The 113,000-nt window shown below is 43.7% G+C and overlaps 3 protein-coding genes and 2 non-coding genes across 12 annotated transcripts; 2 read left to right on the top strand and 3 right to left on the bottom strand.

The window, feature by feature from the left end:
- The first annotated feature begins 25,566 nt into the window (after positions 1–25,566).
- On the top strand, positions 25,567–65,097 carry CMKLR2 (chemerin chemokine-like receptor 2). Of its 4 annotated transcripts, XM_046659805.1 has the most exons (3): positions 47,249–47,300; positions 47,717–47,943; positions 63,098–65,097. In XM_046659805.1, exon 3 carries the CDS (start codon positions 63,126–63,128, stop codon positions 64,191–64,193), a length of 1,068 nt encoding a protein of 355 aa, XP_046515761.1. In that variant the 5' UTR covers positions 47,249–47,300; positions 47,717–47,943; positions 63,098–63,125; the 3' UTR covers positions 64,194–65,097. The 4 variants fall into 4 exon arrangements, with proteins under 4 accessions (XP_046515760.1, XP_046515762.1, XP_046515761.1 ...); XM_046659804.1 differs by lacking the exons at positions 47,249–47,300; positions 47,717–47,943 and adding an exon at positions 25,567–25,839 and having other exon boundaries at positions 63,098–65,095; XM_046659806.1 differs by lacking the exons at positions 47,249–47,300; positions 47,717–47,943 and adding an exon at positions 39,614–39,854.
- A 6,679-nt stretch (positions 65,098–71,776) lies between these two features.
- Positions 71,777–74,343, bottom strand: EEF1B2 (eukaryotic translation elongation factor 1 beta 2). The gene is made up of 6 exons (XM_046658295.1): positions 74,183–74,343; positions 73,871–73,993; positions 72,945–73,071; positions 72,608–72,674; positions 72,087–72,212; positions 71,777–71,976 (listed from the first exon to the last, which is right to left on the bottom strand). The coding sequence occupies exons 1-6, from the start codon at positions 74,260–74,262 to the stop codon at positions 71,822–71,824; spliced, it is 678 nt and encodes a 225-aa protein (XP_046514251.1). The 5' UTR covers positions 74,263–74,343; the 3' UTR covers positions 71,777–71,821.
- LOC124238798 (small nucleolar RNA SNORA41) lies at positions 72,335–72,466 on the bottom strand. The gene has a single exon (XR_006888399.1). It is a non-coding gene; the product is annotated as a small nucleolar RNA SNORA41 (small nucleolar RNA).
- On the bottom strand, positions 72,752–72,830 carry LOC124238794 (small nucleolar RNA SNORD51). Its single transcript, XR_006888394.1, has one exon. It is a non-coding gene; the product is annotated as a small nucleolar RNA SNORD51 (small nucleolar RNA).
- Positions 74,344–74,661: 318 nt separating the features above from the next.
- On the top strand, positions 74,662–102,933 carry NDUFS1 (NADH:ubiquinone oxidoreductase core subunit S1). Of its 5 annotated transcripts, none has more exons than XM_046658290.1 (19): positions 74,662–74,758; positions 78,164–78,225; positions 78,762–78,853; positions 80,904–81,011; positions 81,741–81,817; positions 82,701–82,782; positions 82,874–83,004; positions 83,449–83,634; positions 87,358–87,492; positions 88,154–88,268; positions 89,012–89,157; positions 89,492–89,620; positions 91,143–91,272; positions 93,627–93,787; positions 97,735–97,889; positions 99,218–99,393; positions 99,962–100,096; positions 100,207–100,279; positions 101,729–102,933. In XM_046658290.1, exons 2-19 carry the CDS (start codon positions 78,168–78,170, stop codon positions 101,818–101,820), a joined length of 2,181 nt encoding a protein of 726 aa, XP_046514246.1. In that variant the 5' UTR covers positions 74,662–74,758; positions 78,164–78,167; the 3' UTR covers positions 101,821–102,933. The 5 variants fall into 5 exon arrangements, with proteins under 5 accessions (XP_046514246.1, XP_046514245.1, XP_046514247.1 ...); XM_046658289.1 differs by having other exon boundaries at positions 74,730–74,870; XM_046658291.1 differs by lacking the exon at positions 74,662–74,758 and adding an exon at positions 75,383–75,508.
- Positions 102,934–113,000: the final 10,067 nt, after the last annotated feature.

Genomic DNA, 113,000 nt, shown 5'->3' with positions numbered 1-113,000 from the left:
AGTGGAAAGTCAACTTGGCTTAGTTGTACATTCATATTGCACACTCTAGGGCAACTATTAAAAAAATTTTTTAAGATATCAAATTAGATATTGAAATTGACTTTAGTTTGCAAGGAAAGCTATAGACCCTCTGTCTTTGGAGGTCTCTATGAGAATAGAAATGTGAGCCTGTGCGTAATAGATCCTAAATACTTATTGGATAAAGAAATAAAAACCCAGTCTGAGGTATTTAAATAATCACCTGCGTGAATGCAAAATTCATGTGATTTTTTGACACTCTTTTTCTAAAACATTTGGTAATTTTAATTCTCCCCGCCTCGGTCAACCAGCTTCTAGTGTGAATTCAGTAGCTGGTGGGTTTTCTTGCTTATATCTGTACAATTGTAAGTACAGATTGCATCCCAGAAACCAAACTTGGTTCTATGAAAGGACAAATACAATCAGTAAACTTTTCATCAGAAAGAGTTAAAAAAGTTAATTAATTAAAAATTCAAAAAATAATAAAATAGGAAAAGAAGTACAGCTGATGTGCCAAGAAAGGGGAGAAATGGAATCACACGTGGTGTATACCATTATAGATAGCGTGTATACAGGCTGTGGACAATATATTTAAAGGTTTGATGTAGGGTCCACAGTACCCTCATTTGGGTTGCAAAATGTTTGCTTTAATGAAATTTTTAATTATGACAGTGTTTTTTTCTTCATAGTTCAGTTGACATTATACAAACATGTAGTATCTTCGGTGATTTAAGACTATGTGGTTCCTGTCCCACCCAAGAAGCAGCTCACTCTGTACTACAGCTGAAAATAAGTACCTTCATGAGGAATGCCGTTCTGCTTTCTATAAAGTAATAATTATGTAATATGTAAGTGCATGAGCATTGAGAACCTGTTTTTCTAAAATAGGTTTATAATGCAAAATGGATATTCTTTTTTTTTTTTTTTTGAGGAAGATTAGCCCTGAACTAACTGCTGCCAATCCTTCTCATTTTTGCTGAGGAAGACTGGCCCTGAGCTAACATCCAAGCCCCTCTTCCTCTACTTTATATGTGGGACGCCTACCACAGCATAGTGTGCCAAGCGGTGCCATGTCTGTACCCGGGATCTGAACCCGCGAACCCTGGGCCGCCAAAGTGGAACGTGCTCACTTAACCGCTGCACCACCAGGCCAGCCCCCTGCAAAATGCGTATTCTGTGCATGGTGTGTAAAAACAACCCCTATCTCTGACTCCTGTAAGAATACATCAGGCATTCTATATGTAAATATTCTGTCAGATACGTACCATCCATCAGCTAGTTGTAAATATTGATTCATTTGAATTTACCGTATATTAACATTATATTTTATCAGGCTTTGCTTTATAAGAGTGTCAGTAATAATTTGATTCTTAAAGTCCTTCACTAAGTCTATTATAAAACACCATGGCAAATGAAGAAATGATTTGATCAAATATGAAGTAAGAATTATTACCCGCCCTTTAATATTCTTGCTGCATTTTTTTTTTCAGATGCACCATTTGCTCCTGCGAGCTACGCCGTATTCAGGAGAGCCTTATTTTGCCTGTTAAACAGTTAGGTCCCTCTGTCTGCAAGGTCCATCCTCTCCCGCTGGGAAGGAGACCCTCGAGGAAGGTCGCTTGATGGGTCTTATTCACGGGTTTCAATATTTGTCGCTGTAGTAATGTACTCTGATAATCTTTTAACTAAAGTGGCCTTTTAAATCACTCCTTGTTTGTTTAGAGGTGTCTCGGACATAATTCGCCACAACGAGAATGAATAACCAGCATAAATAGTTACACTGTGGCTCTGAAAACAATCTTCTAGGATGTTCAGAACAGAAATTCCTCTCTCTCGTCTGTTTCTACAAGGATTAACCTCTAGAGCCAGCAGTTTGAGCTCAGTATTGCTTCATTTTGCTTGCTGTTAAAGATACAGATAGAATTAACTTGTTTAGATTTTAGAAAAGAAAAGAAAAGAAACTCCTCTTTGTTCTCATATTAACATCACCTATAAAACTGTCGTTTCTCCGGGCTGTTTTTTGGCGTATGACTTTGCCATAACTATCTCTTCAGGCACCTTCATGAGTGTCATGTGAACTCTGGCAGATTTCCATATTTGTTAGAACTTCTGGAAGACATCATCAAGTAGAAACCTTTCACCTCACTTTCCAACAACTGTTTAGGACCACTTCGCTTCACGTTGACTCCTCAACATAGCACACGAGGATCACCTCCCAGGCAGGGTACAGCTCGTTAGACTGTAGTGAGGCCCAGGTTCCAGAGCTTAATTCAAAAAATCAATTCATCCAAGTGGTTCTCTTTATTTTAGTAGTTGGTAAGATGTTTTTTTCTTCTCCCCAAAGCTCCCCAGTACATAGTTGTATATTCTAGTCGTAGGTCCTTCTGGTTGAGCTATATGGGACGCCGCCCCAGCATGGCCTGACGAGCGGTGCCATGTCCTCACCCAGGATCCAAACCAGCAAAACCCTGGGCCACCAAAGCGGAGTGCAGGAACTTAAGCACTCAGCCACGGGGCGGGCCCCAGTTGGTAAGATTTTATAAGTGGTATGTGATGCATGGAACTGTTTAAAAAATAAATATTTATTATGCTTGAACCATTTAAATCCACAGACTATACATATGCAGAATTATTTGCACAACAAATTTTAACTGACCTTAAATTTTTGTGCAATTAGAAGAAAACCTTGGAGCTAATTCAACCCCGGTGCTGGCAGTAGGGGTGAGAAGGGCAAGTTCTGCCAGTGCTCACTTCATCTGCAAGTAGGCCCCTTGGGCAGCGTGTCAGTGTCTGCAGTTTTTTGTGATCATATTGTGTCACTTTAAGCTATCTTTTGTTATTAAAAATAAACATTTACTGTATTTGCAGCTAGATAACAGAATACTTGGAGAAAATCTTTGTGTCCTTCTGTAATAGATGACACAACTGAAGTGTTCTTTCATATCTCCTGCCGGTTTGTCCCATGGAATAGGCAGCCAAAGAGAAAATGAAAAACCCCAGACTCAGAGTCTTAAGCAAACTTTTAATCCTCAGTTTGTATTTGTGTTTGAAACAGGTCTGCTGGAGATCGCTTACTTAACAAACGGATAGCACAGCCTCAGAGTCATCAGATACAACATCAAATTCCAACGTATTAAAAAAGGAAAGAATACATGTAACGGAAATTACTTTTGCTTACAAAAACTTGTTACATACAATCTGCATATTTTTATTGGACCAAGAACTGTACTCTCCATTTACAAAACCCAGAGAGAAACCTGGTAAGTATTGAGGATCAAGGCTGACCCTGCCAGGGAGAGAAGCCCAAGGTGTCCTGCCCTACATACCCATCTATATCATCCTCAGGGAAGCGTGGACATCCTGACCTGATCCGATCTAATTCTTATCTAAAGTTATGGGACCACCCAATAACCAGATCCCACCTGCACTGATACCATTTTAACGATTTTTTTAACATGTTTCCATCGTCTTGTAGAGAAATAACTCACATACCTATGCCTTATAAATTTAGTTCTAACCCTCAACACATTGCAGCTCTTCACTGCCCATGGGTCCTGTCCCCATGCTACTCCATGCTATTCTCTGAATAAAGGAGCACTACTGCCAGACCTTGAGAGTCCAAGAAATCTTTCTTTCAACTCCTCAGCTCGCCGAGCCTGCATCAAGTATTATTCCCCCAACCTCTTGTACATGCACTATGTGTAGTCCCAAGTTTTTAAAGCTCATCTCAGGATCTTGGGTCTCCATTTACACTATAGTCTGTTCACTACTCTTTTCCAGCTAAAGCAAAGCAAATTGAGTCTGCAGTTTTCACCAAGAGGTTGAAGGACTCTTCCACGCCAAGAGCAGTGCTCCTGACGATGAAGACGTGGAGAGGGTGCGGAGGGCGACTGAGCACTGGTGATTGTCCCACCTGAACATGATGGTTCCCGATTTGGGAACTAGCCGTTCCACCCCCTCTTTCACTATGTGCCCGAATATATTCAAAATGTCGTATACACATACAATGAAATGCTTTTCAGCATTAAAAAAAGGAAGACATCCTGCAATATGCGACAACGTTGATGAAGGGGGACATGATGCTCAGTGAAATAATCCAGTCACAGAAGCACAAAGGCTACGTGATTCCACGTGTATGATGTAAGTAAAATCATCAAACTCATGGAGGCAGAAAGTAGGATGGTAGCTGCCAGGGGCTGGGGCTGGGGGACATGGGAGTTGTGGTTGAATAGGCACGAAGTTTCAGTTGTACAAGGTGAGTAAGTTCTGGCTCTCTGCTGCACAGCACAGCGCCTGAATTAACAAGACTGTATCGTGCACTTAAAAGGTGGGTGGATCTCACAGTAAATGTCCTCACGACGAAGAGAGGGGGCACACAAGGAAACTGTCGGAGGTGGTGGGTGTATCTACTACTTTGATTATGGCGCACAGACGTGCATGTGTCCAAACTCATCAACTCATGTAGGTTATAGATGTGCAGGTTGTGTATACCAATCACGCCTCAACAGAGCTGTTTAAAAAAAATAAAATACACTACTAAAAAAAAAAGAATATTCTACTTTAATGTTATTTATTTTTCATCAAATTAACAAAAATTTAACAGTTATAATATTAAGGGCTGGGAAGGGTGATAGAACACACGTATTCTCATATAATATTAGTAAAAAGCTTTCCTGAAGGGGAAAGTGACTGTGTATATGAAACTTTAGGCTGAATATACCTTTGTTCAGGAAATTCCACCTCTGAGAACTATGTACAAAAATTTTCACACACATGCACTGAGAAATATGTGATAGTGTTTTTTTCTAGAACATTGCAACTTAAAGAAAAAAACTGTAAAGTATGTAAATGATTACAGTGAGAAAACTCACCCCCCCCAAATGGTGCTACATCCATACAATGGGATCCCATCCAGGGGTTAAAAATAGTGAGGTCAGCCCAGGGGTCAGCAGACTGCAGCCAGCCGCAGGCCAGATCAGGGCTGCCACCTGTTTGTGCAGCCTGCAAGCCAAGTATGTTTTTCTTGGTTTTAAATGGTTGTAAAAAAGAGTAACTAGACGCACACACAAAGGAGAATATGTGCAGAGACTATATTTGACCCACAGAACCTAACGTTTTCACTATCTGGCCCTTTACAGAAAGTTTGCTAACCCTTGGGTTAGATCTTGATGTCTGAGATGGAAAGGTTTCCAAGCAAAGTCAAGGACTGATATTACCATATTAATAATTCTTAGATGTGTGTGCATACCTATACGTGCAAACACATCCAGACAAATATCAGACAGACAGCGAGCAAATGGGTGCCTGTAATTTCCCCTGAGGAGTAATGTGGGAGCTGAGGTGGGCTTTCACTGCTTACAAATTTCTGTTCTGTTCTTGTCTTCTACAAAGAGAATATATTCATGTATTACTTTTATATTTGAAAAATTAAAAAAGATAAAACATAATGCCTTGGGGCTGGCCCCATGGCGGAGAGGTTAGGTTGTGTGCTCTGCTTCAGAGGCCCAGGGTTTTGCCGGTTCGGATCCTGGGAGCCAACATGGCCCCACGGCCCCACTCATCAAGCCACGCTGAGGCAGCATCCCACATGCCACAACCAGAAGGACCTACAACTAGAATATACAACTATGTACTGGGGGGCTTTGGGAAGAAGAAGAAAAAATAAAGAAGATTGGCAGCAGATGTTAAGTCAGGTAACATCTTGACAAAAGGTACTAGGGTGCATGTGGCAGATTAGTGCCCAATATCCATCCTACTCTCTTTCCAGTGTGCCCTCCTGTGTGAGAGGGTGCAAGATTAGAGATGAGCCTGCCCACATGTTCCAGACTCCCTCACAGCTGGGGCTCCCAATGTGATTCACGTTCCTCTGCTCAGACAAGGAGGTGGAGCCCACTCTTGCTGTCCCTGTGTCTGTGCTTTGAGTGTTGTCAGAGGTGCGTGGTTCTGGAGGCCCCTGAGCAGAGGCCGCGCACCAGGCACCAGCTCTGCTGTGGAGGGGCGGCCGTGGCCTCAGGGTGCATGGTCCCCAAGCTGGCCGCCATGGGGCAGCCTCCTCTTCAGGAAGCCTTCCCGACTGAGTCAGCAGGTGCCATGCCTTCATGGCCAACTGCCATGGTGGCGGCTTCCCCCTTTAGCAGATGGTTTCCTGATAGAATATGCAGCAGCTTCCTGGGCGTCCTGGTTCTGCAGTGTGACTTTGAGAGTCATTTCTAAACACTCGGCCTAGGATCTGTTTCTTCAGCCTCCAAATTGTGACTACTTTTCCACTTAAACCAGCTCGAGTGGATTCTGTTCTCAATTAATGAACCTGATCAATACAGCCACTTCGCTCCGTCCTATAAGAAAGGCTATGGGACCAAAGAAGGAATTCCAAGGAGGTCACAGACACTCTTTCCCATCCTCAGAGTGACACATGAGGTAGAATTCCCGTTTCAGAGAAGAGAAAATAGGCTAAAAGGAATGAAATTACCAGGTCAAGGTCATATAATGATTAAACAGCAGAACTGGACTTTGAACCTATGGGGGACTGGAATTGGCCACCCCAAGATATGTCTCTTTGGCATGAGGATTATTTTGGGCTCCTTACTTTTAAAAACTTCAGGCATGAGAGAAACTCTGAAAAGTAGAAGTTACCCTTTGTTAAGAGGCATTTACATTTGTAAAGGAAATCTCCATCTGTAAAGGTGTCTCCCTCTCTGTACCAGGAAGAAGGGGGGGATGGCCTTATCTCTAGAAACTCTTATCAATGAGGAAGGCTAGGACTTAAATCTGCATGATAATCTGACTCTTGTTTACTGTGCTTTTCTGGTAATTTCCCGTAACTGACTCCCCCCACGCCCAACATCCTCCTTTGTCTTTATTTGAGGGTGGTATTTAAAATGAGAGCTTCTGCCATTTTGGCAAGTTGCTCAGTTTTCCTGAGTCTCTCCCATGTACACATGTTATAAAGCTTTGTTTAATTTTCTCCTGTCATTCTGTCTCATGTGAATTTAATTCATAGTCCGGCCAGAAGGACCCTGAGTGGGTAGACGAAATGTCTTCCTCCCCAACAAACCCAAACCTGTCTGAGCACAAAACCTGAGCTTTCCATACACACAAGAGCATGCATGTCCACGTGGCCTCAGATCCTCAGGCTCACCCTGGATGAGGTGGTGCTTGTCGTCATCATTGTTATAAGCACAAATCCACACACAAATAGTAACTGGGCAGAGGTCACATGTAGGTGGCTCTATGTGACTCAGAGTATTTCTCAAAGTGCACCCATAGGTTTTCATCTTTGGGGGTCACAAACCCCATTGATAATCTGATGAAACTACAAATCCTGCAAAGGAAGCAGTTTGCATCCAGAGTGAGGGAGTTTATGTACCCAAGTTAAGAACACATTCAGTAGATGTCATTCCTTTGTGCTCCCCTGAGTCCTGAGGTTCTAAGAGTTTGTGTGTCTTAAAACAGCCTTTTATGAATTGTGTTATTCCAAAGAATTAAGCCACACGACCTCCCTACTGGATTTTTCTTAGCTGATTCATCTCTTCGAATCATTCCCCATTGCAGGCTTTCCTCAAGGTGTCAGGAAGCCCTTGCCTCTGTGCCTTTCTCACTTATAAGGTTCTACTGACGTTCAAATATGATGGCATCTCTGGTCTCACAGCCTGTCTGCCACCATGCTTTGTTTTATGGGAAAATAGCCCTTCGTGCCTGGCTTGTCCGTGAAAGAACATGTAAGTGTGCATCAGCTCAGTTAAATTAAGCAACTCAGGGAACGTGGGAAATACTCCAAGCTGTCTTAGTGCAACACACATCCTCCAGCCACGCCAGTCAAGAGAGATCATCTAAAAAGGTGGCCTCGCTTCCATCTCATGCATGCTGTGGGAACGCCCACCCACCCTCACACGCCTCCCAAATGTGCTGCTCGTCACTGTTGGGCACCTTCAAGGTGTCCTTGAGGCAACCCGCCATCTGCCTTGCTCAGCAGCCAGAGCAGGCGCCAGGGCCTCTGCAGCCACCGCAATATCACCAAGGCCACATCCTTCCTGCCTTCACCATGAGCCCCTGTGTCCACCGCCCGCTCCAGCAGCACCGAAGGAGGAAAATGTCCCTTTGGATGGAAGTAAAAGTGGTTAAAGCAAGCTCAGAGCAGCCACTTCACCTTCCAAGTTGCCGCAGTACATCCGCCATTCATATCAGGAGACAAAGCAGTGTCTTCACCACCTCTTTCTACCCAGACGCTGGAGAGGGGAGAGGAGAAGGGCCTGGAGTCTCCTCAGAGCTGCTGGGCTGTGGGCCACCGAGTAGACGGCCCCCTGTCTCAGCAGAGACGCTGCGAGACGTCAGCTCTAGGAAGAAAGGCCTGGAGAACAAGGGAGGATGGAGAGTCTCAACTGGCGGCAAGGCGGGAGATGCAGAAACTAGGTGTCTTGGTGTCAGGTTTTCCCCCAAAAGCAGCCCCTGAGGAGGGCCCAGGAGCAGGCGGTTTGCTTGGGAGGTGTTGCCAGGAAGCGGAGGTGAGGGGCTGAGAGACAGGGAAGGGAGAGAAGCCCGGGAGAGGAATGCCAGCGAGGGGCCTATGTGGGCGAGATGTTCTCCGTCCTGCAGGGACCCATGGGGGCTGTGTGGATCATGCCAAGAAATGACCCCCTGCAGGGTGTTTGTCTGGCTGTCTGTGTCCCTCAGGGGAGGGTCAGTGCTGGTACGTTGAGCCCCGTCCTGGGCCTGTGGAAGCCCTGAGGCAGAGAAACATCTGGGGCCTTGAGGTGAGGGGTGTCAGCACTCCATAACCGGCGCCAAAGTGGAGGTGGCCTCGCAGGGGGCAGACTGCTCTGCAGCGAGATAGGAAGACCCTTCCAGGGAGGCGGAGCATGTGTGTTGACAGGGTACAACGTCTGGACTCTAAACATCAGGTCAGAGCTGCCTCAGATGAACGCCTTAGGTGAGGGCATCTTTGAAAAAAGTCAGGAGTGAAAATCACAGGAAAGTGCCTGGATTCCAAATCCAGGTCAATGGGGAAGAGAAGCACCAAGGGGGCAGGGGGCACAGAAAGTCCCGTGGAGTGGGCACCAGAGATGACCCGGGCACAGCCTGCTGGACATCCACGGAGCAGGGTGCTCTCGCTGAGGCTGCAAAGCGGGGTCTCCTGTCCTTTCTGCACCTTCAGAGGTCCAGGCGGGACAGCTCCTTCTGTCTTCACTGGATGCTCGTTGCAGCCGTGTCTCCTTGCCGCCGGACTCAGGAGTGCAGCCCAGGGAGCCGGCCCAGGGGTCATCAGGGTGACAGACGCCCACCGTGCTGTCCTCAGAATGCCCTGCCCCCAGCACTTGCCTCTCACTGACTTTGAACCAAAGCTGTGAATTTCAACTCTTTCCTCCCTTAAAAAATAATTTCTTCTCCATGAGGCTCCTAATCCAAACAGCCAACCCCGGCCCGCATCAGCCGTCCAGATCATGCCACTGCAAGTCTGAATCCTGGGCCAGCCTGGCTCAGGCTGTAGAGGAGGCATCCCTGATATGCCTGCACGCCCGCCGGGAGGGCACTGGGCCCAGCCGCCAGGCCCTGGCTCACGAGGCCTCCCGAGCCACCCTGCATCAGCAGCTGCATCCGCACTCTTGGAGCAGGCGCTGCAGGGAGCCAGAAAGAGCTGGTTTCCTAACCGCTGGAAAAGATCTAAGACAAAGCCTGGTCCTCCGAAGCCTTAGCCAGAGTTTTGTGCCACGGGCAAATTAACCACCATCCTGCACAGTGGGGCTCCACAGAGGGAACTGGTGGGGCTGGGGGCTGCTAAGTGACCAGGGCAGTGCCTGAACGATGGCGCCACCGTTAAGGCAGGTGACGAATTCCAGATCCTGCTGGAGCTGGGGCAGGAAGTCCTCACACTCCGTCATGCCTGGTCTTCAGAGTTTCCAGGCGCGGACTAGGTCAAAGTTTCCAAACATTTTGTTTTCTTTACTCATGTTCTTGAATGCCTACTTACAGACTGCCCAAAGTTTGGAGTGTCTCCTCCTGAGATTGCTTCCATTCCTGTGAACAGATATGTAAAAACCTTCTCTGAAAACAGAGAAGAATAACGTGTAGGTGCTCAGGGAACAAATACAGCCATTCCTGGAGTGAGCAAACGGAAGTCAGCAGTTGCCTGCGACTGTCAGAAGTGCGGTGCGCGGGGACGGAGGACAGCAAAAGATGATGCAAACTTCTCCCTCCGCCACGTAGGGAAGCCTTGTCGCCAATGACCCACTGAGTGACAGCTACCCTCAGAATCCATTCAACATCTTTTATATTTTATTGTATTAAAAAAATCCCCAAGTCAGATGGGCCAAGTTAGGCTACAATAACAAACAACCCTGAAATGTCAGTGGCTTAAACAGCAAAGGCTTGTTTCTCGCTGTGACTTCACAGCCACCATACCCTGGCTGGACACTCTGCTCCAAGTCCATTCCTAGGTATCATACCATTGAACCCATAAATACTTCGGTATTCGCTGCTAACGAGGATGCTTTCTAACATAACCACCTTTCCCTTATCCCACCTGATAGAACTGATAAGGATTTCTCTATTTGCCACATCTAACACCCAGCGCTCATGCAAGGTTATCACATTGTCACAAAGGCAGGCGGGATTCAATACGGTCCAGACCCTTTATTAGCTTACAAGGTCCCTTAGATCTCTTTCTTATAAGACCTCCTCACCCCTTTCTTCCTCACACCATACATTTGTTGGAGGATCATTGACCCTTTAGAATGCTTCACATTTGGGACGAGGCTGACAGCTTTGTCATGATGTCATTTAACTTTTCCTCCATCCCCCGCATTTCCTGTAAAACGGCAGTGAGAGCTAGCGGCTTGATTAGATTCTGTTCAATTTAGTTTAGGCAAGAATATGCCATCAGTGACGCAGTGCCAGTTCCCTCCTAATGGTAACTGTCAACCGAAATGTAAAACGCGGTTCTTTCGTCCTTAAATTATATCCCACAAGGATGTGCAGGCAGGATATTGAAGTAATTTTTTCTCTGCGTGGATATGCTACCAGCTCGATACAGAGGTTCATTAGTTTCTGTTTGTTTTCCATTTTTAGGGATTGTTCCTGAAGGAAACCAGAATACGTGACCCCAAAATATGCCACCTTGACACAGTGGTTAATTTGCATTAAAGGCACTTGAGAAACAGCTGGTGCAAGAAGGCCACTCTGACACCCCTTTGTCCTCCTGCGACTTCCCTGCTGCATGTCCCTCCCAGTGCCGGGACGAGGGAGGCATCCTCACCGCCAGACACAGGGACTGGGGCCGAGGAATCTGTGCAAACGAACCTTGCAAAACTCACCCTTAGCTGCCCAATTCCATCCTCACAATTTACTGCCCCAACCCAAACCCCTTTGTCTTGCCAATTTTTCACAAATTTCTTGTTTCTTTGTCTAAAAGATATAAAAGCTTCCTGCTCTGGTCACGTCTTTGAGTTTTGTCAACGAAAATAATCTATAAATGAAAATTTGGGTGATTTATTCTGAGCTGAAATCTGAGGACCATGGCCCGGGGCCTTTATTCCTGAAGGAAGAAAGGGTACCAAAGAAGTGAGATATACAGAGTGGTTATATACCCCCAAACAGGATGTTTCACATGTGATTGAAATGTCCCTCCCACAATAGTCACAAGATTGCCCTGTCGGCACAGTGCTTGATGGACACAGCAGGTAGTGGGTCTGCTCTCTCAGAGGGCGTAGCAGGAGTCAAGTCTATTGTCTGGAGCTGGGTGGTCACAGGTGAGCGCAGCAATGAGTTTCTAGCCTAAGGAAAGATGCTTAATCCTTAAAGAGATGCCAACGTTGGGAGTGGGAGGGAAGTTGCACCTTTATCTCAAGGGCCTTTGCTCTTGCCATAGGGAATCTCTAAAGCAGATACACAATGAATGCTCAATGGCCTTGGTCAGGCCCTTTTGGAAAGACAAGGTCAGGCCGAATTAGGTTTACACCAAATGGCTTCCTCATATTCTCCAATATATCCTATTGCTTGCCATTTTTATTTGTCAGTTTTCATTCTCTTCTGAAGGCTCCTATGTACATGGAAAAAATTAATAAAATTTTATGCTTTTCTCCTGTTAAAATGTCAAGGTTATGTCAGTTTAACTCCCAGGCCCAGCCAGAGACCCAAAGAGAACAGAAGAGACTTTTTCTCCCTATATTCTCTTCATTTGATTCAATTTGTTCTTTTAATTATTTAAAGCAAGTATGGTTACTGACAAACATTCTTTGACCACTTTAGTTGGGCTCCTGACCCTTCTTCCAGGCCCGTCTGTGCACTTCCTTATAAGGTCTGGTATAGCAAGGACCCTGCTAACCGGTCTAGAAGAGTCCCCTCTCCATGGGAAGGGTCCAAACCACTGCTGGTCTAACATATCCCACAATTTGAACATCTGTGGTGAGCCGTGCTGTGTAAACCATATGCAACGACGAGAGAGAGAGAGACAGAGAGAGAGATAGGAGCTACCAGGCCGCCATCTTGGTGTTTCCAAAGTCCATGGAAGTGGATTAAACATCCAGCTTCCCCATCCACTTCTTTCTGAATCCGAAGCTGTCATTTGGGCCCTACAGATCTCTTTAAGATTTCCTTAGAAGTGACCCTAAAGAAGTTCTCTCCCTCAAGCTGGGGGGGGGGGGGGGGGGAATAATCCAGTCAAGTATCTAGGGCTGTTCAATGGGATCTAGGGGCATAGCCCCAAGGCTTGGAGACTGCTTGGATTTCTTAGATGGTTGAGGAAGAGACTGCTAGTTTAGCATATTTATCAGCTATTTAGGGTAATTCTCCTAAACTGATTTAACAGGATTCTTGCTAAAACTGGATTCTACAAGGAAGAATCCTTTTTGGAGAGTGGGTTCAGAGGAGCCAGAGTCAAGTCTGGTCAAGCAGACTCTTTGTCAACACACACATATACGTATATACACACACACACATTCATACATACACACATATATGTATATATAATACACACACATATACACACATATACACACACCCTGACTTACTGAAAAGGCAGCATATCATAACACAGTTCTGGACCCATCTTTCTCAACTAAAATATATCTTGCTGAACACTCCACATCAGTATATAGAGATATTCTTTCTTCCTTTTCATCTGCAGAAGACTCCACTGTACAGAGGTACCATATCTCTTTGATTTAGGTGTGTCTCTTATATATAGCATAGAATTCACTTAGCTTTTTTTCTTTTTTGCTAAGGGAGATTAGCCCTGAGCTAACATCCATTGCCAATCCTCCTCTATTTTGTACGTGGGTCGCCACCACAGCATGGCTGATGAGTGGTGTAGGTCCGCGCCCAGGATGAGAACCCGCAAACCCCAGGCTGCTGAAGCAGAGCACACAGGACCTTAACTGCTGCAGCGAGGGGCTGGCCCCAAGTTAGCTTGTTTTTAATGTCATAAAATGATTTATAATTTGGTAATGCGGTTGCCAGTTCCATATGTATGACACGTCTTGAATGGCTGCCTGCAAATGTCTCTCCCACTTAAACTAGGTCACAGTGTGGATCAGCAGGACAGAAGGCTGGGAGGCATCATCTGGGACACTGTGGCTGCACAATAAGATGCTCAGGACACTGCCAACAATTGTCAGAGAAGCTTGTCTCCTAAGACCAGTGAGAATAAACTTAAGATGAGATACGTGTGTGTTGCCTGGGAATGGTCTCTGACATTTTCTTGCTCCTTTATGGCTTAACTTAAAACAGTGTGATGCTACAACAGACTGAGGCGATAAAAACTTTCTCCTTGGGGCCGCCCAGTGGCGAAGTGGTTAAGTTCGCACATTCCGCTTCCGTGGCCCAGGGTTCACAGATTTGGATCCCGGGTGCAGACATGACATCGCTTGGCAAGCCATGCTGTGGTAGGCGTCCCACATATAAACTAGAGGAAGATGGGCACAGATGTTAGCTCAGGGCCAGTCTTCCTCAGCAAAAAGAGGAGAATTGGTGGCAGATGTTAGCTCAGGGTTAATCTTCCTCAAAAAAAAAAAGTTCTCCTTGGCATGCAAACTCTGACTTCTCTCAGGGTTTCTGGCAGTGACATTCGTCCGAAAGTTTCGGTCACCCGTGGTCACACTGATCCCCACAGTTTGAGGTGAAGGTCCTTGTAGATGTTCCCACCACTCGAAACCTTCACACCGAGCCGCTGAATTCACTCCTGTCCCTCACTGTGAAGCCGGGTCGTTTCACCAGCAGATCTGGGTGGAGAATCAGGAGACGCCGAGCCGAGCTCGCAGGACCGGGCGCAGCCACACCTGTCTAAGTGGACTTCCTGCCCGGACACCGAGCAAGGACACGATCGGTTCAGAACTCAGATCGGGTACAAACTAGGATGTCTCTCACATCCCAGAAACACGGCATCAGAGGGTACCAGCTGCCGTCCAGCCCTCTCTCCTAGTAGAAGCTGCTCCTGCGTGCGTCCAGCCTCCCCAGGCCCGGCCTTCCCAACCGCTTCTGGGCCAAAACCCTCCTGAGCAGAGAGTTTGTCACTCAACGGGGTCAGGAAAATAATAATAATAATCCAGCTGGTGAGCTATGAAAATGACCGTGCCTGGTGTCTCCTCTGAGGACAAGGCCGGGTTTTCTCCAGCCTGTCTCCCTTGGTGAGAGGGCTCAAGGTGAGCTGCCATGAACCGTCCTCACCACCTGGGACCATATCAGGAGGTCTGCGCACGCACTTGCTTCTCGTTCCATCCTCACAGCAACACCAGGACGTTGGTTCTCAGTCTGTTGAGTTTTCCATTTGTTTCAAAAACAAGTTACTCAGTTTACCTCCCACACTGAGACTTTCCCATAATGTTACCTTGAATGATGAAGCCGTGGTTATTTTTCAGGGATTTTACATCATGTGATATACAGGAGTTACAATTTGGTCTGGTAACAGATAACAACAAACTCAAAGGAATGGTGACCTAAAGGCCTGCGTCCCTCAAGAAAGTGAGGTTGGAGGTAGAAGGTGGTCGGCATTGCTTGAGAGCCTCGAGACTTTCCGGGCTGAGATCTCGGGGATTCTAGATTCTTGTAACTTCTCTCCTTCCCTTATGGTTCCAAAAGAGCTGGGGAAGCTTCAGCCATCGTGTCGACCTTCCACAGCGCACCCCCCAAGGCAGAGCCAGCTTTCCTTGAAGGCCAGCCAATGTTTTCCACATAAATCATACCAACCCTTCTCCACATCCGTGGAAGCTGGAGACGCAGACACATCGCTGTCCTAGACAAAACTGTGGTTCTGATGCTAAGAAAGAAGGAAGAATTTTGAGGAGGCAATTGTGTCCCTGCCCCACGGCGAAAAGGTAATAATAGCACTTACCAATCCATAGTCTACCTGGAAAGCACCGTGGGCAAGTCATGGCATAGTAATCATAACGTTTATGGAGACCTCACTCTTCAGTGCTTTCTCTGCTGTCTTACTGACCCCTCACAACAACACCGACAGACAGTATGTCGATAATGTCAGCACCCCCACTCTCCACGTAGAATGCCAGGGCTTGGAGAATTTCAGAAACTCTCTCAAGGTCGCTCAGCCAGCCGGTGGGGGCAGAGGAGCTGGAACCCAGGCTCTCTCGAAGCCCACCGTCCAGCCGTCAGCACGTGGGTCTTCCCCCTCCCTCTGACACATCGACTCATCCCAAACTGAGGCCTCTGCCCCACAGAGGAAAGACCCATCCCGGGGTGGGGTGGCCAGGCCCTTCTCTGCACTGGGCCCTTCATCTGATCTGTCTGCCTCTGCTTTTTTCTCCTGCCCAGTAGTCGCTTCAGCACCATTTCCGTTTTCTGTTTGGGCTCAAGTGTCCTGCTTTGTGCATTTATCACCCTTATGTGCACTGGTGCAGTAATCATTTGGGGTTCTTTCCAGATGAATTTCCAAGTGTGACATTTATTGTGACGTTTGGGTAGCTGAAATGACAGGAAAGAAAGAGAAATATTAAGTATGCTCTTTTTCTTGTGCATCAAAGAGCCGTCAATTTGTGTCCGCGGGAGGGGGCTCTCGGCCTCCAGCCGAGGCTGCAGCCTGGCGGCTCAGGTGCTAACTGGCCCCGCGGGATGCAAGAGAAGCGTCCGTTGTTCCACTTCAATATATTTATAATTCAGCAAAAAGTTCTCCTCGCTGTGCTTCCTGGACCTCGTAAATTTAAATGGAAAATATTAAATGGTTTAATAGCTGGGCAGCACCAAATAGCATGCTTGGCATGACTTAACATTTATTGAAATATAGAGTCTCATTATATTAAATATGTCTCATTATTGTAATTATGCCGCTGCAAATGTAGTGGATAACACATCACATAATTATTTAATTTTATGGAAAAGCTTTCTAAGCTGTTTGTTGACAGATAATGCCAGATTCTGTTTCTATTTTCCTAAATTGCAGCCTGGCTAGGGTTTTATCGTCACTTTAATATTTCTTAGGCTGTACTTATCTTTGGGATCTAGCTTGATCATACTTTATTCCGGCGTAAGACGGACCAGGAATTGCTTTGAAGTCAGGTTTGACAGCACCGCAGGTTTTGTGTCCCAGGATGGCAACGAAGTCCCCACTTTCTTTTTTTTTTTGACTTAACAAACATTTCTTTCTCATAGTTCTGCAGGCTGGGAAGTGCAAGATCAAGGCACCTGCAGGTTTGGTGTCTGGCGTCCTGGTTCATATACGGCTGTCTTCTTGCTGTGTCTTCACGTTGTGGAAGGGGTGAATGTAGGGATAATGTACACATTCCACACCTGAAGTCATTTCATGTGAAGCAAGGCAAATGAAAGGATATTTGGACATTGTTTCTTTAAGAGAAGTTAGAATTTTATCTTTCTAAACTTGCTATTCAGGGCATTTATGACGACATAATGACAGCATGAGGAGTACTTGAGTGCTGAAATTGAGGATGAAATTAAAGGCAAGAACATATTGATAATTTTGACAGGAATAAACGCATACACTTCTGTGTATGGTATGCACATTGGCACTGTCTTCCACATTCCATGACACTCATCTCACCCTAGCCCGGAGAGTGCGCATGTCCCCAGCTCCCAGCTGAGATAGCGTCTCTTCACGGAAACCAAACCGCTTCAAATCTTACACGTAGGTATCACATGAGCTGTGCTGTCTGTGTTCCAGTTTCTAACTTAGGATTTAAAACTCTGTGTCTAACTGCTGAAGCTACCAAGGGTGATTTCTATTTTAGAAATAAACTGATAAAAGTAACTTGCTGAAATTCATGCTGTCCAGATGTCCTTGAATCTCATGAGCCTGGTGGGCTCTGGGGGCATCTTGGTGAGAGGAGGGACCTCTCCAGAGACTGAGACATTGGTGGGGGCCATTGTTCTGACCTGGTCCAGGCGTGCTGACACTGACCCCGGCAGACCCCATGGGGGTTCTTCCCCTGGCCTCGAAGTCCCCGCTTTCTAAAACGCCTTAGAGAACATCTGTAGAATATGCTTTAGGCAGTCAGTAAAAGCATGTTTTTGAATAGTATAAACGTCACGGGAAAATGCTCATGGTGAAGCAATAAGGGCACGTTATAAAATTGCAAGTACAACCTAATCACACATAAATATTTTTAAAATATAGAAATATGCCAAAATGTCAAGGGTTTGGTTTCTCAAAACAGTGGAGTTAAGGATGATTTTAGTTGTCACTTTATGCTCTTTTGCATTTTCTGAATATTCTATGATAAGCATACTACTTTTTTATTGAGAAAAGTCCTTATTTTAAAAGTTCCTTTGAGCAGGTGGGTGAGAGGTGGACGGCAGGCGCTGACCTCAGAGCAATGAGTCAGAGCCCGCAACTGCCGCCTCACCCAGGCAGGTCCCACTCGGGGACAAGGACACCAGCATCCTCGCCGACCAGTGGAGGTCGGGGCCTGGCTCCCGGGGACCAGGTGCCCCTGTGGGGACTGCTGCCTGCTCCTTCCACCCACACCACCCAGTGGGGCTGGCACCCTCACCTTTTCAAGCCCTTCCTCTGGCTGCTGGCAGCCTGGGGCCCTTCCTGGGCCTAACCTGTCTGTTGAAACTCCCTTTAAAAATTCAGTACAGGGGCCGGCCCCCTGGCCGAGTGGTTAAGTTTGTGGGCTCTGCCTCAGCAGCCCAGGGTTTCGCCGGCTTGGATCCTGGGTGCAGACATGGTGCCGCTCATCAGGTCACGCCGAGGCAGCATCCCACATGCCACAACTAGAAGGACCCACAACTAGAAATATACATAACTATGTACCGGGGGGCTTTGGGGATAAAATGGAAAAATAAAATCTTTAAAAAAAAATTCAGTACAAAAACAGGAGATCTTATCTAATTGGTGTAGAGTTGCACATCTGGAAGATTGAAAAGTTCTGGAGTTCTGTTTCATGACAGTAGGAATATTGAACCACTGAACTACATACTTAAAAATGGTTAAGATGATGAATTTTATGTTGTGTGTTTTTCTACCACAATTAAAAAAAAAAGAAATAAAAAAAAATTCAATACAGCGAGCTCCAACACGACAGAATAAACCCAGTGGACGCAGACACACCTTGCTGAGCTCATGCGGTGCCTGAAGGGATGAATATATGCCACCAGAATACGCCCCTTGGTGCAAGGATTATCCTGAGTTGAAGGCACTCGAGAAACAGCAGACGCAGGAGGAGCGCTCTGTGCCCCTTCTTTCTGCCTGAAAGCAGGACACCACTTTCCCTTCGTGAAGGTAAGCGTTTCCCTCTCCTGTGCCAGAAGGAGAAGGACTCTTGTCACTGGGGATGGCATTGACCAGAGTCTGCAAGACAAACCTTGCTGTCTCAGTCCCTTCAGGCTGCTGGAATAAAACACCGAAGACTGGGTGGCTGATAAACCACAGAAATTTGTGTCCCACAGTTCTGGAGGCTGCAAGTCCAGGAGCAAGGTGCCAGCATGGCCGTGTTCTGGGGAAGGAGCTCTTCCTGGTTCACATTCAGTGCTTTCTCGCTCTGTCCTCACAAGGAGGAAGGGGCAAGGGAGCTCTCTGGGCCTCTTTTTCTTTTGCTGAGGAAGACTGGCCCTGAGCTAACATCTGCTGCCAATCCTCCTCTACTTTATATGTGGGACACTGCCACAGCATGGCTTGAAAATGATGCGTAGGTCCACACCTGGGATCCAAACCAGCAAACCCTGGGCTGCCAAAGCAGAGTACACAAACTTAACTGCTGTGCCACGGGGCTGCCCTCTGGGCCTCTTTTATCAGAGCACTAACTCCACTCATGAGGGCTCCACCTCATGACCTAATCACCTCCCAAAGGCCCCCCCCAAGACCATCACCTTTGGGAATTACGATTTAACAGATGAATTTGGGGGCACACAGACAGACTTTCAGACCATAGCACTTACTAAACAACCCTCATCTACCATCCGTTTCTTAGTTACCCTCCCACAATATATCACCCTGAGAAGCACAACCACCCCGTTTCTCCACAATTTATTACCCCTTGTTGACATGGTGAATAAGCTCAGGTGCCTAATGGCTTCTTTGGGTTTTTCCTTCTTTCCTGTGAAGTCCCTGTGTGCATGAGAAATACACTTTTTCTCCTGTTAGTCATTTTGTCAGTTTAATTCACAGGCCCTAGCAACAGGACATAAGAGGGCAGAGGAAACGTTTTTCCTCTCCTACATTATCTTTTCAGTCCCTGTGTGTCATGGCAACGGTGTACCTGTACACTGACACCTGGAGCAGATCAATTTTTAGCACCCTCCCCCCTTCCTCAATATGACCAGATTATTTTAAATAATATCATGAAATGAAACAAAAAGAAAACGAGATGGTGAGAATTCTCATTTACCGAACTTTGTCTATGTAATTATGTCAGGAAACAAAATGAAAAATAAATAAATAATACGTGTTTATAGTATAAAAGGAGGAAAAACGAACAAGTATTTCTTCAGCAGTTTTTATATATAGCTAACAATTTGACTCTTGATCCCTAGGTTACAGGCTGATACAATAATATTTTATGCAAATAATTGTCCAGTGACAGGGCTCAGGACACGCTACCCCAAAATGTGGCACCTCATCTTGCATGTTGAGGGTCTTAAGCTGATGGAGTCAGAGGAACGGCAGGTGCAGGCAGGGCTCTCTGGCCTCCCCTGAGGCAGGTCCTAAGAGCTCATGTGAGAGGTGCCCTCCTGGTACCTGAGGACAGGAGCATCCTTATCCCAGGATGGAAGGACACTGAGGTGTCCTCTTGGGCCACAGGCCTTGCCCCGTCCCCCCCGGTCACTCCCCTCAGCTCACACCCTTTGTCCTATGTCATTTTCCGACGCCTCTCCGCTTTTCATCCAACACAGCCTGAAAATGCTCAGTTTTAACCATTTTTTCGGGTCTTGATTTCCTTATGAACACAGGCTCCCATGACACATAAAACACATTAAATGAGTTTGCCGGCTTTTCTCCTGTTAATCTGTCTCTGTCGCAGGGGCGCCACTTAGATGGACCAACAAAACAGTTACTTTTCCTCCCCCATCAGCAATTAATCACCGACTTTTAATAAAACTGGTATGCCCGCAGAAGGTACAATGTTGGCCACTGTTAATCACATCATTGCTGTAATGCTTTGACTTTTTGAATCACTCTTTCGTTTTAAAACAACTTTTAAAAATTATTTTCAACTTAAAAAATATTATCCAAATTCAGTAAAAAAAAGTTTGTCTGTGGACTAAAATTCACATTTGCCTAACAAAACATAGTCCTCCTTACAGCTCCCTGTTGGTTGCACCATTGGATGTTTTAAAGATAACTAAAAACTCCAAGTGGTGGCGTGGAACAAAGAAGTCAAGATGCCTTCAGTTCTGTTTCTCACTCTTGACCACGACCGTCCCACGGTGTGTAGTTCAGATCTGTTGTTGAGATGCGCGTGCAGCATGTCGGTGGGAAACACAACCTGCCCCAGTGACACGGACCCTTTACCAGCTTCATCTCAAAAGAAAGCATCACTGAGTCCACAGGTGGCACTGGGGCAGCCCTATAACTGGGAGTTTTTTCAATTAACTTCCATGTAAGATACATTGTCTATTAAAGAATAAGTAACAAAAATTAAAATAAGTAATTAACTTTTATGTAAAAGATATTATTTATTTAATAAATTTTAGATATATATATATATGAATATATATATAACTAAAATGCATAGTAGTCACAACAATCTTTTTAGAACTTAAGGCAACAAAAGATTTTTTGAGGGGAGGAGTATTTCATCGCCGCCCTTGTTGGAATCACTGGCACCGAGATCACAGAAGCAGAAGGGCTCCGGCTGCACTGCTGCTCCTCAGGCCCCCACGGGCAGGGGACTCCCTTACCACCGGCACCGGGCAGGTGGCTCCCGGGACACCAACTTTGGGCAGACTGTTGTGTAGTTCAGCTGGTTAAAGCTGGTTTTGTTAATTTAATCATGTTTATAATGCATTCAGGTTTCACCAGGAAAACACAGAGGATTCATATTTTTTAAATGAACAAACCTAAAATTTATTAAGCAATAAAAATGATTGCCCAATGACTTATCTTTCTGTGTACTCAATTTTCCTAAAGTGAAACAACTCAAGAGGAAAAGAATTAGAAACGGACATGAGGGTGGAGAGCGCAAATTCCCGGAGGGTCCAGATGGTGCAGTCTGAGTAGGGGGCCGGGAGAGAGGTGTGGAGCCGGTCGGGGCCTGGAGCAGCCATGCTCAGCTTCCGCCAGCCGTTTCCTTGTGGGATGCAGGACCATTGTTACCCAGATCTGGCAATTTTTTCATGAAAGGCCGACAATCTAAATGGCTATGGAAGATCTGCTGATTTTTAAATGACGGAAATTAATTCAAGCTCTAGAAAACACTGAGCAGTGCAGACAAAACAGACCCACAGCTGCAGGATGCCCCAGGCCACCGTGCTCCTGATGAGAAACGCAAGTCGTCACCGAACCCGGAAAACAGGTCAGGAAAACAGGCTTTTTTCTCTGATCCTTTTTCTTTCCCAAAGTGTGACATTTCAGGAAAATCCAGATACACTGACATCATGTCAGGAATCTGCAGTCTAACGAGAAAAGCAGTATAATTAGAGTAATGGCTGGGAGCGGCCTCAACTCTCTGAGCCGTCCTTTCTGTTGAATCAGGACCAAGGATGGTGTCACCAGATGCCGGCTGACTATGTAACACACACCAGATCTATTTAACCACTGACGAGCCACATTCTCTTTCCAGGGCAATAAGTTAAAAGATTATTTACCTCCCTTGGTTACAAACAGAGGAAATACGTCTTCCAAGACTCAGGGTACTGCGGCCAGTGCCCCCCACCCCCACACGAGAAACCATTAGCCACAAAGCTGCAGGGCACAGGTGTCTTCTGAGAGGGAAGCACTCACTCTGCCCTCAAAAGCTTCAGGCCCTGACCTTCTGAGACTCGTAGCTCAGGGCAAATCTTCCTCAAGGAAAAATCGGAAGACTGGCACAGATGTTAGCTCAGGGCCAATCTTCCGCAACAACAACAACAATAGCCGCACCCCCCCGCCCCCGCACCGTACAGCCAGGTTGGCATGGCCCCATGTGACCTCCAAGCCTCTGGATCTGTGACCGCGAGTCCATTTCAGCACCTCAGGAAACTTTGCATGGTTCCAGCCTCACCATTCAACCCACTAATGGCCCAGAGTGTCACCCCGGCCTGCCCACCCTGAAGAAAGCGGCCGAGGGACACTGGCACAGGGAGACAGGGTTGGCCTGGAGGGCAAGAGGGAAAAAATTGAAGAGAAGGAAGCCTTTCCATTTCTCACAAATCAGCTTCTTTCATAAGAAAATATTCATTTGTGCAATATTCTCTCTTTTCCGGTGATTATGTTCTGAGCTGATTTTTTTTTAATAAACAGCAGCAAAAAACTTAACAACAATCAATATGACCCAATTGCATTCTCCCAAATATCCATTTCTGAAATTTCTATCATCAGGTGTTGGGGGCAAGTATGCCATTTTAACCTCAGATCAGGAGGGAAGAGATAAGGGTGTCCCTGATCACATCACAAGACGGAGGCCATGCTGCTCACCCCAGTTTTGTCTGGTGGGGTTGGAGTGGGGCGAGGGGATGACCGTCTTAAAATCACCTGATCCATCCTGAGGATTAGAACTTCACTAGAATAATACAAAGCTCCTCTTTTAAAATGTAATCTCTTCAAAAGAATGATTCTCTAACAGTGAAACTTCAAGCATCAGTGGAGAAAAGATATTTTGAGGGACACAGCCTGCTCCCAAAACCATATGATGGAGGCAGCATGCACCGGCTCCTCTGAGCCCTGTTGCCGTGTAGACCTGCTCACAGGCCACGCCCGCTCGAGAGAACTTGACACGCTAAGCACGGCAGATTGAGAACTCACAGTGATGCAGAAAATGGCCCAACTGCCCTGAAATCCTTTTATCTGACCAACGTTGTTCCTGCCCCTACCTTCCATGCACTCGATTCTGGAAACATCTCTTCTCACAGAGGGACGGGTAGTCTAATGATGAAATCTCTTAAGCACGTGGGGTGTGGAGTCACAACGCCTGGTTCTGAGCTCCCACTCTGCAGCTGATGACAGAGGCTGTCTTGACAGCGCTCCCAGGTTCCCACCCTCCCGCGTAGCCAGTGCCCCGTTGCCCCTCAGGCGGCAGTAAGTTATCTCCAGACCGTCTGAGCACTTCGGTTCCAACTCCTTGTGAAGCACGGACCAGCTACAGGGCATACCTTGCCATGTCGGCCGGGCTCCTCACGCGCACAGCCAACGACAGGGCTCATTGGCCGAGAGAGTTTATTTCGGGTTCCTGATTTTTTTGGACCAGTTTCAAAGCTAAGTAAGCATATGTTTCACCTCTGCTGTTTTAGGCAGTAGCTGAAACATAAAAATAAAAATGCTTACACTCGCCTGGGCTGCAGTGTGAACTGCGCTTGACCCCTTCCTGGCACATGGTAAATGCTTGCTGAGTGTCGTTTCTTGTCTTCCTTCTCTGTCCTTTGCTACTCGATGCTTTCTGTTCTGCCACCAAAAAACAAACCCAAAACCACATAAAGTAACCAAAACTTCCTGAAATTCTCCCCAAAAATGTCTTTTGTGGGTGAAATTGTGCTTTCATGCGATTACGGAAAGTAGCGTGTAACTATCGGTAGATACTGACGTTGCTGATGCAGAGGAGCGGGAGCTGGCGACAGAGCTGGGTCTGCAGCCAGGAGCTCCCCTGCTGCCTCCTGCCGCAGCCTCCTGCACGCTCAGGCAGCACCAAAAACAAACCTGCCAGGAGGATTCACAGTGGTTATTTCTGTGGAATCAAGGGATGGGGGCAAACGTGGGAGAGCGGATATCTTACAGGGCAGAGGGGCATCTGTAGTTCGAACGAGGGTTCCAGTCCACCACCCAGGATTATTCCCACATGCTGCCACGCCCCCCCCCCCCCCCCCCCCTCCAGTGAGGGGCACTGCTTTAGATTTTCTAGACCTGGTCTCGCAGGGGAGGAAAAATAATTTCTTCTCTACCTCCCTTTGTTCTCGGTGCAGACGCCCCTGTAACACAGACAGATGAACAGGAGAAAAAAAGCAATTCTAGTTATGTGCCTCCAGGCGCCCCGCAAAGATATGAGACTCCAAAGGCGGCTGGGAGATTGAGGATTATGGGCTGCCCGGAGCTCCGGAAAGGGACAGGGGTCTGTGGCTGACAGGGAGGAGGCAATTCCGGGAAGCTGAGGCGAGGAATGTCGGTAAACAGGCGCCCTGCTGGGCGGGTGAGTCTCAGGGGAGAAAGGGCCTGGGACAGCCCCCGCCTGACGCAGAGTGCCTTTATAAACGTGGATTTCCCTTTCAAAAGGGCGACGTCTACTCTGGCTCCAGAGCTGCTTCTGTCTGCAGTTACTCAAAAATAATCAGCTCAAAGCAGGTCTGAAGCTTCAGAGACGCGTTTGGGGGCACCGCCAGCTGCCCTGACCCTTCCCGCCGTCCAACCGCGTGCTCCTCCAGCACCTCCTCCCCACGACGTCCCGTTAGCCGGCCTAGCGATGTTTTAGGACCCGATAATGCTCAATTTCCAATGTCCTGAGGGCAGGCTGACGTCAGACCTTACAAAGATCGAGTTGTCTCTGCAGAGGAGAGCTAACCACATCAAGGCTTGCTCCCTTCAGCCTCCACACTTCTCACCCCCTGAATTTCTGAGTTCTGAGACCGGCCTCAGGTACACACTTGTGTCCACATCTGCCAGGACCACAGGTGAGATGAGGGATAAAAGTCAAGACTTTAACCTCCTCAGAGCCGGGAAACATGATAACTAATGTGATTCTCATTCTTCACTATCAGAAATACACGGACTCCTGGTCTGTAGAATCCTTCTCACGGGTCCTACCGTCTGCTGTGTGCTCCGGGGCTCTCCTCTGACGTTCTAACGTCCTCTCCATTCCCTCTTGGGGGGAAATTTAAGTTGACTTTTCATAAACAAAAGCCCACCCCAACAAAGGAGGGACTGGAGCCCCCTCCATCGCTCCTTTTCAGCCCGTGTTACCCGCAGCCAATAGCAACACTCTCCGTTCAGAAAACAAACGTCAGTGCCCCGTGTGCACACTGAGTCCAGCACCAATCTGTGCGGCGTCCTCGCGGCTGGCTGTCTCCCGCAGCACACGATGAACTTTTATGGAGGGGGCGGGGAGTGCAGAACCACATGCAAGCGAAACCCAACATCCTTCTCCTCCTCAGTGTCATGTCAAAAGCCAGATAAGAGCCAAAGAGGAGGCTGGGCGAGGAGTGCGCCACGCAGCCGCTCGGAGAACCAACCTCCGGCTCATTCTGGAGCGGGTCACGCCTGGGCACCACCGCAGCGTCTCTCCCCGCACAGGACCCACCGCGGTAAGTGCCTCCCTGTTTGTTTTCCTCCCACCACACGTTTGCAGCTGACCTGGGGAGGATTCCTGCTAATGACGTGTTTACAAAACGGTAGCCGGACTAACCACCCGCTGGTAAAAGGGGAAAAAGACTCCAGATCGTTTGTGGAAATGCTCCATGTGCAGATTCTTGTTTTGGGTCCTGCCAGCAGTTTCTAGGGAAGATCACAACAGGGTTCGCTGCAGCTGCTGATTGATGTAAAATCCTGGAAGATGATGAGGCTGCGGGGGAAGGAGGGAGGGAAGGAGGGCAGAGAAGGATGTTCAGTAACTTCCTCAGCTTTTACCTAGAAAATTACAGCGCACAAATGTGGGTTTAAGTAGCTGTGACAGGACTAGTCAAAGTCCTTATGGAAAGCCCACTGCAGAGAAACCCAGTAGGAGACAGCTGTTCTCTAAGATGAAAACTGAGTTTGCCCTCCTTCCAGTACAAGGCAGGGAAAGCTCTAAATTGAGTAGCAATGGGATTGGTTGTTTTTTCCCTTGCTTTTTAAGATGAAGAGCTTGTGGTTCTTCAAAAGGAACGTTTCTTTGCTGTGCTGCATGTCTGAAATCTCACACCCAAGACTTGTTGGAATAATTGGCCGTGGGCTCGCCTAAGGAAGAACCGTGGCTAGACGCAGGGAAGGAGCTGGGAGAGGGCTGCGCCTGCCCGGTGGTCCCTTGGTGGTCAGACAACTGTCAGCACCAATGGCTTTTTGTCTAATACTTTATTCTTCCCTCCAAAAGAAAGCTAATGAAAACCAGATGAGGCTTTGATAACAGAACTTTCATCAGCAATTACTCTCTTAAATTGGCCCTTTTCACTTAAAACAAACTCATTCGCCCAAGTTTCCACTAACTTGTTGCTAAATTAAATCCATCAGTGTTTTGTTTGTTTGTTCTGCAGAAAAAAAGGCCCAGGGACGTTTCTCCGGGTCTCAAATTACCCTCTTCAAGTAATTCCTCTTACTGAATGATTCTCCTCGTGTTGGCGCGTCTTCCAGACACTGAATGGTTTTTAAGTTTTTCATGGCCTTTATTTGTGATTTTACCTGACACTGAAGTCCTTTACTTTATAAAAGAATGTCATGCATTTTTATGTTACCTTACAACGAATTGTCATGGGAAGCAACATCCCTGACCTACGTGTTTAACCCAATAATCCCCTTTCCAGGGCCACAGCACATGGAGCTAGCCTTCAGAAGAAACTTTAAAAGGAGAAAAGCTTCATGCTCAAAGATTTTTTTTCCAAATTATTTATAATTTTAAAAAGCCAGAAGCAATCTAAATATCCAACAGTAGGAGGCTAGGTAAGGAACTTCTTATATATCATCTCAATGAAATATTTTGCAGTCATTAGGAAGTCAAAATTTGGAGGGTTATGAAGCATCATGGATGGGTGCTCATGTTATAAAGTTAATGATTATAATTATGTAAAAATAAATGCAGGTGAAAAGAATTGAAGAAATTATGCAAAATTGAAAATAGTTGTGTTAAGCTGGTGGTTTGTCAAGAAGAAAAACTTTTCATCTACTCTCTTAGGTTCAGTTGCTGAGGGCCTGCAAATTACCTGACAAGTGACAGATTAGCAAAAAAACCCACAAAATTTAATCGCATATGTTATTAAGGTACATAGGGGAATTCACAGAAAAATGTGACTCAAAGGGATGGTTAGAATTTGGGGGGCCAGCCTGGTGGAGTAGTGGTTATGTTCATGAGCTCCACTTTGGTGGCCCGGGGTTCGCAGGTTCAGATCCCAGGTGCAGACCTGGCACCACTTGTGAAGCCATGCTGTGGTGGCATCCCACATAAAATAGAGGAAGATTGGCATGGATTTGGCTCAGCAACAATCTTCCTCAAGCAAAAAGAGGAAGATTGGCAACAGATGTTAGCTCAGAGCCAATCTTCCTCAAAACAAAAAGAATTTGATCCTTGTATACTGTCCTAATAGAGGAAAGTAAGGAGGAAAAAGGCCACTTATGGGAAGACAAATGACCTTTTAGAGAGATAAATAAGCGCTTAGGAGAGTAGATGGGCGGTACGTGACAACATCTGCTAAGGTGTGGTTGGAGACTCCCCGTCTCCGGTGGGTGAAGTGTCAGTCTTGCGGTTGCTCCCAGGGAGGGGACTTATGAAGCTACGTTCTCCTGAGACCTCAAACGCCTTCTGCTCACAGTAACTTTTGCACCACAGCAGCACATGCTGGACCCCCTCAGGTGATCTATTCCTTCTTTTTCACCCAAACTTTTTCTAGTAGCCCGTTACTTTTATTATTGAAAAACTTTACAATGTTGCTAATTCCTATCTATTCTTTTCTTCCGGTCTCAATTTTCACATAAACTACAAAAAGTTAGACCCTTCAATCTGGCAGGTGCTCTTTGGTTCTCGTTCACCTGGTTTCTTCAGTGACATTAACTCTAATAAAGGTTTTTGCCTCATAAAACTTCTAATGAAAGTCGTAAAAGCCAAGACCACAATAAACATTGATGATATAAAAATTTAAAAGGTGGGAAAGACATAACTAATTAAATGAAGATTACTAACAGCCTTCTCTTAAACTGGACCGTCTCCACACACACCTTGCATCTGTGGTCACACAAGCTCGTCACACTTGCTACTCGATTTTTCCTGTCGCCCAGAGCTCCGGTCCCAACTCCGCCTCCCACCTGTTCCACAGCTGAAGCAGAGCAAACTAGCGTCTCAGTTTCCTTTCCTCTGAAATAACGTGATGGACTCAGCTCCTCCCAGCACCTCCGTCTCCTCCCTTATTTTAAACCTCTGCTTGTTAAATCGTCCACAGCGTGGGGCACGTGGTGGGCGCCCAGCACGTGCAGTTGGTACCTAATAAAGGTTGGGAGAGTCTTTTCTTCAGACTATTTTTTCATCTTCTTCAGTGATCAGAGTATGCTCTGATCATTCCGTTGATACTCAAATAAGATGCAAATACTCCTCATCGTTAAAGAGAACGGAGTCAGGAGGAACACAGTACACGTGATCCAGGCGCAGCTTTCTGCTGGAAAGGATGAGTCCTCCGTTCAGCCAAATGAGGATGTTGTTCAGGTGGTTAATTAGGGGGTGGAAGGGCAAGGGTCAGACGGGGCCTGGCTTTGCCCGTGGAAGTTTCTCTGTGAAGCAGACTGACCCAGGGGGGAACCAAATGTCCAGCCTTGGTCTCCTTGGCTCCCCCACCCCCACACCCCGCAGCAAACACATCCACTGGCCCGTGTGGCCTTGGGTGTGGGAAACACACACAGCCACCCCCCAGCACAAGTGCAAACAGGGACCTGGTTTGTGACAAACAGATCCATCAAGTCAAATAACCAAGGCGTGTGAGCGCTTTCTGAATGGCTGGGATTTTGTGTTATTTTATTGTTTGTTTTCGCCTCTATCTTCACGCAAAGGGAGACAGAAGTTGGAAATCTGTTAGTTATTTGGAAGTCTGCTATTTTCCATATTTTGGGGGGAAGAGGGCCTGTTTATCGTTAACCAAGAGGCCACCTGCCCCTGTCACACTCAGTCAGGCAAGTGTCAACCGGAGCGTCGGTCAGTGTGGTGGGAGAGGACGCCGGGATTTTAGTGGGAGTTCTCGCCTTCACTGAGCTTAGAGTTGTGCTGCCTGGGAGACAGAATACGTTACAAACAAAAAGGTTCTAAAAGTGTGCGGTACCCACAGAATACGGAGTTCAGCAGAGGGAGGGAGGGACAGATGGGAACCGGAGTGTGCGGCTTCACAGGCCACGTGGGAGGGGAGACTGAGGGGGAAGATGTGGACTGACTGCTCAGCTGCGGGTGCGCACCTGCCAGAAGGCCTGCTCGGCCGAGGAGCCCCGAGGGAGGACTGCCAGGAGGGAGGAGCCCGAGGAGGGGGTGTGAGAGCAGCACGAGAGGGAAATGCCAGCAGTTTGTTCCCCCAAAACGTCACGGCACAAGCAGCCGTATTTGGGGTCTCCTCTGACAGCAAATGTCGGAACGGAAGTGAATTCTCCAGCCCACTCCCCTCACTCTGTCCACAGCTCCACCCGCTTTGACAAGGCAGCAGCCTGTGCTCGGGCGGGGCCCCCATGGAGTCTGGTGCTCAGGAGGAGCTCAGTTCACCTCCTCGAGGCCCCCGCAATGCTTGTCAGTGCTTCTTCTCAAGTGCGATGTATTTACCGGGTAAACGCAGTGGGTACCACATCAGCCGATGGGGACACCCCAGTGAATCCTGAATTGAAACTCTAAACACTACCCCATTTATGCCCACTGTCAACTGGGCAATTTCAGGTTACAATGGGAATATATTTATATAGCACTTCCCATTTCACTGCGCTATTTTGACAACACTGCTGACTACTCTCCTCTAGGGAATCCACATATAACCCGATTCCGCAAAGAAGGTTCTCACTGAAGCCCTGAAAACTGGTAAGACCAGTGTGGCTGATCTTTGTACAGTCTTCAGAATTTAACCAAGCCAGTAATACAGCTGCTCTCAAAGCCAGGCAAACCCAGTTGGGACCAGGAGGTCCCCAAGTGGACTTGGCTTCGGGCGCAGTTCTGTATTTTGTTTTTTGCAGGGTAAGACTCGCCCTAAGGTAACATCTCTTGGCAATCCTCCTCCTTTCCCCCACCAAAGCCCCAGGACATAGTTGTAAGTTCTTCTGCTTCTTGCATGTGAGCCACTGCCACAGCATGGCCACTGACAGATGAGCAGTGTAGGTCTGCGCCCAGGAACCAAACCTGGGCTGCTGAAGTGGAACGCACTGAATTTTAACCACTAGACCATCAGGGCTGGCTCCAGGTGCAGTTTTTAAATTGAAGGCTGAAGTAGAGTAGGAAAGCTCAGGCCCACAGTGGGTTAGGTGGGCATTCTTAGAACCCAAAATAGGAGGCCTGGTTGGGATCACTGGCAAAATGGCAGCCCCTGGACAACAAAGTTGAAGCAAGGTGGAGCCGAGGGAGGAGTTCACGTGCTAGGTTTAGCACATAAGGAATTCAATAAGCAGAGGTCAGAGTCTTCTCTCAGGAACTGTGCAGAAGAAAGGCAGAGCTCACACGTGCTTAAGATGGCCTCCAGGGTTACCCCCTGAAATTCTAGTTGTCTTTCTTTTTAGGCAAGAAACAAAAAAAGTTATTGAAGAACTGTCCATGGTCAGCCAGTCAGTCACTTAGTACCAGAACTGAATCCGCTGGGAGGGGTTCCCCCATTTCAAACGCTTCACACAGTTGCGCGCAGTAGACCCCAGCACTCCACCAAGAGTGATCGTTGCAAACACGTGTAGCGCGATCATCACAAAGTGTCTGAGGACGCTAAGGGTACGTCGGGCTCAGACACAGGCAGAGGGAGCATTCAAAAGGGAAGACCCCAGGCAGAAGGACCTTGAAAGGAGCTGTGCAACCAGGCAGCTTGCAAAGGACAAGGGACCCAGGCCAGGTCTAATAGACATGTGCAGGGTTGAATTTTCATTGGGACCAGATTGTCCCTAAGGCACGAAAAATAGTTTGTATACAAAGTCAGATCATTGGGCCTAGAAGAGAGTGCTTATAGATAGGACATCCTTAATTTTTCACGAAACTTTCTCTTTGGTGGTTTATAATGATAAACCTCGATTTGAGTGGGAAAAATGTGGTAATGGAGCATTCTGCTTAGTTATATAACTAAGAGTGGACCTAGTTTTTTTATTAGGTTGTAGCATATAAAAGTGCTGTTATTTGACCTTGACCTTTTTTTTTATCGGTCCTACTCCTTTCTTCACAAATTTTTAAAAAAATTTTTCTGCTTTTTCTCTCCAAATCCCCCCAGTACACAGTTGTATATCTTAGTTGTGTGTCCTTTTAGTTGTGGCATGTGGGACACCACCTCAGCGTGGCCTGATGAGCAGTGCCATGTCCACACTCAGGATCCAAACGGGCAAAACCCTGGGCCACTGAAGCAGAGCATGCAAACTGAACCACTCGGCCATGGGGCCAGCCCCCAGACCTTGACCATTTTTGACCTAACAAAATGGCAATTTCTTATGTTTCAACATAAAACATGGATTACTAATTTAATAAAAAATAGCACAGGCCAGTCCCATGGTGTAGTGGCTAAGTTTGGCACACTCCACTTTGGTGGCCTGGATTCACTGGGTTTGGATCCCAGGTGTGGACCTACACCACTCATCAGCCATGCTGTGGTGGCATCCCACATATAAAGTAGAGGAAGATTGGCACAGATGTTAGCTCAGGGCCAATCTTCCTCAGGGGGGAAAAAAAAAGAGTACAATATATTTATATATATATAATTATTTGTTTTATTATACAAACATTTGATCTATGTTTTTTATTTATACACATTATATAGTTGACTCTATTTAACACTGAAACCATACTAAACATACTGTAGATTGATGATGGAGAAAGCGCTTCCTCCTCAGCCCCTAAGCTGACCGAGCACCCGTCGTGGTTCCTGCCCTCTGCGCTGTGCTTGAGACACAAGGGTGAGTGAAGCACCATCCTGCCCTGAGGCTTGCACAGTCGAGTAAAGGAAACTCACACATTAGCAGAGCATTGCTACAGGAGGCCGTGTGCACAGGGTCAGAAGGAAGCCCTGCAGTCAGGCAGACCCAGAAGCCTTGTCTGAATGACTCGGGCAGGAGGGCCCGGGCCCATGTGCATAAAAAGCTGATACTTATGGCCTGGGCTTTTGAGAAAAGAAAAGGTTCTATTTCAAGGTCAACCAGCAAGGAGACAGGAGGCACGGTGCTCACATCTGTCTCCACTATCAGGGTTTGGGTGAAATTTAACAGGTTGGGGGAGCAGGCAGGCTCGCAGGCACAGGATTGGAGGGGTGTAAGCATTTATGGGAGGGTGCGGACAGGGCTTTAACTCCGGATCTTCCCAGGCATCTGAGGAGAGTCCGGCTTCCGAGTCCTGGTCGGCCCCGTCCTCTGGTTCTGTGGGGAGAAACTTTGGTTCATGTCGCAAGTCGCCCCCTGCTCAGCTCTGGAGACCAGCTTGCTGTCTGGGTGCTGCCCCTGCCGGGCCACTTTACCGTTCTGCGATGCACGGGTCCAGTTTAGACTGGTGCCCGCGTTGCATGGGCTTCGCCACTTTTGTTAACTGCCCAACCCCCCTTAGCCTCATGGAAATAATAGCAGTCCTTCACAGGACTGTTAGGAGATGAAATGGGGAAATGCGGGTGAAGTTGCTTTCCATTGTACTGTACTTAACACGTACTCAGGAAATGTAGGGATTACCGTAATGTGTTAGATGCTACTTATATAATTAGGTATGCTTGGTATTTGCTTCCTTCTGAATGTAGTTGGGTGAACTGGTTCTAATTAAAAGCGATATAGGACTAGACAGCCATACAGTGTATAGTGAACTTGTTTGCTCTTGATAATAGTTTGGAGAAAAATCTTATCATCTCTCCCTGGAAGTCGGACCTGTTGTTAATCAAAGGTCCTGGTCTGATTAAGTGGCTGGACGGATTCAACACGGCCCTCACGAGAGAGGCTAGCATCCCAGGTACTCAACATTCTTTTAACACCTCTAATAAGAAAGAGGAACTGAGGGGCCGGCTCCGTGGCCGAGTGGTTAAGTTCGCGTGCTCCACTGCGGCAGCCCAGGGTTTGGATCCTGGGCGCCGACATGGCACTGCTCGTCAGGCCACGTTGAGTCGGCGTCCCACATGCCACAACTAGAAGGACCGGCAGCTAGAATATACAACTATGTACGGGGGTTTGGGGAGATAAAGCAGAAAAAAAAAAAGAAGATTGGCAACAGTTGTTAGCTCAGGGGCCAATCTTTAAAAAAAAAAAAAAAAAGAGGAACTGGAAACGGGAGCTAATGGATTTGATGATAATTAAGAATTTAAATGCCCTACTCAAATTTACCTTTGCCTTCACAGACAAAAATAAACGTTAGTTATCGCCGAGATGCCCGTGGGCGCAAATGCCTTTTATCAAAATCCACTGAGCAGTCTTTCCGCCAGTCAGGAAATCTTATTGAGTTCTACTCCCCGCCAGGCACCACACTTGGCTCTGGAGGTACAAACATAAGCCAAACGACAGCCTGATTTTCATCAAATAAGCCGTCCAATGTATAGCTGAAAACTGTGAGTGAGGAGTGAGAAGCAGGCCACTGGTATAGACCGGCACAGGCTGTGGAGGTCAGGTAAGAGTTCTCTTAGGAAAGCGATGTCCAAAAGTACAGCTCACCCACTGGAAGTTTGGTGATTTTCTCCTTAATTCCAAAACCACCAGCAAGCTCAGGAAATAAAAGCTTAGTTGAGTCAATTGTTTGGTAACCTTATGGAAAATACTAAGTTGACATAAATTATTCATTCCATTACCCAGCTGTGTAGATAATATTAAACATGATTTTTCTGTTTGTCATTCTGCCCCTTAGGGGTTTCCTTTCATAACTTGGTTCAAAATAAAACCATTCACCTCTGGAGTGAGTTGATCACAATCCACACACACACAAAGTGTGTACTTAATTACAGTTCTTTGCACGCACTAACCAAGAAGATGTGAAAAATGTAGAGGACAGTAAAATGACTGAGCTCCCCCACCTTGTCTGGGAGGGTTGCCTTGCTCTGGAATATTTCACATATAAACGTGGTATTTCTCCGTCGTCTGGAGAGGTTGCATGGGGAGCGGCATTTCAGCACACACTTGAAACTGCTTGTCTTGTAGGAGGGATTATAATATCCCAAACACTAAATAAAAGCGGTATTTTCAGATTTCCTCAGAAATGTATTACATCTCCCAGAACACAGGGAGGGAAAAAAAAGATTATAGAATGTCTCTCCATTTTAACTTTTTATTAGAATATTTTTAAGACTGTTCATACTCATTTATTCCAGCCTTAAGGAAACAAAGACCTGATTTTTGAGAACTGGATCTATTTTCTAGCCAGAGCAAATGGAAGCTGCTCAAGTGTGCCAAGTGTTCTCTGTAATTTCCTCGAGAATGACTGTTTCTTCCTTTTTACATTCTTCTCAAGCAATCAGTAAGTAACTTATTCATAAACCTAAGAGATTGCCCAAACAGAATTTCCTTGGAAAAGCTGGGTTTTTCTTGCTGAGCCAGACAGTTGATGTGTTTTCTAGCCAGCTGGATTACAGCTAAAGCAGTGAGATTACAGCAAGAAGCCAGCTATGCTGTACAGATCTTCATCACAAGCAATGAACTCATTCACAGGAATCATTTGATGCAAAATAAATAAACTCCTTTAGTAGAACATAGGATCAGAATGTCCTGCTTTGGAAAGGAAGGGATGAGCACAATGTAGCTTTATTGTAACAGCAGGAAACCATTCTTTTGTTGCTCACAGTGGTATCTTGGCTGATGTTTTCCCTTAGAATGAAACATGAATCCCAAATGTTATCTTTAGATAACTAGGTCTCTTTAGAGCCATTGACCCTTAAATTAGCTGGAAGCCCAAGAATTTGCCACCTTTCAACAGTCATATGCTAGCTATATATGTTTTTTCATAATACACCCTAACAACAGGAGTACTGCAGTAATATCATAGCAATGACATCTCACAATTTCTGAGCTCTTCTGTGAGCCAGACACTGTGCTGAAACTCACCCACATCTTCTTGTGTAATTCTCACAGAAACTCTCCAGTGACTTACTGATGAGTTTTCTCCCCAGATGACAGAGGAAGAAACTGGAATTGATTGTAATCGAAAAATGATGTAGTGTCTGTGATCACTGTCTCTCATTTGCTATTGTAGGGGAGGAAAAATATCTTTTCCTCCTCCTCTTCCGAATTCTTGGCTGGAGAGGCTGTAACAAAGGACAGGTTAACATGAGAAAAGCCTACAAATTCATTTAACATAAGTTGTGCACGACAGAGGAGCCTTAATAAGAAAATGAAGACCTGAAGAAACAGTTAAACTTGTGTTTTTATACTAGGTTTGATGAAGAGCAGAAAGTCATGGAAAATGTGCTAGGACAAAGGGATATGAGCTCAGGGGAGTAATCTAGGGGACTGAGCCAGGCCTGTTGGTCCAGATCCCTCTCAGCATCCCTCCTTCCTTGGAGATAAGGATGCTCCTTTCCTTGGGTACCGGGAGGGCCTCTCGCATGAGGGTTTAGTGACCCGCTTCAGGGAAGATCAGAGGGTCCCTCTGACACTTGCTGTTTCTTAGATTCTTTCAGCTTAGTTTTTCAATATGCCAAGGTGCTGTATCTGGGGTAGTGCCTCCTGAGCCCCATCAGTATCTATGCTGGATTGAGGAAAAGAATGTGAAGTAGCGTCTACAAACTAGAAAACAGGACATAGAAATCCACTCTGAGTAGAGGGAAACAGGAAACGGGAGACTGCAGATAAAGAAGAAAATTACAATAGTCATAGAGGACCATGACCCAGACACTGAGCTTCACTTAATCGCCTCATTTCATCCTCCCAGATGCTCAGTCCAGTTGATACTATTATCTTTATTTGACAGAGGAGAAATGGGGGCTCAGAGCTATTGACTCACTTCTCAAGGCCACACAGGTAGGTCGTAAGTGACACTGCAATTAGAAAGCAAGATCTGTGACCCGAGGGCTCCAGTTCTCATGCCGTAAAATTCTGCCCAGAGAGGCTCCTGACGGTGTCTGAGTCACATCGAAGCATGTGGTGAGGATGGGCTGGTGGGAAAGAGGGAGGTTCAGCAACTGGAGCAACCAGGGCATCAGAAGAGAAGGAAGACAGGCATGGAAGACTGGAGAAGGGAATGCAGAAATAAAACCCAACTTGACGCGAACACCCAAGAAATGTTTAGCTATCCCAAGGGAGGGTTGAGGCTAGGAAAGTTATGGATTAGCTGTGACTGAACTCCTTCAGGGGCTGCTATGCCCCACTTTGTTGAAGCAGATAGTGTCCTCAGGCCAAGGAAGGCTTTCTGTGTTCTCAAACCTCAGCGTTGATCAGGCAAAGGCGCATCTAACCAGTTATCCTGGAGTTTGGGGATGGCCAGATCATTGCCTGGGCTCCCTGTCTCCGTTTGAGTAGCTATAGCAGAGATTAAAGTGGTCTCAGATTGACTCGGGGCAGGTGGGGGGGGGGGGGGGGGGGGCGGAGAGCTGCACGTCCTTGAACCCTGTGCTAGCGTCCTGGCTATGCAAACAGTTGTGATAATCTTGCTTATTGTCTCCATTCCAACAGTCGTATTAAGGACCCAGCTTCTAACACACAGTCCTCAAAGAGAACAGAGAACAGAGAGGGATAAAGGGAAGAAAGTCTGGGATCCCTAAAGAAAGAATTTATCTCAGCAATACCAGACTTGCAGTGGCGTCTGAATCCTCTCCTCTTGAGCCCTTCCCTGCCTGTCCGCTCTTGCACTTAGCGCCCTTCCTTTAAGAGAGGGCGTCTGTCATCATCCTAGAGCGGAAGGTAAACTTGGGTTTTGGAAACTGAGTGTACCCAAAAGAAACTTCATACACATTTTTTTTTAAATGTTACCTACACCCCTACATTTTTCTCCTTATCTCTGTTGTTCTCTGAAGGTCAGACCAACACTTTTGGATTAAAGACTTACTAAAAGATAATTTTTTTAAAGCTGAGCTCGCAGATACAGAGAACAGGCTGGTGGTTGCCAGAGGACGGGGGTGGGGATGGAGAATTGGGTGAAGGGGGTCAAATGGTACAGACTTCCGGCTGCAAGACAAATAAGTCAGGGGATGCAACACAGTATGGTGGCTATAGTTTATGATACTGTGTTACATATTTACAAGTTGCTCAGAGAATATATCTTAAAAGTTCTCATAACAAAAAAGAATTTCGTAACTAGGTATGATGACAATGTTAATTAGATTCATTGGGGTGATCATTTTGAAGTATATGCAAGTATGGAAGCATTATGTTGTACACCTGAAACTAATATAATGTTATGTGTCAATTATACCTGAATAAAAAAAGAAAGAAAAACAAACAAAAAAAGATAATTTTTTAAACAAGTAAATCATGACTCAGATACAAATATAAATTTAACGTTTCAAATGTTTTATTAAACTTATTAATTAATGATAGAATCTGTAAGGTGTTACAATGGGTTAAAAGGAGAATTCAGGGGTGGGTAAGTTCGCACATTCGGCTTGGTGGTCCAGATGGACCTATGCATTGCTCATCAAGCCACACTGTGGCAGGCGTCCCACATATAAAGTAGAGGAAGATGGGCATGGATATTAGCTCAGGGCTAATCTTCCTCAAAAAAAAAAAGGAGAATTAAAAGTATGACACATACAGGCCATCGGGAATATTGAAATGGATTTATAAGCAGTTGCAAAACTGGCCAAACTGGTCAGTATTCACAGAACAGCAATCAGTCTCATTCCATGGACACGATTCGTTTGTGCTTCCATGGACAAGGATCTTTTGCACCATTGTAAGTTGTCTACAACTTGCACAGCTGTAAAACACCCAGAGAGTGACAGCACAGAGAACTGGAAAAGGCACACCTCACAGGATTCCCAGGAGTCTTGTTGCCCGTTTCAAAGTCCTTCACAGTTTTTCCCGACAGGCCCTAAATACTGAAAAAATTATGATATCCTTCTTCATATGTAATTCAATATTAAAAAACCCTAAAGCAAATCTCACCAATTTCATAATGAAGTAAAATGGCTTCTTCCCAGAATTTCTCGTTGTGAAGTTATGGATAAATTGGCGGAAGTTACCCTTTCTGACGTCCCGCTGCCTCTGCTTTGCTGGTGGCCTGAGTTGGCTGTGGAGCAGTCCTCTCCTCCGGTCACTTAGCTCCTGGCCACACGGTGACGTCTTTAGAAAATCCTCTTGTGGGCCAAGCCTTAGTATAGGCCAACAGCTGAGTATTTCTTAATGAAATAAATCTAAGGAAAAAATGCAGGAAGCATTATGTGGTACTGTCACTGGAAACAGTCAAACATCCGAACTGACACCAACCATAAGCTGCATCTTCCCGGGCACTTCCACATCACGAATCAGCTTCCTCTGTGTGAACACCGCTGTCCTGACTTCACTCCATGTTCCAGGTCAGGGGGTCGAGAGGCTGGGGAGTGTGGTCCTTTTTAAACTATGTGGTAAGACGCCACCTTGAAAACACTTCGGATATTTGCTAGGTGTGTCAGTTAAAAAGATAATTTTTATATTATTCAGTGCAAAATAACTAGTTACAAACTTAAACGAATTATTTTAAATAAAAGTTGCCTAGGGCGGAGGTAGCTTTCTAGATTTGAAAATGAGAAGGTGGGGGCTGGACAGGAGGACAGAGATGAAAAGTGAAGGCTCTCGGTGACACTCTGCTCCACTTTCTCTGGTTCTGAGCTGGAAGGAGAAATAGTGAGTACAGTCAAGCAGACCAGACAGAAGACCCAGAAACTACAGCGGGGATCTCAGGGTGACACTTGCCAGTTAGAGCCGAGCCCCATCAGCCAGTAGCACCATCAGCAATCCCCCAGTGGTTTGTCCTGATCATGGGAGGACTGTTGTTTCCTGGTTGACACTTCCACCCAGCCCCAAGGGGACAAGGGTCCAAACGGGACAGGACTGACACCTGGCCCATGCCCATGTCCACATCGGTTTGGGTTCCTGGTGGTTCTACCTCCGGTTTTGATTTCTGCATTCCAATGCCTAGCTGACCGTCCCCTGCAGCTTTATTCATTTCTGGCCCCACTGAGTGAGCACCGACGCTTTGCTAATAAATAAGCTGTATTCAGCGATGCCAGTTCATACCGCCGGCTGACTTCATTCCTCCATGGGTGGTGGACCACCCCTTCTCTGTGTGGTGAGTCGTCCCCCGGGCCCTTAGCTGTGCTGCACGTCTTTGCTCAGGGTCACTGCACACCTCGGTGCCCTTCCTTCCAAGCGCCCCCTGCCCCTCCTGCTCCAGGAGCCGGGCAGCACTGCCTCTCACGCCTTCCAGGGCAGCCTCAGCCACACCAACTACAGGTTGCTGAAATATTTCCAGAATTCTGATTCTCCCAACTTGCAACAGGAAAGAAGAAGTAAGAAAAGAAGCAAAGACACATTTAATTTTGGCCAGAATGCTCAGAGCTGACGTGTAGAGGTAAAATGATTAACTATACCAAGATGGTGTTTGTCCCACATCTCCCACACTTGTTCTTTCACTGGGTGTCGACTGAGTATATTCCTTGTTCTAGGAATTATGGCTACAGCTGCAGCCGAGGACACAAAAGGCAAAGTTGGGTCCTGGGAGTTCATGCCGCACAGTGGTGGGTTTTCTTAGCATGAGGAGGTAAATAATTAACAACTTAAGGAGTTCTACTTTGAGAGGGGGAAATTTGGAGTCTAATTGGCATGCTGATCTCTGTGAGGAAGCTTTAAACTCCTGCAGAATCTAAAGGGTGCAGTGCTCCAAGAAGGGCTGCCTTGCAAACTCGAAACAGAGTTGAAAGACTGGAACAACCGCATTCCTACATGAAATCTCAGCTGTTAACATTTTGCTCTATCAGGTTTCTCTGTAATTATCTGTATATGTATATACATATTTTTAAAATTTTTTATTAGAAAATAATTTCAAGCTTACAGAAAAGTTGCAAGAAAGACACAAAGAATCCTCTCACCCCCCCTTTCCCCAAATTCACCAACTGCTGACATTTCCCCATTGCCTTAGTGTTCTCTCCATCCGTGACGCACGGAGGGAGCTCTGCGGAACCACTGCAGAGGAAGTTGCGTGCACGTTGCTCCCGTCCCCCATATGTTTCAGTGTCTATTTCCTAAGAATAAGGATAGTCTCCTACATAACCTCTGTGGACTTATCAATCACAGGAAACTTCAAATTGATACAACACTTTCAGCTAATCTACAATCCATATTCCAGTTTTGTCAGTTGATCTAATAATGCTCTTTTTGGCATTTTATTTTTCTCCAGTATAGGAGGCAGTCCGGCATAATATATTACATTTAGTTGTCGTGTCTCTTTAGTTTCTTTTAATCTGGAACATTTCCGCAGCCTTTCTTTGTCTTTGATGAATTGGCGTTTTTTAAGAAAACAGAACTTTCAAAACAAAATGTTCCTCATTTGGAGGTTATCTGATGTCCATCTCATGTCACAGGTTGAGTTCTCCCAGAACAAGACTCCGAGACAGAGTTTAACGATCAGATGTTTCTTAGGTTGTGCCCTTAGGATCAATAACTGTGTGTGGAAGGGCGGGGGACGCACAACTCGTCAGGGGGAGAAATTGAGCTGCGAGGTAGGACTAACAGCCAGAACTGACTCTAGGTGGACCTCTGAAGCTAAAACAGACCCGTCAGAATTGTCCCCCATTGGGCCAAAATGGCCAGGCTTTTCCACTTTCATTTCATGATCATTGGAGGTGAGCCACCCTGGAAGGGTGTGACGTGGGGTGAGGGGTCTCCTAGGGCTGCTGGCTGGAGGCTGTCTCTTCTCGACCGCTCTCCCAGGAACTCGGAGAACAAGTTTTCCCTGAAGGGTATCTGGACAATGCATTTCCATGCACCACATTTCATGATGAGAATCAGATCCTACATTCCCAGCTGGACAACTACTACGTGCATTTTTTCTGAATTTTTTGAAAGTAAGTGTAGACTTTAGCCCTAAAAACTTCAGCTTACACTCCCCAAAAAAGAGCATTCTCCTACAAAATAATATCATTAACACACCTAAGGAAACAAAACATAGTTTGTTAATGAGATCCAATCTATGTTTGAATTCCCCCAGTTAGTCTCAAAATATCTTTTAGAGCTTTTAGAAATAAGTATCGAATCAATGATCACACACTACATTCAGTTTTTGAGTCTTTTCTCTTTTAACCTGGAGCAATCCCCATATTTGTTTTTCTATGACAATAACTTTCTAAAGAGACCAAGCCTGGTGTCCTGAAGAATCTTCCTCTTTTTCAGCGTTTTTCAAATTTGAAAGTCATAAGACTTAGTGTCGCAAGAAGTGAGGAAAATACCATTTGCTTTTTCTTAGATGATTTTAAGTTTTTAATGCAGATAAAACAATTTTGGAAGAAGTAGACTATCTTTTCTAGAACAGTAATTGAAGGCCCACTTCTATATTCATTATTAATTAAATAGAGTCATTAGAGAAATAAAGAGATAAAATGACCGATTATACTACTTTTATTACTTAGTCATAAAACTGGTTAACTCAATATTTGCGCGCACGCGCATATGTGTGTGTGTGTGTGTGTAGATAGCCAGATTCTACTTAACCTTCACATCTTCTCTAAGGAAGAATGAAACAAAATAAAAAGCCGCTTAGTTTTTTTTAAACTTTCTAGGAAGTACAGGGAATGAAAGAGTCATCTTATACCATCAGATTATATTGTATCATCATCATATTATATTGTTACTAAAGCCTCTTTAGTCCTTTAGATGTAGCACTGTCATTATAAGTAGCTCTAATCCTCTTAAAGTATCATGCTTCATTCATTATAACAAATTAACAAAGACCTGAGACACAAGAATCTTTTCAGATTATTTCCAAACAGGCTTCCTTCACTACTGTCTTTCAATTGACCTAGTTATGAGTTTTCTGATGGAAAATAATTATATCTCTGCTAGGTATTGTCAAAATACTTTCAAAATGTGTCAGTGGCCATCACCTTGACAACTGGCAAGATTATTTTCCTCTCTCCTCCCTCCTTTTTTCCATCCTTCCTTTCTCCTTTTCTTTTATGGAAAGAATTTACTGTTATTATAGGACTCATTTTCCACCCAAATTAAGATATATTCCATACAACTAGAAAGACCCACAACTAAAATATACAACTACGTACTGGGAGGATTTAGGGAGAAAAAAGCAGGAAAAAAAAAGAAGATTGGCAACAGTTGTTAGCTCAGGTGCCAATCTTTAGAAAAGAAAAAAAGATATATTCCATAAAAATTAAAAGAAGTAGGAAATCTTCAATATAAAAGTTATACAATTTTATGAGGGATAAATATAAAACTAAAGATTTAATTTTATGAGTAGGATAACATATAATAGAGAACAGGTCAATTTTGCCTATTTTAAGCCAATCTATTTTGATTCGGCACCTTTCTTGAGTACCCATTATGTGTAAGTCTCTGTACTGGACCCTTGATGGGTCACAAATCTAATTGATTTATTGATCCATTCATTCACTTTTATGGTTGCTAGAGCTAGAGCAAGTTTAGGAAGGAGAAGGAGGTGGTGGAAAAAAAATACATTTTTCCATAGGAGGTGAACTATGAGGTGGGCTATATTCCTCTTAGATTTCTATAAGCCTAGTATTTTAAAGAACACCATGCTATTTGGGCCATGTCATTTTCAGATGCACAAAATATGCGTATTCAAACTCCACATCCAGGTGACACCAGTGAAAATTGCAGAGTAAGGACCTTGGAAAATTCTCTCCACAAAAGCAAAAAGGAACTGGTGAAGTCATCAGAATCAGAACTCTGGAAATTACCCACAGGCTTACAACAATCTGGGGAATGTTTATTTTAAAAAAAGAAAAGAAAAGAAAGGAAAGAAAAAACAGTTCAATCTCAGTAAAAGAAGTGAGCTTTGTGGCCTTGTTGATTTGCCCTGGTCCCAACCTGGACTCTCCTGCTTTGTGATATTCTTAAAAACTAACAGCCTGCATTCATGGTGAAGACTGGCAGCCTGGCAGCCAATGGAAAGGAAGGAAAGGGGCTGGAGCTCCTTCTAAGCTTCATTCCCAGAGAATTATTACGTGACCTGTCTGGTGGCTCCCTGGAAAGCCTCACTTGCAAGACTGTCTATACTTGACCTAACTCAGAGCTCACCTGGTATGAAAAGCCTTTTCCCCCATAAGCGTTTGTCAAAAACAATTACAGGCAATTACTTAACTTTGCAGCTGCCTGAGGTGATAGATACCAGTTGGGAGAAAGCATTAGACTAACCAAAAGCTTAAAAAGAAAAACTGGGGAGTGAGACATACAGAGGAGTTTTGAAAAGCTCTGACACACACCTGGGAATCAAGAAGGCCACAGGCATGTATAGGCTTGTGCTCACACCCAGGACTCTGTGCATTGCCAAGAACTGAAAAGGCCCTCCATTCTCACCCTGGGATGACTTGTCCTGTGCAAGCAGAAAGTGAAGGTTAAGGCAGAGTTGAAAGCGTGCCCCCAACATGCACACAGGGCCCCTCACCAAAAGCTGGGAGACTTATTGGTTCCAGGCATTTAAAGAAATGTCCAGGCCCTATACATACTTTCTGAGCTTTGCATGGTGGTAACAACAAAGAAACAGTCACATGGGCCATAGGACAGCCAGTGGGTTTGATGTCTCTCTGGATTTCTGCTCCCATTTCAGTTCAGGCCACTAAGGAGTTTTCTTACTTTCTTGCCAGCTCAGCCACACATTTAAAAACATGGCTTTTACATCTAGTCCACTGTTTTTAGAGGTTTTGTAGTGAAAAGTTTCTAAAGAATATCGGATAACCATATTGCCAGAAACATAACTCCTCCCAGCCTTTGAGCTATCACTTCCCCATTGTGGTTTTAGGAAGGGTCTACCTACTCTGTCATTTCGTGTCTGAATAGAATGAGGGACAGAGATTGTGAGGCTCCCTACCCTGTTGGGGAGTCCCACTGCCTTTTTCTGCTCTTCAGCCTCAGAGACAGACTTCAGCCAGCTTGCTTGCTCTTCTTGTCCTTGGGGTCCCAGGAACTCAGACACATCCCTCTCCCTTGGTCGCTGACTCTACCCACTTTTCTTCTCACAGATCTCTCCAATTTCCATAGTCTTTGCTCTACAAAAACTTATTTTTATCTTAAGGCTTTTACTGTTGATCATTAGAGGAGAACAGTAAATAACAGGAACATGATGAAGATGAGAAATTTACAAGCATCTCATACTTTTACAAAAGGTCTTATAATCTTGGTCCTGATTTCCTTGTAAGATGAGTTTTTGTCTTCCAATTTAGTTCTCTTAAGGAGTTGTTCCATATTTAGGTAAAGATCACAGGGACTCTGTTCTCAAAAAATGACCCTTCTAAACTGAAGACGTAAGGGCCTGTGGACTCTGTCAAGACAGGACAGCAGGCACCCCTCTCCTCTCTAGAGGACATTTGGCACTGAGAATCACCAGACTGAATGACACTAAAATTGGTCATCCTCTGTACTGATCAGGAATATTACAGGCATTATTTTATAATCCTCTATTATTGTATGATCGAAACACCCAAAATATGAAGTAGATTCTGATTGTGGACCCATTTTTAGCTACCTGGTTAACACAGAGCCTTACCTCCTTCTGAAACTTTGATTTGACATGTGTTAGACCTTCTTACTCTCTACCTCTCATTTCTTAGCCTTCCTTTCATATTTTCCATCTCATTGTCTCTCTGTGCTAATTTTGGGTAAGTTCTTCAGATGTATCTCCTAGTTTACATTCTCCCTTCAACTGGGTCGAAGCTACTATTTTACACATCCATTATATTAAATTTCTTTGTTTTTTTAAAAATTATACATTTAATTAAGCATAGATTGTTGGGATTTTTTGGGGTTTTTTTGGTGAGACTGGCCTTGAGCTAACATCTGTTACCAATTTTCCTCTTTTTGCTTGAGGAAGATTATCCCTGAGCTATCATCTGTGCCAGTTTTCCTCTATTTTGTATGTAGGACGCTGCCACAGCCTGGCCTGATGAGCGGTGTGTATGTCTGCACTTGGGATCTGAACCGACGAACTCGGAGCTGCAGAAGCAGAGCACATGAACTTAACCACTCTGCCACCAGGCCAGCCCCATTATATTAAATTTCAATATTAACTCTGTAATTTCTTGAAGTTCTGTGTGATTCTTTATAAACTTTCCTGGCCCAAAGTAGAGTTTCTGCCTAAAATCCTAGTAGTTATTAGCGTTTCTGTCTTCAGTCTTCAAGACTTTTAAAGTATTCTGCTAAATTTCTGTTTTCCCATGTATAAAATGAAGGAACTGGATTAAACTATCCCTAACACCCCATCCCACTTTAACAGACTGTGATTCTATGCTCTTTGGCCACCTTGACTCCATCCTCTTTCAGAGAGATTAAAAATTGGAAATTGGTTTATAAAAAGAGAACACCCATTCCACAACTAATAATGGCAAGTTGAAAAAGAATAGAAGTAATAGACATGACAACCAGATCTGTGGGGTGAATACAGGATATAAGAAAATGGTTTCCCTTAACTGTACATCATACATGAAAGAAATTTTATAGAAGTTTAAAGAAATTCTACCCTCCATGCCACCCCATCCCTCTAAAATTCTTGTCAGAGGCAGCATGGCGTATGTGCATCGATCGACAGGAGACTGTGTCTGAGCCACAGAATCAGCCGTGTACACCCCAACCAGCGGCCAGGAGAGCCGTCCAGCTGCGGCAGGTGTAGCATTAGAGTAGCCAAAACAGAGCTTCAGGTTGGCAGAACTTTAGACATCATCAAGTCCAGTCACCTTCAATGCCTGATTTCCTGCTTCGAAGCCTTCAATTTAAGGTCGCCTCATTAAACATCCTCAAGTGTGAGAAAGTGCTGTCCTCTGACACAGCTCCGTACGGAACGAAAGCCCCGTGGTTTCTGTTCACGACTGTTTCTCCAGGCCCAGAACACAGAGTAGATGATGAGTAAATATTTATTAGGTGAATCAATGCCATTTTTAACAACTGAAATCCTTAGAAGGTTTTGCTTTGCATTGAGCTAAAACATGTCTTTCTGTCATATTATTAGTTTTACTCTCTGCCCAGATAAGGCAGCTCCCTCTTTGGCATGCCAGCCCTTCAAGCTTGTGAAAAGGGTCACCCTGCCCTTTCTTCCCAGGATAGAGAGCTTCCACCCCTTCATTCCATGCTCCTCACATGTTTGGTGTTAAGCTTTCTCTCCATCCTCTTCGCTCTCTTTGGGCATGCTCCAGTTTATCATTGTTCCTCTTAAATTGTAATTCTCAGAAAAGAATACCGTACCCCCAGTGCAGTCTGACCAGCTCAAGTAGAGTTGGACAAACTCTCCTCAATTCTACTAGAACAACCCAAGGGCACATTCACCTTTTTTTTTAAGCTGTCATATCCCTTTCTTGACTCACAACCAGCTCGTGGTCAAGGAGAAAGCTCGTATCGGTGAAGAAACGTGGCATGTCTGAATGTCAGAACAGGTTACCACAGGACACTAATCTCAGTGCCTTTGGCGAACGGGGCACATCCTGTGGAAATGCCAGTGACAGTGGACGATGGGGACCCCGTCTGGGCGCATCACGTCAACTCCCTTTTCATCACATCGACTCCCTTGTCACAGCTAGTGAAAGGCACTGAATAAGCCATTAGTGCACATTACATCTCTCTTTCACGTGGGCTTACCGAATCCATCACAGGGCGATAACTCAGGCCCTGAGCTGCTGCCTAAGCACATCGTCAGCTGGGAAAACCTGTTGAAGAAGACAGTTCAGTTCGTACTGTCACTGGCACAAATTCAATGCAGGTGTTGCTTAACAGGTGAGCTCTGAAGTGAAAGACAGGTCATTTCTAAAGGACATGCTGGATACGGCCTTCCAGTCTCGTTTTCCAGGTCAGTACAGCAGAACTGGCTTTTTTTAATAAGTAATTTCTCTTTTCAGAACCACCAAAACTTTATCTTGAATGCAAGCAAAACTAAAGTGCCTTCAACTCAAGATATGTATGGTTACTACTAACATGACTGTTCTTAGGGGGTTTTAAAGATGAGCTTAGAATTGCCAAGCTCTTTTGCTTTTTAATAACTAGTCTCACAAGTTGTCAGATGCCGTTTCAGGGAATCAGACTTGAGGCTTAAAACGGTTGTCTGACTTTGCGTTGTTAGAGAAAATCTGCGATGGGCAGAAAAGACGTAGGAACCTGTCCCAAAGGCAGAACTTTTAAAAAGAAATTTTATTGTATCAAGTAGTTTGTTACTGAGTTCCTTCCAAGGTCCTTGTCGGGAAATCAACTGCTTGCCTTGTGTTTCAGCGAAAGTGTGCTGAATTACGTACTGGCATAGGTGCCAAGATACTTTCTGACTGCTTTCTTGGACTTGAGGACCTGGAGAAGCACTTGGCTCCTGAGTCTCCAGAGTACCACAGGGGCGGTGCAGGGACCTGCCTGCATCCGTTCTTTCTCATGAACCACCACGCTCAATGACCTTAGAAGGTCACTTCCATTTTCCTCAAGTACCACACCTCTGTTTCTGAGACGAGGTGAGTAACATCAAACATGAAAGAAAGATATTAAAATGATTTAATGTATATTTACTAGTCCAGAAGCAATTTGCAAAATAATATAGTTAAGAGGTCTCAGAAGTGGTTCTTCCCGCGCATTTCTACCGCTGGCTGGACAGCAAGTAAATGGAAAAGATGCCACCACATGAAGTGAGCTGAGAATAAAGAGAAGAGCTCTTAACATACAGCCGTGTGCTTTACCGTTGAACCAGTGTCTTTTTCTCACTCCCTTCCCTTCCTCCTTCCTTCTTTCTTTTCCTTCTAAGGAAAGAAGAGGAGAGGATAAAGAGGGGTTTAAGCTACGTTCGCAAACGCTCCCTCGCCCTCCCCTCTAATTAAGCAAACTTGGACTTGGAGAGCTAGCTGGGAAGTGAAGAGTCTTTCTCCTGCAGCTCTACAGCTGTTTTGGGCACGGCTGCATGTTTATAACCTTCTCTCACAGATGTTACATTTTATGAAATGTGACTCATTAGGGTGGTACTGGTATCTTTAGATGAAAAGAAATCCCTGAGGGTTGAATGATTACACAAGTCTGGTTCACTGAAAACCTGAAATATTTTAATAGAATATTTCCTGGAAAAAAAGGCAAGACTTTGCTGTACTTAAATGAATCAGAAAGACCAATGATTTTAAATTCATTCTTTCCTCTGGGAGGAACGAGGGAGGGACAATATTCTGGTTTGGGGAGCGGTTGTTTTCATTTGCAGAATGTTTTTAATTTGTGTAGACTTCTTGTTTTGGACCTTGATCAATATTTTTGTTCCAATGTGCAAAAAAACCATTTACTAGAAGACATTTTTTGATGCCCACTCTATGCAAAGCCCTGGTGCTATGTGGAGGCGTGGAGAGCAGTAAAGGAGCTGGAAGATGTTGTTCTGCCATCTTTGAGCTTCTCATAAAGGTTTAAAACTAGATGTCACCTGTGCTTTCCAGATGAGGCACCTGGGGTCTCCGGGGGAAGGGGTCTCACCCACAGTCACGCAGCTAGTGACATGCAGAACTCGAACTTAGAACCTCTCTCCTGAGTCCCCTTGCTCTGTCAACATGCCCGCGGACTTAAATGGGGTCAAGCGGCATGGCAGGGCCAGAACTGGGGTGAGGCAACTGAGGCTAAATGTTAGCAGGAACCCAAAATTCCAGCCATCAAAACTAAAGCAAAAAACTCCAAGCCGAACAAAATGTCGTCGTCTCAAGAGAAGTCAGAACCTGACCTGCACTTGCGTGACCCAGCCTCCTCGCCTCACCCTAATCTTGGCCTAACATCATGCAGGCTGAACTTTTGGGTGGACCAAGGGGGAAAACCGACCAGAAAACATTCCCATGGCTGGGATAGTTGTACAGGAATCCTGAGTGTACAGAGGGAGATGTCCAGATGTTCAGAGGCGGATCACAGACTCGCCACAGCAGCGACTTGAGGTGAAACAGCTCTGATTTGTTCTAATGAGAAGCTGAGACTGAAGGGCATAGGGGGAGAACTCAGGATGTGACAGTGGGTCATGCTAACCTCTCGGAGATGCTGTTCCTGTAATGAACTTGGTTGCCTTCAAGGGCTCTGCTGGTGGAGGACAAAATAGAGTCCCGAGCCTGGGAGTGGGGTGTGGTTGGGGGTCTGAACTAGAAACTGGGCTAAAAGTTTTCCTCCCCTTTTTTATTTTCTTCTCTCTCATCCACGCCCTGTGCCTGAAGTATTCAGCCAGGACATGGCTGTGCACCATTTGAAAGTACCCTTGCCCTTAGAAGGGGTGCAGGAGGAAAGGAGAGGCCTTGGGCACATGCTGTCCTCCAGGGTCATTGCTGGTCCAGTCCCCAGGAGACACCAAAAGGGGACTTGAGTCTTTGCCCACTATGAGCACTAAAGAGTATGCATTTGCCGGAATGTCCTCAGGGCCTACCTGCCATGGGCTACGTGGGACTTGGTTTAGGTTCCTGGTCTGCAATTTGGCTCTTCACTTTTCCACGTTTTGCCATGACTTTAACAGCAGAGTGAGAACCAGCCCCAAGAAGAGAGTAGATTCTGGGTGACTGAGGCTCTGCCCCAGGCTAACGTGTCACTAGGACAGGAGCTCCAAGTTAAAAACTGTTCTCACAGAGGCTCCCCCGGGCCTGGAGGTGGGCAGTGGCGAGGAAGTCTAAGAAAGAACCAAAGCAGCTTTCTCTGTCCCGTTCCTCCTCAGCTTCCCCCGACCTAGCCAGCCTCATTTAAGGGAGGAGGGGTTTAGCTTTCATTTCATCTTGTTTTTTCCTTCAGCCACAAGAACAGCTCTAGAAAAGGAAAGTAGAATTCCTTCTCTAAAATTCAGCCTCCTTCTCAGAATCTCTACTGCTTTAAACACTCTCAAGAAAGGATTCTTGTCCCTCGGGTGCCTAAAGGTTAAGAACACGGGCGTTTACAAATCTGAGTGAGAACTCTGACCACGCCAACTTGCCAACTGAACGGTTTTTGCAAGTTCTTTAATTTTCCTCTCTTCAGTTTCCCAATCAGTAAATAGAGAATAAGGGCTCAAACATAATCTCTGTAGTCATACATTCTTGCCCTTAAAGGACCATGTTCAAGGCCCCGAGTGCAAGCATCAGTGCCTTCCAGGGTCCCCCATCCAGCAGCCACTCGGGCTGTGCCGAGCCCCCGAAGGGCCCCCAGGGCAGCGTGTCTGTTTGGTGCATTGTGGTAGGTTTGTAACGTTCTCCACGTTGAACAGCTGTAAGTTCTCGCCTCTACTAAGCCAACATTTTCCTGCCTAAGGGGCCGACATTTTTTCCCTTAGCTCCAACCTTGGAAAACACGGAATAAATCTCTTTCTTCTTCCTCCACTTCAAGTATCTGAAGACAGCTATCAGATGCCTTAAGTCTCCTTTCTCACTGATTCCTTCAACCTTTCCAACAAAGACATATCCCAAGGCCCCTCAGTCTCCTGAACCCTTTCTTGTGCACGGCTGTGGTTTCCCAAAGTTCTTCTCAAAAGCTGTTTTTCAGGCTCAGCAAACTACTCCTGATACAGATTCGCCGTGACAGAAACAAGTGCTGAGGGTGCTAGCTCGGTCTTCACTGCCATCAAAGGATTAAAGTGCTCATGATGGATGTCTCTAAGCCGTCACAGTAATGACTCTGGCCCCCGTTGTGTGGCGATGATCGAGGGGCGAGTCTTCCAACGTGTACTTTATCTTCCACAGCTGTTTTATCCCACATTCCCTCCTGTCTCCTCCTAGGGGGAAAAAGTCAAAAATGTTTCCAGGCGTAATCTTGCATGAATGGGAGGAGGTTCTAGAATTGTCGCTCTTCCCTCCTCCCCCAATTTTTTGCTGCTGTGTTGAAAAACCATTACTGTTGCACCCAAACAGGTTCCCCCTCCCCTCCCTTCACCGAGTTCTCATACTGCCTCTCTGCATGAGGGACAGAGGGACAGTATTGGTTTGTGAAGTGGCTGCAACTTCAATGTATTCTGCAAATTCTTTGACTATTGGTCCTTCTCCTTTAGGAAGACAGTCTTTTCTTTCTTCAAGAGAGGAAATATCTTAGGGGCTGGCCCCAGGGCCTAGTGGTTAAGTTCAGTGCATTCTGCTCAGGCCCAGGTTCATGGGTTCGGATCCCGGGTGTGGACCTACACGGCTCATTAGCCATGCTGTGGAGGTGTCGCACATACAAAATAGAGGAAGATTGGCACAGATGTTAGCTCAGGGCTAATCTTCCTCAGGAAAAAAAAAAAGAAAAAGAAAGAAAGGAAAAGAAAAAAAATGAAAGGAAATATCTTAACATAAAATAAAATAAGAATATAATGGCTGCCAATTCACCCTAAACCAGCTACTCCTCCTAGACTTCTGTAAATGTCATTGACTATAAGTGGTTGAGAACCAGCATATCTGTGGTGTCAAGCAGTGATGAGATAGAAAACAGGTATACTATGGCAGCAGCACAGACCTCCGCTGGGCACCTCTGACTTGTCTGAAGTGCATCTTGTATCCTTGTCTGCAGAGATTTCTGGTCACGGTTAAAGATTCTAGACTCACACCAACATAGGATTTTCAACCTTTTAAAAAATTTTTAAACCATGGGTGGTATCTAATTATGAGAAGTTTTACAATCTGTTAGGTACCCTGTTGTGACTATAGCTTCCAGAATCAGTTCCTCAGTAGACATAGCACTGCCCAGAGGACATTAACAAGGATCGAAGCTTTAGTTGTGACTTGTACGTGAATGAAAATATCCAAAACATAAATTGGAACAATTCAGATCTCCAGGAGCTATCTAGCCATATGCCCTACAAAAATAAAGTTACAGAAATCCTGTGCCATCAGGGTTTTCAAATTCAGTGATTTCATTCTTTGTGCTAAAAAATTACTTGTGTATGTGGAAACCCCTTTTCAAGGAAATGCTGGTTTGGGGATCTCTCTCAGCTAGGACCAGGGCTTTGGAACATTCCATTGTTGGTGGTGGTGCAACATTCCATTCTTTCCCAAAGTCTACACAAAGTTTGGAGAGAAATGAGATAAAGGCCTGGACTATATCTTTTAATAGCTTTTTTCAGAGAGAAGTAAGAGAAGTATAATGCCTTACAGCATTCTCTTTTCTCAGCACTCTTGGCAGATATGGGGATAATAATGACATTTGGGGGCAGACACGGGGCTGGTGTCTCACGAGGTGGGAGCACCATACAGAGTCAATATATTTTTTTTTCTGCTTTTTCTCCCCAGATCCCTCCAGTATATAGTTGTATATTTTAGTTGTGGTTCTTCTAGTTGTGGCAAATGGGACGCCACCTCAACATGGCCTGATAAGCCGTGCCACATCCATGCCCAGGATCCAAACCCTGGGCCACCAAAGCAGAGTGTGTGAACTTAACCACTTGTCCTCAGGCTGGCCCCGCCAGAGTCAATATTTTTAAATATAAGAAGCACACAAAACAAAATGAGTTTTAAAATCTCTACTTAAACCTTCTCCCCCTCCTCTTGAAGCAGCACGCAGAAATCCCGCTTCCCCTCCCCAGCCCCTCCTCCCTCCATCGCCCACTGCTTTCCATCTGACGCTGCAATCAGTCATCAGCAGCCATGACTACTGAGCGCGCTGTGTGCCAGGCATGGAGCCACCTGCTTCTCGAGGGTTTCCGCATGTGCTGGTCACAGCAGCCTCTGAGCTAGCAGTATCACTGTTCCCATTTTACCAGTGAGGAAAGTGAGGTTTCCAGGTGCTCGGTGATTTGTCCAAGATTCCACAGCCAGGAAGGGGTAGGACTGGAATTCGAAGGCAGGCATTCTGACTCCAGAGCCCACAGCCCACTTTACCCCCTGATATTTAAATTATACTTATGTGTTAATTATCTTAAACTCTTGCAAACGAATGCAGCCTAAAAGTTTCTCTGTGACCCAAGGTTAATCATTCACTCTGTTTCCTCCCAGCAGTCAACAGAGCTGTACAAATCATACGAGTTAGGACACTACCTTCTGGGTGGAGCGTTAAAACAATGGGCACTTAAGTAGGCGCTGACTTTTCACATACGTGCTGGGTCCTCTGAGGCTGTCCAGGCGGATGGTGGGGCTTAGACCTGCAGGTCAGCCTGCAAGCCTTTTATGAAAAGAGCTTGGTCCCAGCAGAGTGAAAATAGATGTCATTTCATTTCCGTTTGATTTGATCATCTCTTTTTTTTCATAATGGAAAAACTTTCTCCCAATGCTACTGCCTTTAAAACTGAATAAAAGATTTGTACATCTAAAATTAGTTAGCTTTTCTACCCAAGGTTGATTTTCAATGTCAATTCAATAAAAAAATTATTCTCAAGGCTATACTCAGTTTAGTTAAGCTTCCTGAAACATTCTACTAACTTCCTAAAGGAACTTCTCTCAAATATGTCTCCTCATCTCCATTGTCACTCCCCCTGCCTCAGGGCCTTCCATCTTGACGTCAATTGTGGCAATATTCTCCCGAACTGCTACCAGATGATCTTTACAAAAACAGTGACTTGGTGATGTCGCTCCCTGCTATAAACATTTTTATTTGCTCCCAACTGGCAATGGATTAAAATCCAAATACTTAGGCATGACATTCAAAGATTTTCATGAACAGAACACTCCCTTTTCTTTGCTGTCTCTTTCCCAGACAAACCAAAATACTTCCATTCTTCCTAATATACCAAGGAATATTGTCATTTGTCTTAGTGTCTGGGATTCAGCAATAAGCGACATGGGAGCTACAGATAGGCAAGACACTTCTCTATCACAGGATAGGCCATGCCATGCTTGGGGTGGCAGGGAGCAAGCTGCAGTCACTGTCCTACCACCTCCAACCAGCTGGAGCATGGGGATCAGGCCCGACCTGTTTCCACTCAAGCTCCTTTGCTCCCATCAGTGAGTACCCACGGTTTCTATAGAACACCGCTGTGCCTCAGCACCTTCCAGACAGAGGCCGTTTATCCAAAGGGCAGCCAAATATTCCACTGGGGCCAAGCATCTTGAGTACAATCTGGGGTGTGGCATACAGTTTATATTTGACAGTTAGTGGAAAATTCTGAGCAATGCTCCAAATAACCCCCACCCCGCCACCTACACACACACACACACACATACACACATGCTTTGCAAAGATGACAGCCTTTGAAAAATCAAGTTTGCTGACCATAGTTGTTTGCTGGGTCACAGATCCATGGTTTTCACCAGAGAGTTTCTCTTTCATGTCCATGGGTTTTTTCCTACACACTCCTGTCATCCAATCAGAAGGAGAATATGGGTTCCCTCCAGGGCCCTATGGTTTTCACAGGAGACACATTCAGCTTTTGAGTTCTTTCCCCCCAGGGTGGAAGGGGGCCTCTCCACGGGCACTGCACAGACGAAGGTCAGCACATCAGCTCCTTCTCAAAAGTGGGTGAGGGCCTCAGTTTTCTTAGGGATACACTTTTGAATGGTCCATGAAAACCCATATGACTTCACGTTATGGAACTAAATTAAACCTCTTTGCATTCACCAAATGCTCTGCCAGAAGGATCCTTGGGGTTTTGTCAAGGTAGACAAACACAGCGCTTCCCTCGGTAGCCAAGTGTCGTTTAAAGCCACATTTAAAAGTTTAACAATACACATTTCTACCAGATGTCCCTTCCCAAAATCATCTGGATTTTATAGACTATTTATCACTACTCGTTCTGCCAGAACTCTTGCAGTGAAATCTGTTTATTCAGAAAAGACTTTCAGCCTTACCGTCTAGAAAATCTGAATTGATCAGAAACTGATTGGTTTAATTCAATAAATAGTTCTGTGCTCTGGAACTAGACACTTGTCACCTGAGTATCCGGGTAAATGTTGCCCAGGAATGTGGGACCTTGGGTGCTGCACCGCAGCTGAATGCCTCTCCACATTCTTTGGAGACCAAACCGCAGCCTTCAGGAATGCTTCTCCGAACTCGCTCCACACCAAGCAATTTTCACACATTTCTAACAGACTTGGGTAGACCTGCATGTACTCATGTCCACAGTCAGCCTGGCACATACTGGAGTGGTACTCAAAAGATTTTATGATCCTGCAGATCTTTATTAGTCTTTATTTCAATCAGAATTATTTACTTGCCTTTCAGCAGCACATATGGTTTAAAACAAGTACAGTAGCTCTTTCCCATCTAAAAGCCTTGTCCTGGCATTGTTATTGCGTTCTTCCAAGCACTTCCAGATTGAGAAAACTATACGTCTCAATGGAAAGTCACTGCCAGCCAAGAAGCTTTGACCCTGCCTGTTTAATAAATTACAGTGTTTCCTTTAAACCTGGCTAAAGACCTAATTCTGCCTGCCGTCCATCTTCATTTCTGGTTACTGCTCAACAAGGCTCCTTCCTATTGCCCAGACATCCCTCCAGTTTCACCTCTGAGTCTTCATTCACATCCTCCCCGTCACTTCTCAAAAAGAAGGTATATGTATATGTAGGCACACATATGCACATATATGTTTACAGATAGCCACCTGGTTAGATTGAGGACAGATTTCCCCATATTTTCTTTCTATATCTCTTTTTGCCCTTTCTCTCTTATCTCACCAAGATTAAACAGGTAAATATAACACAGCATGATTGGTGAGACAGCAGAATATCAGGGTTTTTTTTTTTTGAGGATGATTAGCCCTGAGCTAACTACTGCCAATCCTCCTCTTTTTGCTGAAGAAGACTGGCCCTGAGCTAACATCTGTGCCCATCTTCCTCTACTTTATACGTGGGACGACTACCACAGCATGGCTTTTGCCAAGCGGTGCCATGTCTGCACCCGGGATCCGAACTGACGAACCCCGGGCTGCAGAGAAGCAGAATGTTCGAACTTAACTGCTGCGCCACCGGGCCGGCCCCAGAATATCAGTTTTTAGAAGTTTGAAAAGACATCTCCTTAAATGTAAATTGGCGGAAATGTGCAGCGTAGGAAGCTTTCTTTGTAGGCCTTATTTCACCTTGAGATTGCAGGTAATATTTTGAGATTGCATTATCACACACTTCATTCGCATTCTCACGTGAACGGTTTTAGATTTTTCAACAATTTTATTTCTTACTATACACAAGACACGGTGTCAGCAAAGATTGTAAATTCAAGTGCTGACAGCATCCTGGGAAGCATAAGCGAGCGCCTTGGAAGAGGCAGTGGCCAGGGCCGAGCAGGACATACCTGACCTAAGAAGAAAGCCATGCTGCTGTAGGACGCACAGGCCCATTCTGAACAGATAATGCAAATTATCGAGAGATGCTAAGAATTGGAATCTTTTTGTGAAATCTCCATATTAGCATCCACATCAAACATTTTTTAACACTTTCAACCAAATTAAACACACAGATCAATAGTTTGCAACCTCTAAAAGGCACAACTGGTTGGTAGTGGTGTAGACAAGAGCAGGCCAAGCCAGGACTCCAAGGTGAGAGCACCCCAGAGAAGAGCCGGCTCGGCAGCAGGTAGAAGAGAGGAGTCTGACTGGACTCAGGGTGTGTAGATCAGGGTTTCTTAGCTTCAGCATCATTGACTTTTCAGGCAAGATAATTCTTTTGGGGGGGGCTGTCTAACGTAGCATATTTAGGAGCATCCTGGCTTCTCCCCACTAGATACCAGTAGCACATGTCCCCCCATCCCCGTTCCCTGTCATGACAATCAACAATGTCTCTAGACATTGCCACATATGCCCTGGGAGGCAAAACTGTCCTGGGTTGAGAACCACTGGTGTAGACTTTGGTGGTAATAAGGGATGGGAATTGGTGCTAGGGAAATGCCTCCTGGGGTGGTAGGTGAGTAGTCTAACCAAGGAGGGAGAAGGGAGCAGGAGAGAGAGCAAAGCAGAGTCATGTGGTAACAGGTCTACGTTCTCCAGAGGACTGGAAAGAACCAAAGGTATAGCAGCCCAAAACCGGAACCCAGTAGCCAGCACTAGGAACAAGGCAATGACCCAGTTACCCAGATCAAGCAGAGCGATTGTAGAAGCGGAACCACGGGTCAGGATCTCTGCTGACTTGTGCTCTGAACTGGAAGCGTGGTTGAGTTTTAGTTTGGGGTAGTGCACAGCTCACAGGGAAGAGATAACAGAGCCAAGCTGTGGACTTAGAGCAGTGACAAGGCAGCGGCATAGGGTCTTCTAACCAGAGATGGCAGGAGGCGGGGTGAGGGTCCTTCATCAGGGAGTCTACTCACCCTCCGCTCTCAAGGACCGGGACCTCTGACTCAGCTCCGAAGAACAGCTCCAGTCCTAGGGGCTGATCCATTGCTTTTGCTTTTCTTCCAGGGTCCTCCTTGGGAACTAATAGAAACCCAGTAAAGTCAGGAACTTGTCCATGGCATTTTTTCCCTGGAGAGAAAAAGAGCTGGCCCAACTCTTACAGTCAATCCCCTCTGTCAACCCCGAGGTTAGTGGGTCTCTGCAGAGGCCTCTGAGCAGCACTGAATCTTATGACTGTCTCTCTGGGGACCGAGGGCAAGTCATTCACAGAGGCCAACTCAGAGTTGCTATTTCCATTCTAATGGGTAGGTTCCTTCTTCACTGTGGAAAACCTCAAAGTTTTCAAGAGTTTGTCTGCCCCAGGGGTCACAGACTAGGACCTACGCCCACGGCTATTTTGTTTTAAAAGAGTAGCTTAGAAGTTGGACACTTTTCACATTAAAAATATAGATATCCAGCCATTGTTCAAAAACTCTGGCAACACCAAGCCCTCATTTTCCACGTGGAAACAATTGGCTAGAACTGAGTGGCTGCTGTCCACTGAAGGCAAGTCTCCTGCTCTTGGGTTCACCCAAATCCCATCGTCTCCCCAACCTGGACTACTGCACCCACTAAGGCAGCCTGCCCCTGGGGGCATTTACATTATGAAACGACGGGCAGAGGACGTTAACTCTGCCCAAACAGTCCATGTCTAGTATCATCACAACTCAAGACCTGCCCCTCATTTTCTTATAAAGCGGGAGTCTTACCAGCCCACCATAGTCAATTGCAAAAACTCCCTCATATTCAGTGTCCATGGTTAAAACGGGGGTTCTTAAATGGCTTCCTGACCCTTGCTGGGGTAAGAGAGACCCCCTCACCAAGCCAGCTTCTTCCTCTTTCCATTCTCCCTAAGATAAGCTCCCTTCTCTCTCTTCCGGTAAGCTTCTGGAAGCCAGGACCATTGTTAGGAGGAGCTCCTACCTCAAGGGTTTCTTACAGCATCTTTCACAGGAGGTTGGTACCGCCAGGTCTCCATCACAGTGCTTAAAGGCAAGGCCTAGAGAAGGTAAATTTGTTAGGATACAGGTTCAACTGCTTTAACAAAAGCCCAAAAGAATAGCAGCGGAAATATTTTCTCACTTAGTCATCCAGAAGGAGCTGGTCCAGAGAAGCAGGGCAGCTCTGCTCCACGCGGTCGTCCAGGGGCCTAAGCTTAAAACCATGTTTTCCTCATCCACATGGTACAAGATGTCTTAGCACTGCATCCTCATCCAGCCAGTGAGAAGAGCAGGAAAAGGGTACTAGGGGGACTTGGACTCTGGTACAGAAGGTCCCAAAGTCTGGGGGTCGTTGTTGACTCTTCTCTCACACCCCACATCCGGTCCATTAAGAAATCTGTTGTCTCTATTTCCAAAATATCTAGAATTCAATCCTTTCTCATCGCTTCTACCACTACCGCCTTGATCCAAGCCACCCTTCTCTCTGGCCAGGATGATTGCAATAATCTCCTGACTGGTCTCCCTATTTCTACACTCAGTCTATTTTCAACATAGCGAAAAGAGGGATCTTTCTATAATATGAAGCAGACTACTTTTTCCTCTGCTCAGAGTCCTTCAATAGCCTCCATTTCTCTTTGAGTAAAAACCGAAGTTCTTCAGTGCCTACAAACCTCTGCATGATCTGAGCTCCCACATCCTTGGTGCTTCTTTCCTTTTGATCCTCCCCTTGTTCACTTGCTCACCACGTTCTAGAAACACTGGCCTCCTTAGTGCTTCTGGAATGTTAGACACACTTCTGCCACAGGGCCTTTGCACTGGCTGTTCCTTCTGCCTGGAAATACCCGCATCACTGACTCCCTCACCTCCTCAAGCCTTTGCAGTTGTCGTCTTCTCAATGAGTCCTTCTCTGACCACCTTACTGAGGGTTAAAACCACCTCTCCCATCCCCTTTATCCTGTTCTTTCCCCCTATTTTTCTACAGCACTTGTTATCTAATACACTATGTAATTTGCTTTTTTCTTATGTTTATTTTTTTACTGTCTATCTCCTCCTGCTAGAACCTAAAATCTAAGAGGAAGAAAAGTTGTCTTATTTGGTGAAGAATCCCAGTCAGCTAGAATAGTGCCAGACAAACGTAGGCACTTACTAAATATTTGCTAAATGCATGAGTGATCAGGGTTCAGAAATGGTGGTTGCCAGCTCTAGGTTAATGTGATGGGTTGAATTATGGCCCCCCCAAAAAGACATGCTGAAGTCTTAAACCCCAGTATCTCACAATGTGACCTCACTTGGAAATAGGGCCCTTACGGAGGTAATCAAGTTAAAATGAGGTCATTAGGGTGAGTCCTAATCCAGTGGGACTGGTGTCCTTATAAAAAGGGGAAATTCGGACACAGAGATAGACATGCACACAGGGAGAACACCTTGTGAAGATAAAGGCAAGTATCAAGGTGATGTATGGACAAGCCAAGGAAGGCCAAAGCTTGCCAGAAAACACCCAAATCAAGGCAAAAGACATGGACAGATTCTCCCTCACAGCCCTCGGAAGGAAACAACCCTACCCACACCTGGATCTCAGACTTCTGGCATCCAGACTGTGAGTCAATACATTTGTTATTTTAAGCCACCCAGTTTAGGGTCCTCTGTTATGGCAGCTCCAGGAAACTAATACAGTTAGTCTCTAGATATTTGGGTAGATCCAAGGGAGATTTGGAAAGTAGATTAGATCTGGAGGTGCCTGTCCACTAAAGCGATACACAAACAAGGTATAATAATTAAACAAGAACATGTCCTCCAGGATTAACCCTGTCTGCCCCAAGGACTCGGTAGGACAATTGCTGAATTCTGCCTTACCCCTCTCTTCTCCATCCCACCCCTACCCCTCATCATCACCACACAGATACATCTGGTCTAAGTCATAGGGGAATTCCTAGCTTATTTTTCCCATGAGGGATTCAGCTGGGCAGCACTCTGCTCCTCCTGAAGATCCTTCTCCAAGCCTGAGCTTGTCCTTGCATCTAATCAACTCATCTGCTTTCTGGAAGATTAGGAACCTCTCTGGCACAGGGCTTTCAGTTTAAAAGAATTCTGTTCAGATAGGTCACTCATCCTCCAGGTCCCTCCCCCGCCCCAAGAGAACTGGGAAGAGCGGGTGTTGGTGTCCTTCCACAGGCCCTGTGATCACTCTGGCCCAGCAGGGTCAGTGGACATTGGAAAGAAAAGGCTCCTGACTTTCCGTGAGGATAGTGGTTGTGTGTACTTTGGGGGTTTCCATGGCTTTCTATGTTTGGGGAATGAGGTTCCATCTACTCCACTGCTTAGGGTTTTGTAAGGTGATTTAGACCACCACCTGGGCCACTGGGCTTCAGAATTGCTAACAGCCTAAAAGAACTGGTCCTAGGCATGAGGAAGGTAAGAGTGTCCTGGAACACAGGCAGAGAACCAAGGCAGGGAGTTAGAGAGTAGGCTTGAAAGGCTTCGGCACTGGGGAGGGTCAGCCACCAGAAAGGGTGGAGAGGGCAGGGTAAGATCCCAGTCCTGAAAGAACAGGGCAGCAAGCAAGAAGCCAATTCTTCCTTGCTGGAGTAGGACACAAAGGAAAGGACTTGGTATCAAGAACAAACCAAGATCCTGGGGATAGAACTGTGGGTCATGGCCAGAGATTCTGGCAGCGACACTGACTTAGGGGTGAATTCACAGATCCTCTTTAAAATTACATTTGGTTCTGAACCAGACTCGTGGCAGAGCCAATCCTTTATGAGACACATGTTAAGCATCTGTGATATGTTAAGACTTGTACTAGGCGCTATGGGGCAAGGAGATGACAGTTATTGTTCTCAAGGAGTTCACAGTTTAGTGGGGCAGATATTAAAGATAAGTCAGTGACAATGTAGCTTTTTAAGTATGAAGGAGAAGTGTGACAGAAGAGGGCAATGTCTCAGTGATTAAGAGCTCAGGCTCTGGGTCCAAGAGATCCCAGTTCATGTCCTGCCTCTCCAGTTACAGACTATGTGATCCGGAGCAAGTCACTAAGCTTCTCCAGGCCTCAGATCCTTTCCCATAAATGGAAATAATCATAGTGCTTACCTGCTTTATAAGAGTCTTGTGAGGATCAAATCAGATCACATATGCCTGGCACCTAGTAAATTCCCAATAACATTGACTATTATTTATAATAATAGTTATTAATACTGTTATAGTTGTCTGGGGGAAGAAAATGTCAGGAAATGTTTCCAAGAAAAGGGGGCATTGGAGCTGAATATTGAAAAATAAAGTGAAGTTGGCTGGGTCTGGGGTTGGGAGGATGCTAATGAATTGCTTTTGTTTCCTAATTATGCCCTGCCAGATTCTTCAAATGATTTTAGGTAGGATGATGAATTCAGTGTTAGCCAAATTGAGTTTGAGATGCTCTGAGCAACACAAGATGTTTAACCTCTTCCTTCCAACCCTACTGTAACACCAAATCTTACATATTTGCCCCATTAATGGTTGTAGCTCCATGAAATGAATACAACTAAATCTTTTTTCTACTTGATTTTCAATACTACAGATGGAAACAACACAAAATAAAATTAATGAAGCTAAAATTGCACCCAGTAAACTTTGTTTTGATTGAAAAATTGACATTTAAGTTTTCTGAACCCAGGAAAACTGGCCTTGAAGGAGAAAAGAAAAAGGGGCCACAAAAGAAAACTTTAGGTGAAATTATAATAGGCAAGATTTGGTAGGGAGAAAAATAAACAAAATAAAACTGATTAATAATAAACCAAATCTTTGTTGTAAATCTAGAAAAGAACTCAAAAGAAAGGAATTTCAATAAAATAAAAATTTAAATAAAGGTTAACTGTACTCTATAGGAAATTAATATAGAAATTAAACGGTCATAGTCAAGTTTACTCCAAAAGATTCCTTTTGGTTGAAAGCCTTCCGCATTGATCTAATTCTTATGAACATGTTTGCATTCATAAAGTAGAATCAAAACATCGTTGGGTGCAAAATAGTGGGTCAAAATCTCCAGGGCTTGCCAGTGAGATCCAGGTGGGTGGGTTGAGGAAGCAGTTGGAACTCTGTCTAAAGCTTAAGAAGTCAGGGTACAAATAAGGATTTTGAAGTCACCACCATGTAAGTATTCATTTATTTTCTTTTGCATCTTCCATAAAATAATAATGCAGAGTAAGAACCTAATAAATGCTCGTTGAATGTTAGATTCTCTCTGGTCAGCCCTACAAGCATTGTGAATGGAGGAATCGCACCTGTAGAGTCAACATCTTAATTTAGCACTTACCGAATACAAAAATGGACTCTCACACCTTTGAGAATAATCAGAGTGAAACTGAGGTCCACCAAGACTTGGACACGTGGAGTGTAAGCACAAGTCCTACCAAGAAATATACTATTTCCAGTTCATAAGATGAAATATTCTTATCCTTGTGTTCCTTATCATTCACCAAAGATTTCTTCTTCTTTTAACAATTGTTTTCTTTCTTTTTAAATTTGCGTCTATAGAGTTCTTCATTCTCCACTTAGCAAGGTCATGGAGGATCTAGAGGAAACATTATTTGAAGAATTTGAGAACTATTCTTATGCCCTGGAATATTACTCCCCAGAGGCTGATTTGGAGGAGAAAGTCCACCTGGGAATTGCTCACTGGGTCTCCCTGGTGTTATACTGCTTAGCATTTGTGCTGGGCATCCCAGGAAATGCCATCGTCATTTGGTTCACGGGATTCAAGTGGAAGAAGACAGTCACCACTCTCTGGTTCCTCAATCTGGCCATTGCGGATTTCATCTTTCTACTCTTCTTGCCCCTGTACATCTCCTATGTGGCTATGAATTTCCACTGGCCCTTTGGCATCTGGTTGTGCAAAGCCAATTCCTTCATTGCCCAGTTGAACATGTTTGCCAGTGTGTTTTTCCTGACGGTGATCAGCCTGGACCGCTATATCCACTTGATCCATCCTGTCTTATCTCATCGGAACCGAACCCTAAGGAACGCCCTGATTGTTATTATATTCGTTTGGCTTTTGGCTTCACTAATGGGTAGTCCTGCCCTCTACTTCCGGGACACTCTGGAGTTTGATAACCGCACTCTTTGCTATAACAATTTCCACGAGCACGACCCTGACCTCATTGAGATGAGGCACCACGTTCTGACCTGGGTGAAAGTAATCATTGGCTACCTCTTCCCTCTGCTGACAATGAGCATTTGCTACTTGTGTCTCATCTTGAAGGTGAAGAAGCGAAGTATCGTGATCTCCAGTAAGCATTTCTGGACCATCCTGGCTGTGGTCACGGCCTTTTTGATTTGCTGGACTCCTTATCATCTGTTTAGCATTTGGGAGCTCACGATTCACCACAATGGCTCCTTCCACCAGGTGCTGCAGGCTGGAATCCCCCTCTCCACCAGCTTGGCGTTCCTCAACAGTTGCTTGAACCCCATCCTTTATGTCCTAATTAGCAAGAAGTTCCAAGTGCACTTTCGGGCCTCGGTTGCTGAGATTCTCAAGAACACCCTGTGGGAGGTGAGCTGCTCTGGCACAGTGAGCGAACAGCTCAGGAGCTCTGAGACCAAGCATGCACATCTCCTGGAGACAGCCCAGTGAATTGTTCCTCTCCCACAGATCAGTAGAAGGCGCTTGTGTGGGTCCCTGTACACACAGTTTCAGCTTATCCGGTTGCAAGATACAAGACCTTATCTTTTTGTTGTTTTTGGTCAGTTTATCGGCATCACACTTTTGGGTGAATATAAAACTTAGGAAGGATCTTCATTGTTTTCCCTGCAACTTACATTATCTGTGTCATTCTTGCTAATCATACTATAGTGGATTAATCAACACATTATTTTTTCAATTTTAATAATTTTTTAAAAGTCCCAAATCTTAAATATATGACTAATTTCAAAAAATGTTAAAATGTTTGCTTAAGATCCTTTCATTTTCAACAAGTAACCTATCAGACATATTCTTAAAGTGCAACATATGTACTCAATTCCTTTATTTCATGTAATCTGTGTACATACATTTATGAATTAAAATAATAGTTGGTTATAGTAGTTTAAAACATTGTTTCAGTTAATTATTAATGCTTGGTTACCTGCCCCAAGATCCAGTTACTTAAAACAAGAATTTATTGTTAGACTTCACAATTCCGAGGTCAGAAATTCAAGCAGGGCACAGAAGGGAGGGTGGTCTCTGCTTCAAGATGTCTGGAGCCTCAGGGGGACTGGGGTGACCTCAAGGGCTGCAGTCTGAACAGCTGGGGACCAGCTGAGCAGCACTCTCCCCTCCTCTCCCCCTTCCTTCTCCTCCTCTCCTTCCCTCCTCTTTACTTTCCTCTTCTTTCTCCACACAGGTACTCTGGCATGGCCCCTCAGGGTGGCCAGACTTCTTATATGGCAACTTAGGGCTCCCAGAGACCAAGGTGGACATTTCCAGTCCTCTGAAAGGCTATGCCAGACCCTGGCACAGTGTCACTTCCACCATATTCTGTTGGTCAAAGCAGTCACAGGCCAGCTCAGATTCCAGGGGAGGGGACATGAACCCCAGTTCTCGATGGGGACATACTCCCATCTCTAATCCCCCACGGTATCATTATAAATAGAAATGTTCTTGGAAAATTTTGGGTAAGTGCAAGTATGTGTAAGATGGCTATAAAAATGAAACACTGACATCCAGATAGTAGGTAGGTCAGCCCAATCTTAGAATGATTTGAGAAAAAGCAAGCATGTACGACATTGATGTATTTCCAGCTTCTGTTCCTGTAACTATGGACACCAGTATAAGACCAGTAAAGCACACCTTTAAGTCAGTGACCTCTTCATGGTGCAAATCTGTTGCATTTTAGACTGTAAAGCATTTGACCCCTATTCATTTCTCCCTTTACCAAATAGATGAGCACCTAAGAGGCATACAGAACCATAGGAGAGAGATGCCAAAACGCTTGGGGTATTTACATGTTAGACAGTGAGTCACACCTACACAAAAAGGATTCTAGAACAAAGGGACAGTAATAAGTGCCAAGAGAGAGCCAGGAAAAGTGCAGGTTGTTCAGAAAGGGAGATGGCATGCAGTTGGAGGTGAAGAAACACTGTGAATCTGTGTCCTGCCTCTGGGGTTCCCTAAGGCCCCTGCTCCTGCCCCCTGTCTCCTCTGGGACCCTTGTATGCATTCAAACTCTGCTATCACTGTAATTTTTAAAACATATTTAATTTTCTACAATTTCTCAATTTTATTTAGAAAGTTGTGAGGGGAGCCATGTTATTTTTTGAATCGGTATCCTTTTTTATTTCATCTCCTAGTTTTTGGAAATGCTAAAATCAGATCATTTATTGGCTATGTTCTTTACTGTTAGCCCCATGCAACAACTAGACCTGGTTTTGGAAATTATTCCAAGAAAATGGGTGGCATAGCTCAGCATATCCCAAACTTCTGTCATTCCCAAACTTTATGGTTTCTGCCAAATCCAGGACGGGGTAGAGAAGGCAGGAGAAAGGATCATCGTGAGTTTCTGGCTTCTGAACAGCCCTTGAATGTGCCCCCTCCACCAGCAGGGTTCGAGATGTTCCACTCTGTGTTCCCGTTGGCCCTCGTTTCCCAGAATCAAGAGAAAAGCTGGAGGATCCATGACAGAGGTTCCGTGGGCTCATCCTTAGTTTGGGCAAAGGGGGAGACTCTCAAGGCTGACAGAGAAGGAGGAAGGCTGAGGAGCAGGAAGAGGAGGAAGCCACCAAGGGCAGGAGAAAATGACAGAGCAGGTGGTGTTCCAGAAGCTGCACCTCAGGGCGGCACTCGCTTCCTGGCCTCTGTGGGTCAGGGAGCAGGTGGAGCTGCTTTTCTCATTCCACTCAGCAGGCACAGCATCCTGGCCTGTGAGTTTTCAAGGGCCGATGAAAATATTTGACTTCTTAAAAAATATTATTGGCTCTAAAATACAAGAAGGAAGCCTGAAAAGTCACAATTAATAAATACTTAATTACATGCCTACAAAATATGCCTTTATATCAGTTACTCAAATGAAGTATTTTGTAATTATATAAAAACTCATATATAATATGGGATTTCAATGTTTCCATGTTTGATATGAGAACTGGGGCTTCCAAAAAAGAAAAATGCCTTAAGGTCTAGAAAGGTCTTAGAGGAACTCTGAATTCATTTGAGGATCCAATGAAAGTAATGGGTCCTTACCCCAGAAAAATGCTTTTAAACAATACTTCAGGGAGTCTTTAGACCCCAGACTAAGAATTCCAGTTTCAGTGCCTTTTAACACAGCTGATAGTGGGCATGTAACAGGAGCCCACCAGGCGAAAGTAGCAGCTGGTGCGGGCAACCTCCCAGCAGAGAGCGGAGTAAATGTTTCTCAGCTTCAAGGAAGGGCTTGGCAACATCAAGCCTCGCCCAGCAGCTGGAATCTCCAGCGGTCTAAGGACCGAGAGCAGGATGATGACTGAAAGGACAGAGGGGATGGAGAGGGGACGGGCAGGAGGGACACGGGGAGGAAGCGAGGGAGGGGAGTGAGGATCCCCAGGTTCCCAGTGCCCGGGCCAGCCTCAGGGAGACAGATGTGTCTCCTCCTCAATAGGAGGCAGCTCTTCCAAACAAAGGGCAAGCCCCAGGGCTCCCGAGGCAGGGTACCTGGATTTCAATCATGGCCCCACTAGCTCTCAGGGCTGTGGCTTTGGTAAATTAATTCACATTTCTATACCTGTCTTCCCTGTCTGCAAAATGCCTATAGCAATAGTAGCACCTGCCACATAGGGTCACCGTGAAAACTAAATGAGCCGATGCAGGTAAAGCACTTATACAGCGGCGCTTAGCCCTACAAATACCTGATAGATGTCACCCAGAATTACTCAGTGAAACTGCCAGCACCTTCTGACCCAGGACCACTCAGTAAATGGGAGATCCCTCCCTCCTCTTGAATGAACGTGGCATCTCATAGGAAGAACAAGGGAACGACACTAAAAACAAGTTTATAAGTGCTGTAAAGAGTTACAGGCTGGTAGGCTGCAAGGGGCAAGAAGGAGCAGAATCAAAGTCTTCTTGAAAGAGGCATGTGAACTGCATCTTGAAGAATGGCTACAATTTTACCAAGTGCCTCTGGGAAGAGGCTGTTTCAGGTAGGTGGCACAGCGAGAGCAAATGTTCAGAGGTTGGAAAACACTGGCTGTGTTCACAAGAGTCCAGTCTCATTTGTGCCATGGGGACAAAGCGAGGACAAAAGACTCACAAGTTAGTGCCAGACTGAATAGTACTCCAGTTCTTCAGTATTCTCTCACATGGCAGTGCCGCTTTTTAGGGTGCAGTCAGAAGTCTAGGGACATTTCCCTCTGATTTTTACTTTACTGAATGCCATTCAAGCCAATGACATTCCAAATAACAGATTCTTATTGGGGACGTTTCCCGAATGCAACTCTTATCATCCATGCAGAGCAGCTAACGGGAGAATGCCTGTCGATCAGTCTCAATTTCCATTTTAAGTCTACCCCTTACGTGACATTACCTTCTCTCACTTATTGAGGGCATGAAGCAAGGGTCACATTGAAGGAACAGGATTTAATTTTCTAAAGGCAGGGATGAAAAACTTTCCCATTTCATTGCCAGCACATTCTCCAGCCTATGAAGAGCTGGGTCCGAGTTCCTCCTCTCACTCACTAGGTAAACACCCGGGCAAGTCGTCTTGCAGAGTCGTTTCCTCATCTGCACATGGCGAGGACAGTGTCTGCTTTGTTCATCTCACAGACTTATAGTGGGGGCAAATCAGACAACGGGTATGAGGCATATATTGTTTTACTTTTTTATTTTAAGGACAGTAATTTCCAGTGCCAAATTGCATTTGTTTGGAAAAATATACATAAATGTATCTTTAAACACTAATGCAACTCTTTGTATTTGTGTCTGCCTATAAGCATATCTTTTCATAGTAATAGTCAATGAAAAATCAAGAGTTTTTCAATTTGCTATAGTCTCCATTACTTTTTAAATTATATTAAACTGATAAAATACTTCATTGAGTCTATATGCCACAACTTAGCCATTTCCATTTATGTTATGGAGCAGTCCTTTCATCTCCCTGCTTCCCTCCACACCATCTCCCTGAGAGGCCTGCCTTTGTCTTGTCAGCCTGTCTTGGAAACCATCAGGGCTCCCCATCACCCTCTCAGAACACGCCACCCTGTAATTTACACGCCTCTACAACTGGCGCCACCCTAACTAACCCCAGACTGAACTGCAAACCCTGCCAGACAGGTCTAAGGGCGGCCCCCAGCTCTGTTCTCACCCCTGCCCTTAGTACTCCGCCTTTCCCACCCTCCTGCAACATTCTCTCTTTTTTTAATGAATTGCTGATTCAGGTCCATCCGGCTCAATCCCTCTAAAAAACTTTTATTCAAGTCTAAGCTTCAATCACCCTCTGCACTTTTGGATTACTTGCTCAATTACAATGACTTTTATCCTTAACAATTTTATGTGTTTGAACCACTTCTCTAGAGTCATTTTCTTAACTCCCCTTTGTGTTTTTACAGCATCTAACAGTGATACTGAATGGACCAGTTGTGAATTCCCACAGTATGCCCAGCCCTGTGCTAGGGGTGCTGAATATGAAAAACAAACAAGGTTTCAGAGTCACTGTCATCACTTGCCATGGAGCGTGCAAAAAAAGACAGGCTCTTTTATTTTTTGTCTTCCACTTCACAGCCAGAAACAAAAACATCTCTTTACATATACCCATTTCTGGGCCCACTGGTTCAAGAATGGTTCATTCAGTACACTGGCTCACAGCCAATGTGAGCACTGCTCATTACAGCCCCAAATTGGAAGCAACCTAAAGATCCAACAAATAGGCTTTGCTTAAACAAGACAATGGGTTAAGACAAAGGAGACAATGGGTTAAGCAACTGTTAAAACATGAGGGAGCCTCCTAAGTACTGATAAGGAATGTCCAAGATAGAGCTCATCTCCAGAACAGAGAGAGTGTCTCCGTGGACAGAGCGCACGGGGCAGTCCGTGTTGTGTGCTGGCCAGCCTGTGCATGTGCTTACACTAGGACTGCGAGGACCTGAGAACCTGCGAAATTGGTCGCTTTTACGGGAGTGGCGGGAAGCCTGCAGGACAAGGGAGACTTCACTGAACAACCTCTTGAATTTTGAACTATGTTATTATCTACTTTTTAAAATTAAGATACCATTAAATTTATTTTTTATTCAAGGCCATGGAATCAAGACTTTAAAGTCACATGCTTCATATATTTTAAGACTTACAAGACAGCTGTAGTCTGAATCAGCTGTTCTAAATTTTTAAAACTCCTTTTACCTTTAACCAAATTTTTCAGTTTTTTGTTGCTAATAGTTTTCATCAATACTTAACATTTTGGTCAAGCCATTTGGTACTCACTCCCTTTACCAGGTCAACCATGGTGAGTTATTCGAGGCTACTTACTACTCATAGTTACTGCATCCCTGTCCACAGCAGCACTTCCAGAACACCCACGCTGTTCTCCAGAAAGCCAGCACTGCCCTCTGCCGGCTCTCATGATACTGACAACCTGAACAGTTCCCGTGATTTTAGACTGGACCTGTTGGACTAATATCGTTTAGTGAAGATGCTTTTATTCATCAGTACACACGTCTGATTAAATAAATTCCCCTCAGAATTTACCAATTTCCCACATTCAAGGTAGTCATACAGAAACAAAATCAAACTGAGAACCAAAAAACTCAGCATCGCCTGGCTTTGCTAGGAGAATTTGGACCTTAAACAAACCATTTAATCTCTTTGGTCTACAAAGAGATTACAAAGACTACAAAATGAGACCTTCGGAGGTCAGCGATTCCCAAACTCTTTTGTAAAACCTGCCACAGTAAAAAAAAATAATCAAGTGTGCCATATATCCCCAAGTGACTGTTAAGATGCAGCTGTTTGCAGTCTGACCCTCACTTGAACACACTGCCCTCACCTGGGCACACTTAGCTGCAGCACCACCTGAGCACTGAGGTCCTGTGTAGGCTCAACCCATTTCCAGACGTAACTACCGTCCCACCTCCACACCCAAGCCAGGCTACGCCCCACAGCCCACAGCCTCCCTCCCAAGACACTCCCGACACTTAGAACAAATTTCCCCTGAACAGTATGAGGCATTATTTTAATTTGCATCAGCCTTGACAAACTCATGACAAATTCTGGGAATCCGGGTTCCCTCGAGGTTAGGGTCCTTTACTAATGCTGCACAGCCCATCTCATAACACGTTATTTTCAGGTGGGATTTATAGCTGTGCGATTTTTTAGTCACAAGTAACCCCCAACTTGAAAATGCTAGGTTACAACAAATTACTTCACTAGCCATTTAAGTCACTGAATGGTCTTAATCCTGGCATTTAATCCCTTTATCTACAAATGTTTTATTAGCTATCTGGCAAATAAGTGACAATATTCACTACGTGCCTGGTATTGTCCTAAGCACTTTAACTGTATCGACTCATTTCTCACGATTCTTTTATTCCCAACATTCCCATTGAGGAGAACCAGATGAGATAGCAAATAACTTTGAAACCCCTTGCAAAGGCCAAGGTCAGAACCATTATAAACCCACAGGCCCAATCACCTAAAATCAAAACTCAATACAATGCCCAGGGGCCAGCCAGGTGGCCGAGTGGTTATGTTTGTGTGCTCCACTTTGGCGGCCTGGGGTTTCACTGGTTCAGATCCTGGGCACAGACATGGCACCGCTCATTAGGCTGTTTTAAGCCGGTGTCCCACATAGCACAACTAAAATATACAACTATGTACTGGGGGGAGTTGGGGAGAAAAAGCAAAAAAAAAAAGAAAAGCTTGAGCCTGGCAACATTGTTAGCTCAGGAGCCAATCTTTAAAAAGTCCACAAGTGAAGTTAATCTCCCTGATTTCTTTTAAAAACGAGGCAAAGATGGAAATTTGAAATACTGTGGTAAAAGCAGTACCATCATGCTTACCGAGGACATCACTAATGGGTACAGAAATTATACTAAAAGTGAGTCCACTGCTATCAATTTGTTTATACAATCCAATCGATACCTATGTATATTTAAGGTATTGGTAATAGTTTTCTCCTTTTTGGGCTAAATGTCTAACGAGAACGCTTTATGAATTACCCATCCACTGAATTTCCTGCCGCAAAACAGAAAGAATATAAATAACACCCTCCTATGTACAAAGAATTGTCTTTCAAGCTTTTATTTAAGAGCAACGATCCACGACGGGTTTTAGATCTTGTTGAAAGCGGCCACATCCATGGACTGCACATAGTCCTCAAAAGCAGTGATCCGCTCCTCCAGCATATCAGTTCCAACTTTATCGTCTTCAACTACACACTGTATTTGAAGTTTTTTAATTCCATACCCCACTGGAACTAGTTTAGCTGAAAAGAGCATTAAGAAAAATCTTAGTTAGAACCGTCCTGATTAGTCAAGGTTGAAACTATATGTGAATTCCAGACGTCAGTTTCAAAAAAGCAAAGAGTAAACTCACAGGAGCCCCAGACCAAGCCGTCTGCTTGAATGCTTCTGACGCACTCCTCCAGCTTCGCCATGTCTGTCTCGTCATCCCAAGGTTTCACATCTAGTAAGATGGAAGACTTGGCAACAAGTGCAGGTTCTAACAAAAAAGTACAAGAAACATTATTCAAATGCTGAATTATATTTTTTTACCCTAGTCCAAGAAACTTAACAAAATGTTTCAAACGCATCATCTCCTCAGCCACACCAAACTCACACATCCTGTGTTTGTCACACACATGCCCGCTTTCTGTTTTGCTAAGAAAGCGGTTTCAATCGTGTAACAGTTTCTCTCCCACAGAGGAATGCCACAGCTGCTGCCGTGAGAACAGCTGCGGCCCAGGAGCTGTGGGGACAGTGGGAGCCACCCCTACAGGGGGCTTCAAACACCGACCTGCTCCACCAACATGGAGGACATTACTCCGGGGATCAACCTTTGACAAAGATCACTCAGATTATTGTGAAAGGATCAACTCAAATTATCAAAGGACCTACTCTTGGCTTTCTTTGACTCATACTGTGCAAGGCGTTCTTCTCTTAGCCTCTTCGCTTCTTCACTTTCCTGCAAAGAAAAAATTGATACATTTCACAAAGCTGGCTGTTCCTCAGCTTAAAGCTGGTGGGGTCTACAACCAAGACCAACTGTATCAGAAAAAAGCAAATCCATCAGGAGCTCAGCCGAAAGATGGTGATTTGATTTTATTCATCATGTAACAGGTGACAATTCTTAAAAGGCAAGTAATAAAGTGAGGCCAGGATTCAAACCCAAGCAATGTGGCCACAGAGCCTGCGCTTAAGCACAATGATCCACACACCCATCGATTTTGCCTACCTCCTCGTCATCAGACCCAAAGAGATCTATGTCATCGTCGTCTTTACTATCGGTAGCTCCACTTCCTGTGGTGTCTTCCACATCCGCAGGACCATACTTGCCCAAAGCTTTCTTCACTCCTGGCAGACTTGAAAAAAACGTAAATTCAACGACTACTAAACCACTTATCCACAGACCCCTTTTGGACTAAGAGCCTACCTACCCTTCAAAACTCGCAGGGGGGCAGTTTCACGTGCTTTAACTCCTCCCCCAGCAAACATTAGGAGCAAGGAGGACGCCACGATTGTTCTTTCAGAGCGGGGACTCGTGGGAGAGCTTAGGTACGCTCAGTCCCTTCCCGAGTGAACCGGAGCCCCCTTCCCCACACCTGCAGCCGCACTGGCAGCTTCAGAGGAAGGGCCAAGGGCTGAAGGAGCAGCCCCCTCCCCGCAGCGGCGGGCCCTCAGGTCAGGATCAGCGGCGGGGCGGGCCCGCTGAGCTGCTGCTGTCCAGGTTCCACCTGCTCCGCGAGAAGACGGAGGGCTGCAGCCTCCCGGCCTTCTCAAGCCACAGACGCTCAGTGATAACTTCCCCAGGAAATAAGGTGAGCCGGGTCCCGTTAGTCGCGGAAAAGGCCAGCCTTGTGACCAGGGAACCAGGCACAGAAAGGGTCGCTGAGGATCTGACCGCCAACTACCACGGTTCTGCCAAACGTTTTGCAGAGACGGAGAAACCATGCCCCCTTCTACAAGCGCTGCTATGTTACGGAGAAACTCACGTCTGCAGCAAGACCCTGCAGAGCGTTCCAGCGGCACCATCAGCGCCCCGCCCCTGGGAGGGCCCACCGGCCACTTTCCGAGCACGTTTCCGCGCCGCAGCGCCCCGGCCAGCAGACAGCCCGCCACGCTCTGCCCGCGCCGAGCTCGCGCCCCGCCCCCGCCGCTCACCTGGCCTTCTCCTTCTCGTACGACTTGATGTGGTTGTACCAGCGCAGCGCATGGCACAGGTCGGCGGGGGGCGGCCCGGAGACCGCCTCGAACACGGCCACGTCCGCCTGCGACGGCACGAACCTGCGGCGACAGTCACGCAGGCTTCAGCGCCCGGCCCGTCCCCCGGGCCCGCCGGCCGTTACCGGCCCCTCGCCCGCCCGCCCTCCCGGGGACCTAGGCCGCAGGCACTGCCCACGCGGAGGCCCGGCGCCCGGGGGAGCCAGCGCGGGAAGCCGCGTCCCCGGCCCGCGCCCCGCGCCCGGCCCTCACCCCTCGATGTAGCTCCGGTCCGCCAGGTAATCGTTGAGCACCTGGAGGCCGGCAGCGCTCCTCAGATCCCCGAACCCCATGGCGCTGCGAGGCGCGGCGCAGCGAGGAGCGCGGCGGCGGAAAAAGGGCCGCAAAAGGCCGGAAAGCGCCTTATATAGCCGCGGGCGCCTCCTTCCGCGCACTGGCCGAGGTTAAAGGTCAGAGTGCGTTGATAGTCTTCGTCCCCAATGTAGACATGGGGGGCTCTGGGTTAGGCGGCCCCCAAACTACGCGCGGGCCTTTCTTTGTGTTTGGAAATTAATGGATAAGAAGGGTACTTCTTAATTTGTGCCGCCACGGCTCCGAAGATTACGGGAACCGCCCCTTGAGGCGCCGGAGATGACCGAAGACACTCGGCCCCACCCTCCCGGCACTTCCGGCGGAACTGCGGGTCCTGCCCTGCCAGCTCCTCCTCCCGGCCGCTGCGCCCTCTGCCCCGCCCCCTGTCCAGCTGACGGAAATTGCCGAACTCAGTGTCCGCGGGACGTTGTCGAAGCGGGGATTTGCGGCCCTCTTGGCTTCCCGTTCTCAGGCGCGGTGAGGGAGGGCGCCGAGGCTGCCATATTGAGTAGGCGGGCGGCCGCGGAGGGTCGGTGGGGTGCTGACGGCTCAGCGGGGCGGCGGCGGCAGCGGCGGCTGCAGGGGCGAGGTGAGGTCGTGTTGGGTGCCGGGGCCGAGCTGCCTCGGCCGCGGGGCTGTGTTTCGGGACGAGCTGTTTGCTCGGCTCGGCGCCCTCTTCTGCTCGTGTCCTTGACTGGGCGGCTCTCCCCGCCTCCTCGGGACCCGGGCGCCGGCCCGACGGCGCGGGCACGGGAGGCGGGGACCCGACGACCGCCGCTCTGCGGGCAGGGCGGGCACCCTCCGCGGAGGCGCTCGTGTCGGCGCCTAGGCCCCCGCCCACGCCGCCCGGCGTGGCCGGCCGCCTCCGCTCGCGTGCTGTGGCCCCGGTCGTGCGCCCTCGCCGTGCGGAGGTCGGGAGGACGCGCGCAGCCGGCCCAAGGTCGCGCGGGGGACGCCCCGGTGCTGCCGCTCGCGCTGCAGGGCCAGGCGACAGCCGCCTCGGGTCAGAGAGCGTCCCGCCGGCGGCAGCCCGGGGCGAACGCCGGGGTGTCTTCTTGCGGAGCGTTCTTGTCTTCCCCGCGTTGTGCGCCCCGCGTTAGGCGGCGTTGGGAGGCTGCCGGAGCGCCTGCACCTTCAATTCCGGGGAGGTGGAAGTTGGGGCCAGAGAGTGCAGATGGAGCTCACTTAGCGAACAGTCGTTCCGCGTCTACCGGAGGCCCGGAATGAGTCCGTGAAGAACTGAACGGGTGACGGCACTGGGTGGGAGTCGGGAAGCCTTGGATAGGCTGGTCGAGGGACAGCTCCCCGAGGAATGGCGTTTAAGCCAGAATTTGAAGGATGAGGAGCGGTCGGCAGGATGCGAGGGAAGAGCGTTTCAGATGAGGCCACGGGCCCTGGGAAGAGGGGAGAGGCCGTGGGAACAGTGGGGAGGCCTGGAGACTTGCAGGGCGAGAGATGGTGGCTCGGAAGAGGGCGAGAAGAGGCCGTGCAGATACGTGGTGGGGAACGCCGAGTAGTGTCTCTACCGAAAAGCGTCCAGTCTGGCTTTAGGAGTGACTGCTCATCAACGTTGTCCCATCCCAGGGGGCTGTTGCCTTCTTCCCTGGCGGCTAAGTGTATGTGAGGCGCATACCAGAGTTTTGCAGGTCTCTGTTTCATGTGTGGGCTGTACAGTATTCCATTTCATGCTGGATTTTCAACAGGCAGTCGAGTTCTGGTTGATTTCCTAGCTAAAGCGGCCACTACTTTCATATTTTCTCGGAGACAAAGAAAATAATAGTAGTATAGCTTTTACATTGTTGAATGAAATACTGATTCTTGATTTTGAGTTTGTCGTTACTCGCATTCTGCGAATTCAGGTTTACCTTTACCTCTCTATCAATAGATTTTAATAGGAGAGATGCTTCTCATTCTGGAACTTGGTGATAAGACTGTTTGCTGGTTATTTTCCCAAGGACATGGTGCTAGGTCTTCAGAAAAGGGAAGTTACCAGAGTGCACCATTCCTTGTCAAGGAGCTTAAAGTTTAGGACATACTCACATTGATTACTAACCTACAGTTTGGTAGGTGGAATAATAAAGATAGGTACACTTTGTGTGCTGATAGTAAAGAGAAGGAGCACAAAAGAACATTTTAAAACTGATCTTGAGGGGCTGCCCGCTGTGGCCAAGTGCTTAAGTTCTCGCCCTCCGCTTCAGCAGCTGGCGTTTCGCCTGTTACAATCCTAGGCGCAGACATGGCACTGCTCAAGGGCGATGCTGAGGCGGCGTCCCACACAGCACAACCAGAGGCACTCACAACTAGAATACACGACTGTGTACCAGGGGAATTTGGGGAGAAGAAAAGAAAAAAGATTGGCAACAGTTGTTAGCTCAGGTGCCAATCTTTAGGGGGAAAAAAAACCTGATCTTGAGTGGCTACTGCCTAAATCCGGCCTTAACTGATATTTATTGAACTCCTACTAACAACACATACTCTAGGAAATATAGTTCTCTTCTTGCTCTATAGATAAAGAAGCAGGAACTCGGATTTACCGAAAATCACTCACTAGTAGGTGACAGACCTGAAGTCTGCAAATTCAATACCACAAATTCTGAATTAATGAATTTTGTGAGTTAAGTCTGACTTAATGAAATTTCCTATTATACATCATCCATAATAGGTATCTGGAACTTAATGCTTCAAACTTACGTATATGGAGCTGGCCTGGTGGCATAATGGTTAAGTTCAGCATTTTGCACTTCACTGGCCTGGGTTCGCATGTTTGGATCCCAGGCGTGAACCTGCACACCACTCATCAAGCCATGCTAGTGCAGTGACCCACCTACAAAATAGAGGAAGACTGGCACCATTGTCTTTACCTTTAAAATTCTTATGTTGATACATTCTGATCACATAGTTTTCATTTTTAGAAGTTTCAAATGAAAAATTATAATTTAGATGCTTAGCCGGTATGATCAAGTTAGTAGACAAAGTTCAGTGTTTCTCCCATATGATCAAGTGAATGGACAAAAAACTCTAAAAGTTCAGATAACACTTTTTTCTATTTGCTTAGGTATACCTTTAATTGTTGTTATTTATATAATCCACTCCCATTTGTTTCCTAATTCAGCAAACCTTTTAGAGCAGGGTTTCTCAACTTCAGCAGTGTTGCCACTTTGGATAATTCTTCATTATGGAGGACTGTCCTGTGCATTGTAGGGTGTTTAGCAGCACCCAAGCCTCTGCCTGCTAGATGCCAGTAGCTTCCCCCCAGTAGTGACAACAAACAGTGCGTCCAGACATTGCCAGATGTTCCCTGGGAAGCAAAATTGTCCCTGGTTGAGAACTGCTCCTAGAGCTTACTGCGTGCCAGCCTTGGGGATAGGCACTGAGGATAGAGTCAGGAAGTTCCTAAGGCGGTGAGGGTAGAACACACATCTGTAAGATAAATGTACTCAGCACAGAAAATGGCACTCCAGACACAGAGAATGTTAGGATGCGTGGTGGTGGGAGACGAAGGCAGAGAGGTAGGCTCTATTTTACATAGCTATGAATGATAAGCTCACTGTTACTCTTTAAATTTATGTTATTATATAGTAGTGTTTTATGTTTGATCGTTTGTTGATAGTTAAAAACAACAAAATTGTCCTCAACATAGAATTAGAAGGCCCAAATTTATACATTAGCTGCTGCGTCTTAGCTCCTTGACATTGTACAAGTCAATTAGTCTCTCTGAGACTTGAGTATTCTCTTCTGTGGAATTTCAGGGAAAATATCAGGACTTGTGAATGTTGAATGAAACAATGTGCAGTGTGTTAGAACCGTAAAATATTACCAAAAAGTTTGTAATTAGGGTTTTTTTCCCTCTTATAACGTAACTCATTTTTGTTCTGTTCTTAGCAATATGTTAAGGATCCCTGTAAGAAGGGCCTTAGGCCTTTCTAAGTCTCCTAAAGGATGTGGTGAGTATTTTTGTTTTGAATTTGCATTTGTGGGTAGTCGACTTTCATTCTTTGTAAATTTATAAGTCGGTGGAATGTTTCTTTAAAGGCCCCAAACATGTAGTATGTTTTAAATAAAAATAGAAACAAATGACCCAAATCGAGTAGAATAATTGTCAAAATATAACTTTACCTTGAATAGTTTATAGAAATTATCGTGGAATGAAGGGAGTAGGAGCTGTCCATCAGCGCCAGAATGGAAATGGTGGTCCTTCTCCTGAAAAGTGGTCCTCCCATGAACATATTTTCAGTGATGTTAAACGTCTCAACTTAAATTACCATTAAAAATAGACGACTGTATTCTGTTTCGTATTTAGGATTGGAAAAGCTTCTTTTTAATTGAGTATTTTAAAAGTTCGCATCTAGAGAAATAGAAGGGAATAGTATAAAATGAGGGGAGATTTTAGGCTTGTAGGTTAGAGTTAATCCATTGTTCTCGGCTATAATAAATTCAACTTTGTTCATTTATTTTTCACCTCAATATTTTTGATGGTCAGTTCGAACAACTGCCACAGCAGCAAGCAACCTGATTGAAGTATTTGTTGATGGCCAGTCTGTCATGGTGGAACCGGGAACTACCGTGCTCCAAGTAGGCATACGTTCTAATTCTTTATTTTTGTCTACTGATTTCTTTTTAGTTCTAATTTATTTCCTTTATACTGTTTTTTTATTTCTAAAATTTTTAAGATTCCTTGGTAAATGCTCATAACAGACCTGTGGATGGTACAATTACATGAAAATAAGTTTGATTTGAAATCTTGGCATTTCAAAGTAAGCTATCATTTATCTGTTTCTGACTTTCTTAGTGGATGATGGCAGTTCTTTTGTTTCACTTCTGCCTTCCAAACAAATACCCCTTAAGAAATTTGAAGTTACCTGAAATAAATTATTGCGTAATAATAGGTAAGTTTTAGTAAAAAGGTAACCTTTGTTTGTTGTGATCCTTCTTGATACTTTTCACTTTGATGTAACCTATTTTTAGTAATATTTCTAGGAATGCGTCTTACAAAGCAGGTAAATGGAGAGTAGGACATTCTAGAATTCGTGCCCTTAGCATTTAATTTCTCCAAATTCTTCCAGAACTAACGAGTTGGTCATGGAGAAGTGATATTTTGTTTCATCTCTGCAAGTTAATCAGAGATAAGTCCTCTTTATTCATCTTAGCAGTCATTTCTAGACTATCTGCCAGGCACAGACATGTAAGCAATAAATGTACAACAGAAGTATGTTCAAAGTACAGTGTATTTAAGTAGGTTTAAGAGACGGTAGAAAAAGATGTTAGGGGTGTCTCAGGTGTTCCCTGAGGAGATTTTAAAGGACGAATAGGTGTTTATATATTGACAAGGAAGCTTCCAATAGTTTGGTATTGATGGAGCATAAGATATATATAGAAGATGAGATAACAGGAAATCGAGTTTATTTTGGTAGGGAAGGTCCAGTCATGAAAGAAGATATATGCCATACTAAAGAGCTTGTAGTTTGACCCATCGAGAGTTTTTGTGACTATTAGGCAGTATGACAGTGACTGTAGAGGATGATGATTTGGAGAATAACAAGACTGGAGAGACAAGAAAAGAATATCTTGCCTTAAGGGAACAGGAAATGAAAAGACCAAAAATAGATGGTAGTGATGGGAATGAAAACAAGAGGGTAGATTCAAGGGAGAGCGAGATTTGGATAGACAGATTTTTAAGAATGATGAAGCACAGAGAAATTTTTATGATTTCTGGCTTTGTTAGCTAATTTGGGGATGTATAGGAGGGGACAGAAGTAGGCTGAATTTTATCTGTCTATGGAGTATACACACGCAAATACCTATTGAAGTCTAAAGCTTAGAGAAGTGGAGGACTATCAGGGCTGCTGGTGAAGGCTTGGATGCAATCATTATGTGGAATGTGGGCTAGTATGAAGGCTGGAGCAATGTCTGGCTCACTGCTGTACCCCCTGCATCCAGCATATGGGAAGACTCGATACATTTTTGCTAAGTAGTTAAAACATTGGAAATGGGTGAAATTGCCTTAGAGTGAGGGCTGTGGATGGAAGAATGGAGGAAATTTGAATAGGCTCAGAGAAGGAGGACTGATAATTGGTAAAGCAGGACTAGTCTCCCTTACTAGGCAAATGGGAACTGGGAAGAGCTTCAGCCACAGTAGGAGGGTGAGTCCTGGGTGGGGCATGTGGAGCCCAAACTAGAACCAGATCATAGCCAGCAGGATGGTGTGCAGTGGAGCCTCTAATCCAAAGGAGGAGAGCTCAGCAAAGAGGAAGTCCAGGTGTGAAGCCACTGGGACACAGTTTGAAGGGGGAGTCTTTGTGGACAGTGGTTCAGAGTAGAAATGGGGACTCCAGCCTTCAGCACAGTAGGAGGATGCTTCCTGCAGTTTCTTCCACGTAAGGGGTAGGCATGCTGAGGATTCTAAGGAGGCAGCTTCAGAGCAGACAGGGGTTACAGTCAAGAGCAGAGAAAGGGAAATCTCTTCCGGAGTGAAGTAAGAATGAACGAAGATATAGATTTTTATGGAGAGGATTAATAAAGTAGGTAGGAGATGGCCTCTTTTTTTTTTTTTTCCTGCATTTTAGGCAAGACAAGGATGAGATCAGGTTATTCCAATGCAAACATTTTTTGCTTTGTTTTCTAGGCTTGTGAGAGGGTTGGCATGCAGATCCCTCGATTCTGTTATCACGAAAGGTTGTCTGTTGCCGGAAACTGCAGGATGTGCCTTGTTGAAATTGAGAAAGCTCCTAAGGTACGTGATACCTAAAATTCCACACCATGCTGTAGAAGGTAGAAAACGTTAAATCTTGTAGAAAACATTGAATCTTGCAGCAAAGTTTATTTAGAATCAATGTTGTGGTGCTGGAGAACCTAGCCCTGTGTACTTCTATCTGTAAATTCATTGTTTTGTGCAATTGAGTCTCTTCCTTTCAGAACTGGAAACACATCAATGAAAGTGCTTTATAAAAGCAAGTGCTATATAATTGGAACAGATTTAAACATTAAAGATGACTTCTTAACAGCTGTCCATATTTCCAAGTGGCTGTATGATACACAGCTAGGATGTGGAGTTGCCAAGCAGCACATTAGAAGTGTTTGTGCTATGCCATACTTACTGGAGAAAAGAGTTGAGTGAAGAGGTTCATTTTCAGCTTAATTTCATTTTGTCTTATGCAATTTTGATTCAGCAGTGCCTGCTAATCAAAGCACAGTTATTTGATGTTCTGTATCAGAGCCTCTTATAAAAAATTGCATTGACTATTTAAATAAAATTAAGAAGTAGGATGTCTTATTTGTTTCTAAGAGAAATGTAACATGCCAGATGATCATATTATGAATAGGAAAACTAAAGAATTCAATCTTCAAAAATACTCTGTTCTTTGCTTGCTTTCAAATGTGTAATTTGGTGTTTTTATACACTGGGTAACTTATAATTACAAATAAATACAAAGACTTACAGATTTTTCCATTGAAATTCCAGGTTGTAGCTGCTTGTGCCATGCCAGTAATGAAAGGTTGGAATATCTTGACAAACTCAGAGAAATCTAAGAAAGCCAGGTACTTTATTGTTACTTGGCGTAGTAACTTTTCTCAGAGCAGAAAATTGTAAATTTTTATATTTAGACTTTTCCATAGATGAGAAATTCGGTATCAAACTCTGAAGAAATTGATGTGCTTGGCTTCTAGAGCACTGGGAGTGAGGACGCAGTAGAGAAGACAAAGGCGGGTGTTTATAGTTTTGAGCCTAGAGTGGGATTAGCCTTGAAAACCCTTGTTTAGTAACTTGTCCAGCTTGTGATGAACAGTGAGTCTGGGGCTTACTGAACTGAGATGACTGCAGTGATATATTGCTGTCCTGGACTGACTGTGTTTGGTTTGCATTTGTGTGTGTGTGTTTGTTTGGAATTAATGTGAGTGTTTTCTGAAGACCATTCAGTGACTTTTGGTAATTCTGTATTGTTAAAAGTTATAATTTTCTAGGTTTTCTAATGGTATTTTATTCTAGGTTCCTATAAGCATTCTTTAGATTGTGCTTTTTTTTTTTTTTAAGATTTTATTTTTTCCTTTTTTCTCCCCAAAGTCCCCCGTACATAGTTGTATATTCTTCGTTGTGGGTCCTTCTAGTTGTGGCATGTGGGACGCTGCCTCAGCGTGGTCTGATGAGCAGTGCCATGTCCGCGCCCAGGATTCGAACCAACGAAACACTGGGCCGCCTACAGCAGAGCGCGCGAACTTAACCACTCGGCCACGGGGCCAGCCCCTAGATTGTGCTTTTAATATTACTTAAGTGATAGTTACATCAGCATTTCTGATAATAAATATAAAATTAATACTAACTATATGGGAGCCTACATCTGCAAAGGTTATTTAAATAGCCTATACATAAACCATTTTTGAGTGCAGGAATTTGTCATTTTATCTATTACAATTTTCCATACAGAGAGGGTGTGATGGAGTTCCTATTAGCAAATCACCCACTGGACTGTCCTATTTGTGACCAAGGAGGTGAATGTGATCTGCAGGTATATAGTCTGATTTCGTAAATCTTTTTGATTGTCTCAAATTTTAATTTCATTAGCAGCATTAGATGAACTCTCTTGTAATCTACTTAAGGACCAGTCCATGATGTTTGGAAGTGATAGGAGCCGATTTTTAGAGGGCAAGCGTGCTGTGGAGGACAAGAACATCGGGCCATTGGTGAAGACTATCATGACTAGATGTATACAGTGTACTCGCTGCATCAGGTGATTTTCTTTCGCCTCTCTCTTCTGAAACATCATTTGTATATTTAATGTTCACAAAATTTTGCGGAATAATAACACTGGAAAGGATGGCAACTTTGGTGAGAGAAGATGTTTTTAATATTTTTTGCATAAACCAATAAAATAAGTTGGTCACTTTCAGTTAATATCAACTTCAGTGGATTTAAAAAGCAAAATCTACAAGCATTAACTCTAAATTGTTGAGCTTTACATCTCTGATTTGTGCAGTGTTCTGTATGTGTGTTATATCTCAATTAAATGCGAACAGTTAGTGAATTGATTTTTGTTCAGGGACTGTGCTTGCCATTGAAAATATATTCCTATCTCTTTACTGTTTTGAAAATCATTTTCTCTTTGTGATCATGAATAGGAAAGCAGGTAATTTTGCTGGATTCGACAGTTTGATCGCACATTTTTATCTTGCAGGTTTGCAAGTGAGATTGCCGGAGTAGATGATTTGGGAACAACAGGCAGAGGAAATGACATGCAAGTTGGCACATACATCGAAAAGATGTTCATGTCCGAGCTGTCTGGGAATATCATTGACATCTGCCCTGTGGGTGCCCTGACGTCTAAGCCCTATGCCTTCACTGCCCGGCCCTGGGAAACAAGGTATTCACTGTTGTATTTTTTTTTTACAGTTTGGTTTTTGTCCTTTAATATGCTACTATTAAAAAAATTAAAGATTCATTTTCTTCCTGAGTTGTGATTGTTTTGGTTGGCTAAGTTTTTATTTGTTTGCTTTAAGTAGAATGGAAGATAAGTGGTTAGATTCGAGAATGAACCTATGCAAATTAGTTGTAGTTTTCTTGGAAATTAATTCCAAAGTTTTTGTTGTTAGTGCCATCAAGTTGATTCCGACTCCTGGTGACCCTGTGTTTGGCAGAGCAGAGAGCCCTCTTTCTGGGCCGTCCTCTCGCCAGGTGCTCTATCAGACAGTGCTCTGCTGCTGTGCACAGGGTTTTTGTGGCCAGTTTTTTTGGAAGTGGGCAAGTAGGTTCTTCCTTAACCAGAAATTTATTTTATTCAGTTGTTCTTCCAAGGAGTAAAATTGAGTAAAATTGTCTTGATTTTTAAAATTTATAGTTTCCTTTCAGTGTATAGTAAGTTTTCAACCATATGGATATATCATAAAGTATTTAACCAGTTCCTATTATTAGCCATTTAATTTGTTTCTATTTCTTTATAAATTTATGGTAAACATTTATATTCATAAATTTTATTTCATAATATGATTCTGATTAAACCAAGAAGTGGAATAGTAGTTGAATATTTTAAGGTCATCAAATTGCCTTCCAATTTTTAAACTCCCACCAGAATAGATGGGAGTATCTTAAAATTCCAGGTTTTAAACCATGTATTTACATATACAAAAGGATTGGGGGGCAGGGTGCAGGGTGCAGGAGCAGTACAGAACTGAGATGTTTAAGTAGAGTTTTTTTCCTCCTCTCTCTATAATACGTATGTTGCTATGCTTGTTGTCCCAGAGGTCTCTGAGACACTGTTCATTTTTCTTAAATCTTTTTTTCTTTGTTCTTCAGATTGGATAATTTCTATTGATCTATCATCGAGTTCATTCATTCTTTTTTTTGGCCATCTCAAATCTGCTGTTGAGCCCCTGTAGTAAATTTTTTTATTAGTTGTTATACTTTTCAACTCCAGAATTTCTATTTGGTGCTTCTTTATAATTTCTGTGTCCTTACTGAGAATCTCTACTTGTTGATTCTTGGTTGTCATAATTTCCTTTAGTTCTTTATATGCGATTTTCCTTAGTTTTTTAAACATATTTTAATATTTTTGGTTTTTTTAAATTATTAATTGCCGTAACATTGGATTATAACATTATGTATCTTTCAGATGTACATCGTAATATATTTCAAATTCTGTGTAGATTATATCATGCTCCCCACCCAAAAACTAATTCTAGTCTATCACCTCACATGTGAGCCTAATCACCCCTTTTGCCCTCACCCTCCCCCCTTCCCCTATGGTTACCACCAATCCAGTCTCTTTTGCTATGTGTGTGTTTGTCGTTGTTTTTATCTTCTACTTATGAGTGAGATCATACAGTATTTGACTTTCTCTCTCTGAGTTATTTCACTCAGCATAGTACCCTCAAGGACCATCCGTGTTGTCACAAATGGCTGGATTCCATCATTTCTTATGGCTGAGTAGTATACCTTTGTGTATATATACCACATCTTCTTTATCCATTCGTCCCTTGATGGGCACCTACATTGCTTCCAAGTCTTGGCTATTGTGAATAATGCTGCAGGGAACATAGGGGTGCATGTATCTTTATGCATTTGTGTTTTCAAGTTCTTTGGATAAATACCCAGCAGTGGGACAACTGGATCATATGGTAGATCTATTCTTAATTTTCTGTGGATATTCCATACTGCTTTCCATAGCGGCTGCGCCAGTTTGCACTCCCACCAGCAGTGTACGAGGGTTCCCTTCTCTCCACACCCTCTCCAACATTTGTTATTTCCTGTCTTGTTGATTATAGCCATTCTGACCAGAGTGAGGTGATATCTCATTGTAGTTTTGATTTGCATTTCCCTGATAGCTAATGATGTTGAGCATCTTTTCATATGCCTGATGGCCATCTGTATATCTTCTTTGGAGAAATCTCTGTTCAGATCTTTTGACCATATTTTATCTGGGTTGTTGGTTTTTTTGTTGTTGAGCTGTATGAGTTCTTTGTATATTTTGGATATTAACCCCTTATCTGATATATGGTTTGCAAATATCTTCTCCCAATTCTTAGGTTGTCTTTTCATTTTGTTGATGGTTTCCTTTGCTGTGCAGAAGCTTTTTAGTTTGATGTAGTCCCATTTGTTCATTTTTTCTTTTGTTTCCCTTGCTCGGTCAGGCATGGTACTTGAAAATATGCTGCTAAGACCAATGTCAAAGAGCATACTGCCTATGTTTTCTTCTAGAAGTTTCATGTTTTCGGGTCTTACATCCAAGTCTTTAATCCGTTTTGAGTTAATTTTTGTGCATGGTGTAAGGGAATGGTCTACTTTCATTCTTTTGCATGTGGCCGTCCAGTTTTCCCAACACCATTTATTGAAGAGACTCTCCTTTCTCCATCGTATGCTCTTGGCTCCCTTGTCGAATATTAGCTGTCCATAAATGTGTGGGTTTATTTCTGGGCTCTTGATTCTGTTCCATTGATCTGTGTGTTTGTTTTTGTGCCAGTACCATGCTGTTTTGGTTACTATGGCTTTGTAGTATATTTTGAAATCAGGAAGTGTGATACCTCCACCTTTGTTCTTTTTTCTCAGGAATCCTTTGGCTATTCGGGGTCTTTTGTTGTTTTTGTTTTTGTTTTTAAGCAAGGCTTCTTCGGGGTTGCTCCTGTGTCTGCCTGGCTTAGGAGTTAGATAGTGATTGTGCTGAAGTACTTTGAGCCGATAAAGCTTCCGTATTCTGCCAGTGGATCTGTGTTTGGATAGAGGAGCACATTCCAAGTTCAGGCTGTTTTCAGGTCTGCCCAGCTTGTGCTTTCCACTGGGCCCTTCGATCTCAGTATTGTCCAGGAGTCTGTGCATAGCTTGGGCCCTCTCTGGTCTCGGCAGCACACATGCACAGCCTCCGCCAGGGCTGCTTGCCTTGACTGTGACTCCAGCCTCAGGCTAGGAGACCCTAGGTTCTCCTCAGCTCAGTGACTTCCAAGGTAGCACTTCTGCAGACAGCTTTGCCCATTGCTCTGAACTGAGTGAGTCTCACCTGCAGGAAAGAAGTGCCCATCTTTGCAGCCCAGCAAAACCCTCCAGTTTGAGGTGGTAGGAAAGGGCATAAGAACAGCCCTGAGCCAGAACACCATTGATTTCCCCTGCTCTTACTCAGAGTTCAGTTTTCTGTGCATAAAAGCTGCTCATGATGTTGTATGCCTCTGGTAGATTTCCAAAGTGCTGAATTGATTGTTTTTGTTAATTTTGTCTAGCTCGATTTTTGCTCTTTGGTGGGAGGATTTGTCAGACTTCTTAATTGGTCATAACTAGAAATCTTGCCCCTCTTTGTTATTTATTTTGATTCTAAAAGTTTCCCAGATTTGGCCATTTGGAGCCCTTTCAGTTGGCTTCTGTAACAGGTTTTTTTGTTTTTGTGTTTTTTAGATAACAGTTTTAAAGTCTTCATTTTACATTAGGAATTTATGTGATGTATTCAAGTATGAGGGCTTTTTTCTTGCAATTCCTCTGAGTTCCATTATTTTTAGAAATTCAGAAAGTAATTTTACAGTTTTTTTGTTTTTGGTAAGCCAGGTAACAGAAACTTTGTCCTTATTCTCAAAATCGACATAGTAAATACAGGTGTTTATTTTCTTAGAAAGACAGAATCCATTGATGTAATGGATGCAGTTGGAAGTAATATTGTGGTAAGCACAAGAACTGGAGAAGTCATGAGGATTTTGCCAAGGATGCATGAGGACATCAATGAAGAGTGGATCTCTGATAAAACCAGGTACATGCTATATTGTTTTCCTTAACTTTTACAGTTGATTTAAAGGAAGTTTTGTAATTTTATTTTAAAGAACTATCTTTAATATTTGCAAAGTAATGAATGAATATAGACTAATGAAATCTGGATTGTTTATACAGTGATTTGGACAAAAATGACATTAATAGTCCTGGGTATATCACAGGCTTTCATATTACCTTTGAGAAATACTGTTTTTCCTCCCAGATGGAGAAATTGAAGTAGATTAAGATACTTACTGTAGTTCAGTTTGTTCATTGGAGAAAAGCTAAATATAAGTTAGAGTTTGCACAACATAATTTTGAGAAAATATCCAGAGGCACTCAAGTTTTGTAAATAAAAATGTTTTGGCTTGTTCAGCTGTCATATTTTTTTGTGTTGTGATTTTAAGATTATTCAGGTAGCTGAAAATAAATCATAAGAACTCAAACCTTTTAGATGGTGTTTTAGTTTTAGGTGATGTTCATAAAATACTTAATGATCTTTAAAATAATCTGGAATAATTATTTTATTCAAGTATTTATTATTCTTTTTGACACTTTAACCAATACTGTATTTAATTAACATTTCTTTTAGATTTTAAACTTGAAAATTATAGTTGCCTCTTAAGCAAGATTCCACAAATGGTATAATTTCTGTTCTCTAGATTTGCCTATGATGGGCTAAAACGTCAAAGACTTACTGAGCCAATGGTCAGAAATGAAAAGGGGCTTTTAACTTATACCTCCTGGGAGGATGCACTCTCTCGTGTAGCTGGAAAGGTAAAAAACTGAAATATGGAATAAATCGTATTTGTGATTTTCAAGGGATATGTTTGTAGTGAAGAGTGGATGTCTGTCCTTTGCTTCTTTCCTCTTACCAAGCTTACCTTCCATTTAACAAGTGTTTATTGAGAACTATATGCCAGATGTCGTGCCACTTGTAGGGGTATGAAGACCACTAGCACATGGTCCCTACCTCCCACAGTCTTGCGGTCGAGAAAGATGCGTAATTGGGCTGCTATGGGTAGTTGTGCAGGAAGTGATACATGAGAGAGCACGTAGGAGGGGTACCTAATGGAAGCTAGCACATCAAGGATGCCCTCCTAGATAAGGTGACTCCTTAGGCAAAGTCCAGAGTGAAGGCGAGCTTCCAGAGCAAGAATGGAGGGCGTGGCTTTGTGGTCAGAGAAGAGCAGCATACAGAAAGGGCTAGCAGACTCCTCAGAACAAGTTGTGTTTAACCATAGCTCCACAGTCTCTATCCTCAGACCTCATTCTGAGGACCTGTCGTTCCTAATTTAAAACAAAACACCTTCCCTGCAACCTGGTGTTATTAGCCGTGGCCCCACATATACCTGTGCTTCTCACATTTAGATTAATCAATAATTGGTGTAAAACTTTTAGTCAGAAGTTTATTGCTTTTTTTGTACTTGAAAATGATTATCGTTTTGTTTTCTGAGCAATTCATTGTGGTCTTTGCTGAGTGACTGTTTCTTGGTGATTTCCTTTTCATGCATTTCCAGTTGCAGAGTTTCCAAGGCAAGGATGTGGCAGCAATTGCAGGTGGTTTGGTGGATGCTGAAGCGCTGGTAGCTCTCAAAGATTTGCTTAATAGAGTGGACTCTGACACACTGTGCACGGAAGAGGTCTTCCCCACCGCAGGTGCTGGGTGAGCAGTAGGGAGCTAGGAGCTGGGCTTTCGGGTTTGGTTACAAGTTCTGTATGAATCAACACATCTGTGGCTTCAGTGACTGATATGTGACAACTTGGATTCCCCAACATACGCACCAGTTTATGTTCACAGAGACCAAAGTCAAAGCAGGAATTGGAGAATCTAGTTATTAATAAGTATCTTATTATTAATAAATGTTGAGGTAATTTAGGAACACTTCATAAAATTTTTTGTCTGGGAGTGCCATGGGTTTGTTGACATGAGAATATTCTATGGATTGTTAGTGTATTAGTTTTAAAGTAAACTTGCATTTTTTATTTTGTATTTCTAGCACAGATTTGCGTTCCAATTATCTTCTTAATAGTACAATTGCTGGTGTGGAAGAGGCGGATGTTGTCCTTCTGGTTGGTACAAATCCACGTTTTGAGGCACCACTATTTAATGCTAGAATTCGCAAGAGGTTAGTAATAATATTCAGGGTTTTAAAAATATTTATATAATAATCTGGCTTGTATATGAAAAATGACTGTTTTAGCTGATTCCTAATGGTGTTAGAGGGAGTAAGACTCCATCAGATAACTGGAGGGCAGTTTGTTCTAATATGTCCATCTCTCCCCTGCCCCCCGCGGATCTTTTAATTTTTTTATCTTCTTATTTTTAAATAATTCAAGATGCTGGAAAATGGTGGTCTTCGTATACCCGTTTTTGTATACTGTTCACCCAGATTAACCACTGTTAACGTTTTGTCACATTGGTTTTGTTATTCTCTCTCCATTTGTAGCTATGTGTGAATGTAATTTTCTGAATTGTTTGAAAAGTAAGTTGTAGACATGATGCCCTTGTACTCCCAAATACTTCTGTGTGGATTTCCTAAGAACAAGGGACGTTTTCTTAAATAATCAAGAATTGAGTATTAATAGTATAATTTTATTATCTAGTCCACAGTTTGTATTCAGATTTCACCAATTTCCCCCTAAGCACTTTTACTTTTTATTTATTTATTTTTTTTGAGGAAGATTAGCCCTGAGCCAACATCTGCTGCCAATCCTCCTCTTTTTGCTGAGCAAGACTGGCCCTGAGCTAACATCTGTGCCCATCTTCCTCTATTTTGTATGTGGGACGCCTGCCACAGCATGGCCTGACAACCAGTGCATAGGTCCACACGTGGGATCCGAACCAGCGAACACCGGGCCACCAAAGTGGAATGTGCGAACTTAACCGCTGGGCCACTGAGCCGGCCCCCCCCCACCCACCCATAAGCACTTAGATAATCATTTTTTTCCTGCCCAGGATCCAGTCTGGAGTCACACATTGTAATTAGTGTCATGACTCTTCAGTCCCCTTTTTTGACATTTTGTTAAAGAGCAAAGGCCAGTTATTTTGTAAAATGCCTCTCTATCTTTTTATATCTTAGAGACTTATGAATAGGTTGACCATATAATTTATTGTCTAAACTGGGACACTGTTGAGAGTGAAAGGGGGAGTTGTTAATTACTTCAGGATGACAGGTGAAAACCAGCACTTTCTCAGACAAACTAGAATAGATGGTCACTGAATTTATAACTATTTTTGGAGGAGCTAGAGCATACTTCCCTGTCGTAGATAATACATATGAATAATGTAGTTTATTTTCATGGACTATGTTTAAATAGCTTTAATGGATAATTCAGAGATAATTGGCTCTGCTATTTAAATATGGCAGAGTGAAAACTACAGATCATTTATTCTAAAAGTATTTATAGCTGGCTTAGAGTTAGCATTATACAGCAAATTAATTCATTGAATTACCTTGGTGTGTACTTTTGCAATATTTTATTTTGAAAGGTACACAATCAATTATATCTGTTAAGGTTTAATGTTCTGTGGGTGCCTTTGTGCTTTTGACATTCTGTAATATAAATAGATGTAGTACCTATTGTTGACAAGACCAATAACTATGCCAACTTAGTAATTCAGCTCTAAAAACCTTGTTTTTATTTCAGCTGGCTTCATAATGATTTGAAAGTGGCCCTTATTGGGAGCCCAGTGGATCTCACTTACAGTTATGACCATCTGGGAGATTCCCCCAAAATTCTTCAGGACATTGCTTCGGGTAGCCATCCATTCAGCCAGGTGCTCTCACATTATAATGTATCTACTCTTGTTAATTTTTAAGTATTATTACTGTTTAAATTTATTGTTTTTGTAGTAAGATTATGTGATTACTGTTAAAAATTATAGCAATATAGACAAGAACATGGAAGAAAGTAAAACACTATCCAGAATCCCATCACCCCAGACAAGTACTGATGAAACGTCATAATCATCTCTCTATTCATAGATAGAGCAAGGTGGATGGATAGGCAAACAAACAAACATGAGATCGTACTGTACGTGCTATTTTTACTTACCAGAGTTAATTTTAGTTGAAATTATCATAGAGGAAGTTGAAGTGAAACTGAAAGAATTAAACTTCAAACTTCAGTGAAATCTTCCTTTACTGCAAGCGTTAGCATTCCTAAAAGAAATTTCATCTGTCCTTTTACATGACTTTTTCAATACTGAGTTCTTTATTTACATTCATTTCACTGCTGTCTGGAGTTTATAGTTTATTATTTTTTTGAGAGGGGCTTGTAGGTGCACTATTCTTTGAGTTCTTGCTTGCTTGAGGATGTCCATTTTATTTCTGAAGAAAGTCTGGGCGGGATAGAAAGTCTAGGGTCACACGTTTATTTCCGCTCTGAACTTTATACGCTGCTTTGGTTACTGTAGAGATGTCAGCCATATTCTCCCCCAACCCTGTCCTAATTTTTTTTCCCGTCTAGAGACTTCTTCCTTGATACTTTATACTTGATTCTTTATCCTTGAAATTTTGTAACTTCACCAGAATATGTCTTAATGGTGGTGTTTCTGTATCACTTTTTTATGGGACATGGGGTACCTTTCAGTCTGAAGATTCAAGGTTCTCTTTGTTTTACGGGGGAGGGTGTTTGTGTGGTGGGGTCGTGATTGTTAAACCGTGTAAGGGGTTCCTGTCTCTTACATAACGACTGTTCTGGAGGTGGGCAGTGTGACGGGTGATATGGTTCTCCGAGGGTGTCATCCAGGAAGGAGCCTGCCTTCTTGCCTTGCTCTCCTTGTGCTTTGGCTCACTTGTGCGTTTGCATGGGAGCCTCTCCTCTTGGTTCCCAGAGGGCTGCTTCATTGACAGCCTCAGGTGTGGGCAAGAAGAGGCGAGTGCAGAGGACAAAGCAGCCAGCCCAGCCCCTTTGTTGTTGTGAATCGGAAGAACATTATCAGGATTACAGGGATTGAAAATGTTAAGTGTTGTTTATTGAGAAGTATCCTTTCTCTACTTCCCATCCCCATGCCCAGGAAGGTGTCACCTTCTTATTAGTGCTCTTCTGGAAAGTTTTCTTCTGTAATGGGTTCAAATGTATTTTCTATTAGTTCTGTTCTCTTCATTAAGAACTCTTAACAGTGTAGACGTTGGACCCCCTTTTCTCTTTTTCCTGTGTGCTTTTGTTCTTTTCCAGTTTGTTTTATATAATTTCCTATAGCCTGTCTTTCTCATTCCTGTCTTTACGTCGTTTTATTTGTTTTTTGTTGTTTGTGGAATGGTGTTCATCTCTAGTTGGATTCTCTTCCAGTTCTTTCCTGAATTCTGTGACGAAAATCTCCATGTGTAATACTCTATTATGTCATTCATTTGAGCTCTTAAGTGAGAAAAGAATATGTTTTTTCATTTTCTTTGAGCCTATTGAAAACTGCTTCTCTGAACTCTTCACATTTCCTTGGGTAATTCCTCCTGTGAGGAACGTCCTCTTTGTAGTGTCTAGGCCTCCTTCTCATGCTGGTTCTTTGATTGGGGGCAGCTGTTTTTTGAGAATGCTATAGAGGATGGGCAGGAGAGTGCACTGTAGAGGCCACAGCTTTACTTCCGGTTTTTCTGTTCTCCACCAAATCTGAGGTTCCCTCTGCTCCTGGGGTGCACTCTCCCTTGGATTTTGGTGTTCAGGAAGTTACTGTGGTTTAAAGCAAAATGCATTGTGATGTAATGGTCATTTCTTTCCCAGCCTCCTCCTCCGTGTCTGTGGCGTGGTCAGTAGATGGAAGACAGTAGACGTGGTACTTTAGCACAGTTTCTTCTGTTACAGAGGACCGTCTGAATCTATAAACATTGCCCAGTTTTTCTGGGACCTACCCATAGGCATTCTGACCAAAGGATATGTGGCTGGGGTTTTCATTCCCAGTGCTTACTTTTAGAAAATATGTTTTATCTGACACTCGTTTAGCCATTTCACAGTAGCATTGGCAAGATGTTTTTGATTAAATCTGGTTGTATGTCTGTCTGTGTGTTGACTAGCAAATCAAAGGCATTCACATTAGCACTAAGACTTAGAACATCATATTGTAGATGCACATTTGATTTGGTTTGGTTTACTTTTAATGTTTTTTAATTAAAGTTCTCCCCTTTTTTTCAATAGGTCCTAAAGGAAGCGAAAAAACCAATGGTGGTTTTAGGCAGTTCTGCACTCCAAAGAAATGATGGGGCAGCAGTTCTTGCAGCGGTTTCCAACATTGCTCAAAAGATGCGGATGAGCAGTGGGGTGACTGGTGATTGGAAAGTTATGAATATCCTTCATAGGTATGTTGAGGAGTTGTTCTATATACTATAAAATTCAAGTAATTTTGTGTATATGTGTTCCTGTTACACTGTCACATTTAGATTTACAAACAACTTAAAATTTAGCAACATTACCTCACTAGCAGATGTGAAATTTCAGAAACCCTTACTTTCTGTGTGAGAAGAACTCAAGATAATAAATAATATTAAAAATATCCAAAATAGCAGTAAGTACTGAGAAAATCTGTATCATTTTAGTATACCTTGGTTCAAAAATTGCAACAAGTCCTCTAACTTTGATTAAATAATAAAAATGTAAGCCAACATGAGAATTCATCTGAAGTAAAGTTTTTTATTATTAATGCAAATTTACTTTATAAAAATTGGACAGAGAAGAAAGTATACAAAAATAGAAATTATGCTTATTCCACAATCTGTAGATGATTACTCTTGCTATTTTGGTGAACTTGCTTCTGGTCTTTTTTTTTTCCTCTTTATAAATATTTTTTTAGTTATATAGTTGAAATCATACTGTGTATACAGTTTTGTGTCCTGATTTTGATCAGTTTTCATTAGCAAATAAGAATTTCCTCCTGTGGAAATGCAAATCAAAACTACACTAAGATATCACCTTACACCCGTTAGAATGACAAAAATATCTAAAACTAATAGCAATAAATGTTGGAGAGGTTGCGGAGAAAAAGGAACCCTCATACACTGCTGGTGGGAATGCAAACTGGTGCAGCCACTATGGAAAACAGTATGGAGATTCCTCAAAAAATTAAAAATAGTACTACCATACGATCCAGCCATCCCACTACGGGGTATTTATCCAAAGAGCTTGAAGTCAGCAATCCCAAAAGTCCTATGCACCCCAATGTTCATTGCAGCATTATTTACAATAGCCAAGACATGGAAGCAACCTAAGTGCCCAGCAACAGACGAATGGATAAAGAAGATGTGGTACATATATACAATGGAATACTACTCAGCTGCAAAACAGAACAAAATCATTCCATTTGCAATAACATGGATGGCCTTGAGGGAATTATGTTAAGTGAAATAAGCCAGCAAGAGAAGGATAATCTGTGTATGACTCCACTCATATGAGGAATTTAGAATTATGGACTAAGAACAGTTTAGTGGATACCAGGGGAAAGGTGGGGTGGGGGTTGGGCACAAAGGCTGAAGTGGTGCACCTACAACACGACTGACAAACAGTGTGCAACTGAAATTTCACAAGATTGTAACCTATCATTAACTCAATAGAAAAAAAAAAAAAGAATGTCCTCCTGTGGTTAGAGATTCTTTATAAATATAAACTTTAATGGCTATTTAGTATCATGTGTATGTATAATTTCTTAGCCGTTTTCTTCCTGTTAACGTGGATTGATGCTAGTCTTTGTTTATAAATAATGCTGTGATGCCCAGGTACCTCTGAACTTTGGATAATCTCCTTTGGGTAGATTTCCAAAAGTAGGACTGTTGGAGTGAACAGGATAAACATTTCTAAGGCTCTTAATGCTTATTTCCAACCTGTTTTTAGAAAAAAATTTTAGAGAGGTTGTAACCAGTTTTACATTAGTGAATGAGTTTTCCCATTTCACCTAATCATTTCTACCTTAAGTAGTTTTCAAATTCTTCAAATTGTTTAACAATTGAGGCTAAACACTTTTTTAAGTATAATAGACAAATTTTTTCAATTTAAAAGTGTTCAAATGCATTCTTAAACATTAATTTCAATGTTCTATTTCTCCTGATTGGTTTAATTTGACCTTGTAGATCGTTATGTAAGCATTTCTTTAAACTTTGTATTTTTTAAATAGAGTTTATTTTCATTGACCACCTCTAGATCCTTTGTAGCCACAATTTTTACTTTCTTATTTTTAATTCACTTTTGCATTCATGTCTTTATTCTTACAGTACTTTTTTCTGAATGGGTACCCAAATTAATGACTTTTTAAAAAATTTCTGAACATCTGTCTTTCTGATTCCTTCTCACAAGTGACCCACTTGACCAGGTACACAAATCATAATCTTTTTTCCTTTAATAGTCAGTATTTTTTCACCCTTTCTTTCATTTGATAATTTAGAGAGGATCTCGTCTAATCTGAATTTTATACATGATAACCTGATTTCATATATGTATGTGTGTCTGTCTGCCTGCTCACCCTTTGGATTCCTTACTTTTGATGTCCCAAAATTCTACCAGAATGTAACCAGGTCACACTCGTTTGTTGTTCACTACCTTTGCCTGGGAATATCATAGATGCTCTCCGTTTTCAAAGTGAAATTTTTGGATCTGTTTTTTTGCTCTTGGTTTAGAAAAAGCTCATTGGTTTACTTTTACATTGTTGTTTGCTCTCATGCAGAAGCTTCTGTTTGTTATGCTTTTGTTGGCCTTTCAGACTTTTGGCTCTTCTCTTTTCTCCTATTTTTTCTCACTTCCTTTTTCTCTGTTTAGAGAATATTTCTTAAATTATCTTCTATCATTTTGTGAGTTTTCATTTTAGGGAGCACTGACACTGTTGTAATTTTTAATTTATTAGCTTTGTTTTTTATTTCATTTCATTCTCATCACAAGATTTCCTTTTCATGAAAGTTTAGTTTATTAGGACATATCTTTTAACATCTTTTGAGAACATGAAACAGATATTTTTAAAATTTGTATTTCTTATAGTAAGTCTGTTTCAGAGTAAAGCACATTTTCTAATTGGAGAATCTTTCCATCGGCCCTATAGTTCTTTTGTTTACCTGTCATTTTCGAAGAGGCAAACTCAGGCTTACTCAGTTTGTTTTCTAAGATGCAGTGGGCTCATTTATAAGTTAGTGTGTCTCTGCCTGGATCTTTGTGAGAGAGAGAAACCTCAAAGCTTAGAATAAGGAAAATTAAGAAGAAAACTGGTGGGGTGGGGGAAGAGCTGAGTTTTGAAATTGGGAAGTATGAGTCCTTCAGCTTTGTTCATTTTTAGGATAGGTTTGGCTATTCTAGGTGCTTTGCATTCCATATGAATTTTAGGATCAGCTTGTCAGTTTCTGCAAAGAATTCAGCCGTGAACTTTGGTAGGGCTTGCATTGAACCTGTAGATCAGTTTGCAGAGTATGGCCACCGTAACAACATTGTCTTCCAATCCGTGACCGTTGGATGTCTTTCCATTTATTAAGGTCTTTAATTTCTTTCAGAGTTGTTTTGTAGTTTTCATTGTACAAATCTTGTGCTTCTTTTAAATGTTTTCTAAATATTTTATTCTTTTGATGTTGTCACATCAGAGAGTTTGACAGAGCAGCAGCATCTAATGGGAGTTGGTTTGACTTGCCCTCCTCCCTAACAAACAGGTGAAAGACCAGCTGGCTTTATGCACAGTAGGTCCTCTGAAGGGCTGCTGTTTGTAGAAAGAGAGCTAACAGTAGCACACTAGAGCAAAGACTCCCAGGTACTCAAAGTGTAGTTATTCCGGGCCTCTTCTCTTAAAGATTATTCTCCGCTTATGAAAGAAGTATATGTTCATAGAGAAAGTTCTGTCAGGGCCTACACCAATGTATGAATTACAGTTTGCTCAGAATTAGTTTCATGAGTGTTTACTTTCTCCTTTTTAGTTTTCAAAATCATCTAATTTTTCTCTAATGACTGTATTTGGCTTATCATGTGTTGTATGCCTTACTGTATGGAAAAGAATCAACTTACTACAATTGTGATTGGTATAAAGTTTCGAGAATTACTCCTTAAATATGACCTCATGAAGAGACAGTGCCCTAAGCATCTTGTTTCTTTGGCTGCTATTCTGAAAACAATGGAAGACTGCTCGTTCTGGTTTTGACATCTACTTTAAATGGGTGAAAAACGTGAGGTGAGGGAAGGTCTGTGACAGTTTTGAGGGAAAGAGACTAGGTATCATTGCAAGAATCACATTGAATTTTTTGTAATGAAAACACTGCTGATATGCTAAAAGTCCCTAATTGTTTCACAGGATTGCAAGTCAAGTAGCTGCTTTAGACCTTGGCTATAAACCTGGGGTAGAAGCAATTCGGAAGAACCCTCCCAAAGTGCTGTTCCTCCTGGGAGCAGATGGAGGCTGTGTCACCCGACAGGATTTGCCAAAGGACTGTTTCATTATTTATCAAGGTAAGGGGCATTGTGACACCGAAACAGAAGAGAGAGTACATTTTGTGTATTCGAATCAGTACAGCAATATATTTAGTGGATTGAATACTTTCCATTCAGGAATTTCCCACACACACAGCCCAGTATTTTTTTAAATCAAATCATAGGTTTTATTTGTTACATAGTTGATATTGCTATTAAGAATTATTACCTTATGTTCTTTAATAACAAAGAACTAGAAGAAACCTAAATGCCCGCAGTAACAGGAATGGTTAAATTATGGTTATTTATACAATGAAATATTAATGTAACATTAAATTCAGCTTTTCAAAGAATATTTAGGGTTATTATATAATCAGGAGAAAGCACTTTTTATCAACAGTGTAAAAAGTTAAAAAATCATAAGTCCTGTGTTGCAGGGCATTTAATGAATTATATTTAACAGTGCCCTTTTGGTTTTTTGCAGTTGACTCATTTTCTTGAATTCTCATTCATTATAAATGTAATCAGGTTTCTCTGGAATAAAATGGAGTTCAGAATAATCCAGGATATTTTACAGAGAAAAATATTACATAACTTTCCACTTCATTTTACATATAATCACTATAAATTCATAATAGGCTTTTTGCCTTGGCACATAAAAAGCATTATATAATATTTTCTATCTTTAGTTTGATGAAGTTAAACCAAATGCATAAACTAAAATCCTGTCCCTAGTCTTATCCAGAGATAATCATTGCTGATGGTTTTGATACGCATGCTTCATACATTTTCCTGTGGCTATACAAACATGTACACAAATGAGATGAAACTTTGTTTATTGTTCTGTAGCTTTCTTTCATCTAACTCATTTCTTTTTTCTTCTAGCAGCTTTCTTAAACTATTAATGAGTGATGTCTTTCAGTATACTGTTTTCCATAATTTTCTGTTTATGCCCTTTTCAACATTATTACTGTCATATTGTTGTACACTTTTCGTTCCTTCACTATTTCAGTCTACTTTACCAAATTTTGCTAATATACATCTGAGCATTTCCACTTTGTAATCATCAAGAGAAATAATATACCTAGTTGCTCATTATATATGTGTGTATGATATTATACATATTTCCATATTTGTGAAAAATAATCTGGGAAGATACATACTAAATGTGTTAACAGTAGTTTTCCTGGTGGGTAAGGTGGGCTTAATTTTTACTCCAAATACTTCAGTACTATATGATTTTAATTTTTAAAACACTTTTGTAATTTAAAAAATGGGATTTAAAAAGGATGTATACTATGTTCGTGTGTAATACCTAATCAGTTTTTTTACTAAAATGTAGTTTGCCGTTTTCCGTCTTTTCATAGGACATCACGGTGATGTTGGAGCTCCTATAGCTGATGTTATTCTCCCAGGCGCTGCCTACACAGAGAAGTCTGCTACTTATGTCAATACTGAGGGCCGAGCTCAGCAGACTAAAGTTGCTGTGACACCTCCCGGCTTGGCAAGAGAAGACTGGAGAATCATCAGAGCCCTGTCTGAGGTACTTGCAGTGATGCTGCTAGCTGGACGTTTGACACGCTAGCTTGTCAGGATGGTTTTCAGAGTCAAGGAAGATGCAAGTCTGAGACGCAGAGATGATTTGAATAATCTCTGCAGGAAAAATGTGTTCAGAAGATGGGGATTTGAAATTAGTATTTTTATTTTTGTCTTGTCTTTTGCCCAAAAACACTCTTTTCACTCTCTTTACTTTAAAAAGCATCATGAGATTTGATATAATAATATACAGTTGTCTGGTCTGAAACTTCGTATGTGATCAGTAACAGGTTAGCAGAAGCATTCATATTTAGCATAGCATTATCTCTTTAGTCATTTATTTCATAATGAGCCTATTTTCTAAACATACTAATGTACCGACAGCTGTTTATGAATTAGTAGAAGTTTTGACAGTTGTGTTCCACACTTACCCAGTTGCTTAATGTACATGCTAATGGACACCAATAGATTTTTCACTAGTACTGCATCATTTCACTATAGTTGCAATTATATATTAGTTGAAATTTTTAAGTTTTAAAGCTCTATGTCAATTTTGGGGACCTGATATGTTATAGATTGCAGGTATAACTCTCCCATACGATACTCTGGATCAAGTAAGGAACAGATTGGAAGAAGTCTCTCCTAATCTTGTTCGATATGATGATATCGAAGGAGCTAATTATTTCCAGCAAGCAAATGAGCTCTCCAAGGTAAAAACTTGCCTAAATGCAGTTTTCATTATTATGAAATCATATGTATCCTCTGGTGTAACAGTACTAGTTTTAATACTATTATTGATCTCTTACTCCTGTTTTTGCAGTTAGTGAACCAGCAACTTCTTGCTGATCCGCTTGTTCCACCTCAGCTAACGATAAAAGACTTCTACATGACAGGTATGCACTTGTCAGCATGACTGCCGAATGAGAAGGGCGGTCAGGAATGAGGTCACCTAAGTTAGCATTACGATTCCAGCCTGTTAGTGGTAGTATTTGATATTTCTAATCTTTGAAGATTTTCAAACACCAGAACTAATATAATTCTTATTTTCTGATTTTACTCTAATTTCTTTTGTTTCTGCAAGGTAGGTGGAGTTTGAAAATGCAAGAAAACTTAACAGATTTTAAATATAAAATTTTACTATTGTATGTAAAATGACTGTGTAGCAATTCAGGGAGAATTTTTCTAAGTGACAAACACCTGTGAAGGTTTTCTGAGAATTACAGTAGAAGACTCAAAACACTCGAATGTGCAAATGCTGAACAGAGCTGAGGAAAATCGTGAGGGACGGTTTTAAGGAATGCAGTCTAACTGAGACCTGTTTACTGCAGCTCTGGCAACGCTTGATCTGACATCTAGGTTATGAGGTAGTTGACAGATGATTTTAAATAGCTTTCTGTCTAAAAGCAGATAGGAGTATAGTTTTAAATTTTTGGTATAGTTTGTATCTGAGATTATTTTTCATAGGCTTTTTAGTTATGTTATAAAAGTTACGTTCATTGTAGAATACATCCCTAAGCCCAGAAGAGCAAGGAAAAATCACCTGGGTCCCCCACCCGGAACTAACTACATTTAGTTTTAACATTTTTGTCAGTCATCCAGGGATATACACATATATTATTTATTTAAATGAAAAATGAGATTATTCATTTACTATGGGGTTCTCTTTTGACAGCTTTATTGAAACATAGTTCACATAACATAAAACTTGCCCATAAAGTGTAGAATTCAACGGATTTTAGTAAACATACTCTTTTGTAGTCTGTTTTTCAATAACAATATGTATGTACATTTTTTCCCTATGTCTTTAATAGTTTTCTGTAATATTTTTACTGGTTGCATACTGGCACATTGCATGGCTGTATGTAATTATTTAGTCAACAGAGGAATACTTATTAAAAGCATTTAGCGAGCCAGCCCTGATGGCCTAGTGGTTCTGGCGCTCTCACACTTGAGCAGCCTGGGTTCGTTTCCTGGTTGTGGAACCACATCACCTGTCTGTCAGTTGTCATGCTGTGGCAGCAGCTCACATAGAACTAGAAGGACTCACAACGAGGACATACAAGCCTGCGCTGGGACCTGGGGGCAGGGGAGAGGGGGTGACTGGCAACAGATGTTAGCTCAGGGCAGAGCCTTCCCTGCAAAAACAAAATAAAATAAAAGCTTTTATCTAGTGCGGGGCTTATGATCTGAATTTGCTTGTTGATCTCACAAAATTTACATACAGTTGCATAGAGTTTTATAGTCTTTATTTTTTGTTCCTGAATATGTGCAACAAGAAAGTTTTACTATGTGCTTTTTAAAAGTTGTATTATCAAAATGCATATTTTCTTAATATCTTTCAGATTCAATTAGCAGAGCCTCACAGACAATGGCCAAGTGTGTCAAAGCTGTCACAGAGGGTGCCCAGGCAGTAGAGGAGCCGTCCGTATGCTGAAACGTCTGCTGGGAACCCAGTCTTGCCACAAATAGTTAATGGACGATTATGTTGGAATGATCTCTTAGAGGATCATCTCTTTAAAAACTGTCTGAATGATGTAATATTTAACCTTCTACCACGCTTATTTGAAAATGATACTAAACAAAGGAAAATGGTTACTGCAATTATCAAAGAAATTTGAGGTTTCAAAACATTTATGTATTGTGTGTAAACGTTGTTAGTTTAATAAACATACACAGATGCTCTTTCATGTATAAGCATTTGATAATCTTTGTGACAAATACAAAGAAAATCCTTAAAATGTGAATTTGTTTATCTTCATAGATCATTTGTAAAATGGATGAAATAAGAAGAGCTTCCATTAGCACCCACTTTTTTCTAGTGCTGAAGAAAAGATGTAAGCATTCTGTCAAGCTGGATACACAGAAAAAATATATGTAATATAATCATATATCAGATATGTAGCTTGGAAATCTAAGTAATAATAATCATAGTCATGTAGCTAAAGATTATTCAGCTTTGTCTGTGTGCTAAGCACTCTGGTTTTACACGCATTATCTTGTTTTATTCTTGCTACAGCCCTATCATATAGTATTATTTCATTTTACTGGTGAAGAAACTGAAGCCCAGGGATATTAGATAGCTTACCCGAGGCCACAGCAAAAAAGTCACAGACTCAAGCCTAGTTCTGACTCCAAAACCCATTGTTCTTAACTACAATGCATAATTTCCTCCCATTACTACATATTCTATAGGTTGTTACTTCTGAGTGTTGGTACTTAGGAGTTTAATGGATAACACATTTTTCTGTTTTCTCTTGAGTCTGTTTATATAATGTCATGGTGATTTATGTGACATTTTTCTTTGTAAATAGATTACACATCCACACCCTTGGAATGAGGAAGTATCAAGAGAGAGAATTTACGTCCTCAATGATGTTCCGTATTTATTATATTAACGCCACCTGTAGTATTAACTAAATTATTCCAGTAATAGAAGACAAAACTAACAGCTTTCATAATTTCAATTGTCGAAACAAAAAGGAAGCAAAAGTTTTGCAGTTAATCTAGGAGATAACCTAACCCTATATTAAACTTTTTTCAAAATCTGTGTTCAGAATTCTTTTTTTTATAGTCCTCATTCCTTTCTGCTTTCCTGATAGAACAAAGGATAAGATTTTTAGAATAGTAGTCATGAATACTTTACCTTCAAAAATTGTACAAAATTTGTCACATGTAACAACTTTTTCAGAACTGTTTATCAACTTTAGCGATACATCATGAAGTTGTATACTTTCCTTAAGTACTTTGCTTAAAATTCTCAGTTGCCTGAAATTGGACAAATTCTTGCTGGAAGTCTTTGAATTCAGTACAAACTTCCTATCCCTCTCTGCCTTCTTTACCCTTAGCACTGTTGCCGGCCTTGAGGGGCCTACCCCCCCCAGTTTGTGTTTTACACAGTACTCTTCAGTGAATGTGTGTAGACGTCATAGGATTGTTAGGGAATACTGCATTCAGTTGGAGAAGAGATGGCACACGATTGATGCTCCAGGACCCTCGGGCTGCCATCTAGGCAGCACGTGTTGGATTTGTAATTCTGCAAAGAATACCTTGTCTGGGGTAAGTAGTGCTCAAGAAAATTTGTTGGCTTTTACATAAAGTAAACATGAAAATCTGTCTCATGGGCACCTATTAGTCACAAAATGCTAGATATTAAGGTTATTGTGAGCATAAACATTAAAGATGGCTGCTAGGGAAAAGATTCTGAAGAAGAGAAATACATAGAGGAGCGGAATAGCCCAGCTCATGGGATTATAGTTCTGACCAGTGAGGGAGTCATAATGAGGTCATCTATACAGGCTCAAGCTGAGTCTCTGAATGGAGAAGGCAGTCTGGAAAGACCCTGGAGTGATAACAGCATTTAGAGAGGACCTTCTAAATATGTGCCATTAAAGCTTCAAGTACATTTTATCTAATTTTCACAGAAACTCTGCTAACAATAGGTATTAACTGAGACCCAAGAGATATCAGGTAACTGCCCCTGGCTACAGAGACTAGACAAGGGGGTTTAATTAGAGATACTTTTACTGTCCCCGTGTTGCCTCAAATAAAAACATTTTGGACAGCTATAGAAATTGAACAGATGTATAAAGAAAATCATAAAGCCTAAACTCCATATGGAATGTCCCCAAATTTATTGTGAATTGTATTATAATGAATATGTTAATAAGTAGTATGCCTTGAGCCAGCCCTGATGACCTAGTGGTTAAAATTAGGCAGGCTTTGCTTTGGCAGCCCAGGTTTGGTTCCGTGATGCAGAACCACACACTTACCTGTCAGTAGCCATGCTGGGGCGGCAGCTCATGTAGAACTAGAAGGACTTACAACTAGAATATACAATTATGTACTGGGGCTTTGGGGATGGGGAAAGAAAGGAAGATTGGCAACATTAGCTCAGGGTGAATCTTTCCCAGCAAAAAAAAAGTATTATGCCTTCTTAACAATACCTACTCTACAATCACTTATTGTTGGTTGCTGAGTTGTTTAAACACTTTCTTGCCCGGTCAGGCAGATCTTGTCCAACTTTGGAAAAGTTACTTCGATTTTAAGATTGTTTCTTCATCTGTAAAATGAGGATAAAAATAGCAATAATTGTACCTACCTCCAACTTCATAGGGTTGTTAGGAGGATTAAGTCAGAGAGCCTATAAAACTCTCATCCTATTTCCTGACACACAGTACTCAATGTACTTACTAACTGAGGGCCATCAGTATAGGAAAATGCATATTCAAATTTTTGCTGACAGTTTTAGGAGGTTGCAGCTAACCATCCCTGGGAGTCCTTGGGATCCTAAAATTAAAGGTCTCCATTCTAAGTGAATCAGGTGAAAACTCAGTTCCATTGATTGTGAAGGAAAGTCATGCCTAATGTAACCTCCAGCTTATATTTTCCTAAAGAAATGCATTGCTTTCCTAAGGCTCAAAGGAATCAAATGACTTGTCCAAAGTCAGCCCAATCAACAAAATGCTGCTACCACAGACCATCCACCAGGGTTGTGAAAATCAATGTATTACATAGAACTCTGCTTATTTTGATGGACTTTTTACCAGTCACAGTAAGATTTACTGAGTCTGTTGAATTCTAGTCCTTAAAAGAGAGTACTTCTAAGAGCAAAAACATAAAACGGTGCTGTCAGAAGAGGGGAAACTATGTGCTAGTGACAGGGTAGTGAGGGGTTGTTGGAGCCATTGTGCATAGAGGGAGAGGTGGATTCCTTTGCCACCGTCAACCTTGGGGCAGTATAAGCCGACAGCCTTATTGTTGCCCACACAAGTCACCCCAGCACTATTCAAGCTCCCAAGGAGAGGCGCTGGAGCAGCTGAGCAACCAAAGCGGTAAGTTAGGTGTTTTTTTAAATGTTAACTTGGTTATTCATGACCGCTGTTAAAATGTCACTAGCAAAGTCATTACAAGCCCCTGTTACCAGAAGCTTGATGTGGCTGTGAAAAGTAGGGTTCGAGCAGAAATTAATAATATGCATGAGTTTGTTGTTAGTTGTTGTTACACACTGTCAAGTTGGCTCCAACTCCTGGTGACCCCGTGAGGGAGTGACATGCACAATGTCCTGTCCTCAGCAGCCCTCCTCAGCTCCTGTAGACTCATGCCTACGGCTTCCCTTATTGAGTCAGTCCATCTCATATTTGGTTTTCCTCTTTTCCAGCTGCCTTCTACTTTTCCAGCATTATTATCCTTTCCAAAGAATCCTGCCTTCTCACCATGTGCCCAAAGTAGGGCAGCCTGTTTTATCATTTTTGCCTCCAGCAATAGTTCAGGCTTAATTTGCTCTAGGACCCACTTGTTCAACTTTCTGGCAGTCCAGGGTGTCTGCAGAGCTGTCCTCCAACACCATGTTTCAAATGAGTCCATTTTTCCTCTCTGCCTTCTTCACTGTCCAGCTTTTCCACCCGTACATAGTAACTGGGAGTACAACAGTGTGGATAATCTTAGCCTTGGTTTCTAATGACACTTCCTTACACATGATCATCTTTCCTAATTCTTCCATTGCTGCCCTTCCAAGTCTGTCTGCTCTTGATTTCTTGGCTGCAGTCTCCATTCAAATTGATGACAGAACCAAGGTAAACAAAATCTTTTAACTATTTCAATGTCTTCATTGTCTACGTTAAAGTTATGTAGTTCTGTTAGTCATGATTTTTGTCTTCTTGATCTTCAAAGGCAGTCCTGCTTCAGCACTTCTCTTTCCTCAGAAGTCATTTCTAGTCATTGCTGCTTTCTGCCAGTAGGATGAGTATGATAGACTGCTTTTTAGGACATTTTGTAAGGCTAATCCTGTCATAGCATGGCTAGACCTTATATTTGTGATTGACTCAACTTTTGGAAACAAGTAGACATGAAAAAAATCTGATGGAGATCTATTGAAATGAAAAATTATGTATATACACATACATGGCCACCTTTTATAAATTATGAAGATAGCTAATAATTTTTTAATAATTTTAGATATCTTAACAATTGCATAGTACTTTAATTAGTTTGCTTATTTAATTTAGCCCGAGAGAGAAGAATGCTAATGGGAGAACTATGACTATACCTCAGGGCTAGACTTCTAAGAGAACAAGGATGTCAGAACAAAACGCCCTTTGCTTAAAGTGCTGTTTGTGGGTTTTACCACTAAAAATTTTTAAAGACTAAAGATTGACTTACCTATGACTGATACTCAAAATCTTTGACATCTTAGGGGCTGGCCCCGTGACTGAGTGGTTAAGTTCGTGCGCTCTGCTGCAGGCGGCCCAGTGTTTCATTGGTTTGAGTCCTGGGCGCGGACATGGCACTGCTCATCTAGCCACGCTGGGGCGGTGTCCCACATGCCACGGCTAGAAAGACCCACAACGAAGAATATACAACTATGTACTGGAGGGCTTTGGGGAGAAAAAAGGAAAGAGAATAAAGTCTTTGACATCTTAGTATTTTTTAAACAACTTACACTGAAAAGCGTACGATGGTATTGAATATGGTGAATGCATGCTCTAGGACTAGTGATTAGTTTACAGCATTTGAACTGGTACATAAAGAGATCATAAAACGAATCACTTTTACTAATTTTCTTCTTAGAAGCATATAATTTTGGATCTGAAAAGGACTGTAGAAGAAAATCTAGTATTACATGTGCACTTTATCTTTGTGGAAATGAAGGCCAGAGAGAATAAGGGGCAGATTTGGGGCAGGTCTTGTGGTTTGAACGAGCTCTTCTGTTTCCTGGTTCAGTGACATCCCCAAGCCTTAAATTCACTCGCGACATATATCAAAATTTGCAGAGTACCTACTGTGGTCGGGTACAACAATAAGTACCAGGACTGCAAAGAGAAATGTGGTTTAGTTTGTGCACCCCAGAAGCTAACAGTGTAATAAAAGGTATGTAAACATTAATTACAGTAACATCATAGCATGTTCTAATGCAAGAATGTACATAACATGGTGGTGGCCATGGCTGGACCTGAGGTTTCTTAATGGCCAGTGTTAGCCACTATCTAGGGAGACAGACACACTCAGACACTGTACGATACCCACCAAAATCTTAACTGCCCAATTTGTAGACCTAGCAATTCCACTTCCCAGGAATTTATCCTAAAGATATACCTCATTGGGCCGGCCTGGTGGTGCAGTGGTTAAGTTGCCATGTTCTGCTTCGGTGGCCCCGGGTTCGCCACTTCAGATCCTGGGTGTGGACATGGCACTGCTTGGCAAGCCATGCTGTGGTAGGCGTCCCACATATAAAGTAGAGGAAGATGGACACGGATGTTAGCTCATGGCCAGTCTTCCTCAGCAAAAAGAGGAGGATTGTCAGCAGATGTTAGCTCAGGGCTAATCTTCCTCAAAAAAAAAAAAAAGATATACCGCATGGATTTGCAAAGACTTGTAGGTAAGAATGGATATTTGCATTATTGTCAGATAAAACAAAAAATTTAAATGTCCATCAATGGAGGCCTGCTTAAAATATTTTTGGTGTAAATCATAAAATGAAATATTATGCAGATGTTTAAAAGAATGAGCTAGATCTCTCAGTGCTGCTATGTAAAGAGCTCTAAGATACATACAGTAGTATGTATGTATCTATGTATATGTTTACGTGAAAAGTGTCTCAGCAGATACAAAAAACCTTAATTGTGGTTACCTCTCAGGAGTTCAACTGGTGTGAGGAATAGCATAAAGAAGGATGTCACACCTCTACCACTTGAACATTGGAAAGTCTACAATAAGAATAAATTGCTTTTATAATTTTAAAAAATATTACTTAATTTGTAGCAAAACATTTAAGTTGATGAAAACTAAAAATAGGATACAAAGTGGTGTGCATAATACATGTGGTAGGCAGTCCCTTGGATGGCCCGATCCCTGCCTCTGGGACTCACCCTTGGGTTCTTGCCTTTCCCTAAGTGTGGGCTGGACTTACTGACTCACTTCTGATGAATAGGGCTGTCCCTGCTGAGATTGGGTTTTAAAAAGACTGGCTTCCATCTTGGGCTCTCTCTGATTCTCTCCCTCTCAGATCACTACCTGCCGTGTCGTGAGGACACTTAGGCAGCCTATGGAGAGGTAAGGAAGAGGCCTACCAGCAACCACACGAGTCAGCAGAATCCTTTGGCTCCCAATCGAGTCCAGATGACTGCAGCCCCAGCCAACAGCTTGACTGCAACCCCATACACTTCTGGAAACTGTGAGATAAATTTTTGTTGTTTTTAGCCACTAAGTTTTTAGTTATTTTGTTATGCAATAATAGATAACTAATATGCTATGATTATAACCTAGCAAAAGCACATGGCAGAGTGACCCACATCCAATGACAGATCCATGTGAGAGTATAAAGACATGGCCATCTAGACCCAATGGGTGAAAGTTCTGAAGGGCAGTTGTAACTTCTGAGTGCTCTGTTGGGGTGGCTGAGGCTGTCATTGGGCAGCATTGCAGCTCAACTTTTCCCTCTGCCCACTCCTGCTTTCTCCCCATCCTGTGCAGGTGTTGACGGCCAGGGAACTCCTTAATAATATTCTGCACACTAACCTCTACTGAGAGTCCGCTACCTGGAGAATTCCAATCCATGACAGCCATCCAGAATACCTGTGGATCCTGGGTGCTGCTCAAACTATCACTATGTCTGAGCCAGCAAGAAGGGGGTGAGGAAGTGGAGGAGAAGCACTTGGCGTTTTATGGATATGACTTGGAAATTGCATCACTTCCACTCGCACACCATAGGCGAGACTTGCAGCCACATTCACCTGCAAGACAGGAGGCTGGGAAACGTAGCCTCTAGTTGGACAGCCATCTACCCGACTAAAACAGAGATTCTAGAGAAAGTGTTCTAGTTATCTTTTGCTGTGTAATAAACCACCCCAAAACTTAGTGGTATAAAACCTCCATTTTACTATGTTCATGAGATTCCATAGGTTCAAAATACGTAATGGGCACAACAGAGGTGGGGGCAACTCTTTTCTGTTCTGTAAGGTTAGAGCCTCAGCTGGCTGACTGGAATATCTAGGGATGACTCAAAGAGCTGAGGGCTGGGGCAGCTATGGCTGGAGGCCTCAGCGCCCAGGTGGCATCTTCACTCACGTGTGTGGCTCCTGGGGTGGAACGGTGGAAGGACAGGTTCTGGGATGGGATTGTCTTCCAGAACATCTCCTTATGGCCTGTTCAGCATGACAGTCTCAGGATAGGTGTACTGATATGGTGGTTCAAGGCTCCAAGAGCAAGATGAGGGAGGAAGCTGCAAGCCTGTAATGACTTAACCTCAGCAGCTATACAGCATCCCTTCCACTGTACTTTGTGGTCAGCCAGGCTCAGAGCCCACTCAGATTCAGGGGAAGGAAACGCACATCCCACCTCTTGTGGGAGGAGGGTCAAAGAATGAAAACCACCACAAGGGTAGATATTGGCAGACAGTTAGTTCCTGCCATGGGCCCTGTGATAGGTACTGCAGTAATGAAGAGGGATACAGAGAAAAAAGAGACAGACCACAATAAACTATAAAATGAAATTTCTCTAACATACCGATTAATCTATAACTGTTTTCTGATTACTTTCCACATATCCAACTCTACTGCTTTAGCAGCCAGTATAGAGTTGGTGTGTCCACTGTCACATATAGGATAGAGCTGAGGCCCTTTCCTTTGGCTCCAATTCCTTAAGCTTTTCAATACAGCTCAAGAACCTTGGCACGTATGGAATGCTCTTTGTGGGATCGAGGTCATTTATAGGCGGAAATGGGTCTTTGTTAGGTTGCTCACAGGTTGCCCAGCCTGGGTTGCTGTAGACTGGGTAAGCACTAGGTCCAAATGAGTAGTATTCCAAAGGCAGCGTATTTAGTATCACAGTTTGAGGACAGTAGGGGAGGCCAAACTGTAGTTCTCCACTGTCTGCTATTCCGTTTCCACTTTCCTAGATTCACTGTATTCCTCAGCAGGATAAGTAAGCTCTCTGCCAGACAATGTGCTGTACATTATTAATCTAAGATAAGAACTGAGCCTATGGAGATCTTTAAACTCTTCCAAGACTGTGGGATTTTCCTCATGCTCCTAGGGGTAGGGTGACCTTGTCCTGTTGTTCTAGAACAGAAGAGTCGACTTTAGGAAGTCCTGGGATAATGCTGGAAGTCTAAAAGGAGCAGTAAAGCATAACTAAATTTCATTAATCTCAATTTCCCTGCCAAGAAGAAGAAATGCCAAAAATTTTTTTGCCTCCTCCTGTTTCTTTTTTCTTCTAAGATTAGAAGCAACCTGGTCTTTATCTGAAGTGTACTGTTACATGGATAAATTGAAATAACAGAACACACACCTTCCTGTAGCTCCCCAGGGCCCAAACTACAATTCCCATAAAGCATAGGGTGGAGATGTATTGTTTGCTTAGTAGCAGGAACTAAACAACCACACGCCTTCATGGGATGGGGCTCGATCTGTATCTGCAAGCCTGGAGGGAATGAGGAGGGAGAGGTGGTGCAGCCTCTGTGTGTCCTTACTGTGACCTGTGCCCTCTCCTTGTCCACCCTTCACTGTCCTAGCCAAACCTGTGTGTCCACCCTCTTCAAAGCTTGTCCCTAAGAGGTTGGGTGGGCTCCTCACCCCCTGCTCGCTCTCTCGTGGTTTGCCTCTCATGTTCTCGCTGCACATTCTCTCAGTCCATAGGAGGGGCACATGGGGTCACTTCTACAGGTTCAGATTTGTCATTGTCATGTGTCCTGCACCTTCCCTCCATTGTGACTCGGCATACAAAATATGACTCAGCCTTTGATAAAACTGGAACGATTCTCATCCAAAACGGGAATATTAGGACAAATATCTTGTAAGGGAGTGGTTTTAGGAAAGTGTGAGAGCCTGTATAAATCTATTGATTGCCAGAAAAGAGAGATCTAAACATTTTAAATAATCTATTTGAGTCTTGAGCGTCCACTTCCTATTCCACTGTCAACTTTTTGATTGGAATTGGTTCTTCCATTCATGTTTTGTGGTTTAATTCATTAAGTCCTTGTGCAAGAAAAGCAATTTTCAGAAGGAAAATGAAAAACGCCCTAAAAGGGAGCAGAAACCTTTCTGCTAGGTGATCCGGCAGAGATTATTAGGAACTTCTCTGCTTCTGATGCAGCAAGCGGCCTGTTCTGACCCTTAATGGCTTTACACCACCAGCCAAGGACTGTGCCCATGCACGTTTATTCCCTGGGCAGTACCCAGCGTGCTCTTAAATTTGAATGTTTTGATGTTAACTTGAATTATTATGCCTGATCCTCGAGGTTGAGTAGAGCAATGAACTGCTCACCCCTAGGAATGACAGTTCGTTTCTCCCAGGACTAAGATACCGATTAGGGCACTGGGCAAGGCATCCTCCTAATCGGCCCTACGGCCCAGGAAGAGGTCACTCCTTCTCCCTCCTGAGCACCTCCCTCCCGGAGAGCAGGACTGACTCGCCCTGACTCAGCATGATCACACACACTAAACGGCTGAGCAATTATTGTCTCTGCTAGAGTTCCTGATGCAGTAAAGCACAGGGGTGAGTAGTGACCAAGAAGAGAGCAGATCTCCATTTCCTCTGGAGCCATAATTCTGCTCCTCCTCCCTTTCCTCCCCAGAACTCACCCAGCAAACTGATCCATCAAAAGCGTTGGCTTCTCTTTCCTCTCCTCACCCTCCACATTGCTCCAAAGCCTCCCCCCTCTCTTCCCCCAAAACCCCAAAATGCTTTTTCCACTGGAGCTCAAAACATCTGCTCTTTGTTCTTCAGTATACGCACCAAGCTAAGTTTTTCCCTGGGTGTCGGAGGGAGGGACACAGACAGTCGGCCCAGACTGCCCTCTGCTTAAATAGAGTGTGTGGAGCCCTCTTTTTAAAGTAGCTGCTGCGTGTTCCATCGTGTGCCTCTACCAAAGTTATCCCACTTCCCCATCAATAATGGTCACTAAAATGCACGCAGCAGATGCATGGATGGGGCCCCGATCGGACGCTCTCACAGCCAGTGAAGGAGACCCTGTTGTTAGCTCCACTTTGCAGAGGGGAAAACTGAAAGCACAGGGAGACAGTTTGTCAGGGACCACACAGCGGCTACGTTGTTGAGCAGGGATTTGAATCCAGGCAGTGCTTAGCCACTCTGCTGTTCTGCTTCCCTATTGATGGGATATTTAGGGTTTTCTCTAGATTTATTTTACTATTACAGATAATGCAGTAATAAATATCTTTCTACATAAATATTTGCATACTTTTCTAAGTATATCTGTAAGGACAAATTCCTTGAAATGACATGGGGTCGAAGAGCAACACATTTTTATTTGAACAGAAAAGTTTCTCCTCCAAATTTATCATTTGTTTTGCGGAGGGAGCATTTTATCAGAGGCAACAGGCCATCTTCTTGATATATTTAAAATTTTACTAGTAAAAGTACTAGAAAGTCATCCTAGTCTTTTACCAGATGGAGTAATTATCCAAGTGGTCCTTTCCTCACATCATTTCTGTAATTTGATCTGGAGTAGAGACAAGTAAACTGCAAGCAAAGGGCCCTGGAGAGGGGCCTGTCATGATAGTGTAGTACCTGATTTAAAGCACTGGGTCTTTGATTTTTTTTTTTCCATCTGTAAAATGGGGATCTTATCTACTACCTATGGATTCAGAGGCACTAATAGGA

Source organism: Equus quagga, chromosome 4 (genome assembly GCF_021613505.1).
Source record: "Equus quagga isolate Etosha38 chromosome 4, UCLA_HA_Equagga_1.0, whole genome shotgun sequence".
NCBI lineage: Eukaryota > Metazoa > Chordata > Mammalia > Perissodactyla > Equidae > Equus > Equus quagga.
Note: the sequence above shows the minus strand (reverse complement) of the source record. Positions and strands in the feature narration are given on the sequence as shown.

Coding starts and splice junctions, on each gene's coding strand:
- EEF1B2 (XM_046658295.1), bottom strand. CDS start 74,262: ATGGGGTTCGGGGATCTGAGGAGCGCTGCCGGCCTCCAGGTGCTCAAC. Junction 73,072..73,870: donor TACGAGAAGGAGAAGGCCAG/GTGAGCGGCGGG, acceptor GTTTTTTTCAAG/TCTGCCAGGAGTGAAGAAAG. Junction 72,675..72,944: donor TTGGGTCTGATGACGAGGAG/GTAGGCAAAATC, acceptor TTTTCTTTGCAG/GAAAGTGAAGAAGCGAAGAG.
- NDUFS1 (XM_046658290.1), top strand. CDS start 78,168: ATGTTAAGGATCCCTGTAAGAAGGGCCTTAGGCCTTTCTAAGTCTCCT. Junction 88,269..89,011: donor TCTCTCGTGTAGCTGGAAAG/GTAAAAAACTGA, acceptor ATGCATTTCCAG/TTGCAGAGTTTCCAAGGCAA. Junction 91,273..93,626: donor GTAGCCATCCATTCAGCCAG/GTGCTCTCACAT, acceptor TTTTTTCAATAG/GTCCTAAAGGAAGCGAAAAA.
- CMKLR2 (XM_046659806.1), top strand. CDS start 63,126: ATGGAGGATCTAGAGGAAACATTATTTGAAGAATTTGAGAACTATTCT.